The sequence below is a fragment of the Xenopus tropicalis genome, chromosome 4 (genome assembly GCF_000004195.4).
Source record: "Xenopus tropicalis strain Nigerian chromosome 4, UCB_Xtro_10.0, whole genome shotgun sequence".
NCBI lineage: Eukaryota > Metazoa > Chordata > Amphibia > Anura > Pipidae > Xenopus > Xenopus tropicalis.
The window spans coordinates 13,854,669-13,976,564 of NC_030680.2; the positions used below are offsets into that span (position 1 = coordinate 13,854,669).

The window sequence follows — 121,896 nt, forward strand, 5'->3', positions numbered from 1 at the left end:
AACAGATTCGCTCATCACTAATGAGGACTCATTTACTGGAGAAAGTGCTCCAGGGGTGCTGTTTGCCCCAGGGTTCCCTGTAGCTGCTCAGGATTCGGAACTGGAGGTGGAATGGACAAAACAGTGTGAGCGCCGCTATGCTGATGGCTTTGGGTACTGAATGCAGGGTCGGACTGGGCCGTCGGGACACCGGGAAAAATCCCGGTGGGCCCCAGCCCTAGTGGGCCCCGGTGGCCCAGTCCGACCCTTTCCAGCGCTCCCCCTGCCCAACTGTTCCTCCCCTGACGCGTTAATTTTATACACGCTCGGGGAGGACGTCTGGTAGGGGCCCTGCGGGGGGGGTTAGGGGGGCCCCTGGGGGGGGTTAGGGGACACGGCTGGCGGGGGCCCCTGGGGCAGGAGCCCCGGTGGGCCCTGCACCCCCCCAGTCCGCCCCTGACTGAATGGTATAAATTCACACAACGACCACAGCCATTTTTGCATGACTGCAACCGTAAATGGGCCCTATAGCATGCTGGAAAAAACATGGCGGAACTTCTCTGAAAATCTGCTTTAGTACTGAGGAATGACCCCCATTCTATCTCCCCCCTGGGTTATATCACCCACATATATATATATTCCATTGCTTCATTCCTAAAGGTTATGTTTTCTGGGGGAAGCAAATCTTCTTTTCAAGTCGGGGGAAAGGCCACGTTGTGCCATTTGGAAACCCACAGGAAGAAAGGAGCGCAATCCGAATTGGTTCCCTCTCCCCCCCCCCCCCCCACCGTGCTATTAAGGCACCTACGTACGACAGCAATCAATTCCCTGTAAGTGTGAGTGCCACGCTGTGAATAACAAAATCCCATGCCATCTTGCTTGTATGACATCATCGCTTTGTTTGCCCAGACTCTGATGTCATCGGCTTATCTGCAGCGAGTAGATTTCCGAATCCCCCAGCCAAACACCCCCACGGTCCTGGGAGAGGAGCGCTAATTGCACACCAATCAGTAAATGGAAATGAAAGATTAGTCTAACTCCAGATGCTCCATATCTGCGTGTCACTCTCCTTTCTCTCTGCCCGTCTTATTTCTAATTAACGTGATTCACCCGACGTTAATTACATTAGTAATTCAATTAATGGGGATGCAAATTGCGCTAAGCTGTGCTGGAGGAGGTCTGGAGTCGGTGCGGCACAACGAGGCGCCAAATGTTGGCTTTTTCATCTGCTGAAAATATGTGATTAGGAAAAGCAACCGGCAATTAAAGCAAAGGGGGCTCATTAACTAAGCCAACACCACGCCGCGGATGGGAGTTTCTCTAATCCCTATAACGAGTGGTGTGTGTTTGTTGTCCGCTTGGCCATCATAGAAACATTGCGCTCCACTTGTGGTGGTCCAAGGGGGTCGTTTAACAATGCCCAAAGTGCAAGGGGCTCATTCAGCCTATGTGCAGTGCTGTACTCATCCGTATGATGAAAGCTAAATGCTGATTGGTGGAATTACTTTGGATCTGATTCATTTATAGGCCCCCAGAGAACCTGCTATCTGGGTCACACCATCATTGATTGGTATCATCCCACAGTGGGACATGTTGGGACTGGGTTGGGATCATAGGGGTGGGGCTATAATGCGGCAATTAACTGATCGCCATGTCAGTCTAGGGAAGTCCTGCCTCATTTCCCAAATTAAGCAAACCAGGCGTGCAGTTTTGGTCCGAAAAACAGGCTGGCCGAGTCAGAACCAGACGGGGGTGGGGTGGGGGAATGTGGGGGGGGTGGGGGGGGGTGGTTGGGGGGGGCAACCCTAATATATATATGTTAGTAAGGACATTAATACAATCCAGTTGTATGCACCCCCTTGAAAGGTATAGTATATGTATGGTTTAAAAGGGCACATAAACCTTCTGAAACTTTTCCAAACTCATTCAAGCTTTTAATCTAATTAGAGATGCAATAACAGGGAGCATGTTGTTTACACAGGAACCCCATTTACTACTTTGGAGGGCAGTGATGGGTGTAACTTAAACTGCCCTGATTTTTTCATGTTTTTTTTTTATATATGTTGGGAGGTACAGGATCCTCTTGCATCAAAGGGGTATGTTAGCCCTCTGGCATCTTCAGTGTAATATCTTGAAGCTTCAATGACTTAGTATTCTCCCTATGTTAGACAGCAGCTGGAATACCAACTGGCAAGCAGGGTTCATCTGCAGTTAAACTAGGGATACCTACTTTGGGAAGCTGGAGAGTTTGATGAAAGGATTTGGTCTCCTTGCCTTGACCGGAGGAGTGGCCCTACTGGGTCAGACCATCTATCAAGGCAAGCCAGACCTGATTTGGTAGAGAATCCTTCTCCCAGGTTCAAGAAAGCCATTATAATAAAAATTTTAAACCCCAACGAGGGTAAGGTGCAGTGGCTGTGCATATGCTGAGTAGGAGTAGGCTACGCTATAGCCAAATGTGTGTGGACAGCCTTTCTGCAGATCAGATTTGTCTGTTTAAGCCACACCACTCATTGCCAAACTCAGTCACTACATCATACAATGACATTTTTGACAATTCCGTGTTTCCTACTTCGTGAAACTCGAGGCTCTTTCCTATTTCAGCACAATGTTGCTCCCATAAGTTCCACACTGAATTGAGATGGGATTAAAAGAACTTGACTGTTCACAAAGCTCTAACCTCGACCCAACTGAAAGCCTGTGAAGTGGAACCCACCAGCATAACCAGGCCTGATCCCCAATATCCGTGCCCAACCTCACTAATGCGTGTGGCTGAATGGAAGCAACTCCCAACAGAGTAGGGGCAGTTATATCTTTAAAGGAAGAAGCAAATTCATATTAAACCCCTTTGAGATGTTGGGCAGGCAGGAGTCCACACATGTTTGGCCATACAGTGTAGCTGTGTGTCAGCTCCCATATACAAACCAATAGTTAGTTGAGGCTTTGCATGCAGAATAACACATGCCCATATATGTTATGGATATATAAAGAGATATAACAGTAATTTAAACCCTATTTTGATTCTATTACCTTGTCTCACACTATGCTGAAGATTATGACTCCTTTTCCTTCCCACCAACATGTCTGTTGTCTCATTATCCCTACAAATCCCCCCCTCTTGTCTCTGATACCGTCTGCCCCTCTCACACTGCGCCCATGCAAAACCCCCCCTAATTGCACCTGAATCCTATTCTGTCACATTGTCTCCAATCCCTCCAACTGTCAGTACCCCTTTCCCTCATACGAGCGCAGTCTTTGTCGCTTCTTGACATCGGAGAAATGTAATTAAGTCTCTGATCTCAATCAATCTCCTCTTAAGCTTCCACGAGTGCCAGGGCAAAGCGCTGAGGGGTGGAGAGGAGAAGAACCACCTCGGTGGTGCCAGTTAGGTGACATTTTTGTAATTAGAGAGACAGAAAGGAGTGGAGGACCTGTCAGGAAGACAAGAGTGGCAATTTTATCCTCAATCGGCAGTAGATGGGAGTAAATTATCCCAGAGATCAGCCCTGTCATGTCACATGGCAAGAGGGAGAGGGGCTTAGAGATATACTCGACATCTCTTATTATTTTTAAGAGTTTAAGAGCCAATTATAGAAGAACAAGTAGGATGTGGAAGGCACGCAAGAGATCTTTGTCGGATTCATGACACCATATCAGAAAGTTTGCGCTAAGACTCTTTGATTTTTGTGTTTCAAACATCTGAAAGGATAGAGAAGAAAAGTGGCACATTGTCAAATAACTGTCATCAGAGCGTCTCGCTGACTGTCAGTCTGCAGATTAGGAAGTAGGTCACCTTGCCTTCGCCTGGGTGATGGCCCAAGAGATGGACCGGGCAAGTGGGGACGTTGCACATACATCTCCATTCCCGTGTATGTTGCCTCATTAGCAGCGAGGATGAAGTTAGGGCTTCATAAATAAGAGATGTCAATAGTAGCCCAACAATGAGTCCCTGGAGCCGCCCCATCTTTCTTGCCCAAGGAATTAGAGATGGTTATTGGCTCTGTGTTGCTGTTTGTTATAATGGAAAATCCATCTCTGAGCTTCAAACAAAGGCACATCTGTCAAATAGTTGTAATCCAAATAGGTCAATTATACAACACAATGTTTTTAATGTTTACAGGTCTACAGGTTGGATCAAACAGAAGAAACCTCTGCATGTTCTCTTGTCCTGATACTTGTATCAACTCGTATGTTTGCTGGCTAATTAGCTCAGATATATTGGCTCGCCCTGGGCAGACAGTGTCCACATATAAATCAACACTAATCAGACCAGTTTCAAGTGTATTTAATAGGTAATTGAATTCATTAGATGCCCCGTGCTGTAACGTAAAATCTGATCTGACAAAACAGTATTGTTTCTTGTTTTAATGCATCAACATCTGACTGTCTATGTGTATTGGAGAAACTAGGGTTGCAGCCTGGCAAAATGTTGCAACTAGTGTGGGTGTGACATCATAGCCATGCCCCTGATATCACCAGGCATGCCACCAATGTCACATTTCCACCCTCTGACATCACCAACCCCCTAACATCATTGACCCACCCCTCCGTCCAGATGTTCAATTGTATCTCATTGGATGAAAATACAGTAAGCAGCCAAACATCTGGACAAAGGGGCAGGTCAATGATGTCATAGGGGTGTTGGTGATGTCAGAAGGTGGAGATATGATGGCAACAGCAAAAGTTCTTCCCTTACACCCCATAAAATGCACCTTGCAGGGCAACTATGATTTGAATAGCGCACATTCCAGAAGCAATTTAAATGGGTGAAACATTCATCCACTTAAGGAACGCTTGGGGAGAGTCATGGGTAAATACTCATGGGTACAAGGCAGAATAAATCAGCCTTAAAACCTGGACACCCTCAGAATAATCTGAACAGAGCACAGGGGTAAAGGTATCTGTCTAACAACTCATTCCCAACCCAAAGGGATTAATATGTGGTTGCTCCACCCCTTGCTCCTATAACACTCCTTTACTCTTCTGGGAAGGTTCCACTAGATGTTGGCCAATTGTTGGTGGGAGTTGCTTCCATTCAGCCACAAGAGCATTAGTGAGGTTGGGCACTGATATTGGGGATCAGGCCTGGCTTACAGCTGGGGTTCTAATTAATTCCATGGGGGTTCCGTTGAGTTGAGGTCAGGGCTCTATGCAGTTAAGTTCTACAACTCCCATCTCAGCAACCCATTCTGTAGAGACCCAGCTTTGTTTATGGGGGGGATTATTGTGCTGGAACAGCAATGGGCCTTTATCAAACTGTTGGAAACATGGAACTGTCATTGTATGATGTACTGGTACCTGTTTTGGCAATGATGGGCGTCAATATATTACTCCAATAATCAGAAGGGTGTCCACATACTATTGACCACATAGTTACATGTTCTGTAGCACTTTTACAGTTATTCATATAATATGGCTGACTAATTAGATTATCATGGTCAGTATCCATAGTACCCTAGTCTGGAATTACCCCAAGGCTCCAGTGCAGCAGTATTAACCAATGTGCCACCATGCCCTTCATCCTGGTCTTCCGATCATACTCTGTTACACAATTGGCCTGACTTAAGGTCATTAAGGGCTCTTATTTTAAGCAAAATTGTGTTTACTACAGCAGGAATGCCTGTGCTGGCATTGATTAATGTCTATATGTCATCATTATAGGTTATGAGAAACCTACAAGTTGTCCCTTTTTAAGGAGTGAGCTTTTTATAGGCAAATTCAGCTGGTTGCACCTCTATGAAATTGCATCACATGCCCCGGACTGTGAGATCACTTCCTGTTCTGGCTTCTTGTAAGTCAATTATAAAACAATAGGAGGCCTATGACCTATATAAGGTATATAGATCATAGGTAGGTAGATAGCTTGTGGGCAGCTTCAAAGAGTTTAGAGTCAATAAGAGTCAATAGCAAATGGATAATATATATTCAGTAACATTCCAGTGACTATAGGAAAAAAATATTAATTTGCTGACTTTTTCACTTCAAGCACCTCTTGGGGGTCCGACCTTTGGTCAGTGCCCTTTAGATTATAACGGGGTTACAGATATTGGAAGCTATTGGGGTATCAGTTTTTCAGCCAGGAATATCTAGGACAGGACACAGGTTTTCACTCCACATCTAGCCCCAAGCTTGGCCTTCAGGTGCATTTAGGAAAGCAAATAGGTAACATTCTCCCTAAATTGTACCTAAGCCACCCCTAGTGACTACTTCAGGCCCCCAAGGGTCTAACCCAGGGATCCCCAACCTTTTATACCCGTGAGTCACATTTAAATGGAAAAAGTGTTGGGGAGCAACAGAAGCATGGCAATGTTCCTAGGGGTGCAAATAAGGGCTATAATTGGCTGTTTGGTAGCCAACATGTTGCTCATAACACACTGGTTCGGAAACCTCTTTTTTGGCAGAACCCAATATTGCTGAACATTAAAATGCCATGTATTCCAGACGTAGGACTATATTTGTTTGGTGTGTAGCATCCCTCCCAATGGTTCTAGTAGGTGGGACAGTCCCAAGTCATAGGACCCTAAATCTGTGGGTGAATCAGGGGCATAACTGCAAGTGACCAGGGCAGACCTAACCAAGGTCAGACTGGAAGGTGCAGGGCCCACCAGGGCTGCCACCACAAGGGCTCCACACCCAGGCCCAGATTTATGGCGAGGCCACAAAGGCCCAGGCCTAGGGCAACAAAAATTTAGGGCCAGCATGCTGCACCGAAATTTTGCTCCCATACGGAGCAATGGGGACCTCTCCCCGCTGCTCTGTATGAGTTTAAATGCGCGCCTGTGCAAACTTGCATTTGGGGGAGGGGGGCGGCGAATGGGGGGAACCCGGATAAGAAATACGCTGCTGCCCACACCCCTCCAAAGGACCCCTGCCATGGTCCCCACACCCCCTCTTCAGGGCCGGATTTAACTTTGCGGCACCGCGAGGCCGCCCCCGCCCCCCACGAGTGCGCATGCGCAATCACGCGGCGCCCTCTCCCCCTGAGTGCGCATGCGCGATCAAATTCAAACTCCCATACGGAGCAGTGGGGAGAGGTCCCGACTGCTCCGTATGGGAGCAAAATTTTAAAATTCTGTTGCGGCGGGGCGGCATGCCGCCCCTAAACTTGTGCAGCCCTAGGCCCGGGCCTTTGTGGCCTTTCCACAAATCCGGGCCTGCCCCTCTTCCCCGAGCACGCATTCTTGGGTGCCCCAGGAGAGGGGGCCTGTGGGCCCTGGAGCACCCAGCAGGGATCTGTTCTGGGGCAGCAGCCCACTGGGTTTTTTCATGGTGCCCCGCCGGCCCAGTTGGACCATGAACCTAACCCTGGAACTGAGTCTCAGCCGTTGGCAGTTATGTTCTTGCCAGCTCATACCCACATACAGTAAAAGAGATGTGGCAGTGCCTCCGTGCCAACCAGTGAATGTTCTTGTCCCCTGGCGTGGGCATGAGAAGAAGAAAGACATGTGGGAAGCGAGAGAATGCTGCTGCTTAGCGCCAATCATTGAGGCACTCTGGATCAAACCCTTCGAATGAGCCAGTAACCTCTCCGGTGGAGATATGTCCTTCACCGATTTATGACTTTAATAAGCAGAGGGTCCCTGCAGCGCCAACCTGCAATTTTCCCTCTGTAACGAGGCTCTGGGTCCGTTCAAATGAAAACATAAATCTGGATTATTAGTGTTTGTGCTGAGTGGCCGAGTTCTGGGCTAAGCTTACGGCGGAGCTGCCAGTGCTGTGCGCCAGGGGGAGACCTGAAGGTATTTGTGTTGCTTGCGCCCCCTAGTCCCCTCAGAGCTGCCATTATTTACTCGACTGTGTAACCCTTTCACTGCCGGGCCCCTTCTCATGGAGAAAAAGGCTGAATACATTCTATGGAGGATGAATAATCAGATCTCATTCTTTGCTACATTATCTACTATCTTTTCCCAATTGTAGCCCACTTTATACGGTGCTGCTACTTCTAACATGCAATTGCTTGCTTTTGGCGCTACAGGAGCCCTGTGTCCCCTGTGGGGGGCAGGTATGATATTGCTGTTACTTGGCGTGCCTCCACCCAGGGTAGGGACAGGTAGAACTATAACTCCCCTCCCTGGGAAACTCTGTACTGTCCTCCTTGGACAGGGACTCCCTGCAACTCCCGGTACCTTGCCCCTCCCTTGGGGTAGCCGCTTACCAGGCAGTTGAGGATCCTCTGGGTATGAATAGCCAAGACACCGGTTATGATGATGAACCAGATGAACTTACTTTATTGTGAGCAGGCAGGACTTCCAGGGTACATTACATGAACAAGTCAGGTTACCTTCTCTTTTACTTCTCTCTTAGAGAACCTCTCTCAAAGGGCTACTCACGGTACTCCCACCCGGTGATTCTATCTAAGAGCTCCCCCCGGTACTCTCGCCAGGAGACCCTCTCTTAGGGCTCTCCCCAGTACCGCCCCACCCCAGGCTTACCCTCCACAAGGACTCACCCCGGTACTCACACCTAAGTACCCTTGATTAGGAATCTCCCCTTATGGTCACCTAACTAGCCACTACATGCCCTAGGCTCCAGCCATGAGTGCTGGGGGGTCTTAACCCCTCTTGCTCCTGGTGGGGCGATCTCTGCCCATCTAAATATCCTACTTGTCACTCCTAGAGCGACCTATTACCATACTCTCCTAACTAGAACACAAGCCTGTTGGTCAACTCTTAATAAGAGGGAGGTCCCAGGACTAAAACCTAACAGCACATGGCTGCATTCCCTTTTATATCACAGCACCCCATCTAGTGGTTGCTGGTTAGAAATGCAGGGAAACTCCCTTTTAGCACATAAACATCTAGGACCCCCTTTAGGTGTCCAAATCCCATGAGGCCCCCCTCTAGTGCCTGTCTAAACGGGAACCCACCTAAGGGGCCCAAATCTGGGGATCCCTACACAACAAAGAAAGGCTGCTTCCTTGATATTGGTGGTGGTGGGGGGGTACTTATGAGATTTATATATGTATATATATATATATATACAGTTTGGTCTATGGGCCCAAATTTTAAACTATATCTTTGTAAATGGTGCTTAGTGATGTCATCAGTTATAATTGGAGCTTAATGATGTAATTTCTGTCACATGACTCACTAATATTTATTTATATTATAATAAAACTTATTTATATTATAATAAATAAAGTACCCCCTGTTGTAAAATATGAGGATATTGGAAGTGACCTTGATGTTCCATGACCTGTATAAAGGCAGCCCTGTGATTATATATGGTCATGGAATTCCTCGATAACTTATAACATCCCTATATTTTGCAATAGGGGGCACTTTATTTACTATATATCACAAATATCCAACATTAGATCCTCCAGCTGTTATTACACTATAACTCCCATTGCCCCCGACAAGCTCAAGTACAGGGTTTCCTGTGCCAAAATGGCATCTGGGCACATGGGGCAAGTACAGACAAGACTGCTCTATTAAAGGGGTTGTCCACCTTTGAGTTAACATGGTGTAGACAGTGATATTCTGAGACAATTTGCAATTGGTCTTTATAATTTGTAGTTTTTTAGTTATTTCCCTTGTTGGTCCACAGCTTTGCAATTTGGAGTTTTATCAGCTATCTGGGTTGCTGGGGGCCAAATTACCTTAGCGACCAGGGAGCAGTTTGAATGAGAGGATGGTAAATGAATAGGAGAGGATCTGAATAGTAAATCAAGTTATAAAAAGTAACAATAAAACTAAAAGTGTAGCCTCTGCCGGGGTCAGTGACCCCCATTTGAAATCCGCAAAGACTTAGAAGAAAAAGGCAAATCAATCAAAAGCTTTAAGAAATAAATAATGAAGACCAATTGAAAAGTTGCTTAGAATAGGAGGTTCTATAACGTACTAAATGTTATTTTTTAGTATGTTATAGAACTGCCTATTCTAAGCAACTTTTCCGTTGGTCTTGCTTATTCATTATCGCATTTGATCTAATTGTACAATGATATTTGCAGTTACTGTATAAATTAACCCTTTTTTACATTTTATCTCCCCCCCCCCCCCATTGGGTTGCTGTGATACTAAGGGACCTCGGAGCAAATGCCCTTTCCGTGCCACCCTAAAGACAAGCTGGCTTCCAGCATCATCCCCGCTGCAGAGACAGTTCCCCTCGGCTGCACACGGATCGGGTTTTGTGTTCCGTTCAGCCAGGAGATTGATATGTTGTTTGTATTAACCCGTGTCTCTTTAATTACTTGTTGTGTTCTTCAGCGAGGCCTCCAAACTGTGTTTGTCTGTTACACAACAAGCCCACAAGGACTACAAGTCTCGTTATAATAAAGATGGATCTGCAGTCCTGAAATCCGCTAGAAGAAGTTGTAAGGTAGAAAATCGTCCTTCGTTAGGTCTGAGGGCAACAGAGGTCTTCTTAAAGCGACACTGTCACGGGAAAACATGTTTTTCTCAAAACCCATCAGTTAATAGAGCTTCTCCAGCATTGTAATCTGTTTTTCCCATGGGGATAGCCATATTCTTCATTTCCCAGGGTGCCACAGCCATGTGACCTGTGCTCTGATAAACTTCAATCACACTTTACTGCTGCGCTGCAAGTTGGAGTGATATCCCCCCCCCCCCTCCCAGCAGCCGATCAGCAGAACAATGGGAAGGGAGCAAGATAGCAGCTCCCAGTAGGTATCAGAATTGCACTCAATAGTAAGAAATCCAAGTCCGGCTTGGGACTCCTCCAGTTACATGGGAGTAGGAGAAACAATAGGTTAGCTGAAAGCAGTTCTAATGTGTAGCTCTGGCTCCTTCTGAAAGCTCAGACTCAGGCACACTTTACTGCTCTGCTGCAAGTTGGAGTGATATCCCCCCCCTCCCCCCCAGCAGCCAATCAGCAGAACAATGGGAAGGGAGCAAGATAGCAACTCCCAGTAGGTATCAGAATAGCACTCAATAGTAAGAAATCCAAGTCCGGCTTGGGACTCCTCCAGTTACATGGGAGTAGGAGAAACAATAGGTTAGCTGAAAGCAGTTCTAATGTGTAGCGCTGGCTGAAAGCTCAGACTCAGGCACAAGGCACTGAGATGGCGCCTACACACCAATATTACAGCTACAAATACATTTGTTGGTTCAAGAATAAAAGTTTAAATGGCAGAAGGAATTATTTGCTATGTAAACAGTGTCATGAAAAATCATGACAGTATCCCTTTAAGGTGGATCACAAGTTGTGACACTGCTCTGCCTGGGACATACACAGGGCTAGAGAGGTTTAGGGGAAAACAGACTATTTGTGGTTAATGGGGTTAGCTTTTAGTATGATGTAGAGAGTGATATTCTGAGACGATTTGCAATTGGTCTTCATTTTTTATTATTTGTAGTTTTTTCGTTATTTCACTTTTTGTTCAGCAGCTCTGCGGTTTGAAGTTTCAGCAGCTATTTGGTTGCTAGGGATCAAATTACCTAAGTGACCAGGGAGTGGTTTAAATGAGACACTGATATATAAACAGGCGGGGACCTAAGTTGAAAAATAAGGCAGAAAAAGTAACAATAACAATAAAATTGAAGCCTCACAGAGCAAGTTTTTGGCTGGGATTGATGGGGGTTGGGGTGCAAATAGTCGCTGGGGGGGGGGGGGGGATTGGAACAGACCAAAGGTGAAAGAGTGGTGGTGAAGTATGAAGTACAAGCACTATGCAAGTTCATAAATGGTCCCCCAACTTTTAAAGAGCCTCATTCTGAGCAGATTGCAAAAAATAGTCTAACACAGTAACAAGATGGCTGCCCCCTGTGGACAACTTTGAAAGCATAAATCATTACTTTAATTAAGCTTTTCAACCAATGGGCTTGTGCAGTAAGTTCAGAATGTTTATGTTTATGTTCAGTATACAAAATTCAGCATTTCTAATGATATTCAATTTTAGGCTTTAGTTCCCCTTTAAGATTTCTACCAACACAAAGAAGGAGAGCTAAAATGGTGCAGGATCTCACATAGGAAAGTTTTGATGTTAGATTGGTGGGCATGCCTTTCAGAAGATGCATTCCTTGCATTCACTACCAGAGGACACATAGGGGGCAGGGTACGGGGCAACTCGGATCCATTTCAGCGAGTGAACAAAGGGCCACACCAGTTGTCCCATCAGACTGGTATCTGCCCGTGGCAGTCGGCGTTCCTCGGCACACTGAAGGGGTTAACCTTGGGGATGATGCAGGTGTTCCTGAAACTTCATCCTCAGACCATTTCCCTGTGGAATCCCGCTGCACGGAGCTCCGGGGAGATTAAAGTGAAATATAATGTCTAAAGAAAAGGGAAGAAAGAACCCAAAAGGCAGAGAGGATAACAAGCGAGCATTGTCTGAGCGGGATACAAACAAGCCATGGTCATAGCGACCGAGGGAGGTGATTATGTACCAAGCCGCTCAGCCAAGCGCTCAGACCACTCCATTCATGTTCAGCAGCTCAGCCACTCGGGTAATTATTCCCAGACTATTTGCCTGATGGAGGGGCAAACATAGAAGCTTGTGCCTCTTACTTACACTTTGCACCCTGCCCTGCCATCACTAAATGCCCCATTAAGTGCCCAAGTGCTCTAATCTAGCTACACGGGTTAAACTAGAACCCTAACTGTCAGCTGGAGCCTAGTGAAGAGCTACATCTTTGTTTATTTATACACATGTAGTGGTTCTTAAATACACAACAGGTCTTATTTACTATGGGGACTGGGCAAAGTGCAAAAACCAAGCACCATGGTCTTGCCCCCTCCACCTCAGGAGCTTCTCCTACCACTAGAACCCTAACTGTCAGCTGGAGCCTAGTGAAGAGCTACATCTTTGTTTATTTATAAATACACGACAGGTCTTATTTACTATGGGGACTGGGCAAAGTGCAGAAACCAAGCACTATGGTCTTGCCCCCTCCACCTCAGGAGCTTCTCCTACCAGTATAACCCTAACTGTCAGCTGGAGCCTAGTGAAGAGCTACATCTTTGTTTATTTATACACATGTAGTGGTTCTTAAATACACAGCAGGTCTTAATTACTATGGGGACTGGGCAAAGTGCAAAAACCAAGCACCATGGTCTTGCCCCCTCCACCTCAGGAGCTTCTCCTACCACTAGAACCCTAACTGTCAGCTGGAGCCTAGTGAAGAGCTACATCTTTGTTTATTTATACACATGTAATGGTTCTTAAATACACAACAAGTCTTATTTACTATGGGAACTGGGCAAAGTGCAAAAACCAAGCACCATGGTCTTGCCCCCTCCACCTCAGGAGCTTCTCCTACCACTAGAACCCTAACTGTCAGCTGGAGCCTAGTGAAGAGCTACATCTTTGTTTATTTATAAATACACGACAGGTCTTATTTACTATGGGGACTGGGCAAAGTGCAAAAACCAAGCACCATGGTCTTGCCCCCTCCACCTCAGGAGCTTCTCCTACCACTAGAACCCTAACTGTCAGCTGGAGCCTAGTGAAGAGCTACATCTTTGTTTATTTATACACATGTAATGGTTCTTAAATACACAACAAGTCTTATTTACTATGGGGACTGGGCAAAGTGCAAAAACCAAGCACTATGGTCTTGCCCCCTCCACCTCAGGAGCTTCTCCTACCACTATAACCCTAACTGTCAGCTGGAGCCTAGTGAACAGCTACATCTTTGTTTATTTATAAATACACGACAGGTCTTATTTACTATGGGGACTGGGCAAAGTGCAGAAACCAAGCACTATGGTCTTGCCCCCTCCACCTCAGGAGCTTGTCCTACCACTAGAACCCTAACTGTCAGCTGGAGCCTAGTGAAGAGCTACATCTTTGTTTATTTATAAATACACGACAGGTCTTATTTACTATGGGAACTGGGCAAACTGCAAAAACCAAGCACCATGGTCTTGCCCCCTCCACCTCAGGAGCTTATCCTATCCACTAGAACCCTAACTGTCAGCTGGAGCCTAGTGAACAGCTACAGCTTTGTTTATTTATACACATGTAATGGTTCTTAAATACACAACAAGTCTTATTTACTATGGGGACTGGGCAAAGTGCAAAAACCAAGCACCATGGTCTTGCCCCCTCCACCTCAGGAGCTTATCCTATCCACTAGAACCCTAACTGTCAGCTGGAGCCTAGTGAACAACTACAGCTTTGTTTATTTATACACATGTAATGGTTCTTAAATACACAACAAGTCTTATTTACTATGGGGACTGGGCAAAGTGCAAAAACCAAGCACTATGGTCTTGCCCCCTCCACCTCAGGAGCTTCTCCTACCACTATAACCCTAACTGTCAGCTGGAGCCTAGTGAACAGCTACATTTTTGTTTATTTATAAATACACGACAGGTCTTATTTACTATGGGGACTGGGCAAAGTGCAGAAACCAAGCACTATGGTCTTGCCCCCTCCACCTCAGGAGCTTGTCCTACCACTAGAACCCTAACTGTCAGCTGGAGCCTAGTGAAGAGCTACATCTTTGTTTATTTATAAATACACGACAGGTCTTATTTACTATGGGAACTGGGCAAAGTGCAAAAACCAAGCACCATGGTCTTGCCCCCTCCACCTCAGGAGCTTCTCCTACCACTAGAACCCTAACTGTCAGCTGGAGCCTAGTGAACAGCTACAGCTTTGTTTATTTATAAATACACGACAGGTCTTATTTACAATGGGGACTGGGCAAAGTGCAAAAACCAAGCACTATGGTCTTGCCCCCTCCACCTCAGGAGCTTCTCCTACCACTAGAACCCTAACTGTCAGCTGGAGCCTAGTGAAGAGCTACATCTTTGTTTATTTATACACATGTAATGGTTCTTAAATACACAACAAGTCTTATTTACTATGGGGACTGGGCAAAGTGCAAAAACCAAGCACTATGGTCTTGCCCCCTCCACCTCAGGAGCTTCTCCTACCACTATAACCCTAACTGTCAGCTGGAGCCTAGTGAACAGCTACATCTTTGTTTATTTATAAATACACGACAGGTCTTATTTACTATGGGGACTGGGCAAAGTGCAAAAACCAAGCACTATGGTCTTGCCCCCTCCACCTCAGGAGCTTCTCCTACCACTATAACCCTAACTGTCAGCTGGAGCCTAGTGAACAGCTACATCTTTGTTTATTTATAAATACACGACAGGTCTTATTTACTATGGGGACTGGGCAAAGTGCAGAAACCAAGCACTATGGTCTTGCCCCCTCCACCTCAGGAGCTTGTCCTACCACTAGAACCCTAACTGTCAGCTGGAGCCTAGTGAAGAGCTACATCTTTGTTTATTTATAAATACACGACAGGTCTTATTTACTATGGGAACTGGGCAAACTGCAAAAACCAAGCACCATGGTCTTGCCCCCTCCACCTCAGGAGCTTATCCTATCCACTAGAACCCTAACTGTCAGCTGGAGCCTAGTGAACAGCTACAGCTTTGTTTATTTATACACATGTAATGGTTCTTAAATACACAACAAGTCTTATTTACTATGGGGACTGGGCAAAGTGCAAAAACCAAGCACCATGGTCTTGCCCCCTCCACCTCAGGAGCTTATCCTATCCACTAGAACCCTAACTGTCAGCTGGAGCCTAGTGAACAGCTACAGCTTTGTTTATTTATACACATGTAATGGTTCTTAAATACACAACAAGTCTTATTTACTATGGGGACTGGGCAAAGTGCAAAAACCAAGCACTATGGTCTTGCCCCCTCCACCTCAGGAGCTTCTCCTACCACTATAACCCTAACTGTCAGCTGGAGCCTAGTGAACAGCTACATTTTTGTTTATTTATAAATACACGACAGGTCTTATTTACTATGGGGACTGGGCAAAGTGCAGAAACCAAGCACTATGGTCTTGCCCCCTCCACCTCAGGAGCTTGTCCTACCACTAGAACCCTAACTGTCAGCTGGAGCCTAGTGAAGAGCTACATCTTTGTTTATTTATAAATACACGACAGGTCTTATTTACTATGGGAACTGGGCAAACTGCAAAAACCAAGCACTATGGTCTTGCCCCCTCCACCTCAGGAGCTTGTCCTACCACTAGAACCCTAACTGTCAGCTGGAGCCTAGTGAACAGCTACAGCTTTGTTTATTTATAAATACACGACAGGTCTTATTTACAATGGGGACTGGGCAAAGTGCAAAAACCAAGCACTATGGTCTTGCCCCCTCCACCTCAGGAGCTTCTCCTACCACTAGAACCCTAACTGTCAGCTGGAGCCTAGTGAAGAGCTACATCTTTGTTTATTTATACACATGTAATGGTTCTTAAATACACAACAAGTCTTATTTACTATGGGGACTGGGCAAAGTGCAAAAACCAAGCACTATGGTCTTGCCCCCTCCACCTCAGGAGCTTCTCCTACCACTATAACCCTAACTGTCAGCTGGAGCCTAGTGAACAGCTACATCTTTGTTTATTTATAAATACACGACAGGTCTTATTTACTATGGGGACTGGGCAAAGTGCAGAAACCAAGCACTATGGTCTTGCCCCCTCCACCTCAGGAGCTTCTCCTACCACTAGAACCCTAAAGCTGGCCATACACGTGGCGATCTCACGATGTTTCGTACGACCGTCGGTCGCACGAAACATCGTCAGATCCGCCACACACCATTCAGGGCTGAATCGGCAGGTAAGGAGGTAGAAACAATAGGATTTCTACCTCCTTCTGCCGATTCAGCTCTGAAGGGAGAATTTTGGTCAGGCGCCTTCTATGGCGCCCGATCAAAATTTTCTAACTTGGCCGATCGGCGAGCCGACCGATTTCAGCAGCTTCCTGCGATATCGGTCGGCTCGCTGACATGCCATACACGCACCGATTATCGTACGAAACGAGGTTTCGTACGATAATATCGGTGCGTGTATGGCCACCTTAACTGTCAGCTGGAGCCTAGTGAAGAGCTACATCTTTGTTTATTTATACACATGTAATGGTTCTTAAATACACAACAAGTCTTATTTACTATGGGGACTGGGCAAAGTGCAAAAACCAAGCACTATGGTCTTGCCCCCTCCACCTCAGGAGCTTCTCCTACCACTATAACCCTAACTGTCAGCTGGAGCCTAGTGAAGAGCTACATCTTTGTTTATTTATAAATACACGACAGGTCTTATTTACTATGGGGACTGGGCAAAGTGCAAAAACCAAGCACTATGGTCCTGCCCCCTCAACCTCAGGAGCTTCTCCTACCACTAGAACCCTAACTGTCAGCTGGAGCCTAGTGAAGAGCTACATCTTTGTTTATTTATAAATACACGACAGGTCTTATTTACTATGGGGACTGGGCAAAGTGCAAAAACCAAGCACTATGGTCCTGCCCCCTCAACCTCAGGAGCTTCTCCTACCACTAGAACCCTAACTGTCAGCTGGAGCCTAGTGAACAGCTACAGCTTTGTTTATTTATAAATACACGACAGGTCTTATTTACTATGGGGACTGGGCAAAGTGCAAAAACCAAGCACTATGGTCTTGCCCCCTCCACCTCAGGAGCTTCTCCTACCACTAGAACCCTAACTGTCAGCTGGAGCCTAGTGAAGAGCTACATCTTTGTTTATTTATACACAAGTAGTGGTTCTTAAATTCACGACAGGTCTTATTTACTATGGGGACTGGGCAAAGTGCAAAAACCAAGCACTATGGTCTTGCCCCCTCCACCTCAGGAGCTTCTCCTACCACTAGAACCCTAACTGTCAGCTGGAGCCTAGTGAAGAGCTACATCTTTGTTTATTTATACACAAGTAGTGGTTCTTAAATTCACGACAGGTCTTATTTACTATGGGGACTGGGCAAAGTGCAAAAACCAAGCACTATGGTCTTGCCCCCTCCACCTCAGGAGCTTCTCCTACCACCCCCTGAGTGCAACTCATGTATGTATATCTTTATTTATAAAGTGCTACTTATGTACGCAGCGCTGTACAGTAGAATTCATTAATACAAACAGGGGGTTATTAAGATAATAATAGATAAATACAAAGTATAACAATAAATACAGTTGCAATAAGTTAAGAGTCAAAGACACAAGAGGATGGAGGTCCCTGCCCTGTAGAGCTTACAATCTATAACTCATAGTCCCTAGCATATTTGCTCCATGTGAATGTTGCCAGAGATTGGGGGGGGCTACTTTTAAGAACTAGGGGTGCACATGGAACCTTTTGGGGAGTACTGAGTATTGGGAATACTGAACCATAAAGCACTTATTAACAATACAGATCCTCCTGAGCTGAGAAGAAATGCCTGGTGTGTCAGGGCACTCCTGGAACTTTTCATGGGGATAATTACTTCCTGTACACTTATCTGATGGAAGTCACAACTCATTGAAGCTTTGGGCTGCCCAGCTGTCCTACTGTAACTATACTGTCCTACTAAAGCACCTCAACCACAGGGACCCCTCCCTGACCTGAATGCTTCTAAGACCTACAACAACCTCAAGCTTTCAATCTACATCTGCCCTCCTCCCTGAGATCTTTGAGAATGACTATGGCACCATCTCTGCTTTTAGAGGAACTTGACACTCCCTGTAATATGTTTAAAATAATCATCTAAGATGATGGTGATTGTCTCATCTACCAATCAGTATCGGTATTCGGTCATGCCTTCCATGAACTGGCCTGAACTTTTCTGAAAAGGAAGTAGGAACAAACGATTCTAGATGATTGGATCCCATTGGTCTAGACATGGTTGAGACCCACCGCCTTCACAAACCTTTGCACTTTCCTTGTTTCTGATGTCTCCAAGTGGAGAAGAAGAGAAGAGTACTTTACTTGTTCTGGTGGGCTTGATGGCAACTGCCCTCTCCCTAGAATTAAATCAGACCTTCCTACTAAAGGAACAACCTGGGAATTGATGTTTTGGCTGGAGAATAACTCTTGCTAAATTGTTTCCATGGTGCATGTAGTCAGGACCAGCAGTGGAGAACAAAATAAAGGACAGACTGACATTTCAACAGCAATTACATTTACGAACAACATCTAATGTACTTAAAAATAGTAATTAATGTGTTTGTTTCCCCTTTAATTAGTCTTTTTGACTTCATGCCCTGCAAACACTAGGGCCTTTTTAGATGTACGGAGTGAGCGGCAACAGAAATGCGGCCAAATGCTCCATAGTAACTTAGGATCATTGCCTTCTGTGTGAATATGGCCTTGTGGGGGACCCGAGGCTGGCCGCAGGCTGAAATGAAATGAGTGATAAGCTGAGGCATGAAACCCAGGGACATAGTCGTACACAGACCTCTGCTGTTTACTCAGCATCAGGAATGCAACGCAGGTTGCTCCAGGCTGGTACAGTTCTGCACAAAGGTAACATATAGCCTAAAGCCCAATGCTGGAGTGCATAACCCCTGCATGTAGCGCGTAATATAGGCAGATATATGGTACATAGGCTATTATCCCCCCACTGCTACTATAGGCACCATCTCTCCCTACTATACCTGCTATCCCACAGCCCCAGTCCCTTCCCAGAGGCTATTATCCCCCACTGCTACTATAGGTACCATCTCTCCCTACTATACCTGCTATCCCACAGCCCCAGTCCCTTCCCAGAGGCTATTATCCCCCCACTGCTACTATAGGCACCATCTCTCCCTACTATACCTGCTATCCCACAGCCCCAGTCCCTTCCCAGAGGCTATTATCCCCCCACTGCTACTATAGGCACCATCTCTCCCTACTATACCTGCTATCCCACAGCCCCAGTCCCTTCCCAGAAGCTATTATCCCCCACTGCTACTATAGGCACCATCTCTCCCTACTATACCTGCTATCCCACAGCCCCAGTCCCTTCCCAGAAGCTATTATCCCCCACTGCTACTATAGGCACCATCTCTCCCTACTATACCTGCTATCCCACAGCCCCAGTCCCTTCCCAGAGGCTATTATCCCCCCACTGCTACTATAGGCACCATCTCTCCCTACTATACCTGCTATCCCACAGCCCCAGTACCTTCCCAGAGGCTATTATCCCACTGCTACTATAGGCACCATCTCTCCCTACTATACCTGCTATCCCACAGCCCCAGTCCCTTCCCAAAGGCTATTATCCCACAATAGGGTTAATTAAATAACAAGGGTGCTAAACCATGCAAGTGCAGTTGCCCATAGCAACCAACCATCAATTTATTTTGCTCCCTCTGCTTCTCGCAAGTAAATGAAAGCAAAATTCTGCACTGGTGCAATTTAGCCCTATATTTTCCTAAACTTTCATCTCCTCTGCCTTAAGAACGTTGGGCGCCCAGCTGATATCCACAAGTGCCACCAGTAACAAGGCTTGGAGAGCATTCGGCACAACTTGAATTAGGGACTCATCTTCTACTTTCCAACTTGCAGAGCATGTGATTAGCATTAGGAGTGGGCGCCACGCAGGAAAGGCAGCCAGTAGCTCGGCTCCCTGCTGGGGAACTGTCCGAGGCCGAATTCTCAGCTCCCTGTCTGCAATGGCAGAAACAGCAGTTTGATGAGTCAATTTGCAAGCTGGCCTTGCTGGCTGGGAGACAGGGGAGGAGGGTGGGGAGCGGGTGGGAGGGGGGCTCGGGTTGAACGAGTCTCTGTGATAGGAATACAGATCACACTGGGGGGGCACTTACAGGCTGAATAAGAGCTGAGTAGGAAATAATGGGCTCCTATATAAAAGAGAAATGGCAGCGCGTCCAGCAATATAGGTAAATACTCTTTTCCATAAGCGGAATGTTATTCTCATCACAGGCTGATTAAACGGAACAAGAGCATACCTAGTGTGCCTAGAGCACTCCTTCTCTACAGTCACACTTACCAAAAAGGAACTGCCATACTAATTGCCTCTACTTTTTTTTGGCTGAGAAAGCACATCATCATTTAAAGGGGATATAAACCCTGCTGCACAGCGCTGCTCAACCAAACTTTACTCAGTTGTTGCTGGACTACAAATCCCAGAATAATATAACATATAATGAATATAGCGACATGCTGGGAGCTGTAGTCCAGCAACATCAGGGCTGTATTCTTAAAGCAATATTGCACAATAAAACTTTCCCCCAAATCCCCACAGCCAGCGACTGCTTTAAAATGGGAAAAATCCTCCAATGAGAATCCCAGCTGATCTGTATAAATCCGGCTCCATGTTCTCTGTTCCTGCAATTGGAGTTGGGAGCATTAAACCCAGTTTCCCAGCACTGAACAAGTCTGTCCCTTATCCCCATGTCTGATTCCTGTGCCATATAATGAGGGGAAAATGCCATCATTATCTCTATATGTAAGGTACCAGCAAGGGGCCTGACACAGTGCTGGGAATCAGCATTCTCATTGGTCACTTCTTCTGCATTTATAATGAGGTTTTTTATCAGTAGAATTCTCATTGGTGAATTTTCTTGCATCTATAATTATGTATTTTGGCAACTTCTATAGCAAAACTAGGGGGCGCTGTGGGACAGCATCATGGCTGGGTTTATATCCCCTTTAATGAGCACTAGGGGCACTGTTGCTATAAATCTCTGCAGTGAATACAAAGCAATAGGACCTTGTCAGCAGGCAAGAAAGGTTCTGTAGGTGCAATAGGCTTGGACATCAATCAATGGGGCATCCATTCCATACCTAGGGGGGCTTCTATTTTAAAGGGGTCTAAGACTATGGCCATGGGGGTATCAGCAGCTAAAAGGGCATTAAACTAAGCGATTATTTTCTGGGTCAGTACAATATACCAGGGAAGCAGGGGGCTCCCCGCTGTACCCCACTTATTGCCAAGCAGGGCAATTTATTTCTAAAATAGGGGCAACGAAGGAAATAAACTGTGTTCATTTAGTACATTAGGCAAACTTGAATATTTACCATGTGAATGCAAAGATACGTAAATATATATACATTCCAGGAGCAATACAGCTCATCGTTAATCCTTACAGTGAATTGAACATCATTTAAAAAACGGCCAAGCGTGTAAAATATTCCCAATTTAACTGTATTGTGTCCCTGTAGAGGCCGACGTGTGTTTAGGGGTCACTATTAATAATTCTCCCCCCCCCGAATCCCCCCAGGAAACAATTAAAAGAATACCCAGAAATCAGCTCTTCCCCCGCCAGCTTATAGCTGCCAAAACCAAGGAAGCACGGAATAAGAAATAAAGGGCAACTACAAATTAGAAATATTCTTGTCTGCATTATAATGGAAATCAAGCTTGGGGGGATACATTACAATGGTTGGTAGATGCAGTTAGCCAATTTTCTGGCTACCATGGCTAAACGGAAGAGATGGTTATGCTCCATGTTGGAAATGAGCCTCAAAGTCCGATTGGATAGAGGAAGAACCAATGACACTTTGATACTCATTTTCGAACATTAGGGAAAATGGCTCCTGCACACAGGGTCTGACTGGGCCACCGGCACACTGGGAAAAATTCCGGTGGGCCCCGGTGGCCCAGACCCGACCCTTACCGACGCTCCCTCTACCTGACCCTTGCCGGCGGGCCCTGCTCCCCCCAGTCTGACCCTGCCAGCACAGAATCCCCCAGCAACCAATCAGAGCTTTTATTTTAGTATTCTACCTGCAGCAGACTTGTAGTTGCAGTTTGGGTTGGATCTGTAGCCCTTAGCAACTGGATCCTGTTGGGTATCACATGGTTCCAATTAGCACTTAGCTTCTATTGGCCTAAGAGGCAGTCAGACTCTAGAGATGTAGCGAACCTCACAAAAAAAGTTAGCGAACCCGTTCGCGAACTTCTGCCAAAAAGTGCACATTTTTGCGAACTTTGCAAACCCCATAGACTTCAATGGGAAGGCGAATTTTAAAACCTAGAAAAGCCGTTTCTGGCCAGAAAACTGATTTTAAAGGGTGCCACGACCTGGACAGTGGCATGCCGGAGGGGGATCAAGGGCAAAAATTTATCTGAAAAATATGTTGTTGACACAGCGTTGCGTTTTGTGCTGTAAGGCTGATGCCACACGTGGCGTTTTTCCGCTACGTTTTTTCTAATTCTCTCGGCGGCTGAAAAACGCCCGATATCATCATCCATAGAAATAGCTTGAATAGACTCGAAGCAAACCACACAATGCGGAAATACGCTAGAAAACGCCTTAGCACGGATTTTTCAAGCGTAGGCCGAAATACGCCAGTATTTGCACAGCAAGCTATTCCTATGTATACGCAAAGGCAGCCACCAGACCTAGCGGAAATACGCTGCGTTTTTTACTATTCCACACTATTAGCACCATGGAAACGGGATTTGCTTACTTCACCAGTACTAGGCTGAAAAACGCCAGGGGCTGTGTGGTTTGTGCGGCGTTTTTAGGCCGAGAAAAAACGCAGCGGAAAAACACCACGTGTGGCATCAGCCTAAGGCGAACCCAAAATTGCGAACATCGCTAAAAGTTCACGAACTTGCGAACACCCAATGTTCGCGCGAATTAGTTCGCCGGCGAACAGTTCGCTACATCTCTATCAGACTCCCATCTTATTGGTTACTATAGGAACCTAGAACAAGTTGTACTACATTCCCCCCCAGAGTCAGCCCCGCTAGAATTTTGGGAGTCGCCTAAATTTACTAGGGATGCACCAAATCAGTTTGGGATTTGGCCTTTTTCATCAGAATTCAGACACACGCCTGGTTAAACCAAATCCGAATTTTTTCCAAACTTTTCGTCACATAAAAATGGAAGCTTGATTTGAATTCGCAAATTTGGATTTGGTTCGGGATTTGGCTGAATCTTTCAGGCAGGATTTGGGGTTCAGTGGAGTCCCAAAATAGTGGATTGGGTGCAGTGGATTGGGTGCATCCCTACAGTACAATTCACATCCCTACAATTTACACCAGAGGTATCAGAGACACCAACGCCATATTAGGCTGATGCACAACACAATGCGGAAATACGCTAGAAAAAGCCTTAGCACGGATTTTTCAAGCGTAGGCCGAAATACGCCAGTATTTGCACAGCAAGCTATTCCTATGTATACAGCTGCCAGACCTAGCGGAAATACGCAGCGTTTTTTGCTATTTCGCACTATTAGCACCATGGAAATGGGATTTGCTACGTCACCAGTACTAGGCTGAAAAACGCCATAGTCAGGGGCTGTGTGGCTTGTGCGGCGTTTTTAGGCCGAGAAAAAATGCAGCGGAAAAACGCCACGTGTGGCATCAGTCTTAATATTGGTATTGGTGTCTCTAATACCTCTGCTTATAGGGTGAAGACACGTGGGGCAATTAGTTGGCTTGACTTTTTAAAAAGTCAGTTGCGGTGATTAATTGTGGTGACTTTCCCCGCCATAGGTAAGTTGCTGTGGATGTATCGTTACCCTTACAATACCCCTGACTTGCCCTTGATGTGCAGTTCGTTCTCTCCCTAAGATTGATGGAGAATTTACCTTCTTTAGATTTGAAGATCTTTCTAATAAAGATAAGGACCTAATTGATAAAGTAGCTAAACCTGTGAATTTTGCAAGGCTTGCTTTGACCTTCCAGGACCTTTCCATAGGGTTTCTTTCTATTTTCTTTATCAGTTAATAACAAAAGTAGAGTATAAGCTGTTCCCGGTTACTCCGTGTGCCTTTGCTGCCTCATTTACTGTGGGCTAAAGGTTTTTTGTTTTGTTTTTTTTATAAAATATACCCAATTTTCTCTGGCTGTTGGTCAATAGAACACAGTGAGCAGCTTGTTCCTTCTCTCAATATGAGCGGCAGAAAGAAAAAACAAAAATCGGCCATAGCTGGTTATTGCCTTAAATACGCTGAGATAATATTTATTTAGAGATGGAGGAAAAACCAAGGGAGTCGCTGTTATTGGACATTTAGCGTTGGGAAGGAACAGGAGTACGGCGGGAATAAAAATGAATAGGAGCGAGGCGATCGGCTGTGCATAGATCATTGCTGAGCTCAGCTGCACATTTTTATATTTTCCTATAAAGAATAAGGCTCGGGAAAAGCATTTTATTATTTTAGTTTGAAAGAAAAAAAATATATCTATAGTTTTTCTTATTAGAGGCACTAAACAGAAGAATGGTTAGATTTTATACTGGGCCCTACTGGCTGTGTTCTTCCCAGCACCCATATAATGACTTTAAAGGGGACATAAACCCAGCCATGATGCTGTCCCACTGCGCCCCCTAGTTTTGCTATAGAAGCTGCCAAAATACATTATTATAGATGCAAGAAAATTCACCAATGACAATTATTCTCACCTGTCCCCACCTGTCCCTGTTCCTGTCCCACCTCCGTTCCACCTTTCCCTCTTCCTGTCCCACCTCCGTTCCACCTTTCCCTCTTCCTGTCCCACCTCCGTTCCACCTGTTCCTTCCCACCTCCATTCCACCTGTTCCTGTTGCTGTCCCACCTCCATTCCACCTTTCCCTCTTCCTGTCCCACCTCCGTTCCACCTGTTCCTTCCCACCTCCATTCCACCTGTTCCTTCCCACCTCCATTCCACCTGTTCCTTCCCACCTCCATTCCACCTGTTCCTGTTGCTGTCCCACCTCCATTCCACCTGTTCCTGTCCCACCTCCGTTCCACCTGTTCCTGTCCCACCTCCGTTCCACCTGTTGCTGTCCCACCTCCATTCCACCTGTTCCTGTCCCACCTCCATTCCACCTGTCCCTGTTCCTGTCCCACCTCCATTCCACCTGTCCCTGTTCCTGTCCCACCTCCATTCCATCTGTCCCTGTTCCTGTCCCACCTCCATTCCACCTGTCCCTGTTCCTGTCCCACCTCCATTCCACCTGTCCCTGTCCCACCTCCTTTCCACCTGTCCCTGTTCCTGTCCCACCTCCGTTCCACCTGTACCTCTTCCTGTCCCACCTCCGTTCCACCTGTTCCTTCCCACCTCCATTCCACCTGTTCCTGTTGCTGTCCCACCTCCATTCCACCTGTTCCTGTCCCACCTCCGTTCCACCTGTTGCTGTCCCACCTCCATTCCACCTGTTCCTGTCCAACCTCCATTCCACCTGTTCCTGTCCCACCTCCGTTCCACCTGTTCCTGTCCCACCTCCATTCCACCTGTTCCTGTCCCACCTCCATTCCACCTGTTCCTGTCCCACCTCCGTCCCACCTGTTCCTGTTCCACCTCCGTTCCACCTGTTGCTGTCCCACCTCCATTCCACCTGTTCCTGTCCCACCTCCGTTCCACCTGTTCCTGTCCCACCTCCGTTCCACCTGTTCCTGCCCCACCTCCATTCCACCTGTTCCTGTCCCACCTCCGTCCCACCTGTTCCTGTCCCACCTCCATTCCACCTGTTCCTGTCCCACCTCCGTTCCACCTGTTCCTGTCCCACCTCCGTTCCACCTGTTCCTGTCCCACCTCCGTTCCACCTGTTCCTGTCCCACCTCCGTTCCACCTGTTCCTGTCCCACCTCCGTTCCACCTGTACCTCTTCCTGTCCCACCTCCGTTCCACCTGTCCCTGTTCCTGTCCCACCTCCATTCCACCTGTCCCTGTTCCTGTCCCACCTCCGTTCCACCTGTACCTCTTCCTGTCCCACCTCCATTCCACCTGTCCCTGTTCCTGTCCCACCTCCATTCCACCTGTCCCTGTTCCACCTCCATTCCACCTGTCCCTGTTCCTGTCCCACCTCCGTTCCACCTCTACCTCTTCCTGTCCCACCTCCATTCCACCTGTCCCTGTTCCTGTGCCACCTCCATTCCACCTGTACTTGTTCCTGTCCCACCTCCATTCCACCTGTTCCTGTTCCTGTCCCACCTCCATTCCACCTGTCCCTGTTCCTGTGCCACCTCCATTCCACCTGTACTTGTTCCTGTCCCACCTCCATTCCACCTGTTCCTGTTCCTGTCCCACCTCCATTCCAACTGTCCCTGTTCCTGTCCCACCTCCGTTCCACCTGTCCCTGTTCCTGTCCCACCTCCGTTCCACCTGTACCTCTTCCTGTCCCACCTCCATTCCACCTGTCCCTGTTCTTGTCCCACCTCCATTCCACCTGTCCCTGTTCTTGTCCCACCTCCATTCCACCTGTATTTGTTCCTGTCCCACTTCTATTCCACCTGTACCTGTTCCTGTCCCACCTCCATTCCACCTGTCCCTGTTCCTGTCCCACCTCCATTCCACCTGTCCCTGTTCCTGTCCCACCTCCATTCCATCTGTCCCTGTTCCTGTCCCACCTCCATTCCACCTGTCCCTGTTCCTGTCCCACCTCCATTCCACCTGTCCCTGTCCCACCTCCTTTCCACCTGTCCCTGTTCCTGTCCCACCTCCGTTCCACCTGTACCTCTTCCTGTCCCACCTCCGTTCCACCTGTTCCTTCCCACCTCCATTCCACCTGTTCCTGTTGCTGTCCCACCTCCATTCCACCTGTTCCTGTCCCACCTCCGTTCCACCTGTTGCTGTCCCACCTCCATTCCACCTGTTCCTGTCCAACCTCCATTCCACCTGTTCCTGTCCCACCTCCGTTCCACCTGTTCCTGTCCCACCTCCATTCCACCTGTTCCTGTCCCACCTCCATTCCACCTGTTCCTGTCCCACCTCCGTCCCACCTGTTCCTGTTCCACCTCCGTTCCACCTGTTGCTGTCCCACCTCCATTCCACCTGTTCCTGTCCCACCTCCGTTCCACCTGTTCCTGTCCCACCTCCGTTCCACCTGTTCCTGCCCCACCTCCATTCCACCTGTTCCTGTCCCACCTCCGTCCCACCTGTTCCTGTCCCACCTCCATTCCACCTGTTCCTGTCCCACCTCCGTTCCACCTGTTCCTGTCCCACCTCCGTTCCACCTGTTCCTGTCCCACCTCCGTTCCACCTGTTCCTGTCCCACCTCCGTTCCACCTGTACCTCTTCCTGTCCCACCTCCGTTCCACCTGTCCCTGTTCCTGTCCCACCTCCATTCCACCTGTCCCTGTTCCTGTCCCACCTCCGTTCCACCTGTACCTCTTCCTGTCCCACCTCCATTCCACCTGTCCCTGTTCCTGTCCCACCTCCATTCCACCTGTCCCTGTTCCTGTCCCACCTCCATTCCACCTGTCCCTGTTCCTGTCCCACCTCCGTTCCACCTCTACCTCTTCCTGTCCCACCTCCATTCCACCTGTCCCTGTTCCTGTGCCACCTCCATTCCACCTGTACTTGTTCCTGTCCCACCTCCATTCCACCTGTTCCTGTTCCTGTCCCACCTCCATTCCACCTGTCCCTGTTCCTGTGCCACCTCCATTCCACCTGTACTTGTTCCTGTCCCACCTCCATTCCACCTGTTCCTGTTCCTGTCCCACCTCCATTCCAACTGTCCCTGTTCCTGTCCCACCTCCGTTCCACCTGTCCCTGTTCCTGTCCCACCTCCGTTCCACCTGTACCTCTTCCTGTCCCACCTCCATTCCACCTGTCCCTGTTCTTGTCCCACCTCCATTCCACCTGTCCCTGTTCTTGTCCCACCTCCATTCCACCTGTATTTGTTCCTGTCCCACTTCTATTCCACCTGTACCTGTTCCTGTCCCACCTCCATTCCACCTGTCCCTGTTCTTGTCCCACCTCCATTCCACCTGTACCTGTTCCTGTCCCACCTCCATTCCACCTGTCCCTGTTCCTGTCCCACCTCCATTCCACCTGTCCCTGTTCCTGTCCCACCTCCATTCCACCTGTCCCTGTTCCTGTCCCACCTCCATTCCACCTGTCCCTGTTCCTGTCCCACCTCCATTCCACCTGTACCTCTTCCTGTCCCACCTCCATTCCATCTGTCCCTGTTCCTGTCCCACCTCCGTTCCATCTGTCCCTGTTCCTGTCCCACCTCCATTCCACCTGTCCCTGTCCCACCTCCATCCCACCTGTACCTCTTCCTGTCCCACCTCCATTCCACCTGTCCCTGTCCCACCTCCATTCCACCTGTACCTCTTCCTGTCCCACCTCCATTCCATCTGTCCCTGTTCCTGTCCCACCTCCATTCCACCTGTCCCTGTCCCACCTCCATCCCACCTGTACCTCTTCCTGTCCCACCTCCATTCCACCTGTCCCTGTTCCTGACCCACTGCCATTGGCCCCTGTTACAGACGGATATATAAGAACATTGGGTGACAGACCTGTTGCTGCAAGTGACTGGGTGAGGGAGGTTTAAATCAGGGTGACCAGATACAAAAAGAAACCCCTCACACACCTTCAGAATTGACACAACAGGTGATATTACCTGTGTGCGTTATTGTAAAGGTATGCAGGGTTTGTATAACTTGCTATTGCTTTCATTTCCTTATTGGGGAGGTGATGCACTCTAGCACCCCGCTAATTATTGTTTATTACCATTAGTGTTGTAATAATAATCACATTATGTGTGCTCTTTATTCATATTTATATTAGATCAAGGTCTGCAGGTATGACTCCCTTCCACCTTCACCAAAATAAAGGTAACCACCCTTCTTACTATTACTGGGTGCACGTCTGGACTAAGAATCAACAAAGGCCCTGGCAGATGAGGTGCACAAACAGGCCCAATATTACGCACTGCTCTGTGGGACCCTACAGCAGTTGTATCTATAGGCCTCATTCTGGAAGCTCTATTGAGAAATGTAGGTGGAAATTCATGTTTTAGATACCCCAGATAGGGCAACTAAACCTTCTGAAAACAGAAGGGGGTGGAATATGTATCGGAGAACTGGGAATCTTCCCCTCAGCACAGGAAGAGTTTCTTGATTGGCAGGGCAACTTAGAATACCCTATTGATAGAGGTGGGCAATGAGCTCAACTGTGTCAACATTACAAATATATAAATGCAACTTCAATGTAAAATATTGTCTTTCTTCTTTCCAAGAGACAGTTGGGTGAGAAGAGGACATTCCTTAAGGAATACCCTGCCGAGAGTGATTCAGCCCCATAGCTGGGGGTTCCCAAGGGGTAAATATACTGCCAGTAGTCATTGATCCAGGGGCAATACTGAAGTCAGGAAGAATTTTCTTTCCAGGTTGAACTTATGTCTTTGTTTCCCATCTAAATTCCATCCCCCGAGAGTCAGATAATATTTATATATATATATATTTGTATAAGACATTTCCCCGTGGGGCAGAAACAAGAGCAGATCACAACCTTGTTAAGAAGTTTTGTGTTTTCCCCATTACAGAGCAAACAGCAGATGCAGGCGGAATGCAAATGTTCCTGAGTCCTGTTCTATAGAGGGATTACCGTTTTAGCCTACAAATCCCTGGTGCGGTGTTATTCCGATCGCGGGGAAGGGAAAGTGATGGCAATGCTATCAACAAACTGAGTTTGACAAACGGTCTGCTGAATTTTAAGTAGCCTGCCCTAATTTTACCCACCAGCATCTCCCTTCCCTGCCTCCAATTAGTCTCTTGCTCTCTTTCCCAATATATATAAGGATAAATAAAGAACATTCATAGAACGGGGGCGGTTTGCATGGGTAATGGGGGGGGTTGGCGCCAGGGGTCTCATTTGACTTTTCGGTGAACCCCTGGTTTGTTAGGAATGACTTTATTTCTTGTTGTTCCAGACAAAGCTCAGCTGATCAGCATGCAGTTCAATACAAACGATAAACTGGGCCGGGGGGTTTTGGCCACTGTGGTCATGGGCATACATTATTTCTGGCCCCATGACTCTTTGTTTTAGCCCCATCTTTGTAAACCCCGACCCAAAGGCAACAAGGCTCAATATTATAACCATTAATCCCCTCTCCTAACTCAGGCCCACCCTTGGGGTCTGCTCCACTGACTTTGGTGTAACCTTAAGAGACCGCAGACCCAACGGCTGCTGTAGGGGTCCAGACTGGTGCATTATTTGGATTTGGATTAGCACCAAAAAATTATGTAGTACTGGCTGGGGGTTGGACTGGGCCGGTGGGACACCAGGAAAAAAATGGGTTGGCCTTGCTGTCCTAGACCCAATCCCTACCTGTATGTACTGTCGCTCCCCCACTGCCTTCCCTCCCTCGATCGCAGTAAAGTGAAGTAAGTCTAGGTTTGTGTGTTCCACCTGTCCCTGTTCCCGTTCCTGTCCCACCTCCGTTCCACCTTTCCCTGTTCCTGTCCCACCTCCGTTCCACCTGTCCCTGTTCCTGTCCCACCTCCGTTCCACCTGTCCCTGTTCCTGTCCCACCTCCGTTCCACCTTTACCTGTTCCCGTTCCTGTCCCACCTCCGTTCCACCTATCCCTGTTCCGTGTGGGGGGAAAGGGGTTGGAGGGGGGATTGAGTGGGCAGGTATTGGGGGCTCCTGAGTGGGTATGGGGGCCCCTGCATCATCAGCCTGGTGGGCATTGGATTCCCGGATGGTGAGCCCGGGGATTGGATGTGAGATTTGAATGTTGTTCTTCTGTCTAAAGGTCCCCATACATGGGCCGATCCGCTAGCTTGGCGATGTCACCAAGCAAGCAGATCTTCTCCCGATATCCCCCACTTACGGGTGGGCGATATCGGAAGAATCCAGGCTAATTCGATTGTTTTGCCCCGGGGCCAAACGATCCAATTATAACGACGGGTATAGGAAAAGTCGGTCCGGGGACCGCATCAACGAGCCGATGCGGTCCCCGATCCAACTAGATTTTTTAACCTGCCCGATTGGGATCTGGATGATTTCAGGCCAGATATCGGTCGGGCAGGCCTGTCGGTAGTGCCCATACACAGGCCGATTAGCTGCCGAATCGCTCTAAGGGACCGATATCGGTAGCTAGAATTGGCCCGTGTATGGGGACCTTTACTTGCCCAATCAGAGATATGGTGGTCCAGGGGGTGGGATGCAACTCTGAACACAAGCAGAGGTGTCCTTAGGGGGTAAGAAATAGGTGCAGCTGCCCGGACCCTGTGTTAGAGCAGGACAATAGGGGCCATGCTGAATGCAGAATTACTTGCTTATTGACTCCTCCATCAATATGGAGGGCCCCCTCACTGGATAGTTTGCCCCAGGCCTCTCAGCCGCTTAGAATTGCCCCGCACACAAGCTCCCCAGGTGCCCAGACAAGGTACTGGAAGTAAAAGTGAAGAGGAGACAAGACTAAGAGCTCCATTCCCCCCTTGGCATTTATACATTCCGAATCAGCAGCCACTGTATCAAAAGATCAACTGATGCAGATTCCCCCTTTATAAATGTTAAGCTGATTTCTCTTTAAAAGGAAAATAGACTTTAAAAAAAAAAATGAAAGGTCCAGTCATCCTTTCCCTTTGTTCCCCCCGCGCCTTTGTTCATGGGAGAAAAGAGACGGAACTTGAGAACCACTTCCTGCACGAAACATCTTGAAGTCCATTCTCCCCTTCATCTCCAGCAGGGCCCAGGGCTGGAGCTAAGCGGGTGCCTTCAGCCTCATACACGGAATTATTGCACTTTTATAGAAAGAAAAAAATGTAAAAACTCACGTCGGGTTTTACTTGAAAGGAAAGTGGAAAAAAAAACAGAAATCTGGGTCTTCCATCTAAAAGAATATTTTACGAAGGAAAAAGGGGGGGGCTGTAGTGCCAAGGTGGTGCGTCCACAGCCATTGGTTACAGTTCCACATAGTTGCCCCTGCCCCACTGTATTTACCCTTCCTCCCCTTTCAAATTGTGCTTAAATGTGCCTCTGACACTACTGAACCCTGGAGCTACTGCCACCCCTTCCCAGCTGTCACATGGGGGTGACAGACCCTGGTTGCCAAAGACCTATTGCCCTTTGTGGCTGTTATTATCACTTTTTTCCCTTTCTATTCAGTCCCCCTCCTATTCATCTTCCAGTCTATCTTTCACAACGCTGTCTGGTTGCTAGGGTAAATTGGAAATTACTGAATGACAGAGAAAGATAATTAATGACAGTTAGTGAAGGACACTTAGGAGCCTGCAAGTTTGAGCATTCGACTACTAAAACCACACGAGCTCCTAAACTCTTGCATGGTTTCTTAATTCAAATACCTGATCGGCAGGAAGCTGAGGTATAAGTAACCCTTGCTTGTGTAACCCCTTTTTAGCTAAAAAGCACTAAATGCCAGGCTATGGTTAGAGCATGGGGCACATTGGGACTCTCTTTCAAAGGAGTGGGCCTTCGCTAAGTGGAAGGATAGAACCCAAGATGTAGTTGTACTACAACTCCTACTGGTATTGTGTAATGTGCTAAGTAATAGGACGCCAGGAGCTCTTGCAGATGAACTAGTTAACTCTTTATTGTCCAAGACAGATGTTAATGGCACAGGGATCAGTAAATACTCACAGCAGTTGAGGTAGATTGGTACAGTTGTTAATAGCAGTTGTGAAGTAGAGAACAGCGCAGCACCACCGTGGAGATAGATGTGAGCTACTAGCCAGAAGTCCCAAGGTTGAATACCCTTTACTGGACTGGATCCCTACAGCCAACGGTGGTTCAGGGGTAAGTACTATCCTGATACCTGTGTCTGAACTGTGGTCCCTACAGCAAGGCAGACAGAGCCTGGGGTATGCTAAACCCACTAAATTCTCCTCTGTTGGAGCGACAGCTGCTCTTTCTAAATAGCCCTGACTAAGTCACACTCCTAGAGTGTGCTCAGTCTAGTCCTGAGACTAACTTTACCTTGTTCACGGGGCCTTGTCCCCGACTTTACTTCAAAGGATATGGCTTACTGGGGCCTGTGTCTGCACCCAGGCTCAATGGAGCTGTTGTTGGGAAGCAGACAGGCAGCCAAAGAGGAAGCCACACCTCCTCGCTAGACACTATATGGGGCTGCAAGGGGTGTGGACAACCATAATGGGCCAATAAAGGATAGGCATAACTATAAACTGTTACAAAGGCTTCCGCCCAGTAACAAGGGATCTACGTGAAGAGGTAGGGATATCACTCCATAGGGCATTTAACCCTATGGGTCCCTACACTTGGTTTTAGTAGCCAAATACTCCAGCCTCTTAGTGAATGATAGTGAATGGCAGTTAGTGAATGATAGGGAATGACAGTTAATGAAAGATATTGAATGGTAGTTAGTGAATGATAGGGAATGACAGTTAATAAATGATAGCGAATGACAGTTAGTGAATGATAGCAAATGACTGTTAGTGAAGTTATTGTATGACAATTAGAGAATGATAATGAATGACAGTTAGTGAATGATAGTGAATGACAGTTAGTTAAAGATATTGAATGGCAGTTAGTGGATGATAGGGAATGACGGTTAATAAATGATAGCCAATGACTGTTAGTGAAGTTATTGTATGACAATTAGAGAATGATAATGAATGACAGTTAGTGAATGATAGTGAATGACAGTTAGTTAAAGATATTGAATGGCAGTTAGTGAATGATAGCTAAAGTTAGCATAGTTATTGAATGACGGTTAGAGAATGATAAGTAATGACAGTTAGTGAATGATAGTTCAAGACAGCAAATGACAAAAAAATGACAGTAAGTGAAGTTATTAAATGAAAGTAAGAGAATGACAGTGAATGCTAGTGAATGACAGCTAGTGGATGATAGTGAATGACAGTAAATGACAGTAAAATTATTGAATGACAGTTAAAGAATGATAGTGACAGTTAGTGGATGACAGTTAGTGAAAAAAACTTCTGTAGTACATAAACGTATCAATTCTAAGCCTTTACTGTGCCACAAGATAAAACAGCATCGTTTCAAGGAACTTAATTTCAATAAAACAGCAAAATAAATGTGTTTATAGATAATTATTCTGCCCCCCCCAGATCATACTTGATAAGACTTTGGGTATATTTAGGGGACGGAATTTATCTTCGCTGCTTCCGCATTCAGTAAGACCCGTGCTCTCCCGTGTATTCCATTTCCCCCGGGCGCTGACACTGTACAATAATCTTTATTTATCAGAGGTTTTTCATTTTCTAATTGCTTTTTAATTTTGGAAGCACGTTATTCATAGCGAGTCCCGCGGGGACGCAGGAGAATGGCTGCAGTAAGCAGATGTAGGGATCCGGCGCTGGGAAAGGCGCGAGAACTACGCAGGCACATTCTGCATCCAATCTCAAAGCAAAAACTGTAGTACAGGTATGGGACCCATTATCCAGAATGCTCGGGACCAAGGGTATTCTGGATAAGGGATCTTTCCATAATTTGGGTCTTCATACCTTAAGTCTACTAAAAAATCAATAAAACGTTAATTAAACCCAATAGGATTGTTTTGTATCCAATAAGTATTATTTGTATCTTAGTTGGGATCAAGTACAGGTACTGTTTTATTGTTACAGAGAAAAGGGAATCATTTAACCATTAAATAAACCCAATAGGGCTGTTCTGCCCCAATAAGGGGTAATTATATCTTAGTTGGGATCAAGTACAGGTACTGTTTTATTATTACAGAGAAAAGGGAATCATTTAACCATTAAATAAACCCAATAGGGCTGTTCTGCCCCCAATAAGGGGTAATTATATCTTAGTTGGGATCAAGTACAGGTACTGTTTTATTATTACAGAGAAAAGGGAATCATTTAACCATTAAATAAACCCAATAGGGCTGTTCTGCCCCCAATAAGGGGTAATTATATCTTAGTTGGGATCAAGTACAGGTACTGTTTTATTATTACAGAGAAAAGGGAATCATTTAACCGTTAAATAAACCCAATAGGGCTGTTCTGCCCCCAATAAGGGGTAATTATATCTTAGTTGGGATCAAGTACAGGTACTGTTTTATTATTACAGAGAAAAGGGAATCATTTAACCATTAAATAAACCCAATAGGGCTGTTCTGCCCCCAATAAGGGGTAATTATATCTTAGTTGGGATCAAGTACAGGTACTGTTTTATTATTACAGAGAAAAGGGAATCATTTAACCATTAAATAAACCCAATAGGACTGTTCTGCACCCAATAAGGGGTAAACTTTAAAATTCTGAATTATTTGATTCAAATGGAATCTATGGGAGATGGGCTTTCCGTAATTCAGAGCTTTCTGGATAATGGGTTTCCGGATAAGGGATCCCATACCTGTATCGTGTTAGCCAGTGTCAAAAATAATAAAAAAAAAACACAAATACAAGATACATTTCTACAATACTCTTGTATTTGTGTTTTTTTTTATTATTTGCATCCAATCTCTGCTTCTTCGCTTGGGTTCAATACAGACTGTAAAGTCCCTAATCTCCAACTATAACTCGTCTGGGGGCTCGTATGGCAGGAGGATTAAAGGGAAACATGCCCGCGCATCAAAAATGAGTATTTCTGTGCAACTCCACATAGAAACGACTTCAGCGGAGCCAAGGATACCAACCCTCATCTCAATCCGAGCCCATTTGCCGTAATTACATTAGAAAACTCCCATCTGCTCAATGGATACAAGTTGGCAGCCATAGCTACTGATATCCGGGCCTTCTAGCCTCCACAGCAACCAAATATCTGAGAAAAAAGTTGAATACGTCCAACTTGCTTTGTGGGAAAGTAGCCACCCTTGCTTGTTATTTTAGTTATTATGATATTAGCAGTTGTGCACAGCTTTCTCACACCGTATCGGCTATAGAGCATGGCTATTTAACCCTTTCCAGGTGGTGTAGACAGTGTTGCCATCAGAACCCAAGGGACCGGATACAGTATGTATGTATGTATGTATAACTTTATTTATAAAGCGCCACAAGGGTACGCAGCGCTGTACAGTCTTACAATATACAGAATTACACACAGGGAGGACAAGTGTTATATTAAATACAATAAATAAGTATAAATACACAGGGAATAAGTGCCATGTGGTATGAGACGCAGTAGGAAGGAGGTCCCTGCCCTGTACAGCTTACCTACTAACTACTGCTTAGTTAGTGGGGCCCAAGGGGAACTGCGTTATTAGCCCACTTCCCAGGTCACCTGGCCCGTGTGCCCTGCCAACTAAGTAGAATAGATTATCATCCTATAGCAACCACTTGACCACCCCCTGATCCACCTTAGTAACACCCTGATACCAAACCCTGCCTATTCCCAGCAAGCCCTGTGATTTGTGGTCCATGAATTTAGCTATCATGGCTCTATGCCCTCAATGGTGACCAATCACTTCACAGTGCTCCCACCAGGCCCTAACTTGGATTTAAAATAGGCCCTGGCTTTTCAACTACACAGAGCCCAAACAGCCCCCCCAGCAGCCCAATAAATAGTGACTGTCTATGGCACCTTACAGCCCCCCTGGCATTCCCAGTACCCAGAGGCACAAACAGCCCCCCCAGCCCAATAAATAGTGACTGTCTGTGGCACCTTACAGCCCCCCTGTCATTCCCAGTACCCAGAGGCACAAACAGCCCCCCCAGCCCAATAAATAGTGAGTGACTATGGCACCTTACAGCCCCCCTGGCATTCCCAGTACCCAGAGGCACAAACAGCCCCCCCAGCCCAATAAATAGTGAGTGTCTATGGCATCTTACAGCCCCCCTGGCATTCCCAGTACCCAGAGGCACAAACAGCCCCCCCCAGCCCAATAAATAGTGAGTGTCTATGGCACCTTACAGCAGCCCCTCTGGCATTTGCCTGAACCCACAGATTGCCAGTCCGGGCCTGGTCCCCTGTAATTCCCTGAGTGGGACAATTATATTAAAAATGAAATCAGGGCTCCATTCTACTCTGTTGTCCGTCCAAACAGTCAGTTGCTAAAAAACCTACTGACAAGCAGACCCCATAGTTGCAGGGGGGGGGGGGGAGCCGCAGGGTCTGCTTCCTTTATACTCATTAGAAACCCCCCTCCCCAGCCGCTCTTACGGCCAGGTAAGGGATTTTGTCCACAACGGGCCCCTTGAAAGATTTTTGCAGGGGGGCTAAGTTGTTATGCTACTGGCAGCTGGCACTGAAAACCCTTTCTCCTTGTAGAGTGTAAGCTCTTTCGGGCAGGGCTCCCTTCCCCTCCTGTATCGGTTATTGATTGCTTTATATGTTACTCTGTATGCCCAATGTATGAACCCACTTATTGTACAGCGCTGCGGGATATGTTGGCGCTTTATAAATAAATGTTAATAATAATAAAAGGTTAAACTCGTATATAATAGTTGGAGAGGGAAGCTTTAGATTCTGTGCCGGCATCTATGGGGTTAAATCCAATGACAATGTGACCGGCCAGTAAAACAGCACACGGCCTTAGGGACACAGAGACAGAGGATGCTCCTTGGAGGAGAGATCGGATTCCCCCCATTCAGCCCTTTGTTGGGGCTCCTTTATGTGTCTCTCACAGTGCGAGTCCATCCCAGGCTCCGCTTTGGCCTCTCCCGCTGTACAGAACAAGGGCCCGTTCTGAGGCTGGCCCTATGGCTAACAATCCATCCGGAGGGGAGGACGGAGAACTGAGACATTCCTGAGTAACTTTAGTTGGGGGTGAGAGGCCTCTGGAACATTCTACTGAGTCACACTGACAATGGAGATAAACACATGACAATGGCCTTGTCACTATCCCGTCTCTTCCACTGCACCAACCTCATGTTACCACTAACCCATTGCCAGTGGGTGCCAAGTATAGGGGCAAAGGGGCCTCAGCAGGATCTATTACACTGTAAGCCAATCAAATAAAGGGACTTACATAAAATATCACAACACAATATTATTATTATTAACATTTATTTATAAAGCGCCAACATATTCAGCAGCGCTGTACAATAGCAAAATAGCTTTATATATATAATGGAACTTTTCACACTGTTTGTGCTTCAGCTCCCCCCAAAGAACCTGCCCTTTGGGCTAACCCAGTACCCCAACCCAGTACCCCAATTCCCCTGTGTACACCCCCCTACCAAAATGACTAATCCCGAAAGACAAGCCCCCCCCCCCAGTGCAGCAATTAGACTACTCCTTCCTAGTTCCTGGACAAGAACCAATCAGGGTGAGTGTGGGAAAGAACTGTCTTCATACAAAATGGCTGCTCTCCCAATCCTCTGAGCATGGAACTAAACCCCTAACCAGCAGCAACCCAGCTTTAATCCAAGGGGACTAGTCCCCAGGGGACTAATTCCACACCTTGTTATGGCTCCCCGCTCCACCCATAGGGCCCTTCCTGCTCCACCCAAGGGCCTCACTAGAAGGGAACCCCACTGAAACATAAGCAACCAGATGTTCATTTGTAAGAAGCGTCATAACTCAGCCTGTAGCCTTGTGCCTATATATGGGCACAGAACCCCTCAGTGACTGCTAATATCCTTATCATTTACAGTAGGGGGTACATTATCCCTTATAATACATGAGTGATACTCAGAGTTCCCTGTATAACTCAGCCTTGTGCCTATATATGGGCACAGAACCCCTCAGTGACTGCTAATATCCTTATCATTTACAGTAGGGGTACATTATCCCTTATAATACATGAGTGATACTCAGAGTTCCCTGTATAACTCAGCCTTGTGCCTTTATATGGGCACAGAACCCCTCAGTGACTGCTAATATCCTTATCATTTACAGTAGGGGGTACATTATCCCTTATAATACATGAGTGATACTCAGAGTTCCCTGTATAACTCAGCCTGCAGCCTTGTGCCTTTATATGGGCACAGAACTCCTCAGTGACTGCTAATATCCTTATCATTTACAGTAGGGGGTACATTATCCCTTATAATACATGAGTGATACTCAGAGTTCCCTGTATAACTCAGCCTGCAGCCTTGTGCCTTTATATGGGCACAGAACCCCTCAGTGACTTCTAATATCCTTATCATTTACAGTAGGGGGTACATTATCCCTTATAATACATGAGTGATACTCAGAGTTCCCTGTATAACTCAGCCTGCAGCCTTGTGCCTTTATATGGGCACAGAACCCCTCAGTGACTGCTAATATCCTTATTATTTACAGTAGGGGGTACATTATCCCTTATAATACATGAGTGATACTCAGAGTTCCCTGTATAACTCAGCCTGCAGCCTTGTGCCTTTATATGGGCACAGAACCCCTCAGTGACTTCTAATATCCTTATCATTTACAGTAGGGGGTACATTATCCCTTATAATACATGAGTGATACTCAGAGTTCCCTGTATAACTCAGCCTGCAGCCTTGTGCCTTTATATGGGCACAGAACCCCTCAGTGACTGCTAATATCCTTATCATTTACAGTAGGGGGTACATTATCCCTTATAATACATGAGTGATACTCAGAGTTCCCTGTATAACTCAGCCTGCAGCCTTGTGCCTTTATATGGGCACAGAACCCCTCAGTGACTGCTAATATCCTTATCATTTACAGTAGGGGGTACATTATCCCTTATAATACATGAGTGATACTCAGAGTTCCCTGTATAACTCAGCCTGCAGCCTTGTGCCTTTATATGGGCACAGAACCCCTCAGTGACTGCTAATATCCTTATCATTTACAGTAGGGGGTACATTATCCCTTATAATACATGAGTGATACTCAGAGTTCCCTGTATAACTCAGCCTGCAGCCTTGTGCCTTTATATGGGCACAGAACCCCTCAGTGACTGCTAATATCCTTATCATTTACAGTAGGGGGTACATTACCCCTTATAATACATGAGTGATACTCAGAGTTCCCTGTATAACTCAGCCTGCAGCAGATACAAACCCTTAACCCTACAATGTATCACTGCATCACTGACCTGTAGTAGGTAACAGCTCCCCCCAGCCCTGAGCCTCTGGAAATATGAAATATTATCCTTACTCCCTCACTAGGCACCATTGTGCGCCACCCTGTAGCCCTGGATTTTATTGGCAAGGCTGAGCTGATACCCCGTCCCTCCTGAAGGCATTAAGGGAACCTGCTGTCACTCGTCAGGCAGCCAATTAGTTCTCTGATCCTCTAAAATGAACCTCTCGTTTGGTGGCCGTCATTCATCAGCCGTTACCAAGTCTGATCAGGGCGCTGTGTGCAAGGAGTGTGCAGGCTGATATAGAGCTGCCAGGTCTGAGCAGGCAGTAACCCTTCCAACACTGTTGCCCTGTGTATGGCCCCTTGGCCACCTGTGTGCGGAATGGGGAGAATTGCATTTCTGGCCACAAGAACACAAGATACACTTGGGAAGAAGAAATGAACCATTGGAAAGAAATGGGAGCTGAGCTGTTTATCACTCACTCTGGCACTGGAACTATAGTTCAATCTATTTTCCTTGGTAAAGATACATGGATTTAATTAAACATCAACAAATCATAGACGTTATTACCCCACCATAAGTGGAGAAATTGCTTCTTTATTGGTTCTGTGAAACACTGCTTCCCTCTGGTGGCCATAAGATGCATGGCACTAGTGTTTTAAAGGGGATGTAAACCCTGCTGCACTGCTCAACTAAACGTTACTCAGTTGTTACTGGACTACAAATCCCAAAATAATGTAACATATAATGAAGGGTGAGGCATGCTGGGAGCTGTAGTCCAGCAACATCAGGGCTGTATTCTTAAAGCAATATTGCACAATTAAACACAGTTTCCCAAGTCTGAACAAGTCTGTCCTTATCCCCATGTCTGATTCCTGTGCCATATAATGAGGGGAAAATGCCATCATTATCTCTATATGTAAGGTACCAGCAAGGGGCCTGACATAGTCCAATGCAACAGAAGGGGCCAAAAGAAGGAGTAGTGTTTTATACTATATCATAGGGTTAATTAACATTATAAAGTGTTCTTGCATAGGAATCTTAAAGCTCTTTATCTTTGGTAAATGGGTCTGTGTGCCCTTTAATACAGACCTTTGTGATAAATATACCCCTTTACCACCTAGGCAGGGGGCACTTTTATGGGATGATGGAAGGACAGTTACACACAGTGTAAAGTGGATATGTCTGCTGCAAAATATGACTATAGGTTTAACCCTTTACATGGCACCCTATAATTTACAGTGCACATTTACATACCAAGGTGTGTTGTGGGTTTCTATTTGCTTATATAGTGGCAACATGGGGCACAGATAGTCTAGAAGCCCCCAGCTCAGGAAGGGTAAAATGAGGCTTTCATCTTCCGCTGTATTCCTGCAGAATGTTCTCTAATAGGTGGTGAATTGTAATGTAAGTCTGCCACCTGCTGGTCTCATTGGGAAGTTCACAGCGACTTCACACAAAATGCTTTTATTTTATTATTTTATTTTATCAATGACATGATTTCAGAAGTTGCAGCAATATAGGAAAACATGCTTTATCAAGGTATTGATCATCATAGGATGGGCATAAAGTGAGGGTGGACCAGATGTACATCTGGGAGGAGCCTGGAGTTACAGATCCCTGAGGAATTCAAGCTGCAAACAGCAAATGTAGTATTAACTAGAGGTTCCATATTCAAATGCACATTCTTACATTGCTTATCTCACTTACTCTGTTATATCTCAGCCATAAAGCAGGGCAGGACTGCTGCTTACAATGGGGGGATCAGATAGGATCTGTGCCACTGTGACAGAATGCTCTGTTATACAGATAGCTAGAATCTCAGCCATAAAGCAGGGCAGGACTGCTGCTTACAATGGGGGGGATCAGATAGGATCTGTGCCACTGTGACAGAATGCTCTGTTATACAGATAGCTAGAATCTCAGCCATAAAGCAGGGCAGGACTGCTGCTTACAATGGGGGGGATCAGATAGGATCTGTGCCACTGTGACAGAATGCTCTGTTATACAGATAGCTAGAATCTCAGCCATAAAGCAGGGCAGGACTGCTGCTTACAATGGGGATCAGATAGGATCTGTGCCACTGTGACAGAATGCTCTGTTATACAGATAGCTAGAATCTCAGCCATAAAGCAGGGCAGGACTGCTGCTTACAATGGGGATCGGGTTATTACCCTAGTTTAAGTGGCAGACACAGAAGACCATGTGGCACAAGAAGGAGAATACTGACCAAAGTGAAATGATGCAAAGAATCCCTGTGCCTCTGTGTTGGGATCGCTGTGGAATTGAAGCAGAAGTGAATTTCCACTGGAAATGATTTCCCCCGGTGCCAGGGAACCGCAGAACTTGTGCATGAGTGGAGAATAAGTGGTGTTGCCATTATATACCGCCAGGTAGTCACTCTTACAGCCCGTGCTGGCCTCCATGTTCAGGGTATGGATTCTCAGTTGGACCTGAGACACAGCAAAGAGATTTAATGGCCATGGGGAGAGTCCATTGCGTTGGCCACATACCCAGGCCAGTAAGTTGCCAGCCTTGCCGAGAGTGTATAGCATACAAGCCAGGGGCCTAGGGACACCCCACTATAACGTCTGGTTATTTATCTAAATATAAATGGGGGATGTGGAAAAGGCTGGTGGTTCAGGTCCTTGTGGGTCCCTACAAAGGGTAATTCCCCTTCTCCATCTAATTGCTGTGATAGTGACAATGGTGTCAGATTCTTTGGGGCCCTAATTGGCCCTGTCTGGGACCGGCTAAATGCACCTGTGCTTGTGGCCCATTTCCTTGGGTTCCTATGGGGGCCTTAGTCTCAGACTGCCACCAAACCATCCTTACTATAATCCACCACTGAAAAGTCTTAGCTACCCCCCTTTTTTTTTGTCTTGAAGGAGGTGGGGCTTAACAGAAAATGAGTGGAATGTTGGGTGCAGAACACTAGCTCTATCTGCAGGCAGTGGGGCAACAGACTGCACTAGGACTCACCTTCTGATGATATGGAGCTGAAATGAGATACATGCAGTCCATGTTGGCGGAGTACTTTTGGGGGTATCCTGGAGAGGAGATGTTCCCCGGGGATTTGTAGAAAACACCCCCACATTGAACTGAAATACATACAGACAACATGAGATTCCGCTCAAATGCTGATATTTAATCTTTCAGGTTAATCTCTTTCCCTGGTGTCAGTGGCACTGCACATGCTCAGTGGGCTCTAGGCTGCTGTAGATACCTACTGGGCAAGGTACTGGGCAAGTACTGGGCGCCAGTTTCTGTGAGTGCACAGTGATGCCACTGGTGGGAATGAGAAAAAGCTACTGTGTTCCTGGGGCAGCAGTCAGACCCACCCCAGCCCCCTGTGGCACCTAAAAGGTCCCATCAATACCTGTAGTGAAGGTGGCTTTGAACCCAAACGCTGTGTGCTTGGCGTCGCTAACGAATTCCACCAGCATCCGCCTGGCGGAGGAAATAAGGACCGGGAGCTGTGCCCTTCCGCAGGCTCTTTTCAGCAGCACCGGGGAGCTTTTACTTGCCCCGTCAAATACCCTAACGTAGTCGGAGGTGCAGTTTGCGGAAGGCTGAACATCAAAGGCGACAAACTGCAGGGTCACCTATCAATGGAAACAATAAGAATAATCACTATTAGTAGGAGTGACTGGGCCCCATAGCAACATCATTTTAGGGCCCTCCTAAATGTATATTATTGGTCAGTGCCAGGCCCGGACTGGCAATCTGTGGGTTCTGGCAAATGCCAGAGGGGCTGGAAGGTGCCACAGACAGTCACTATTTATTGGGCTGGGGGGGGCTGTTTGTGCCTCTGGGTACTGGGAATGCCAGGGGGGCTGTAAGGTGCCACAGACAGTCACTATTTATTGGGCTGGGGGGGGCTGTTTGTGCCTCTGGGTACTGGGAATGCCAGGGGGGCTGTAAGGTGCCACAGACAGTCACTATTTATTGGGCTGGGGGGGCTGTTTGTGCCTCTGGGTACTGGGAATGCCAGGGGGGCTGTAAGGTGCCACAGACAGTCACTATTTATTGGGCTGGGGGGCTGTTTGTGCCTCTGGGTACTGGGAATGCCAGGGGGGCTGTAAGGTGCCACAGACAGTCACTATTTATTGGGCTGGGGGGCTGTTTGTGCCTCTGGGTACTGGGAATGCCAGGGGGGCTGTAAGGTGCCACAGACACTCACTATTTATTGGGCTGGGGGGGGCTGTTTGTGCCTCTGGGTACTGGGAATGCCAGGGGGGCTGTAAGGTGCCACAGACACTCACTATTTATTGGGCTGGGGGGGCTGTTTGTGCCTCTGGGTTCTGGGAATGCCAGGGGGGCTGTAAGGTGCCACAGACAGTCACTATTTATTGGGCTGGGGGGGGGCTGTTTGTGCCTCTGGGTACTGGGAATGCCAGGGGGGCTGTAAGGTGCCACAGACACTCACTATTTATTGGGCTGGGGGGGGCTGTTTGTGCCTCTGGGTACTGGGAATGCCAGGGGGGCTGTAAGGTGCCACAGACACTCACTATTTATTGGGCTGGGGGGGGGGCTGTTTGTGCCTCTGGGTACTGGGAATGCCAGGGGGGCTGTAAGGTGCCACAGACACTCACTATTTATTGGGCTGGGGGGGGGGCTGTTTGTGCCTCTGGGTACTGGGAATGCCAGGGGGGCTGTAAGGTGCCACAGACACTCACTATTTATTGGGCTGGGGGGGCTGTTTGTGCCTCTGGGTACTGGGAATGCCAGGGGGGCTGTAAGGTGCCACAGACAGTCACTATTTATTGGGCTGGGGGGGCTGTTTGTGCCTCTGGGTACTGGGAATGCCAGGGGGGCTGTAAGGTGCCATAGACAGTCACTATTTATTGGGCTGGGGGGGGCTGTTTGTGCCTCTGGGTACTGGGAATGCCAGGGGGGCTGTAAGGTGCCATAGACAGTCACTATTTATTGGGCTGGGGGGCTGTTTGTGCCTCTGGGTACTGGGAATGCCAGGGGGGGCTGTAAGGTGCCACAGACACTCACTATTTATTGGGCTGGGGGGGCTGTTTGTGCCTCTGGGTACTGGGAATGCCAGAGGGGCTGTAAGGTGCCACAGACAGTCACTATTTATTGGGCTGGGGGGGCTGTTTGTGCCTCTGGGTACTGGGAATGCCAGGGGGGCTGTAAGGTGCCACAGACACTCACTATTTATTGGGCCGGGGGGGCTGTTTGTGCCTCTGGGTACTGGGAATGCCAGGGGGGCTGTAAGGTGCCACAGACAGTCACTATTTATTGGGCTGGGGGGGCTGTTTGTGCCTCTGGGTACTGGGAATGCCAGGGGGGCTGTAGGTTCCATAGACAGTCACTATTTATTGGGCTGGGGGGGCTGTTTGTGCCTCTGGGTACTGGGAATGCCAGGGGGGCTGTAAGGTGCCATAGACAGTCACTATTTATTGGGCTGGGGGGCTGTTTGTGCCTCTGGGTACTGGGAATGCCAGGGGGGGCTGTAAGGTGCCACAGACAGTCACTATTTATTGGGCTGGGGGGCTGTTTGTGCCTCTGGGTACTGGGAATGCCAGGGGGGCTGTAAGGTGCCACAGACACTCACTATTTATTGGGCTGGGGGGCTGTTTGTGCCTCTGGGTACTGGGAATGCCAGGGGGGCTGTAAGGTGCCACAGACAGTCACTATTTATTGGGCTGGGGGGGCTGTTTGTGCCTCTGGGTACTGGGAATGCCAGGGGGGGCTGTAAGGTGCCACAGACAGTCACTATTTATTGGGCTGGGGGGGGCTGTTTGTGCCTCTGGGTACTGGGAATGCCAGGGGGGCTGTAAGGTGCCACAGACACTCACTATTTATTGGGCTGGGGGGGGGCTGTTTGTGCCTCTGGGTACTGGGAATGCCAGGGGGGCTGTAAGGTGCCACAGACAGTCACTATTTATTGGGCTGGGGGGGGGCTGTTTGTGCCTCTGGTACTGGGAATGCCAGGGGGGCTGTAAGGTGCCACAGACAGTCACTATTTATTGGGCTGGGGGGGCTGTTTGTGCCTCTGGGTACTGGGAATGCCAGGGGGGCTGTAAGATGCCATAGACACTGACTATTTATTGGGCTGGGGGGGGCTGTTTGTGCCTCTGGGTACTGGGAATGCCAGGGGGGTTGTAAGGTGCCACAGACAGTCACTATTTATTGGGCTGGGGGGGCTGTTTGTGCCTCTGGGTACTGGGAATGCCAGGGGGGCTGTAAGGTGCCACAGACAGTCACTATTTATTGGGCTGGGGGGGGCTGTTTGTGCCTCTGGGTACTGGGAATGCCAGGGGGGCTGTAAGGTGCCACAGACAGTCACTATTTATTGGGCTGGGGGGCTGTTTGTGCCTCTGGGTACTGGGAATGCCAGGGGGGCTGTAAGGTGCCACAGACACTCACTATTTATTGGGCTGGGGGGGGGCTGTTTGTGCCTCTGGGTACTGGGAATGCCAGGGGGGCTGTAAGGTGCCACAGACACTCACTATTTATTAGGCTGGGGGATGTTTGTGCCTCTGGGTACTGGGAATGCCAGGGGGGCTGTAAGGTGCCACAGACAGTCACTATTTATTGGGCTGGGGGGGGCTGTTTGTGCCTCTGTGCCAGGACCTATTTTGGATCCCAGTCCAGGCCAAGTCAGGGTCCCACTAAGCCCATTATAACTCCTGGGCCCCAGTGTAGTTTTAGCCCAGTCTCATGTATTATACACAGTCTCCTGGGGGACATATTCATTGCGTCCTGTGCCCTTAAGAGCCCATTTTACACATCCTTTGTTTAAGAAGTGAAGATCTGTAAATCCCTGAATGTGGCTCTACTTACCTGCCCTTGTGGGATCCTGATGAGCCACACACAACTGGCATTGTTTGGGTACGGAGAGGGGTAGTTGGCAGAGTACAGAGTGCCCGACGGAGCAGAGAGCAGGGTACTGCAGGCATCTATAATGGCAACACCAATTGGATTATATCAGCTGCTCGGTGCTGTTGGTGGGCTTGCTACTTACTGTATCCCTATATAGTGGGTTTCAGTTTATTAAAGGGAAACTCTACCTACAAACTGTGTTTGCTTACTGAAAGAATAGCCTTGCCAAAATGTACCATACCATATAAATACGGAGCCATAATCAATGCCATTCCCAAGCCTCTCGCTGAGGCCGCCATGTTGCTTGTTCTTACCGCACTCATACAGACGATTGATCTTGGAGACGTCCAGGTTACTGAGCCCATATAGCTGCCCCAGCTGCGCGTTAGGGTTGCGTTTAGGAACCAAGGTGCTCATACCGCCCGTGTTACTAAAAGCGCCACTTAAAGAAGAAAGGCAAATTGCAAGGGCGTTACATTACGTTGGCAAAGCGAGAAAGACTCTAAAGGGGATGTAAACCCTGTTACAGCTCCCAGCATGCCTCACCCTTATTATATGTTACACTATGCTGGGATTTGTAATCCAGCAACAACTGAGTAACGTTTGGTTGAGCAGTGCAGCAGGGTTTATATCCCCTTTAATGTGTAATATCACACAGGGGGGAGCAGGGGAGCTAAGTTGTTCGAATACAGTTACTATGCAGTTTATTCAATGAGCCCCAGGCACTTACCTCCCATAATGCATAACAGAATTATAGTCATATTCCATGCCCACAATGTCACTTTCAGGCTTCTCAAAGTCCCTGTGAAATTCTGGAAAAAGATTCTCATTATTTGAGCCCATGAGATCTGGAAAGGGCCGGTATATGATAAGAAACGGGGGCAGTCCTGCTGGCACAAATGGCTTTTCCTTAGCCTTATGACACGTTTAAATAGATATATAGATAGACAGATAGATAGATAGATAGATAGATAGATAGACAATGATAGATATATAGATAGATGGATAGATAGATAGATAGATAGATAGATAGATAGATAGATAGATAGACAGACAGATAGATAGATAATAGATAGATAGATAGATAGATAGACAGATAGATAGATGATAGATAGATAGATAAATAGATAGATAGATAGACAATGATAGATATATAGATAGATAGACGATGATAGATATATAGATAGACATATAGATAGATGATAGATAGATAGATAGATAGACAGATAGATAGATGATAGATAGATCGATAGATAGATAGATAGATAGATAGATAGATGATAGATAGATAGATGATAGATAGATAAATAGATAGATAGACGATGATGGATATATAGATAGATGATAGATAGATAGATGATAGATAGATAGATAGATAGATGATAGATAGATGATAGATAGATGATAGATAGATAGATAGATAGATAGATAGATAGATAGATGATCGATAGATAGATAGATAGATAGATAGATAGATAGATAGATAGATGATAGATAGATAGATAATAGATAGATAGATGATAGATAGATAAATAGATAGATAGATGATAGATAGATAGATAGATAGATAGATAGATAGATAGATGATAGATGATAGATAGATAGATAGATAGATAGATGATAGATAGATAGATAGATAGATAGATAGATAGATAGATAGATAGATAGATAGATAGATAGATGATAGATAGATAGATGATAGATGATAGATAGATAGATAGATGATAGATAGATAGATAGATGATAGATAGATAGATAGATAGATAGATAGATAGATAGATGATAGATAGATAGATAGATAGATAGATAGATAGATAGATAGATGATAGATAGATAGATCGATAGATAGATGCTAGATAGATAGATAGATAGATAGATGATAGATAGATAGATAGATAGATAGATAGATAGATAGATAGATAGATGATAGATAGATAGATAGATAGATGATAGATAGATAGATAGATAGATAGATAGATAGATAGATAGATGATAGATAGATAGATAGATAGATAGATGATAGATAGATAGATAGATGATAGATAGATAGATAGATAGATGATAGATAGATAGATAGATAGATAGATAGATAGATAGATAGATAGATAGATAATAGATAGATAGATAGATAGATAGATAGATAGATGATAGATAGATAGATCGATAGATAGATGATAGATAGATAGATAGATAGATAGATAGATGATAGATAGATAGATAGATAGATAGATAGATGATAGATAGATAGATAGATAGATAGATAGATGATAGATAGATAGATAGATAGATAGATAGATGATAGATAGATAGATAGATAGATAGATGATAGATAGATAGATAGATAGATGATAGATAGATAGATAGATAGATAGATAGATGATAGATAGATAGATAGATAGATGATAGATAGATAGATAGATAGATAGATAGATAGATAGATAGATAGATAGATGATAGATAGATAGATAGATGATAGATAGATAGATAGATAGATAGATAGATAGATAGATAGATAGATAGGCCAAACCCTACCTGCAATAATTAGTGACAGGAAGGTTCCATTCATATTAATGGGGGGGGTTTCTTCTTTACCCCTAATACCTCAGCCTGGCCATTGCCCTAAGACTTTATAGGATTGCTGCCTACCTGCATCTGTGCGTTTGTCCTGCACCTACACCCAGCAACAGCACAATAGCAGAAGGCAGGGATTGGTGGATGGCTTATGGCCAGTGGCATGCTGGGAGATGTAGGCTGTGTCTGGTTTAACTGATTCTATTTATAGGGTGTATCTGTACCTGCTGGTATGTTGGTTTCTATTACAGTGATATATTCATCCCGGTCCATCCTGGAGTTCTCGTGAGCGAGACCCAAGACATGGTTGAGTTCATGTTGGATAATCCCAAACTCCACACAATCAGGTTTCAGCAGGGACACTGTCTGAGCCCCCCCAAGCCGCCCCTTTGAGGAAAAACACCTGGAATTAAGGAGAACATTGAAAAAAGTAAAAAACAGGGGTAACATTTTTTAGTTCAGTAGAAGTTGGATTTTTTCAGTTCAAGCCCCAAGTCCAACGTTTGGTTAGGGCCCCCCTACACACGTCAACTTGTTTTTTCAGGAGTCACTCCCAGTAACAGCCCAGTCACCCCATGTAACCCTGATCTCCCTGCAGCCTTGTGCCTTTATATGGGCACAGAACCCCTCAGTGACTGCTAATATCCTTATCATTTACAGTAGGGGGTATATTATCCCTTATAATACATGAGTGATACTCAGAGTTCCCTGTATAACTCAGCCTGCAGCCTTGTGCCTTTATATGGGCACAGAACCCCTCAGTGACTGCTAATATCCTTATCATTTACAGTAGGGGGTATATTATCCCTTATAATACATGAGTGATACTCAGAGTTCCCTGTATAACTCAGCCTGCAGCCTTGTGCCTTTATATGGGCACAGAACCCCTCAGTGACTGCTAATATCCTTATCATTTACAGTAGGGGGTACATTATCCCTTATAATACATGAGTGATACTCAGAGTTCCCTGTATAACTCAGCCTGCAGCCTTGTGCCTTTATATGGGCACAGAACCCCTCAGTGACTGCTAATATCCTTATCATTTACAGTAGGGGGTACATTATCCCTTATAATACATGAGTGATACTCAGAGTTCCCTGTATAACTCAGCCTACAGCCTACAGGAGAGAATACATCGACTAGAGCTGCAGCTCCCCCTTGTGGTACATAATGGGAACCACTGCTTTAGCGGAGGTGCCATTTAGCTCAACCCCACAGTTAGGGTTTTGGTACATTCTGAGTAAATATATATAGATATATAACTCTGTACCTACCCATTCTCAGATCTGATAATGACATGGTCCCTTTCCGCACTGCGAGGGACAAAGCGCACGCAGGTCAGGGTGGAGAATTCCAGCATAGCGTCAGTGATTGACTCAATATCACTTACACCTAGGATGAAAGAGAAACAGGTCAATAGTAAAGGGAATGGAGGAGGGTGAATAAATGAGCCAATAACTCACCATAATCTGCGGAAATCCTGTATGGCACCAGCACCGACCCATTCTGGGATTTTGGCCACAAACAGTCTTTGCAGGTCCCATCGCTGCGCTCGACTCTCACGTCAATGTCGCCCTGATAGTGCAGCCCACCGTGTCCTATCAACATCCCACACCGGTCACTAACACACCAACATGCACACTAACACACACTAACACACACTGGCGCCACCGCATTCGTATTACCTTGATTGGTTCTCAGGATCTGGCTGAAGATGTCATTGCCGTTCATATTAGTGGCTGCAGAGAAAGTATATGATATTATTACTTTTCTACAGATATAAGAAGGGGGTATAAATGAGGGGACATTTGCTGCTGGTTGCTAAGGTTACAGATCCTAGCAATGAGTTTATGGATATATTGAATGACGAATAGAAGAGAAGGATGTCAAAAAAACAAAAAAAAATTCAACCTCTGTTTATAGTCTATTTTATGGCTGCTCAGAGTTCCCTGTATAACTCAGCCTGCAGCCTTGTGCCTTTATATGGGCACAGAACCCCTCAGTGACTGCTAATATCCTTATCATTTACAGTAGGGGGTACATTATCCCTTATAATACATGAGTGATACTCAGAGTTCCCTGTATAACTCAGCCTGCAGCCTTGTGCCTTTATATGGGCACAGAACCCCTCAGTGACTGCTAATATCCTTATCATTTACAGTAGGGGGTACATTATCCCTTATAATACATGAGTGATACTCAGAGTTCCCTGTATAACTCAGCCTGCAGCCTTGTGCCTTTATATGGGCACAGAACCCCTCAGTGACTGCTAATATCCTTATCATTTACAGTAGGGGGTACATTATCCCTTATAATACATGAGTGATACTCAGAGTTCCCTGTATAACTCAGCCTGCAGCCTTGTGCCTTTATATGGGCACAGAACCCCTCAGTGACTGCTAATATCCTTATCATTTACAGTAGGGGGTACATTATCCCTTATAATACATGAGTGATACTCAGAGTTCCCTGTATAACTCAGCCTGCAGCCTTGTGCCTTTATATGGGCACAGAACCCCTCAGTGACTGCTAATATCCTTATCATTTACAGTAGGGGGTACATTATCCCTTATAATACATGAGTGATACTCAGAGTTCCCTGTATAACTCAGCCTACAGCCTTGTGCCTTTATATGGGCACTGAACCCCTCAGTGACTGCTAATATCCTTATCATTTACAGTAGGGGGTACATTATTTCCTATATTATAACAGCATGAAAGTAACACAAAATGAATATGTTTTGCCAATAGGTAGGTACTTACCATTAATAGTAGAGTTTGACAAGATCTAAAAGGAAAACACATAAGATCAGATTCCAGGATATAATAAATGATTTGGACCCTTCCTGTTACACAGAGCCCATTGGCATCCTGATGTCTCACCTGTGTAGGGGAGGGCAGAGCCAGGCCCAGCAGTTGGGACAGAATCACCACCCTGATATGGGTTCCCATAATGAAGTTCCCCCGGTGCCGGCTCTAATCTCCGTATGATTATTACAGTTTTTATACAGTCCCTGTCTTTGCAAAACTGGTGTGTCCCAATCAGCCAATGAGGAGGAGGAACCCATCCACCAATGGCTGCATCTCATTGGCTGCTGATTGCAAATGGACCTGCTCTTTTCTCAGTAATAATAATTAGTAATAATAGTTACTAAACAGCCCCCCCTAAAGTTTTATTGAATTATAAGGAGGGTTATACAACTGGGCAGGGATTATATCTGCCCTGAGCCCCCCAGCAAAAAAAAAATATTATTAACTGTCTAAAGTTGCACAAATGCATTTGACAGTAGCAACCAATCTTTTCATTCCGTTTTTAACCCTTTAAAGGGGTTTTTCACCTTTTAATGTACTTTTAGTAAGATGAAGAGAGCGCAAATCTGAGAAAGTTTGCAGTTGGTCTTTATTTTTTTTTTGTTCACAGTTTTTGAAATATTTACCTTTTAGTTCAGCAGTTCTCCAGTTCTCTTCAGGTTGCTAGGGTCCAATTTAGTAACCTAGCAACCAGGCAGTGGTTTGAATGAGAGACTGGAATATGAAAAGAAGAAGGACTGAATAGAAAGATAAGTAATAAAAAGTAACAATAACAATAAAATTGCATACCTCCCAACATTTGAAAACCGAAAAGAGGGACAAAAATTTTTTTACCACGCCCACTTTTGTGGCCACGCCCCAATTAACACACCCCATTGTTTTCTAAAAATACTCCTTTTATAGAGTAGAAATGGCGGGATCAGACGCAACTGTGCTATACCCTCATACTGTACTACCTAAGGAAAACAATACAGCAACTCCTACATATAAATACAAATATAGAGAGAAGGCAGTCAGTTATAAGTGAGTTCTAACTATATACCAGTTTTGCCCCCCCACACAGGGGAGACTCATACACAGAGCCCCCCATACACAGTGCCCCCATACACAGTACCCTTTATACACAGAGCCCCCCATACACAGTACCCTTTATATACAGTGCCCCCCATACAGTGTGCCCCCCATACAGTGTGCCCCCCATACACAGTACCCTTTATACACAGTGCCCCCCATACAGTGTGCCCCCCCATACAGTGTTCCCCCCATACACAGTACCCTTTATATACAGTGCCCCCCATACAGTGTGCCCCCCATACAGTGTTCCCCCCATACACAGTACCCTTTATACACAGTACCCCCCATACAGTGTGCCCCCCATACAGTGTGCCCCCCATACACAGTACCCTTTATACACAGTGCCCCCATACACAGTACCCTTCATACACAGTGCCCCCATACACAGTACCTTTCATACACAGTGCCCCCCATACACAGTACCCTTTATACACAGTGCCCCCATACACAGTACCCTTCATACACAGTGCCCCCCATACACAGTACCCTTCATACACAGTGCCCCCCATACACAGTACCCTTTATACACAGTGCCCCCCATACACAGTACCCTTTATACACAGTGCCCCTCATACACAGTACCCTTCATACACAGTACCCTTTATACACAGTGCCCTTCATACACAGTACCCTTTATACACAGTGCCCCCATACACAGTACCCTTCATACACAGTGCCCCCCATACACAGTACCCTTCATACACAGTGCCCCCCATACACAGTACCCTTTATACACAGTGCCCCCCATACACAGTACCCTTTATACACAGTGCCCCTCATACACAGTACCCTTCATACACAGTACCCTTTATACACAGTGCCCCCCATACACAGTACCCTTCATACACAGTGCCCCTCATACACAGTACCCTTCATACACAGTACCCTTTATACACAGTGCCCTTCATACACAGTACCCTTTATACACAGTGCCCCCCATACAGTGTGCCCCCATACACAGTACCCTTTATACACAGTGCGCCCCCCCATACACAGTACCCTTTATACACAGTGCCTCCATACACAGTGCCCTTCATACACAGAATCCCCCCATACACAGAGCCCCCCCCCATACACAGAACACCCCCCCATACACAGAGCACCCCCCATACACAGAGCCCCCCATACACAGAGCCCCCCATACACAGAGCCCCCCCCATACACAGAGCCCCCCCATACACAGAGCACCCCCCATACACAGAGCCCCCCATACACAGAGCCCCCCATACACAGAGCACCCCCCATACACAGAGCCCCCCATACACGCTCCGACTCCTTGCGCTGCTTCTCTCCTGTGGCTCCTTCTCCGGCGGTCCCAGGCCCTTTTATAAGGTTGCGCCCCGTGTGTACGTGTGACGTCATTACGCACGGGCGCAACCTTATAAAAGGGCCAGGGACCGCCGGAGAAGGAGCCGCATAAGAAGAGAAACAGCGCAAGGAGTCGGAGCGCTCATCCTGCTGTCGCGGATCGTTCTATGAATGTCCCGCATTTCCGTAATCTATTACGGAAATGCGGGACATTCAGGGAACTATCCAGGACAGTGGGATGCGCTATAGAAAGCGTGACTGTCCCGCTCAAAGCGGGACAGTTGGGGGGTATGAAATTGTAGCCTCACAGAGAAATAGTTTGTATGGCTGCCGGGGTCAGTGACCCTTATTTGAAATCTGGAAAGAGGTAGAAGAGAAAGGCAAATCATTAAAAAATTATTAAAATCTTGTGAAAGGGGATACAAACCCAGCCATGATGCTGTCCCACTGCGCCCCCTAGTTTTGCTATAGAAGCTGCCAAAATACATTATTATAGATGCAAGAACATTCACCAATGAGAATTCTACTAATAAAAAACTTCATTATAAATGCAGAAGAAGTGACCAATGAGTGTCAGGCCCCTTGCTGGTACCTTACATATAGAGATAATGATGGCATTTTCCCCTCATTATATGGCACAGGAATCAGACATGGGGATAAGGGCAGACTATTAAGAATAGATCATTCTTTAGAAGTTACCCTGAAGGTGACCCACCCCTTTAAAGAAAGTAAATTGCAGCCATAACATGACACAGACAATGCCCTGGTGCTTATTTATGCCAACACCAGGTACCAGTTTGCCAGTTTGTGCCACAAGGTACCTGCCAGTTGGTGAGTACAGGGCTCCCACTGTATGTTGTACCTATAAGTGCCGGCTGATTCCCATGCAATCAGGGCTGCCATCAGTAACCATGGGGCCCCCATACTACTAAGTTAACAGGGTCATTATTAGCCAACCAGTGGCCAGGTTACACCGGGTGGTAGTCCCTGCCAAAAAAAGAATGGGACCCCAAAGAAATCAAATGCCCTGGACACATATGACTCTGCCCCTTATCCAAGCCCCATTATGCCCAAAACCCCAACACACAGGCCAGCCAAACCCCCCCTCCCCCTGCAAGCCACACCCCTTCTTCAACATGCAAATGTCACCTTCACATTTCTTGGGACCCCCTCTACCCCAGGGCTCCTGGCTGGGGGACCCCCTGTACCACCCTGCATGCAGTTTAAGGGCAGGAAAGTGCCCAAGTCCTGCCTGGGTGCCACCCATTTGCATGCAGCTTACTCACTGGAGCAAATCTCTAGTACCAGCCAGAAATTCTAGTGAGTAAAGATTTATTATGTCTAAAAAATGGCAGCTTGAGCCAATGTTGTGCAGTTTGCAATCAATTAACAAATAGGCCCTTATTGTGATGGAATGGGGTCTGGGGTTGGGGCAGAACCAAACCCGCTGCTGGCATCTCCCTGGTGTTTATCTCATTCTCGAGTCACAAACACACAGTACAGTACAACGTGTCTGTCCAGAACATCTTATCTTGTAAAATTACAATTTTATTGTTTCTGAAAAGAAATAGTGTAATGCCCATTGTTCCAAATATTAACTGTCTGTGGTCTGTGCCTGTCCAACAGCCTCCAACTTGCTCACTGCTTATAGTCACATGTCCTATACAGGTATACTCAGGATCTGGGGTTTTCCGGATAAGGGGTCCTTCAGTAATTCCGACCCCCTACCTAAAGTCTGCTAAAAACATTATTTAAACAATAATTAAACCCAATAGGGCTGTTCTGCCCCCAATAAGGGGTAATCATATCTTAGTTGGGATCAAGTACAGGTACTGTTTTATTATTACAGAGAAAAGGGAATCATTTAACCATTAAATAAACCCAATAGGGCTGTTCTGCCCCCAATAAGGGGTAATTATATCTTAGTTGGGATCAAGTACAGGTACTGTTTTATTATTACAGAGAAAAGGGAATCATTTAACCATGAAATAAACCCAATAGGGCTGTTCTGCCCCAATAAGGGGTAATTATATCTTAGTTGGGATCAAGTACAGGTACTGTTTTATTATTACAGAGAAAAGGGAATCATTTAACCATTAAATAAACCCAATAGGGCTGTTCTGCCCCCAATAAGGGGTAATTATATCTTAGTTGGGATCAAGTACAGGTACTGTTTTATTATTACAGAGAAAAGGAAATCACTTTTAAAAATGTGAATTATTTGATTAAAATGGAGTCTATGGGAGATGGCCTTTCCATAATTCGGAACTTTCTGAGATAATGGGTTTCCGGATAAGGGGTCTGATACATGTACTTCTATTGTGTCTTCTCTTTAACAATAGGATAAATTGTCACACTGCTGGGGATTCTGCTACTCAGTAGCTTTAAGAGTCAGAACCAGCAGTGCGTTCAGTCCCAAATGACTTTGCAAGGGTGGGGGGGGTTACCCCTTTAACGTTTGGGTGCCTGGGGGGAGTAGGTGGGTACACAAATGAGACAATGTAGGAAAGGACTGGAACATTCTGTGTAGTGATACAACGGGAGATAAAGTTGTAACAATGGTGTCTCTCTGTACTGGACTTGCCCCAATCTAACTGCAGGGAACGGGGCACTGACAGATTAAGAACAAACACAAGGAAAGCTAATATTTGGGTTATTAAAGTTTAAAAAGGTTGTTTGTCTAAATGATTGTAGTATACTGTAGACATTGATATTCTGAGACAAATTGCAATTGGTCTTCATTTTTTTATTCTTTGTGTTTTTTTTCCGTTATTTAGCTTTCTATTTAGCAGCTCTCCATATTGGCATTCCAGCAGCTGTCTGGTTGCTAGGGTCCAGTTTACGGGAATATGAATAGATACAGAGCTATAGTTTTTTGGCTGCCGGGGTCAGTGACCCCCATGTGAAAGCTGGAAAGGGTCAGAAGAAGAAGGCAAATAATTAGTGATGGGTCCCAAAGTCCCCAAAAGTTTCATGAAATCCGGGAGTGTGCGACTTATTTTGACGTGACTGCAACTTTTTTTGAAGCGGCTGCAACTTTTTCCTCACTTTTTCCTCACTTTTTGCTGCAGTTTCACAAAAAAAATTGCCAATGGCTATATTTGGAATTTTGCTGCAAATCCATACCTTGTGAGAAATTTTGCTCATCACCAAAAATAATACAAAAACTGAAAAAGAAAAAATAGTGATCAATGGCTAGCAATAGGGCATTCTATATACTAAATGTTACCTTTAATGGGGATGTAAACCCTACTGCACTGCTCAGCCAAACTGTTGCTGGACTACAAATCCCAGAATAATGTAACATATAATGAAGGGTGAGGCATGCTGGGAGCTGTAGTCCAGCAACATCAGGGCTGTATTCTTAAAGCAATATTGCACAATAAAACTTTCCCCCAAATCCCCACAGCCAGCGACTGCTTTAAAATGCACAAAATCCCCCAATGAGAATCCCAGCTGATCTGTATAAATCCGGCTCCATGTTCTCTGTTCCTGCAATTGGAGTTGGGAGCATTAAACCCAGTTTCCCAGCACTGAACAAGTCTGCCCTTATCCCCATGTCTGATTCCTGTGCCATATAATGAGGGGAAAATGCCATCATTATCTCTATATATAAGGTACCAGCAAGGGGCCTGACACAGTGCTGGGAATCAGCATTCTCATTGGTCACTTCTTCTGCATTTATAATGAAGTTTTTTATCAGTAGAATTCTCATTGGTGAACTTTCTTGCATCTATAATTATGTATTTTGGCAGCTTCTATAGCAAAACTAGGGGGCGCAGTGGGACAGCATCATGGCTGGGTTTGTATCCCCTTTCACAACTTTTTTTTTTTTTATAATTTTTTAATTATTTGCCTTCCTCTTCTGACTCCTTTTAGCTTTCAAATGGGGGTCACTGACCCCGGCAGCCAAAACACTATTGCTCTGTGAGGCTACAATTTTATTGCTGGGAATCAACATTCTCATTGGTCAATTCACTTGCCCTTATAATGAGATCTTTGGTCAGTAGAATTCTTATTGGTGAGTTTTCTTGCATCTATAATTATATTTTTTGACAACTTCTATAGCAGGGATACCCAACCAGTGGCTCGGGGCAACATGTCCCTCCCCAACCCCTTGGGTGTTGCTCCCAGTGCCCCCAAAGCAGCTGCTTATTTTTGAATTCCTGGCTTGGGGCAAGTTTTCGCTGCATAAAAACCAGATGTACTGCCAATCAGAGCCCCCTGTAGGCTGCCAGTCCATATAGGGGCTACCAAATAGCCAAACACAGCCCTTATTTGGCCCCCAGGAACTGCTTGTGTTGCTCCCCCAGGGGCTCCCCCAGGGGCATATCGCCGCCTCAGGCGGCTCCTGGATGCCCCCCCCTGCTCCCCAGCGCTTACCTTCTGAGCGCAGGAGCGGGTCCGGGGGCGGTGAGATCACTAGTGCAGAGAGCGCAATTGCGCTCTCTGCACTAGAAGAGCCGAATTTCCGGTTTAGTAACCCTGGTAACTGGGGCACTTCTGCCGCAGAAGCGCACCTGTGCTCCCCAACTCTTTTTACATTTGAATGTGGCTCATGGGTAAAAAAGTTTGGGGACCTCTGGTCTATAGCAAAACTAGGGGGTGCAGTGGGACAGCATCATGGCTGTTTGTAACCCCTTTAAAGGTAAACCGCCCCTTTAACCCTTAACTCACACACCCCTAGGCAAGTACAAAGCTGAGTGCACACTGACACGCTGAAGCCCTACTAAAAACTTGTGGCATCCCCTATGCACTTACCCAGCATGCTCTGGGGGTTACGGGCAAGTGCTTGCACTGATGCAAGGGCACCAGCGTGGCCATGGCAGAATCCTGTCACTGTTATTACGTCCCTGTGGCTCAGATCTATATAAAGAGCCTGGACTCCCCCTCTACACTCAGAAGCTACAGCCCCATGGATTCCTCTGCTCCCATCCTCCTCCTCCTCCCCTGGCTGCTCAGCGTGGCGCTCACTCTGCCCATAGAGGTAAGGCTGGCACTGCCCTTGGTCCTGCTCTTGTTCCTTATATCCAGAACTATATATCACAACAAGACTCAGACTTTTGCTACATTTTATTTCAGGTTATCTTCCCCCGAGCCACCGCTAATGGTGAGTGCCAGCCTGGCTCCCTGTTTATTTGGGCACAGAGCTATGAGACACAATGAAGTAGTGTGGGGGGGGTGGGGGGTTTGGTGATTTCAAAAGTTATTTGTAACTGTAATGGCTACTGCTGGTTCATACTCATGAAACAATGTAGGAGAAACCAGCTTAGACTCCACTTCCCACGTTGGAGCCACTGCAGACTCATTTGTGTCAGACTTCGGGTTCTACTTTTATTTGTAGGTTTCCATAAATGCCCCATACATGTTATTATGTATTGATAAATAAAGCAGGTATTTTAGAAAGTATTGGGCATGGATAACAGGGCATTAAAGGTGATGCTGTCCCACTGCGCCCCCTAGTTTTGCTATAGAAGCTGCCAAAAAACAAAATTATAGATGCAAGAACATTCACCAATGAGAATTCTACTGATACAAAACTTCATTATAAATGCAGAAGAAGTGACCAATGAGAATGCTGATTCCCAGCACTGTGTCAGGCCCCTTGCTGGTACCTTACATATAGAGATAATGATGGCATTTTCCCCTCATTATATGGCACAGGAATCAGACATGGGGATAAGGGCAGACTTGTTCAGTGCTGGGAAACTGGGTTTAAAGGAGACATATTGGATAAATGGGAAAAAAAGGTAATTTTGTAGGCAATTATGAATAATATCAGGTGCTGGTTTCCCTTTGGGCTAAACATTAACCCTATCTGTAACAATGGCCCCTTTATTGGAGCTCCCTATAGATCCTCTCACTTCTCTGTCCGAGTTTGAAATGAAGAGTGGGCGTGTCCTAACGGTCCCTGCCAGAAGAACAGTAGGAGGGGGAGAGCCAATCACAGCCCTGCACTCACACAAGCAAAGACAGGCTTCAGTTCCCTATCAGGTCAGCCTAGCTGCTGATTGGTTGCTATCCTACAGTGCAGGGTACGGAGGGCCGCCGGCTCCCCAGCTCATCCAGAGAATTCAGCCAGCAGGAAGTGGGACAGATGGGCGGGGCTAGTGGGGTTTTTGTGGAATTTCTCAATAAATCAGTCAGAAACACAACTTTTTTAAGCACAATCCTTCTATATCTAGAGGAGTATAATTCCCTGGTACATTCATAGTTTTTATAGGATATGTCTCCTTTAATGCTCCCAACTCCAATTGCAGGAACAGAGAACATGGAGCCGGATTTATACAGATCAGCTGGGATTCTCATTGGGGGATTTTTTACATTTTAAAGCAGTCGCTGGCTGTGGGGATTTGGGGGAAAGTTTTATTGGGCAATATTGCTTTAAGAATACAACCCTGATGTTGCTGGACTACAGCTCCCAGCATGCCTCACCCTTCATTATATGTTACATTATTCTGGGATTTGTAGTCCAGCAACAACTGAGTAAAGTTTGGTTGAGCAGTGCAGCAGGGTTTATATCCCCTTGCCAACCAGGAATGCTGGGAACTGTATTCCAATGACTTCTGAACCCCCTACTATCATGAATGAACGGTAATGTGTGTTTATTATATTCTGCAGAAACGAATCCCGTGTTTGGGGACGATGTCTTCGGGGACATCCTGAGAGCCAATGAAGGTGAGTCGGTAAGATTTCTAAAGGAAAACTTAAGCCTCCAAATGAATGTGGCTATTACTGAACTTACTGTACAAGCCCACAGATACAGCAGCCCTATAGCACTAGATTCCCTAATAAATTGCAGCAGTCGGAGCAAATCAGATTGTGCAGCCGTTTTCTGTTCCCCAATGACTTGTCCATCCCGACGTTCCCTTAGGAACCAACGTTCTGCTCCGTGAAACAGACATCGCTGTTCCTCTGGGACGTAACTCCATTTCCTGCAAGACCTGCCTGTGGCCCAAATCGACCAATGGGAGAGTGAACGTGCCCTACGTCTTCGATGAAAAGTACTGTGAGTACCGAATGGGTTGGGCCTTTGCCGCTGGTTTCCAAGAACCTTCTCTGTGTGGGTTTAATGTGCCTTGTACTTACAATCGCAGCTGAAGGGGAAAAGAGCACCATTAGGGAAGCCATGAAGGATTTTGCAACCATGACCTGTGTGGAGTTTGTCCCTAAAACGGCGGAGCCCAACTATCTTTCTATCCACCCCGGGGACGGGTAAGTGTCCAACTCCTCCTGTGACCTGCCAGCCATAATGGTATCCTTTTAAAGGGGATATAAACCCAGCCATGATGCTGTCCCACGGCGCCCCCTAGTTTTGCTATAGAAGCTGCCAAAATACATTATTATCAGATTACCAATCAGAACTCTACTGATAAAAAAGTTCATTATAAATGCACAAGAACTGACCAATGAGAATGCTGATTGCCAGGAATCTTGCTGTTAAAGTTTGGTTGAGCAGTGCTTTGAAGCAGGGTTTACTACCTCTTTAAGTTCAATTTAACTTTCCATTTAAATTGTGGATACGTTATAATTATAACCATTGTCAAGGCCGCCATCAGAAATCACGGGGCCCCTCACAACAACATTTTCTGACCTCCCGCTCCTATGCCCCACCCCCAGTGACCCCACCCAACAGTACAAAGGACACAAAGACATTGGTAGTCAGGGTCCCCCTAAAACAACTGGTAGCCAGGGGTTGCATTTTGCATTGGTGCCAGGGCAGGACCCCCTAAAACATTGCTAGCTTGTCCAGGGCCTCCTTAAACATTGGTAGCCAGGGCCCCCTAAAACATTGGTAGCCAGGGCCCCCTAAAACATTGGTAGCCAGGGCCCCCTAAAACATTGGTAGCCAGGCCCCCCCTAAAACATTGGTAGCCAGGGCCCCCTAAAACATTGGTAGCCAGGCCCCCCCTAAAACATTGGTAGCCAGGGCCCCCTAAAACATTGGTAGCCAGGCCCCCCCTAAAACATTGGTAGCCAGGGGTTACGTTTTGCATTGATGCCAGGGCAGGGACCCAATAAAACATTGCTAGCCCAGGGCCCCCTAAAGAATGGCTGGTCCTCCCCCAGTGTCCCCATACCATGGCCCGCTCCCCCCCAGCATCCTCCAGCTCCCCCCTAGCATCCTCCCCAGCATCCTCCAGCTCCCCCCTAGCATCCTCCCCAACATACTCCAGCTTCCCCCCAGCATCCTCCCCAACATCCTCCGGCTCCCTCCCAGAATCCTCAGCATCCTCCAGCTCTCCCCTAACTCTTTAAAGGGGGCCTGTGCTTAAAAACTGTATCACGGCCAGGCCCCCTTTAAAGCGACGGTTGTCCGGGCCCAGGACGACTGTCCCCCCTGTGCCCCCTGATGGCGGCCCTGACCATTGTCTCTTGGCTGCATGGTATTTACAGTGGTTTGTATTCTTCCCCAGCTGCTGGTCATTTATGGGAGTGTTGGGTGGAGCCCAAGGGGTGTCGCTTGGCGGCGGCTGCCTGGGGTATCGCACCATACAACATGAACTGACCCATGCCTTGGGATTCTGGCACGAGCAGAACCGGAGCGACCGGAATAAATATATTGATGTATTTTGGCAGTACATCTCTCCAGGTACAAAGGGAGCCCAAAGCAGGGAAGCTAGACCAGTGTGCATTTTGGCCACAGTTGGCTGAAAAATCAGTTGGTGAGCAGAGGAAAGTCTTTCCACAAACACACCACCTACCTACGTATATATATATATATAAATGGGCCCAGTACAGTAGTTACAGTAAGAGGAGTGGCTCTCTGGGGGCTACAGTATCTACATTTTTTTTTTTATCTTCGGGCAGATGCTTCTATCAACTACCAAGAAATGGACACCAACAACCTTGGCATGGAGTATGACTACGTGTCGGCAATGCATTATGAAAAGTAAGGTTCTAGGTCAGTTCCGTATACATTCTGTATCATCTGCTGCTCTGGAACCAAAACATGCCATGTTTATCCCCCCCCCCCCCAGCTGGATGTTCAGTAACACGTCTGGGAAGATCACCATGGCGGCTAAGGATGATCCTAGCAGACGTTTAGGTGGAGCTAAAGAGCTGACCAACCTGGATTACAGTAAGATAAACCGGCTGTATGAATGCGGTAAGGACTGTTCCTGGGGCATATGGTTACTGTAGGAGGTGTACCCGCTGGAGAAGGTTCTAGTGGTACCATGTACCAGTATAGAGTGGGGGCATTGCCATCACTGGTGGGAACTCATCCTGAAGGCCAGAAGGCCAAAGAAATATTGCTCTGTGAGGCTACAGGTTTATTGTTATTGTTACTTTTTATAAGTCATCTTTCTATTCAGTCCCTCTCCTATTCATATTCCAGGCTCTCCTTGGTTGCTAGGTTAACTTGTACCCTAGCAACCAGATAGCTGCTGAAACTCCAAACTGGAGAGCTGCATAAAAATGTAAAATAACTAAAAAAGTACAAATAATAAAAAATGAAGACCAGTTGCAGATTGTCTAAGAATACACCTGTCTACATCATACTTATATCATGCTTACATCATACTTACATCATACTTATATCATGCTTACATCATACTTACATCATGCTTACATCATACTTACATCATGCTTACATCATATGCTCACCTCTGAATCCATCTGGAGTATGTATAGTTGGGCCTATTCTACCAATTTTCACCTGGTCTTTTTTCCATGGTTTTACAGATTCTGGGAATTCTATCTGGTTGTCGGGGTCGTGATTGTTATTCTTTATGTTCCTCTGTACAATAAATATACATTTGATAATTCTATTCATTCATTTCCAGATGTCGTTAGCACATTACTTAATGAAGAGCGTGGGACCCTGAAGTCGGCCAATTACCCTTCGCCGTACCCCAATAACGCCAAGTCCTATTTCCTGATTAGGACGGGTTCTCAGCAGGTCAGCTGTACAACGTATAGAGCAGTGCCAGGCCAATGAGTGTTGGTGCCCAACTTGGCCATGTCCGGCCTAAACCTGATTATTTTAGGGTTCAGGGTGGGTGGAGCCTAATTAAATAATCTTTTCGCTTGCAGGTGTCCCTAAAATTTGAGGCTTTTGATATTCAATCTTCCCCTCAGTGTAGCGCTGACTACATTAAAATATATGATGGTTCCACTAAATCCTCCCCGGTCCTACTGGAGAAATCATGTGGGACAGGGAAACACCCCCCGCTGATAGCCTCGGGCCGAGCCCTCCTGCTAGAGTTCCTCAGTGACGGGGCTCAAACCGCTACTGGATTCAAGGCTTTATATGAAACAGGTAATATCTATCTATCATCTATCTATCTATCTATCTATCTATCTATCATCTATCTATCTATCTATCTATCTATCTATCTATCTATCTATCATCTATCATCTATCTATCTATCATCTATCTATATATCTATCATCTATTTATCTATCTGTCTGTCTATCTATCTATCTGTCTATCATCTATCTATCTATCTATCATCTATCTATCTGTCTGTCTGTCTGTCTGTCTGTCTGTCTATCTATCTATCTATCTATCTATCTATCATCTATCTGTCTGTCTGTCTGTCTGTCTGTCTGTCTGTCTATCTATCTATCTATCTATCTATCTATCTATCTATCTATCATCTATCTGTCTGTCTGTCTGTCTGTCTGTCTAGCTATCTATCTATCTATCTATCATCTATCATCTATCTGTCTGTCTGTCTGTCTGTCTGTCTGTCTATCTATCTATCTATCTATCTATCTATCTATCTATCATCTATCTATCTATCTATCTGTCTGTCTGTCTGTCTGTCTATCTATCTATCTATCATCTATCTATCTGTCTGTCTGTCTGTCTGTCTGTCTATCTATCTATCTATCTATCATCTATCTATCTATCTGTCTGTCTATCTATTATCTATCTATCTATCTATCTATCTATGTGTCTGTCTGTCTATCTATCTATCATCTATCTATCTGTCTGTCTATCTGTCTGTCTGTCTATCTATCTATCTGTCTGTCTATCTATCTATCTATCTATCTATCTATCTATCTATCTATCTATCTGTCTATCTATCATCTATCTGTCTGTCTATCTATCTTTCTATTATCTATGTCTGTCTGTCTGTCTATCTGTCTATTGTCTATCTATCTATCTATCTATCTATCTATCTCTTCATTAACTATCTATCTATCTCTTCATAAACTATCTGTCTAGTATCTAGCTATGTCTCCATTAAATATCTATATATCTAGCTATCTCTTCATTAACTATCAATCTATTTTCTATCTATCTATCATCTATCTATCTATCTATTATTTATTTATCTATTTCTTTATTAACTATCTATTTGTCTATTTTCTATCTATCTTTGTATACCATTGACTAAGACAGAATAGTAGAATTGGTGAAATAGTTTAAATGCGTGGGATACAATTATGCCAGAGTGTGACAGCATTATTATTATTATTATTATTAATAACATACATGGTACAGAATGGTGTGAATAAATAGTGATAGTGATCTTAGAATATGAGGCATGGAATGATGTGAATGTGTGGGAGAGAATGAAGGAAACAAGTGGGATAGACTGAGTAGATGTATGGGAAAGAAGGATAACAATGAATGAGATGAGTTAGAGTCCCAGCACTGAACAAGTCTGCCCTTATCCCCATGTCTGATTCCTGTGCCATATAATGAGGGGAAAATGCCATCATTATCTCTATATGTAAGGTACCAGCAAGGGGCCTGACACAGTGCTGGGAATCAGCATTCTAATTGGGCAGTTCTTCTGCATTTACAATGTGTATCAGTAGAATTCTCATTGGTGAATTTTCTTGCATCTATAATTATGTTTTTTGGCAACTTCTATAGCAAAACTAGGGGGCGCAGTGGGACAGTGGGTTTACATCCCCTTTAATCAGTGGATGAAAGCTTCAGGGTAGATGCTCTATATCATTAACTGACCTCCTGTGTTTGGCAGTGGAATGTGGAGGCACCTACACCACCCCATTAAGGAACATCACATCTCCAAATTACCCAAAAGACTATCCACCTTCCAAAGTCTGCCTGTACCTCATATCTGCTCCCCCATCCTACACGGTGAGTCCATATACAGTACTGGAGCATTTATAATGGGCTTGGGTTTAGGAATTCTGCTGGGCATGGTGGGGCTATTGGGCTCTAGGGCTGAAATCCTGGTTACCTAGGCAAGAAGAAGAAGTAGATAGATCCATATATTGTTAGGTACGTAATGTTGTGTTAGTGAACTGCGCCATTCAATTAGTCTTCTTCTATCAACCCAGTTAGTCCCAGACCAATAACACATTAGGTTGCACCAGGAGAACCTTGTTAGGTTGAGTGAGCATCTAGCAGAAGACAAGCCCCCTGCCCACCATAGAAACATCTTTTTGCTTCCAGATCTCTCTGAGAGTAGTCACCATGGACATCGAGAAAAGCCGCCAGTGCCGCCGGGATTACCTGGAGATCTACAACGGAGACTCTACCTCTGCTCCACTCTTGGGGAGATTCTGCGGCTCCCTAATGATGTGCTCGCCGAGGAGCAATGGGAACAGCATGCTTCTGAGATTCGTCACGAATGGGGACACGCAAGGCAAAGGCTTCCTGCTGAGATACAGCTGGGGTAAGAATTCTGGCACAAACACACAGGGGTCAGCGACCCTAGGGTCAGCGTCAGAAATCATGGAGTAAATAGTAGGCCTAGTGACCACGCCCAGTGATGGCTGGAATAACACACCCTAATCAAGAATGGTACCACCCAATGGGCCCCTGTGAACCCTTAGACAGGGGTTGGGGCAAAAATATTGCTCAGTCCCTAAAAATCACCACCCCCTGGTAACATGTATAATATATAAATTATAACTCTGTGTTTTTCTGATTTGCAGTTGCACCGAGAAGTGTCCTACCCTGAGTGCTGCCATCTGGGACAGAGAGAAACATAATGCTTAATATATACCTGTGTGCCTAATGAACATAAGGGCCACTAGGTGTCACTACAGCTCTGCTTGCTCTTGGGTCTCCTGTTGTTCTACCCTTTCCTTGCACTGATAAGCTCCTTCTCTTTTGAGCTAACACTGAAGGCTTTTTCTTAATTCCTTTTTGGGATTTATGTTTTAGAAATGGGGGTGCCTTTGCCTGAGTGGGTGCTGCCATATTGTTTCCTCTGCTGTAAGCAAATTAATTATCCTTCATTAACGCCAGTGGAACAAATATGTTTGATCCAGATAAAACTAAATATGGCAGAATTTTGCCTTTATATAACAAAGTAATTCCTCAACAGTATCTTTTATGGTTGGAATAACCCTTTTTACCGAGCAACAATAATAAATACAATTAAATATATTTAATAGTTGTTTAGTGTGACTACTGAAATAGGGTGCTTTGGGTGCTTAGATACTGGGAGGGGTGGGAATAAGTGGGGCTCAGGAAAAGGCACTCTGGGTGTACACGTGTGACACATGTTGACTTGCATTTATAGGTTTGTTACTATGTTTGAAGGTTCTGGGTCTTCTGTATGAACTGGGGGAATACATCTCATGTTACTCCCATGTCTGTCTGATTCCCTCCAAGAATGAGGTTTCAACACTTTGCTGCAAAGGTGAATGTGAGCTGTAGCAGGGTTTAGATACTGGGATTAGATGAGAATAGCACCCCACTGTGGACAACTGGCCCCATTGCAAGTCTGGCCCCCATGCAGTTATCATAGATGTTGCGCCACCAAGATCTGCACTTGTTGCAGTTCCAACAGTCAGGGATTGTAGATCCAAGAGACAGAAAAACATGATTTGAGGTTGTGAAAGGGCAAATGGGTGGGAATTGGGTGGATTATGGGTGGGGTCATGACTTGGGTGGATCAAGGGAACAGTCATGCACTTTTAGGGTTGCTGTATAATACCGGCCTTTGGGTAGGGGGCAAGTGATGATGTCACCTTGGGGAGCGGAGTGATGATGTCACCTTGGGGAGCGAGGTGATGATGTCACCTTGGGGAGCGGGGTGATGATGTCACCTTGGGGAGCGGGGTGATGATGTCACCTTGGGGAGCGAAGTGATGATGTCACCTTGGGGAGCGAGGTGATGATGTCACCTTGGGAAGCGGGATGATGATGTCACCTTGGGGAGCGGGGTGATGATGTCACCTTGGGGAGCGGGGTGATGATGTCACCTTGGGGAGCGAAGTGATGATGTCACCTTGGGGAGCGAGGTGATGATGTCACCTTGGGGAGCAGGGTGATGATGTCACCTTGGGGAGCGAGGTGATGATGTCACCTTGGGAAGCGGGGTGATGATGTCACCTTGGGGAGCGGGGTGATGATGTCACCTTGGGGAGCGGGGTGATGATGTCACCTTGGGGAGCGGGGTGATGATGTCCCCTTGGGGAGCGAAGTGATGATGTCACCTTGGGGAGCGGGGTGATGATGTCAAGGGATGGGAAAAGAGCAAGTGAGGCCAAAAAATGGGCAGGTGGTTTGTAATTGGCAGTTGGGGCAGAAATGGGGATTCTGGAAGGAAAATTGTTGGGCAGGGGCAAGCCTGTGCTTATAAGAAGTAATCAAGCTGCGGAGGTGAGAGGGAGTCACAGGGGGTTATATAATAAAGGCACTAAGTTTGCCATGGAGCAGTAACCCATAGCAACCAATCAGCAGGCAGAATGTACTGGTTACCTGTTTAAAAGCAAACATGGTTGCTATGGGTTAACACCTTTTACTACATATGGGGGTCTGGGTATTACAATTTTTTTATCAAAGTGATAAATACCCACATCAATGCCCCTGTGTAGTAAAGTCGGGCAGTTGCCCTGCAGACCAATCGCTCTTCATTTGAGATTTGTCACAACATCAAACCAAAATACACCAAGGGAATGTGTATTAGACATTTATTCACTGTATAGTTCAACCTGACCAATGGCAGTGTGACAACTCAACACCACTAACAAACAACCCCCCCCCCCAGGTATCACAATGGACTCTGTACATTATTTACAAGTATATACAGGGCCGGATTTCATAACCGGCCGCTCCGAGGCCACCCCCGGTCGCGCGCCCCCCCTCCGAGTGCGCATGCGTGTGTGCGCCCGTCACAAGCGGGAGTGCGCATGCGCGAACGGGGGGTTGCGCATGCGCGAACAGCAGGGGGGCGGGGGGATGCAAGCAGGCATGCGCCGTAAGCCAAACACATTTTTTACCATTTTGGAGCGGCGGGGCGGCATGCTGCCCCCAGGTTTCTGCCACCCTAGGCCCGGGCCTTTGTGGCCTCTCCACAAATCCGGGCCTGAGTATATATATATATATTTATATAGAACGGAAATGTTTTCTGTATCCATTTCAGTTGGACTCCATGTTGAAGATCATCAAACTGGAATTAAATGAAGAGAGAATGTATTAGTCTTACTACAATAATATAGTATTATCTAAGGTTTAAAGGGGAACTTCAACAAAAAAAATACATTTTTAATTATAAAAGAAAATTGAATTCTCAGGAACTTCCCAATATGCATTTGTTTCTCATTTACTTGTCATGTAATTGCAATTGGAAGCTGTATTTATTTGGTTGCTTGGGTTCTTTGCACTGGTGGTTCTGACTCATGGAACAAAGTAGGAGAAGGCGGCTGCCTTGGAGGACAAACGACTGTTACATTGTCTCGGGGGAACGGAAAGGGATAAACACAGGGTTGGACTGGGGTGTGCAGGGCCCTTCCTTGAAACTATCTATTGTATCTATTGCTTCAGAGAGACAATTCCACCCCACCACACCCTTCCCCCAGGGCCATGCCCAATAGGGCTTATTATCATGTAAGTAACGGATACTCACGGAATGTGTATGAAGCTTGAAAACCCTGGAACTGGTTGGAATAGTCACTGCTGAAATGTAGAAGCATGGAATTCCCCCTTGTGATGACTTTAGAGAAGGACATTGTGCCACAGTAGGTGCCCATGAGTGGGGAGTTGGTAGAAACGCCATCATACACCTGAAGGTAATCGTATCGGCAGTACGGGGCGCTCTCCAGGGTAAAGGAATACATGATCAGCGAGACCTAAGGGCAAAGCAAAGACACGTTATGGTAGGGGATAATGTGGTTATAGCCCCCATAAAGTATATACTGTTATCAGGCCACCCCTACAGGTAAGGGCCATGGGGTAAATACTTACCCTTTTGTAAGGAGGAGGTGCCGTAATGACATATGAGCAGTCCATGTTTGGAGGATAAGAGTTGGGGTATCCCGGAGAGGTAATGTTTCTGGATGGGGTGAAATAGGTGCCTCCGCATTGTACTGGGTCAGATTAAAGAAAAGCTGTCATTAGCAGATACTGGATAGGAATGACTGGTTACATTACTGGGTTGTTCCTCCAATAGCCCCAATAGCACTTCTATTGTTTTATACCTCCCATAGCCATCCCATTGTGTTATAATACCCACCAGTCTAAATAGGGGGGTGGTTTTGTGACCCAGGGAAACAGTGTGATGTACCTGGAGGAATGGACAAGATAAATGAGCAGACCCTATACAATAGTAAGCAGGGCCCTTCCCCCAGGGGGCTTTAGTTTTTAGTTAATTGCTCAAATGCCCCCTGTTAACTAGATTAAATAGGGCCCCAATAAAAAACAACCCAGTCCATCCTAGCCACACCCCAATACACCCAGAACATGTCCACGATCCTCCCAAACCTCATTTCCCTGCAACCGCTTAGAACTTTCCCGTCTCTGGTCTCTTTGACGGTGACCTTGATCATAAATAGCCTAATAAGAACAAAAATGGAATTGTTCCACAACAAGCTCAGTTCCCTTAGTTTTCCTCCTACAGAAAGTTATCACAAAGCTATGCCACCATTTATATTCCCCTGTACTAAACGCAGTCCAGCAGGAACAGTCCCCTAAGTTTTCTAAAAGCCTTTACAGGGAGATACCAATAAACTATGCCTACATACGTATGCCCCAGGCATATATTAGAGTTTGATGGCTTTTAAAGAACATGGTTACCAATATCACAACAAAACTACATTTTAAACCCAGTTACAATGATCTACCTGATGTGTAGGAGGCCTTAAATCCAGTCCCAGCAATGGCCCCATCAGTAACAAACTCTACCAGCATCAGGTTGGTGGAAGAGATTAAGGGTGGGATCTGCCCTGTTCCACATATTTTCCCAAGCATGACCGGAGAAGATCTGCTAGACCCATCATAGATCGTAATGTAATCAGAGATGCAGTTGTTAGAAGACTGGACATCAAATGCATTAAATGTCATGGACACCTGGAAAGGAAGAAGAAGTTCAGTCAGTTACAAATGTATGATATATTTAGAATCTTGGAAAGGAATAAAAAAGGATTTACTTGGCCTGATGGAACCCTGATCAGGAACACACAGTCGGCATTACTTGGGTATGAACCTGGGTAATTGGCTGAAGTCACGGTTCCAGATGCATTAGTAAATAACTTGCTGCAAACATCTGGAAATGAAAGAGAGACAATGAGAATGGGTAATGATTACAGAATGACTTGTTATTAAATGGTTATTAAATGATTTCCAGGGGAGACACCAATCTTATCACAGAGGTGCATCACAAAGGAAATTCTAGGAAAGAACTTATTATGGACTTCCTTCTTGACTTCGATTCTTCAAATTCAGAGTTTCCTAAGCCTTTCTCTTGGGCAAAGGAATTTCAGAGTAATAAAAAGGGCCATGGGGACCCATTCCTACCTTAATTCCTATGGTCTTAAGTATAAAGGAGACTAGGAGACTGGTTAGACGCTAGAACAAGTAGCAGCGACCTGATGCCCATAGGCAGAGCATGTGACCTTCCAAATGATGGCCAAGATCATCACATTGAATATTGGACATATCATACACCATGTGGTCCAATTACATTAACATGATGGTATCTTGGTGGAAGCTAGGAGCCAGTTCTAACTGGACAGCCTTGGTCAAGAGCATAGCAAAACCTATCTATCTACTGGTTGTCGAGGGTGGGGGGGGGGGGGCTGCATAGTCCAAGACCATCTTTAAGTTCATCCGACCCTGTTATAAATGATAATAAGATCCTTACCACACTGATACAGCCTGTTTATCTTCGAAACATCCAGGGTGCTCAGTCCATATCTCTGTCCAATGGGAACATTAGCATTAGGTATGGGCACAATGGTGTTCTTTCCAGTAGTGTTACTGTAGCTATAGCTGATATAAAACAGAGTGAACATGTGGGGGTTAGACCATGGCAACTGCAAGGAACACTCTATAGTCAATACATGAAATAAAAGTACCCTGGGTAATGCATTACAGAGCTGTAGTCATACTCCAGGCCCAGGTTGTCCGTGTCCTTCTTGTCAAAGAAGGCAATATTATCTGCGGAGAAATAGAAGTGATGGTTTGAAACAGGCCTAGAATTGGTGCCACGTATATATATATATATATTTCCTATTTTACCTAGCTATACTACTACTGTACCCACATGTATAAATAGGGTGCCTGTCAGTAATCATGAGGCCCATGTACCAAGTTAGGAGGTCCGTATTATTGGCCTACTGCTCACAATGAACCCCAAGGCAACATGGAGCAGTGTCGGACTGGCCCACCAGGATACCAGGAAAACTCCCGGTGGGCCCAGGTGTCAGTGGGCCCTCCTGCCCCTGATCATTCAGCTGGCTTCATGGTCATTCCCTACTTCTGAATGGAAAGAAAGAGGAGAAATAGATGGAAGGATAGATGCTAGCGTGTAAATAAAATAGACGAGGTTGGGTGAGGAAAGGAGGAAAAACTGGAGTGTGGGCCTAGGGTCTAAGGTTTTCTGGTGGGCCCCTGGGGTCCCAGTCTGACACTGACATGGAGAATGGGGCATGTCCCATGCTTGGATGATCACGCCACAGATGCACCTTTACCATAATTCTAAAAGCCCAACCTACTCCACTGCAACAACCACCCACTTCATGGCCTGGATCTCTTGATTGGAGTACGCCCTATACTCTCCTTATGGTGGCCCCAAAATTATGTAACACTCTGTGTAGATAATTAGCCACCCATTTATTATACCAAGGAGTTTATACTATCACTAATATGGTTAATTGTCGGGAGTATTTAATGGTTAGCGTTCTAGAAGGGATTATCAGGTTGAGGCCATACCTGGTGAGATGTACTGGTAATTTATATGCACATAGTTATCCCGGTCGCTCCTGCTGTGCTCATGTACAAAGCCCAGGACATGGTTGAGTTCGTGCTGGATCACTCCATAGTAAATACAGCCGCCTTTGCCGAGGGAAACCTGCTGAGCTCCACCATTTACCCCAATGTACGACCAACAACTGCAAGTCACAAACCACAGTGCCATGAAGATCCTTCTCTAGCATTTCCTATTACATGCAGAATTAATAACATTATTAGGCAAAAGCCGACCTACCCATCCAGAGGCTGAATGGCAATGTAGTCATCTTCATCTGTCTGAGGGATAAACTGAACGCAAGTTAAAGTGGCAAATTCCTGCATGGCAGCCATAATCAAGGAGGCCTCATTCTGACCTAGGAGAGAAGGCATTGGCACATAAATATGGATTATTGGGCGCTATGGGCTGATATGAATCATTGGCACCGGCACTGGCACAGCAGGGCACTCACTGTAATCAGAAGAGATGGTGTAGGGCACATTCACAATCCCATTGCTGTCTTTGGGCCACAGACACTCCTTGCAGTTAATGGCACTGCGACTGAATTTGTGGGCAATGTCCCCCTGAACGTGGAAATTTCTTTTGCCTGGAAGGAGTACAGTAATTGATATCTTTCTGAATAACCTGCCATAAAAACTGCATTTTATTTTTACAAAAACAAGGGAACTCAAGGGAGCTCATCAGCAAATGTAGGGTGGTCTTTACCTTTATTGGCTCTTAGAATTCTGCCGAAAACGTCATCATCATTATCTGGCACCTCAGTGTCTGTAAGGAAATAAAATTATAAGGCTGGGTTGCTCATAATAAGGTTGAAGAATATAAAGCTTCTAGAAAATATGTAGCTGGAATGGTCAATATTGAAAGGAAAATAAAGTTGGTGGAATAATAAACAATAACGGACATTTGAACTTTTAAAAATAAGGCCCTTCATGTTGATGTTCTACAGCCCTGATTCTTAGCCTTCAGGCTGGGCCCCCTTAGCCCATAACAAGGTTACAGATATATAGAAACATTGGGGTAACAGTCACCCTGCTATAGTTCCAGGGGTACCCAGGGCACAAATAGGCACTCACCCCAAATCCCCCCCTAACTGGCCTTCAGGCTGGGCCCCCTTAGCCCATAACAAGGTTACAGATATATAGAAACATTGGGGTAACAGTCACCCTGCTATAGTTCCAGGGGTACCCAGGGCACAAATAAGCACTCACCCCAAATCTCCCCCTAACTGGCCTTCAGGCTGGGCCCCCTTAGCCCATAACAAGGTTACAGATATATAGAAACATTGGGGTAACAGTCACCCTGCTATAGTTCCAGGGGTACCCAGGGCACAAATAAGCACTCACCCCAAATCCCCCCCTAACTGGCCTTCAGGCTGGGCCCCCTTAGCTCATAACAAGGTTACAGATATATAGAAACATTGGGGTAACAGTCACCCTGCTATAGTTCCAGGGGTACCCAGGGCACAAATAAGCACTCACCCCAAATCCCCCCCTAACTGGCCTTCAGGCTGGGCCCCCTTAGCCCATAACAAGGTTACAGATATATAGAAACATTGGGGTAACAGTCACCCTGCTATAGTTCCAGGGGTACCCAGGGCACAAATAAGCACTCACCCCAAATCCCCCCTAACTGGCCTTCAGGCCGGGCCCCCTTAGCCCATAACAAGGTTACAGATATATAGAAACATTGGGGTAACAGTCACCCTGCTGTACAATACAGAGGTATAAGGAGGTGACAAGCAGACCAGGGTGTTAGTTAAAACGTCCCATATGCCACTTGCCTTAAGACTGAGACACCTGATTGGTTACTGTGCATTACTATATAATAAGAAATTGCAGGAGGCACTTACCATTCTGTTCAACGTGTGGGAAGACAATCTGGGGTAATATAGAGGGAGAAAAAAAATCTATTAATTCTTGCATCAGGTTTCCATATTAGAGAGAATTTAAAAACACATTCTAATGTTCTATGAAGAAGCAATATGGCAGCACAACATTAATATTGAGGATTTTACCTGAATGGGAAAAGAGGTGGCGCAGACAAACAGCCCGAACAGAAGGATAAAGGATATTGTGGAACTCATCATAAAGCTCTTTGGTACGTCTGGACATTGAATGTTCTAAAGCTTCTTGAAAAGAATCTGTATGTAGTTTTGGATGTGCAGCCCCCTTATATTTCATACAACTGCTAAAGGAAATCCCAACCAGCCAATCAGATGTCCAGTATGACCAGCCAATGAACAAGCTGAGGTCACACCTTGGGTTCTGATGCGCGTAGACTAATCCCTTCCCTGCAGCCAATGATTTAATTATCCGCATTAACACAGTAATAGCTATTAGCCCAGGGCCCGGGCAGATTGCTAGAGGCATATTCATTCAACTGCCCCTTCTTTCCTCAGAAATATCTGTTTATATAAGGTATTTAGAACTATTAAGAATAATTATTATATTATGTATGAGGTGGAATATTTTTTATATTTTTCTTCAGCCCTTATACAAAAAGTCATCTGGCGACATGTAGTTGGCTCTCAGTCTGCCCAAGGTCCCCATTGACTTCTATGATCATCATCTTCATTTTATTGAATTGAATTTATTGAATTCCTGACTTGGGGGCAAGTTTTGGTTGAATAAAAACAAGATTCCCTACCAAATAAAGCCCCCTGTAAGCTGATAGGGTGCATAGAGGCCCCTAATAGCCAATCTTAGCCCTTATTTGGCTCCTCCATGAACTTTTATGGTGCTTGTGTTGCTCCCCAAGTCTTTTTACATTTGACTGTGGCTCACGAGTAAAGGTCCCCATACACGGCCGATTGTAGCTGCCGATATGGGTCCCTTAGACCGATTCGGCAGCTTATCGGGCCGTGTAGGGGCAGGAACGAGGGGCACGCTCGACCGATATCTGGCCTGATATTGGCCAGATATCGATCGGGCAGGTTAAAAGATTTAGTTGGATCAGGGACCGCATCGGCTCGTTGATGTGGTCCCAGAACCGACTGCCCCATTATAAGGGCCAAACAATTGAAATAGCCTACATGTTCCCCGATATCGCCCACCCGTAGGTGGGGATACTGGGAGAAAATCCGCTCGCTTGGCAATTACATTACATTACATTAACATTTATTTATAAAGCGCTAACATATTCCGCAGCGCTGTACAATAAGTTGGCAATCTTGCCAAGCGAGCGGATCTTCACGTGTATGGGCACCTTGAGGAAGGTTGGGGATCCCTGCTTTAAGGTGTATGGGTATTTAGGAGTATGGGAATTTAGGGGTCTGGGTATTAAAGGTGTATGAGTATTTAAGGTGTATGGATATTTTGGCAACTTTAAGCCTCATTTGCTAAGGGCAGGGCAAGGTGATAAGTTAAAAAATTGGCCCAAATCTCCATGCTTTGCACCCTGCCCTGTGTTTATCCCTCATTGGTGCAGCTGTTTGTACCCAAGCCCATACATCTCCCATGAATATAGAGCTGTCAGCATTTGGGGCAAGGGGCACACACAGAGGGGCACTTACCTGTACTACATACATGACAGCGCGGGGCTTTATGCCTGATTCAAGGGCTCTGTGCATGGGTCCCAAAAGGCAGGATTTTGTGCCCAACACTAGCACTCATGGCATTTATTTCTCTGTGCATCTATGGGTCAGTTTTCACAAGACCCTCACTTAAGGTTCACAGAAGCAATGGCTGTGGGTTTGGGGATTTTTGATGTCCCATTTTGAGTTTATTATAGTTTATTATAACTGTTCAATGTATTTGGGTGTCTTGGGTGCCTTCAAAGTCAGCGCTGGGGGAAGATTCTATTGAATATTATCAGTTGGACTCTAATTGTTGTACAACGAGACTTAACGGGCAATTTTGTCTAATTGAGCCCTGAGAGAATATACACCCATGCTGGGACTTCCAGTTCCCCACTTAGATGTGCTCCAGTCATTGAGAGGGATAAAGATGCAATCAGGGGCCGGGGCATTTGCATGGGAAAGGTAAATCCCCTGTTGCCACTTAGTTTACTCTCACTACATGCAGTTTCACCTGCTCTAAGCCATAATAACTCCCTTTGTGAGTCCTAGAATGGAAGGTGTGTGTGTGGCGGTCTGCCTCCGGGGCCCTACAGGGGGGCCTATTCACTTTCCTAGCAGGACATCATAGTTTAGCACAGTCACTTCAATGTCACTTAGAATTACTTTATGGGAACTTTCATTTTTGGTTTTTAGGATCATTTCTGATGTTGGGGTTCATTTGTTGGGGTTCAACTCCATGGACTTTGGTCTTTTTTTTGAACCAAGCTTAGTTATATAACTATATCTCTGTGCAGAGAAAATGCCAATGCTGCCCAATGCCGGCCCATAATTCTTACCATTGATTGTAATGGCACTGCACAAATCGAGGGGTTTGGCACCCTATACTGCTTATTTACTTATTCCATTGCTACAAGTGCAAAATTGTACCCAGGACCCCCTCAACAAACTCATGGGGTTCTCAACCCAACAAGATTTTGAAACCCGTCTAATTGATATCTGGCTGATACTCGTAGGGCCGGTCGAAGGGCCCCATATAAGGAGGGCCCCCTTAAGTCTCCCCAAACCAACATCAATTAATTTCCCTAAAAGAGTAATTATTATATATGAAGTTGGCACTGCATGTGTCTTTCCATGTGTTCTGGGCAATTATACATTTAATTAGATCTGTATTTATCCTGCCATGTGTTCTGGGGTATTATACATAGAACTTTATATGGTCACAGAACCCCTCAGTGACTCCTAATATCCTTATCATTTACAGTAGGGGGTACATTATCCCTTATTATACATGAGTGATACTCAGAGTTCCCTGTATAACTCAGCCTTGTGCCTATATATGGGCACAGAACCCTTCAGTGACTTCTAATATCCTTATCATTTACAGTAGGGGGTACATTATCCCTTATAATACATGAGTGATACTCAGAGTTCCCTGTATAACTCAGCCTGCAGCCTTGTGCCTTTATATGGGCACAGAACCCCTCAGTGACTGCTAATATCCTTATCATTTACAGTAGGGGGTACATTACCCTTTATAATACATGAGTGATACTCAGAGTTCCCTGTATAACTCAGCCTACAGCCTTGTGCCTTTATATGGGCACAGAACCCCTCAGTGACTGCTAATATCCTTATCATTTACAGTAGGGGGTACATTATCCCTTATAATACATGAGTGATACTCAGAGTTCCGTGTATAACTGAACCCCTCAGTGACCCCCTGTTATCCCTTGTAATACATGAGAGACCTGCCTGTATGTAGACAGGAGACTCGGGATTCCCAGTGACTGCTATTGACAAGAAGCAGGTACATAATATTGCCCTATCAATGTTAGCAGCTGCAGGGCTACAATCAATAACAATTATTATGGCAAAAGCGTTATTAGCTAAATGAGTAGGGTAAACACAGATAAATAACTGTCTCCTTTGTGCCATTTATGTGTCCATTAGACTCCCGTCCCCGTCCCCCTGGGAGGACAATAGAGCGTGAATGATGGGTGTAAGTTTACATTCAGGTTCATTGAGATGCAATGAGACAGCCCGTACATGATACTCTGCTAAATGTGCTTCTAATTAACCCATTAGATATGTATTTAGGCAGCGGCTCACTGTTAGGGCAAATGGCACTCAGGCAATTGTAGGCAGAGGCAAGTGACCAAGGCAGTGCTACTTAGCCCTGGGCCCTTACACTCCTCCACCACCGCCTCTGGTGCCTACCCCTAGTTCTGGTGCAGGTAGGAGTAGGGGGTGGTAGCTAAAGTAATGCAAAGATGGTTACAGTAGAACATGAGGGCAACAACAGCTGAATTATGTATTGGAGCACTAAATGGAGCTCTATTGCTGCCTGTGCCCCAGGAGACTCCTTTTGTGGTGCCTTCCCCCTCTGAGCTGGGGCAGTGATGCCAATCCAAAAAGCCAAAAGGACCCTTAGACCGACTCGTCAGCTTATTAGTGTATGGGCACTAACGACAGGCCTGTCCGACCCATATCTGGCCTGAAATCGGCCAGATATCGATCGGGTAGGTATAAAAATGTAGTTGGATCGGGGACGATGCGGTCCCCGAACGGACTGCACCTATATCCGTCGTTCTAATTCGATCGTTTGGCCTCAGGGCCAAGCGACCGAATAAGCCTGAATTGGCCCGATATCGTCCACCCATAGGTGTATGGCCACCTTTACCTGAGACTGATTGTACACAGGACATATGAAGATAGAACTGGATGGGGTTAGAGGTAGGGACCAAGGCAATTACAGGATTAGCCAATTAGCATTATAAAGCCACCACAGATATGTTTGATCACTACAGTCAGTTCCAGCAGAGCCTGTTTGTCATTGTAGCTAATGCTAATTCAAGGAAAACTATACCCCCAAACAATGTAGGTCTCTATAAAAATATATTGCATAAACAAGCTCATATGCCCCGTTTGGCTGTACCTGTTAAGTTGGGCAGCAGGGTTGATATATACTATCTCTACTAGCCAGGGACAATTGCAATTGAAGCAGATCTGGTCCCAACTTTAACTGCCCAGAGATAATGGTCCCCAGCCTTGCTGTGCTGCTCACAATCTATAGGCTTGGAGCATTGGCAGGCCTCAGGCTTCATATAGGGTTCATATAGGGTAAGATTCAGGCAGAATGACAATTAGCTCTCATAGATTCAACCGAAAGCCCCGGTCAGTTAGGTTGAGATTTGGGGTGAAACTTATTTGCTGTCCTAGATATTTTTGAAACTGTGGCTGAATGACTGATACATCGGTCACCTGGTTTTCAGCTAAGATGGGCCCAGACCAAAGGTTGGATCTCCAGTAGAGGCTTGAACTGAACCACTGGCCGGACAACTCGACTAATAAGGGTGGTGAATGAACTGAAGGTAGAGATCACAATGATACTTTATAAGGTGATCCACAAACAAGTCTTTGTGTAGGACACACTGGCATCTCTTGCACTAAGGAGAAAGAGGTTCCATCTTCAGCTTTGCAGATGGAGAAGAGGGAAATGATGAAATTCTTGGAGAGGTGGTAATGGGAGATACTTATTCTCATGTGCTGCGTCTGTGGGCCATGTTGAAGTCATGGAGATTTTACTATGACTACTCAACCTAGAATGATGGAAGACCTCAATCAATGGAAGGAGACAATCAATCCTGAAGCTCTTCCAGGGTTCCACAAATGCCTTTATATCATTACATAAAGTGGCGATAAGGTAATTTATTAAATGTGTAAGAAACTTGTAGGCACATTCTGATGAACCCAGTCTGAAGTCTTATTTGGGCTGTAACCACTCTATCAGTCATTTGGATCTGGTCAGTCACATTCTTTGATTCACATGTAAAAGGGCTGTGGAGATTAGGGAAAATCCCCATTCACAGCGTGCCCTACCTTCTTCCTTTTAATTAGATGACCACAATTGAGACAGCTATAAGAGGGAAATGTACCTGCCGTGGGATTAGTGATCAAAGCCATCTTCTCCTTTGAAATTCACATTCTGATGTCATGAGCGCTTTCACCAACACACCATTCCCTTGCACGGGAACAACACTACTTGCTTGTCCAGATTTTTCTCATTTTTTAGAACCCCCCCCCCCCTCCATACTCTGTGCCACAATGTTGGAGAATTATTTTGTTCCATGGCACTAGAGCGTCCTGAGCTGGGAAGGGGTGGCGGCCAGCCAGAAATTCATTTAGCTTGAGCTTTGGGTAGAATGCCGATTTGCTTGTGTAGATAACCCCCGAACATTGGGTCATACAGAGTGGAATTTGGAGGGGTAGGCATTCATTTGCTGTTCCATATACTGTACAAACTATGGCTGAATGGATGATATCCTAATGTTTTCTATATGATTAACCTTTTGCTAAGGGGGGCCATTAAGAAAATATCAGATTTCAAAATGGCCTTGAACCGAGTCAACCACTGCTATAAAGAGAGAGAGGTGGATCCAAGGGTGGACTGGGCCGGCAGGATAGCGGAAAAAAACCAGGTGGACCCTGTCAACCCAGACTCGATTCCTACCTGCCCTCCACCATTGCTTCCCGCTGCCCCAGAGGGGGTGTGGCGGCTCCTGGGTAGCAGCTCCAGTGAGCCTCGCACACACCAGTCCAACCCTGGGCAGATCACCAGTGGCAATGACAAGTAGACCATTGTCCAAACCACAGAAGAGAGCTTTGGCCCATCTGTCAACACCATCTGCAGTGCATTTTGCATTTCTTGCTATGGGGGATGGTGACAGGCGGATAGGGTTGTTTTGACTACTGCTGTGGGCACAGCAGCCCTTAAAATGTCCCATTTGCCATGGGGTTTGAGTTGCATTGACAAAAAAGACAACTCTGTGCCCAGAATTTTCACAAATGACCAATAACTAGTACGGAAAGACTGAATCATTAACATTGATTGAACTAAGGAATGTGTTGGGTTTGGACTGGACCATATCACAGGCTGTGGCACATTTGCCGCATCCACCTTGGGTAGTGATGCTTCTGCCCCCTTCATCCCCTAATTCTGAGAATAAATATTTTATTGGCTTTTAGGCTAAGTGGAGATGAACAACAGGTCAATGTTCCAAATGTGTTAGATCTGGGCTGGATATCAAGAACCTCATATGTCCAGCTGTTGTTGGTGCAGTTTTCCTCTTCCATGCTCAGCTTTGTAATCAATATCAAATGGGTTCTGCAGTGGAAAAACCCTAATTACTTTTGCCTGGTTATACACCTGTGTAAGTCACAATGCAAACTTATAACTATTCACTAATTTTCCTATATCCACCAGTCTTAGGCATGGGCCACAGAGGCCACTAAGAAGCCTGCTATGACCCTGTGTGGTGTGGGAGCTACTAAGATCATTGCCAAGTTCATGGTGGAGCTGAAAGGACAAGTATATCATGGTTGCCATTATTGGAATGGCCCTCCTCCATGCCTGGCTTTGCAAGAAACAGTTGCCTGCCAGTTCTAGAACAGCAGTAAAATGATCTACCCCTGTATAAGGGGGTCTTTTCCCAATGCCTATGTCACACAGAAAGCTAATGACACAATTAAGGGATTAGGCTATTTACATGACAACACTGTTAGCGAGTTTGCTTTACCAGCTCTTAGTTTCACTTGAGACTTTATTTATTTAGTTGCTAATGCCCCAGTATTGACCTGCAGGCATCAGGCTGTGTGTTTGGGGTACAGGGATGGGCTTGTAATCCTTAGGTATATTTAATTGTAAAAGGTCATGAGAACGTGTTTACGTTGCCTGGGACAGGGCCACCCAAATGCAAGGCCACTGGCCCACTTGCCTTGTTTTTCTGCTTTATAGACAATGTTTGTAGGACATCATCACAAGATACTGTAGCTTAATAGTCCTTACAGCCTAATCGTTTCAGCCCTGTTCCACAAAATCTTGCAGAAGACCTATTTCTTTGTACAACCGTATGCTTTCTTGGCCAGCTGTTGGCCATAGACTTGCTCATTGCACAGGGCTGGTTTGTACAATTGTTGACAGATTCACTCATCGCTACTTGTATAACGATCAGCCAAAAATCCAAGGCTATTATAGAGAACCTTCATTATCTTTATATATGCACAGTTGCCAATACTGGGAAAAACATTATGGATAATACATGCTAGTCCGTAGGTGCAGGTGCAAATAATTATGGGGCTTCATATTCTTAAGAAAAGTACAATTTTCAAGAAGGCAACACCAAGAATGTCCGATTTCAGGCTCTACATGTAATGGGTACTACATCTATTGGAAAACTCATCACTCTACTTCATTTGCAATGTCCTCAATCAGTAGTGTATCTAATAACCCATTGGCCTTAGTGCGAAATTCTGTCCAACACAAACCATGCTTCTTCTTATTCTTTTAGAACACCATCAGTTACCTGGGATCTACTGTAGGTTTGGTTGCCAGAGCTCACTTTACATACATACTCCAAGAAGACAACACCAAGAATCATACCGCTTGAGGTTCTACATGTAGAACTACATCTACTGGAAAAATCCATTATATCAAGTTAAACCAAGAATTTGGTTTTCAATAATTTTGCTGCAATTATTCAGGCTTTGCTGGATAATGGCCGTTATCTGGCCAAAAATCGGGCAGATCTTGATTAAAAGGCTTGGTTTTTCTGTTGGATCAAGAACCGCATTGGTTGATTGATGTGGTCCTCGATCCAACAGAAAAACCAAGTCTGCCAATCAAAATCTGGCAAATGTTTGGCCAGATATTGGTCAGAAGGGCTTTAGGAGGGCCCCATACACGGGCAGATAAGCTGCTAAATCAGTCTGAAGGACCCAAATCGTCATCTTAAATCTGCCTGTGAATGGCCACCTTTAGCTTTAGGCTTCCAAATTATCGGGAAACCCCCAGGTTCAAGTTTAAACCTAAGCCAAAGCAACTTTTACAGTGTTTTCAAGCCCAAGCTAAAGCACATATCTACATTATTGTCTGAAGAATAATTCTCTTCAACCCTACTGTGTGTTCTAAGCTGAATGATATAGCCAGTGCTGGCCTATCAGAGTACCAGAGAATCTCTCGGTGGGGCCAGGCTCTCATAGTCCTCATTCTGTGTCCCAGAACCCCCTTGGTCCAAGCCCAACCCAAAGCTTGGATTTTTAGTGAGGTTTTAGGCTGGTGTGAACACTCTTTAGAACACCAGTCAGACCATCACAGAGATTTAAATCAAGGAGGCACCCTACGTTCTCAATGTGTAATGACTTTCCTACATAAAATTACATTTGTGACTCTACATTGTCCATTCAACGTCAACAATGATTTATTGATATCCTTTAGGCTGACATCTTTTACTGTATTATAGCAAAATTAACCCTTTGTAGAACCCACCAATGTCACACCACACGGGTCTTGCAGATAAACTCAGGAACAGAATTTTTCACCTATGCAGTTAGTCAGCAATCCTTCACACCCCCTTCCTCTCTGCTTCCAGAACCTAGAAGGAATTCTCTATCTAATGCTGCCCTCTAGTGACAACCACCTGTAACAATACCTAATCATCATCAAATACACTTTTTAAATTATATCTGCCCCTTACATTTCCCAACCCCTTAACATAGTAATGTCCTGCTTACTTTGTCTGCTTTTTTAATTACAGTCCAATCTATGTTCTTTAGGGTGGTATGGGTTAATTGTTGACCCCTGCTTTGTCAGAATGTGGATTTTCTTCAGGGAAGAGTTTGGAAAGATTACCATAATACATGAATCAAAAATCCAGTTCAAAAGTTGTTTAATCTAACGAAGGGCAAGGAGTGTCCCACTAAAGTGGAGGGAGCGGTTCAGCAAAAGGGGCTGCTACTAATTAACATGTGTATGACTGTAGACAATAGGGCAGTTTTTCAAGGTGTAATTTAATTGTCAAATCTGCCTCCCACCCCAGACCACTGGTTGACTCTAAATATAAGGGTTGGGGATTAGAGTATGCAACGCTCAGTAGAATTCAGTTGCTCACAAGGTACAACATGGATTGCTCCATTTTTATTATCGTGGTCTGTGTTCTTGGCCGGGCACTGAGCGCCCCTGTTAAGGTAAGTGAAATACACTCTTTGCCCCCACTGTTGGTTTATTACTTTTTAATCATACCCATGCTTTGCTTCTTACCATTCCCTTTGCCCCATACCCATGCTTTGCTTCTTACCATTCCCTTTGCCCCATACCCATGCTTTGCTTCTTATTATTCCCTTAGCCCCATACCCATGCTTTGCTTCTTACCATTCCCTTTGCCCCATACCCATGCTTTGCTTCTTATTATTCCCTTTGCCCCATACCCATGCTTTGCTTCTTACCATTCCCTTTGCCCATACCCATGCTTTGCTTCTTACCATTCCCTTTGCCCCATACCCATGCTTTGCTTCTTACCATTCCCTTTGCCCCATACCCATGCTTTGCTTCTTACCATTCCCTTTGCCCCATACCCATGCTTTGCTTCTTACCATTCCCTTTGCCCCATACCCATGCTTTGCTTCTTACCATTCCCTTTGCCCCATACCCATGCTTTGCTTCTTATTATTCCCTTTGCCCCATACCCATGCTTTGCTTCTTATATTCCCTTTGCCCCATACCCATGCTTTGCTTCTTACCATTCCCTTTGCCCCATACCCATGCTTTGCTTCTTATTATTCCCTTTGCCCCATACCCATGCTTTGCTTCTTACCATTCCCTTTGCCCCATACCCATGGCCCGGTCCGGCCCAGGGGTAAGTAAATGTGGCCCGTGAGCCAAAAAGTTTGCCCACCCCTGCTTTGCCCCATACCCATGCTTTGCTTCTTATTATTCCCTTTGCCCCATACCCATGCTTTGCTTCTTATTATTCCCTTTGCCCCATACCCATGCTTTGCTTCTTATTATTCCCTTTGCCCCATACCCATGCTTTGCTTCTTATTATTCCCTTTGCCCCATACCCATGCTTTGCTTCTTATTATTCCCTTTGCCCCATACCCATGCTTTGCTTCTTATTATTCCCTTTGCCCCATACCCATGCTTTGCTTCTTTATTATTCCCTTGCCCCATACCCATGCTTTGCTTCTCTATTATTCCCTTTGCCCCATACCCATGCTTTGCTTCTTATTATTCCCTTTGCCCCATACCCATGCTTTGCTTCTTACCATTCCCTTTGCCCCATACCCATGCTTTGCTTCTTACCATTCCCTTTGCCCCATACCCATGCTTTGCTTCTTACCATTCCCTTTGCCCCATACCCATGCTTTGCTTCTTATTATTCCCTTTGCCCCATACCCATGCTTTGCTTCTTATTATTCCCTTTGCCCCATACCCATGCTTTGCTTCTTATTATTCCCTTTGCCCCATACCCATGCTTTGCTTCTTATTATTCCCTTTGCCCATACCCATGCTTTGCTTCTTATTATTCCCTTTGCCCCATACCCATGCTTTGCTTCTTATTATTCCCTTTGCCCCATACCCATGCTTTGCTTCTTATTATTCCCTTTGCCCCATACCCATGCTTTGCTTCTTATTATTCCCTTTGCCCCATACCCATGCTTTGCTTCTTATTATTCCCTTTGCCCCATACCCATGCTTTGCTTCTTCCCATTCCCTTGCCCCATACCCATGCTTTGCTTCTTATTATTCCCTTTGCCCCATACCCATGCCTTGCTTCTTATTATTCCCTTTGCCCCATACCCATGCTTTGCTTCTTACCATTCCCTTTGCCCCATACCCACGCTTTGCTTCTTATTATTCCCTTTGCCCCATACCCATGCTTTGCTTCTTATTATTCCCTTTGCCCCATACCCATGCTTTGCTTCTTACCATTCCCTTTGCCCCATACCCATGCTTTGCTTCTTATTATTCCCTTTGCCCCATACCCATGCTTTGCTGCTTTTTGCTTCTTACCATTCCCTTTGCCCCATACCCATGCTTTGCTTCTTATTATTCCCTTTGCCCCATACCCATGCTTTGCTTCTTACCATTCCCTTTGCCCCCATACCATGCTTTGCTTCTTACCATTCCCTTTGCCCCATACCCATGCTTTGCTTCTTATTATTCCCTTTGCCCCATACCCATGCTTTGCTTCTTACCATTCCCTTTGCCCCATACCCATGCTTTGCTTCTTACCATTCCCTTTGCCCCATACCCATGCTTTGCTTCTTATTATTCCCTTTGCCCCATACCCATGCTTTGCTTCTTACCATTCCCTTTGCCCCATACCCATGCTTTGCTTCTTACCATTCCCTTTGCCTGGTACATATGCTTTGTTGAGAATTTTAAAGCTGTTTATTTGATTTCAGACCTCGCTATGCAAAAAGAATAAAGGTAAGTCCTTTGTATTTACACACACACACACATACTGTATATATATATATAGGTACTATATATATATGTAGTACCTGGCCTCTTAACATCTCACTTGATGGTTAACTGAGTTATTTAAAATACAATAATACTTGTCTGAATCCTTTTTGATTTCCCTTCTTAAATGAAAACTAGAATGAATACTCAATCAGTTTATATCATATTAAGTGACCTATTAAAGAATCTTACCAAACTGGAATATATATATCAGTAAATATTGCCCTTACATCCTTTCCCTTGAGCCGCCATTTTGTGATGGGCTGTGTGTTCCCTCAGAGATCAGCTGACAGGAAATAATGCAGCTCTAACTGTAACAAGTGTAGGAAGCTATATACAGTATATATATAATTGTTCTACATGTAAGATGGAGTTTTTGCTTTGTTCCCCCAGTACAAACGGTTAAACCTCACCACAATGATGTCTTCAGTATGATCATGAATGCCGATAAAGGTAAATTGGTGCTGTCTAGGACTGTTTTAATAAAAAGGCAAAAGGGGCATTAGCCCAGGACCTACCAGGTCAGGGAGGCTACCGTCAGGCCTTTCACTGGCTATAACATATGACGAAAACATACCCCAGAAATGTCAGACCCCTCATTTTAATCCACTGGGCGGGGAGCGGGGGATGCTCTACAACACACCATTTTCCTGGATTGACACTTTTAACTTTGTTTACCATTTGGTAATCATGATTTATCCACCCCCCGGCTGTTATTCCAGTTCACCCACTTGAGGGTAGGACTATTACATATTTTTGTGTGTGGTCACAGTGTATCCATCAATGAGATGTTTGCCCTGGGCCCACTGGCACCATAAATCGTCTCTGCTGCTATCAGCAAAGCTTTTTGTAGCTAGTATAGGAAAAGCTGGTATTAAACTGGTAAAGAGAAATTATACCCTCCCTGTCAGACAGTAAAACAGGTCCCACACATTCCCTACCTATTCCCTAACATTCACACAAGGTGGGCATGCCCTACGGCAAGAGGTAAGGTCCAGCACCCTGGGCACATTCTTCTGCCTTCCCCTAGTTTTGGCCCTGCCCCTTAGAGCTATTGCACATCTACTCTGGGTTTTTGTAAAGGAAATAATGCAGCTCTAACTGTAATAAGTTTAGCAAGCTATATACAGTAAATACGGTATATATATATTTGTTCTACATGTAAGATGCTCCCCCCTCCCTCAAGAATGCCAAGAACTCCCTCCCCCCCCCTTAGGAATGTGGATCTGAGCCAATCAGCAGGAAGCTCCCTCATAGTCTAACTAACTGAGCATGTACATTGGTCTGGGTCTCGGTGCAGGAGTGAAGCATTATGGGAACTTTCTTTACAGAGCTCAGCGGTTTTTTTTCCAATGAGGCTTCTGATCATCTGAACAGGAGAAATATGGGGAGACTTAAGGGCGCTATTGAGAGAACTGAAGGTAAGCCTGCAGCTTGAGATTAACTCTTTATTAGCCTTTCCTTCTCCTTTACAAGAAAACTTTAGTATGAATACTCAACCAGTTTATATCATATTAAGAGGCCTATTAAAGAATCTTACCAAACTGGAATATATATATCAGTAAATATTGCCCTTACATATTTTCCCTTGAGCCGCCATTTTGTGATGGGCTGTAATTGTAACAAGTGTAGCAGGCTATATACAGTATAAATATAATTGTTCTACATGTAAGATGGAGTTTTTGCTTTGTTCCCCCAGTACAAACGGTTACACCTGACAGCGGTGATGACTTCAGTATGATCATGAATGCCGATAAAGGTAAATTAGGGCAGTAGTTTTTTTTTGGGGGGGGGGGGTTGTGGGAACCCAGTAGGTTGGTGCTGTCTAGGACTGTTTTAATAAAAAGGCAAAAGGGGCATTTGCCCAGGACCTACCAGGTCAGGGAGGCTACCGTCAGGCATTTCACTGGCTATAACATATGACGAAAACATACCCCAGAAATGTCAGAACCCTCATTTTAATCCACTGGGCGGGGAGCGGGGGATGCTCTACAACACACCATTTTCCTGGATTGACACTTTTAACTTTGTTTCCCATTTGGTAATCACGATTTATCCACCCCCCTGGCTGATATTCCAGTTCACCCACTTGAGGGTAGGACTATCACATATTTTTGTGTCTGGTCACAGTGTATCCATCAATGAGATGTTTGCCCTGGGCCCACTGGCACCATAAATCATCTCTGCTGCTATCAGAAAAGCTGTTAAACTGGTAAAGAGAAATAATACCCTCCCTGTCAGACAATAAAACACAGGCCCGGATTTGTGTCGAGGCCACAACGGCCCGTGCCTAGGGCGGCAACAATTTTGGGGCGGCATGCCGCCCGCCGCACTGAAATTCTAATATTTGCTGCCATACGGAGCAATGGGGACCTCTCCCCACTGCTCCGTATGCTAGTATAAACGGAAGCGCATGCGCCCTGCAAGGGGGAGGGGGGGGTGTTCGAGAATGTGTATAGACCGTAATGCGCATGCGCAAGGGAGCAACCTATGGGGCGGCCTTGGGGCAGCCGGATTACGAATCCAGCGCTGGTAATACAGGTCCCACACAATCCCTACCTATTCTTTAACATTCACACAAGGTGGGTATGCCCTACGGCAAGAGGTAAGGTCCAGCACCCTAGGATATATGGGTATCGGATAGGATCTGTGCCACTGTGCCAGAATGCTCTGTTATACAGATAGCTAGAATCTCAGCCATAAAGCAGGGCAGGACTGCTGCTTACAATGGGGGGGGGGGGATCAGATAGGATCTGTGCCACTGTGACAGAATGCTCTGTTATACAGATAGCTAGAATCTCAGCCATAAAGCAGGGCAGGACTGCTGCTTACAATGGGGGGATCAGATAGGATCTGTGCCACTGTGACAGAATGTTCTGTTATACAGATAGCTAGAATCTCAGCCATAAAGCAGGGCAGGACTGCTGCTTACAATGGGGGGATCAGATAGGATCTGTGCCACTGTGACAGAATGCTCTGTTATACAGATAGCTAGAATCTCAGCCATAAAGCAGGGCAGGACTGCTGCTTACAATGGGGGGGATCAGATAGGATCTGTGCCACTGTGACAGAATGCTCTGTTATACAGATAGCTAGAATCTCAGCCATAAAGCAGGGCAGGACTGCTGCTTACAATGGGGGGATCAGATAGGATCTGTGCCACTGTGACAGAATGCTCTGTTATACAGATAGCTAGAATCTCTCTTACTCTTAGAAGTTCTTTAGAAAAGAGATTTTTCCATAACTATGTACTGCTCCTTCGACAAAAAAATACAAAAATACTTGTCTGAATCCTTATCACAGTATTTTTGATTTTCCTTCTTAAAGGAAAACTTGAGAATGAATACTCAACCAGTTTATATCATATTAAGTGGCCTATTAAAGAATCTCCCCAAACTGGAATATATATATCAGTAAATATTGCCCTTACATCTTTTCCCTTGAGCCGCCATTTTATGATGGGCTGTGTGTTTCCTCAGAGATCAGCTGACAGGAAATAATGCAGCTGTAACTGTAACAAGTATAGCAGGCTATATACAGTATATATATAATTGTTCTACATGTAAGATGGAGTTTTTGCTTTGTTCCCCCAGTACAACCGGTTACACCTGACAGCGGTGATGACTTCAGTATGATCATGAATGCTGATAAAGGTAAATTAGGGTGGTAGTTTTTTTTGGGGGGGGGTTTGCGGGAACCCTGATTTACATTCTAGCTGGTGGGATGGCATTATGGGAAGATTAGTCGCCCACGACAATGAAGATTTTTAGCGCAGCGACTAATCTCCCCATGTGTCACTGCCCTAAAGCAAGGCAGGACTGGGGGGGGTCAGGTAGGGTCTATGCCACTGTGACTGATCTACATGTAAATAGAGTTTTTGCTTTGTTCCCCCAGTACAAACGGTTACACCTGACAGCAGTGATGACTTCAGTACGATCATGAATGCCGATAAAGGTAAATTAGAGCAGTAGTTTTTTTGGGGGGTGGGTTGCGGGAACCCAGTAGGTTGTAATAAAAAGGCAAAAGGGGCATATGCCCAGGACCCACCAAGACAGGGAGGCTACCGTCAGGCCTTTCACTGGCTATAACATATGACGAAAACATACCCCAGAAATGTCAGACACCTCATTTTAATCCACTGGGCAGGGAGCGGGGGATGCTCTACAACACACCATTTTCCTGGATTGACACTTTTAACTTTGTTTCCCACTTGGTAATCATGATTTATCCACCCCCCCGGCTGTTATTCCAGTTCACCCACTTGAGGGTAGGACTATTACATATTTTTGTGTGTGGTCACAGTGTATCCATCAATGAGATGTTTGCCCTGGGCCCACTGGCACCATAAATAATTGTCTCTGCTGCTATCAGCAAAGCTATTTGTACCTAGTATGGGAAAAACTAATATTAGCAGAGATCTATCACCGGTGACTGAACTGCTCAATGGGTTCTTACTCTTAGAAGTTCTTTAGAAAACAGATTTTTCCAGCACTAGTGTACTGCTAACTTGCTGTAACTTGGAACCCAGATTACTATCATCTCACTTGATGGGTAACTGAGTTATTTAAAATACAAAAATACTTGTCTGAATCCTTATCACAGTATTTTTGATTTCCCTTCTTAAAGGAAAACTTTAGAATGAATACCAGTTTATATCATATTAAGTGACCTATTAAATAATCTTACCAAACTGGAATATATATATCAGTAAATATTGCCCTTACATCTTTTCCCTTGAGCCACCATTTTGTGATGGGCTGTGTGCTCCCTCAGAGATCAGCTGACAGGAAATAATGCAGCTCTAACTGTAACAATTATAGCAAGCTATATACAGTATATATATAATTGTTCTATATATAAAATTGAGTTTTTGCTTTGTTCCCCCAGTACAAACGGTTACACCTGACCACAATGATGTCTTCAGTATGATCATGAATGCCGATAAAGGTAAACTAGGGTAGTAGTTTTTTTTTGGGGGGGGGGGTTGTGGGAACCCAGTAGGTTGGTGCTGTCTAGGACTGTTTTAATAAAAAGACAAAAGGGGCATTAGCCCAGGACCCACCAAGTCAGGGAGGCTACCGTCAGGCCTTTCACTGGCTATAACATATGATGAAAACATACCCCAGAAATGTCAGATCCCTCATTTTAATCCACTGGACGGGGTGCGGGGGATGCTCTACAACACACCATTTTCCTGGATTTTGACACTTTGTCGATTAACTTTGTTTCGCATTTGGTAATCATGATTTATCTACCTCGCTGGCTGTTATTCCAGTTCACCCACTTGAGGGTAGGACTATTACATATTTTTGGGTGTGGCCACAGTATATCCATCAATTAGATGTTTGCCCTGGGCCCATTGGCACCATAAATCGTCTCTATAGTGATATAGTTATGGTTGTCACTTGGCTGGTATTTTGTTATCCAGGTTGGTAAAAATTATATTTGAAGACATGGAAGATAATGGGTATTGGATAGGATCTGTGCCACCGTGACAGAATGCTCTGTTATACAGATAGCTAGAATCTCAGCCATAAAGCAGGGCAGGACTGCTGCTTACAATGGGGGGATCAGATAGGATCTGTGCCACTGTGACAGAATGCTCTGTTATACAGATAGCTAGAATCTCAGCCATAAAGCAGGGCAGGACTGCTGCTTACAATGGGGATCAGATAGGATCTGTGCCACTGTGACAGAATGCTCTGTTATACAGATAGCTAGAATCTCAGCCATAAAGCAGGGCAGGACTGCTGCTTACAATGGGGGATCAGATAGGATCTGTGCCACTGTGACAGAATGCTCTGTTATACAGATAGCTAGAATCTCAGCCATAAAGCAGGGCAGGACTGCTGCTTACAATGGGGATCAGATAGGATCACCATTTCAAAGCGGTTAATCGCCTGCGATAGCAGAGATCTATCGACAGCAACTGAACCGCTCCATGGGTTCCTACTCTTAGGAGTTCTTTAGAAAACAGATTTTTCCATCACTATTGTTCTGCTCCTTCAAATGTATTCCAAGTAACTTGTGTTTTTTTGAATCAGCAAGCAGAGTCCGGCGGGTTCATGGGGACATCGCCATTGGGGTCTCACGCAGCGCCCTGAACTGCACGGATTGCTTATGGCAGAAAATAAATGGGACCGTGTATGTGCCGTACACACTGGATGAACAGTACAGTAAGTTTTTATCTCCCAGTGGTATTGCATGTTTCCCAAGTGGATGTTCAGCCTAAAATGAGCTTTAAGCATGACGTATGTTCTGTTTAGCAGTCAGGAATCAGGATGGAGGAACAGGACTTTATTGACAGATTAATTTGGCCATTACAAACTCCTGGCAGGAACTTCCTAACAATATAAAACGTAGTTTACATAGTGACATCAATGGTTTCCACCTGGCCTAACCAGTAAAACACCTGCCAAGGCCAGGGCCGGTATTACAAATTTACCTGCAATGTAGTTGCCATTAAATCTTTAATACCCTTAGTTGAACCTGATTTTTAAAAATCGCAGCGACTAAATCATCCCCGTGGGACATTAGCCTTAAGAAAAGCCACTGGCCTGCCCTTGATCCACCCCCAGTCCAACCCAAATGACCTCTTTTCCTTCCCAGATTACTCTATATCCTGCCTTCTTGCCGCTGTCTCATAGCCTGCCCCTTTTATGTTACAGGCCCCACCCTTTTTTTGTCACTGTCCGTCCCCTTTTTTCCTGCCCCTACTGGGCAGTAAAAGTTTTACAGAAAGGTGGCAACCCTAGTGACATCTAGTGGCCAGGTGTATGAACATCACAGTGTAGATCACCCATAATCAACCACAGTACTGATGATGAGCAGGTCAACCCAAAGCCTGTGGAACCAGCAAGTTAGGGCTTAAATTTGGCTTGGGTACAGGTCAGATTAGGGAAGCACACTCCCCCTCTGCTCCTGAAGATTTACTGTCTTGAAGTAACGCAGAAGTAGGCTCCTAAGTAGCATACAGAGAGGGAAGATGCAGGTATAGGTTGGGCACAGGGGCCAGGTTCTACCAAGGTTTTGCTGGTTAGGACCCGAAAGCTAGGTGGTGCAAACAAGTCTGTTTTAGAGAAGCTGAAGATCTACTTTACATTTTTTTAAGGTTTCTTCACATTTAATGCCCCTCCCCCTTTGTACCCTCATTGTGTAGGATACAGTAAATCAATTCTTTTGCTGCCCCCAGGTAACAATGAAGTCAACACCATCATGACGGCCATGCAAGTGTACGCCACCCTGACCTGCGTGCAGTTTGTCCCTTACACTGATGAAGATGATTATATCGCTATAACATCAGGCGATGGGTAAATTTGGCAATATCTATTGTAACTATTGTCTGTATTGTTCTCTTTAGAAGAAAGAGGGGGGCTTTGACCACCATTGTTTACCCCCAGATGCTAGTGTTGGCTAAAACTCCCCATGTGCCATAGGCCTAATGGTGTCTCCCCATGGTAACAGCTTTTTTCCATAGTGACTTTTTCTGTTGTTGGGAGAGGAGCATTTTCTTATTATGGTGTCATTTTCACATTTAATATTACTTTAATACTGTTATATTACTTAATTAATATTGATTCAATATTGTGACTGTTTATAAAAACAAACTGGAACCATACAGTGGATTAAAATGTGCACAGTGCTAGACCAACCTGTGGCCAATAAGAGCACTCAGATGCTCATATCAGCAGACCAACCTGTAGCCAATCAGAACACAAGAATGCTTATAGTGGTAGGCCAACCTATATCCAATTAAAGAATTAGAATGCTCATAGATGTAGACCAACCAAGTCAATTAGGACATTAGAATGACCACAGCAGTAAACCAACCTGTAGCCAATCAAAACATTAGAATGACCACAGCAGTAAACCAACTTGGAGTCAATCAGAGCATTAGAATGACCACATTAGTAGACCAACGTGTAGCCAAATTAGGACATTAGAATGACCACATTAGTATACCAATCAATAGTCAATCAAAGTATTACAATGCTCACAGTGGTAAATCAACCTACAGTCAGGGTATTAGAATGACCACAGCAGTAGAGCAATCTGTAGCCAATGAAATCATTAGAATGCTTACATTAGTAGACCAACCTACATCTAAGCAGAACACAAAAATGCTTAAAGTGCAACAACCATAGACAATCAGAGAATAAGAATTTGTCTAATTGTGGACCAACCTGTAGCCAATCAGGGTATTAGAATGCTCACAGCAGTAGACCAATCTGTAGCCAGTCAGAGCATTAGAATGTTTAAAGCAGCAGACCAACTTGTATCCAATCAAAGCACTAAAATGTTCACAGTGGTAGACCAACCTGCAGTCAATCAGAACATACAATGAGCACAGCAGTAGACCAATCTGTAGTCAATCAAAGCATGATAATGCTCATAGTCGTAGAACAGCCTGTAGCCAATCAGATCACTAGAATGTTCGCAGTGTCAGATCTGAACAACAGCAACTGTTTTACTGTATATTGGGGTGAAAAGTGCTTTACCCAGTTTAGCAATAACTTTCCTATGTTTTATTCCAGCTGTTGGTCCTACATGGGACGGCAAGGAGGCGCCCAAGTGGTGTCCGTACAGAAAACTTACTGTACTTCCGAGGGGACAACCATGCACGAACTCAACCATGCCCTGGGCTTTGTACATGAGCACTCCAGGAGCGACCGGGATAACTATGTTGACATAATGTATCAGTACATCTCACCAGGTATGTGGGGTTAGTAACATCTCCACCAGAAACTAAAGGGCCCCCATGCTCTCACCCCCATAGCTGTTATGTCACACCCCTCCTAACTAATGACACAGCACAGGAGGGCTCTGGAAGGAAACAAATTGGGTTGGGGCCAGTGGAATTCTAAGCAAACATAACTTACATAAACCTTCCCCCCTGGGAAGTGGGTGGGGCATGAGATGAATTGAGGGCATGTCTGGGTGTAACTGGGCGTGATTGGGGGATCTGGGGTGATTTTTGTTTTCCAGTGTTGAGAGTTATGATATTAGACCTTAGGTCTAGGAAAAAACACATGGCAGTTGGAAATGTTACTCAGTAGGTGGGGTGGCAATTACATGGACTACTTTATTTGGTTTGATTTATGGAGGCTGCTGAAATCATGTTGTAAAAATGCTCCATTTCTTACTATCTGCTCTTTATGACAGGTGATGTTGCCAACTTTGAGAAAATGAATACCAACAACCTTAACACAGCGTATGACTACCACTCTATTATGCATTACGCAGCGTGAGTATATCAATCTTGTTCAATATGTTATGTGTCCCTCTGGAGCCTCCATACCTCCAAGGCAGGGTCTGCTGCCTCCAAAGTTATAGCCATGCCCTTATAAGAGATCCTAAAATGTCTCAAGAGCTCTCAGATGGGCCAGGTCTGAGTGTGAACATTAACGATTAGGGTGGGGTCTAAATTGTCCCACTTTTTGATGATGAACTCTTGGGAGGGATAGGGTCTTTTGGAGGGTACAGGATCCAAAATAGGAATATGAACCAGATACCTGGAGGTACATACAGACAGCAGAATTTCCCACTGTAGAGGAAATATGTATAATATATTATATGTAAGAATAGCTGGAATGCTGACTCTGCAATGGAGGGTTCTATTTACTAAGCACCCCAACACTGACACAAGGATCTACCACCTGTATTACTAGATTTCTTACTACCAGGGATTATGAGAACGAGAGATTATAGAATGGCTGAGTTTACCTCTTGCTTTTCTTATTCTGATTGTAGGTATTCTTTCAGCAACACAACTGGACAAAACACTATAGTGGCCAAGCCTGACCCCAATACACCACTGGGACCGGGAAGCACAATGACCAGCTTGGATATAACAAAGATTAACCGGCTCTACCAGTGTGGTAAGCACCGAACCAATGGGCCAGGACAAGTTGGTTCTTAAACACTAGCCAACTTTGCTCTCAGGGTTCTGGGCCCTCTAGACCAGTGCTGTCCAACTTCTGTGGCACCGAGGGCGGGAATTTTTCTTGCCTACATGGTGGAGGGCCGATAATGGAAGCCAGTTTTGACCACTCCCCTTTTTTAAACCACACCCACTTCAAACTACACCCATGCTATCACAAGAGCTTTTAAGACCATCCCCACATTAATGGTGGCAACACAGCAAAAACCCAATGGTTGGTGCTCACTGAAGGGATATCACCCTTCATTTATATATGAAAGAATTATATTATGTCATACACTTAAATCGATATGCCTCCTCCCTTTCTGTGGATAGCACAGCAACCCCCCAGCATATAATTACACCCCTTGGGGACCATATAATGGCTATTTCCAAATGCCAAACTCCAGGAACAAACCGCTGCCAGGTTCACCTTCCACAGGCAGCATAGGGCAGGGAGAGTATGGCACACACAGGCAGCATAGGGAAGGCAGAGTATGGCACACACAGGCAGCATAGGGGAGGCATAGAGCAGGCAGAGTACTGCTTGCCCTACCCCTCCTGTGTGTGCCATACTCTGCCTGCCCTCCCCTGCCTATGTGTGCCATACTATGCTTGCCCTCCCCTGCCTATGTGTGCCATACTATGCTTGCCCTCCCCTGCCTATGTGTGCCATACTATGCTTGCCCTCCCCTGCCTATGTGTGCCATACTATGCTTGCCCTCCCCTTCCTATGTGTGCCATATTATGCTTGCCCTCCCCTGCCTATGTGTGCCATACTATGCCTGCCCCCCCTGCCTATGTGTGCCATACTATTCCTGCCCACCCCTGCCTATGTGTGCCATACTATTCCTGCCCTCCCCTGCCTATGTGTGCCATACTATTCCTGCCCACCCCTGCCTATGTGTGCCATACTATTCCTGCCCTCCCCTGCCTATGTGTGCCATACTATGCCTGCCCCCCCTGCCTATGTGTGCCATACTATTCCTGCCCACCCCTGCCTATGTGTGCCATACTATTCCTGCCCTCCCCTGCCTATGTGCGCCATACTATGCTTGCCCACCCCTGCCTATATGTGCCATACTATGCTTGCCCTCCCCTGCCTATGTGTGCCATACTATGCTTGCCCACCCCTGCCTATATGTGCCATACTATGCTTGCCCTCCCCTGCCTATGTGTGCCATACTATGCCTGCCCCCCCTGCCTATGTGTGCCATACTATGCCTGCCCCCCCCTGCCTATATGTGCCATACTATGCTTGCCCTCCCCTGCCTATGTGTGCCATACTATTCCTGCCCACCCCTGCCTATGTGTGCCATACTATTCCTGCCCACCCCTGCCTATGTGTGCCATACTATGCCTGCCCTATTGCACACACAGGCAGCATACAGTGACACAATGCTGGATGTGTCAGAGGGAATGTCTGAGGTGTGAACAGGGGAACAATGTGGGTGATTACAGCCAGAGCCTGAGGTGTGAACACTGCAGGGGGAAAACAATGAAGGCATTAAAAGGTGTGAACAGTACAGGGGATTACATGATTAAACAATACTGGGGGATTACAGCCTGAATCTGAGGTGTGAGCAATGCAGGGGGGCAGTTAATCTCAGTACTGATACCATTTAAAGGTAATACACAAAGGTAAGCCATCAAAGCAGTCAGACAGGTGGGGGGCCACACAGAGGGGGCCTGCGGGCCGCCAGTTGGACAGCCCTGCTCTAGACCAATGCAGGGTGGGCGTGCCCAAATACAGCATAGTTCCAAATTACTGTATTTACTGCCTTACAACAGGGGCAGTTGTAAATGACCCCTATCCCCTTCTATTCTCTGCCCTACATGTCTTGGGGTATCGGGATCAGAAAGACTTTGCTGAGTTTTAGGGACTTACAGTGGAGGAAATAATTATTTGACCCCTCACTGATTTTGTAAGTTTGTCCAATGACAAAGAAATGAAAAGTCTCAGAACAGTATCATTTCAATGGTAGGTTTATTTTAACAGTGGCAGATAGCACATCAAAAGGAAAATCGAAAAAATAACTTTAAATAAAAGATAGCAACTGATTTGCATTTCATTGAGTGAAATAAGTTTTTGAACCCTCTAACAAAAAAAGACTTAATACTTAGTGGAAAAACCCTTGTTTGCAAGCACAGAGGTCAAACGTTTCTTGTAATTGATGAGCAAGTTTGCGCACATTTTAGGAGGAATGTTGGTCCACTCCTCTTTGCAGATCATCTCTAAATCCCTAAGGTTTCGAGGCTGTCTCTGTGCAACTCTGAGCTTGAGCTCCCTCCATAGGTTTTCTATTGGATTAAGGTCCGGAGACTGACTAGGCCACTCCATGACCTTAATGTGCTTCTTCTTGAGCCACTCCTTTGTTGCCTTTGCTGTATGTTTTGGGTCATTGTCGTGCTGGAACACCCATCCACGACCCATTTTCAGTTTCCTGGCAGAGGGAAGGCGGTTGTCGTTCAGGATTTCACGATACATGGCTCCGTCCATTTTCCCGTTAATGCGCATAAGTTGTCCTGTGCCCTTAGCAGAAAAACACCCCCAAAGCAAAATGTTTCCACCCCCATGCTTGACGGTGGGGACGGTGTTTTGGGGGTCATAGGCAGCATTTTTCTTCCTCCAAACACAGCGAGTTGAGTTAATGCCAAAGAGCTCTATTTTGGTCTCATCAGACCACAGCACCTTCTCCCAGTCACTCACAGAATCATTCAGATGTTCATTGGCAAACTTCAGACGGGCCTGCACATGTGCCTTCTTGAGCAGGGGGACCTTGCGAGCCCTGCAGGATTTTAATCCATTGCGGTGTAATGTGTTTCCAATGGTTTTCTTGGTGACTGTGGTCCCTGCTAATTTGAGGTCATTAACTAACTCCTCCCGTGTAGTTCTAGGATGCTTTTTCACCTTTCTCAGAATCATTGACACCCCACGAGGTGAGATCTTGCGTGGAGCCCCAGAGCGAGGTCGATTGATGGTCATTTTGTGCTCCTTCCATTTTCGAACAATCGCACCAACAGTTGTCACCTTCTCTCCCAGCTTCTTGCTAATGGTTTTGTAGCCCATTCCAGCCTTGTGCAGGTCTACAATTTTGTCTCTGACATCCTTGGACAGCTCTTTGGTCTTTCCCATGTTGGAGTCTGCTTGATTGATTGATTCTGTGGACAGGTGTCTTTTATACAGGTGACTAGTTAAGACAGGTGTCCTTAATGAGGTTGACTAATTGAGTAGAAGTGTCTAACCACTCTGTGGGAGCCAGAACTCTTAATGGTTGGTAGGGGTTCAAAAACTTATTTCACTCAATGAAATGCAAATCAGTTGCTATCTTTTATTTAAAGTTATTTTTTCGATTTTCCTTTTGATGTGCTATCTGCCACTGTTAAAATAAACCTACCATTGAAATGATACTGTTCTGAGACTTTTCATTTCTTTGTCATTGGACAAACTTACAAAATCAGTGAGGGGTCAAATAATTATTTCCTCCACTGTATGTAATAAGGGGAAAGTGTGTCCAAGAAGGTTGAAAACTAGGGGTAGGCCTATCTCTAGTTTGGGCTCTGGAGGGAAAAGCAATTATTGGTCATTGGGGGAGTTTTGCCAATGTTTCCACCAAATCTGCTGCCTGCTTTCATTATTCCAACTGTTAGGCTAACTGCTGGTTTGTTGAAATAGGTTACTAGACCTCATATTGAGCCATATCTTGCCTTTACCAAAAGCTGTTTTTTGTGAGTGCAATCTGTTTTATGGGTATTTCCTAATATTCCTAATATATATTTTCCTTTTCAGATGTCTGTAGTTATTTCCTCACTGATGCCACCGGAACTATCACCTCAGCCAATTATCCATCTCCTTACCCAAATAAAGACAAGTGTGTGTGGGTCATCCAGGCACCGTCCAATCTGGTGAATAATTTATTATTTCAAGTATTCTATTCCTGCTTTGGTTCAGGGTTGCTTAGCCATTATCGAGAAAATATGAAAGTATGCATTTTATTATTAATTATCATTGCTATTCTAATCACTTTTGTAATTTACTTTAATTATTTATTTATTTAATTATTTATTTTATTTCAAGATATTAAAGTATAAAGTACTGTCAATATGAATGAATTTTGCCATGATAGCGCCACCTGCTGGTCACTTTCAGGAGAAAGAAAGAGGGCTGATCTGGTTAGGAAAGACGTGAGAAATGTTATCTGAGGTTTCTAATGTTTTCCTCACCAGAAAGTCAGCCTCTTTCTTGCAATGAAAATCACTAAATAGCACTCTCATCAGTTTTAAATTCAGTTATTTTAAAGGGTTACTTATCCTTGACTTTAACGTTGCCCCTGCAGGTAACCCTGACGTTTTCTGCCTTTAATCTCCAATCTGCCCCAAACTGTGCCTCTGACTACATTAGAGTTTATGATGGGCGCACCAGAACTTCCCCGCTGCTACTGGACAGAACCTGTGGGTCTAAACGCGTTCCTGCACTGATCGCCTCGTCAAGTATGATGTTAGTGGAGTTTGTCGGTAGTAAAAACCTTAAAGCGACTGGTTTCAGTGCCTCGTACACTACAGGTGAGTATGGGTTGGCTACAGTGCCGCCATTGTATTAGATTATATATCATACTCTGATGGATTCTTAAAGGGCCACTATACCCTAAAAATGTCCTGATTAACTTGTACTTAATATAGTGCTAGGCGGGTTAATGTACACCCAATGAATGAACCTCTCACTGCTTAAGCTCAATTTCTGTCCACAAACTCAATTATGACTATGCCCCTTGGGTAACTACTGTACATATGAGTCAGACCCATAGTGCAGGGGGGCCCAGGAGTGTAGAGGGCCTAGAGAAACCCTAATTTATGAGCAATTTCAGTATATTGCAGTTGAAAAAGTCAACCTACCAATAACTTGGGGCCCTAAATTGAAGGTGCTGTGGGGTCCTGTAACATCTAGCTATGCCATTGCCCTTGGGCCACAGACACTCAAGTCCTTAGGGCTTCCTGTTACAGTATTTAAACTCTATAGTAGGGTATGTTTAGTGATACGGAAGGTTGTTGCTCACTACCCCAAGACTAATGGATTGAAACTGTAGACTAAGCTGCGGTCAGTAACTCCTCCTACTAAAGAGAAAACATTCAACAATAAACAGGGTATAGATTCACTTTATAGAGCCTCTTTATAGAGCATAAGGGTTTAAATCAGGCCCCTGAGAACTCTTTGGGGGGTGGTGCCTTGGCTCTGTTACCTTAAGCCACTGCTTATATATGAGATGGGAAGTTGATAATCAAGGTATCCCACTAATGTGCTTCCTTTCTGATTCTACCAGCAATATGTGGAGGCACTTATTTCACCCCATCAAGGAACATCATTTCCCCTGGATACCCAAAGAACTACCCCCCTAATAGCAACTGTTCCTACATCATTACTGCTCCGGCTTCCCAAAAGGTAAGAAGATAAATTCACCCAATCTATCCGTGAATTCTCTGTGCATTGACCTCACATGCAATGATCCAATCATACATGCTGGCAGGGTTGCCAACCGAAGGAGGGGAAGATCCCAGTAAGGAGTGGGCTGAAGGTCTAGTACCTAACGTACCTACAATTTCCAGATCATTAAAAAGCAAAGGGCCAAGGACAGACCCCCAGCAGTTACAATTAGAAAATGCTCCATTTACCCCAACTCATTGTTGTTAAATGGATGAACTATCCTTTAGCTATTCAAGTACAAATATTATGTTCCAGGACAATATTCCTTAATTTAACCAGTAACCTTCTGTATGGTACTGTATCTAGCAAATACTAGCAAAGTCTAAGTAGATCACATCCACTGCCATCCCAAAGTCCAAGTTCCTGCTCACCTTTTCATAGAAGGCAATTAGTCAAGATCTATTAGGCAAGATCTATTACGCACAAAACAATGTTGGTACAAACTTATAATATTTTGATCAGCAATGTATTTAAGTATCGTACCCCTTCAAAAGCTGCCATTGATGTCATACTAACAGGCCTATAGTTTTCAGACTGAGAACAGGATCCCTTTTTTGAATAGTGGCACCACCAATCTCTTAACATGATGCCAGACCACAAGGAATCCTGAAAGATTAAGTAAAGAGGTTTGCCAATCACGAACCTAAGCTCATTTAGTACCCTGGGAAAAATTCCAACCAGTCCTGGACCTTTGTTTAAATTCACATGTTGTAGTCTCTTTTGAATTTACTCCTGAGTCACCCATCAATAGTTATATTAATGGAATTGGGTCTATTAAAAAGCCTTCATTAGCAGGTTCCTCAGTTGTGTAGACAAAAAAAAAAAAAAAATGTCCTGCTCTCATCAACTCTATTATATCATAATTCTATTATTTTGATCCCTTACAATTTTGGATTTGGATTTTTATTTTAGCATGTCTGAAAGCTTTCTCTGCATGCTTCATTGGACTCTTTGTACTGAATAAAAGTTCCAACTGTGAATGTAGCTTTAGCTGTTCTTCCTGGCCTTCTCCTGAACAGGTCAGCAGGGGGCACTCATGATATACATTCTGTAACCCCTATTTGGCTGTAAAACAGTCAAACCACGGCTAGTATAAGTTTAGAGCATGGGGTACATGCGACTCAATCCTTCAGGATGGGCCTTCTCTAAATGGAAGTAACCAAGGGAGCCAAGGGCAGTAAATAGAGGATGCACACCGGTTTATCCCACCTCCTTTAGAGACTGGGCAGGGTAAATGCACTTGGTCAGCTTGGCACCCCTTTTGGAAACAGTCAGGATAGATACCTCAGTCCTCAGGTTGAATACCTATAGCTTTAAGAGTCCTACAGCCGACTGTGGATCAGGGTTTAGATACTGCCTGTCTCCTGTGTCTTAACCGTGGTACTATGCTGAGGCAACAGTGCCTGTATGAAAGGGTACTTCCAGCTACTTTCCTCGGTGGAGCCTAAACTGCTCTTACTTCCTTCCCTCTCTATCTCACTTTCCTAGAAAGTGCTCTACAAGAGTAACTATCTCACTGGTCCTCGTTCATAAGGTCTCTGTCCCCGACTTCACTAGAGTAGGTGATGACTCTAGGGTAAAATATGGCTTTACTGGGGCCCTGTTGATGCCAGGCTCAGTGGACCTTCACCAGAGACACAGAGGCAGCCAAAGAGGAAGACCCACCCCTTTGCTAAACACTATATTGGTGCAAAGGATAAACTAGATACATGGGTCTTTGCCCAGTCACAGCATAAACTAAGGAAGTGGTAGGGTTTAAAGCCATAGGGGCATGTTAACCCTATGGGTCCCTACATTTCATATTGTCAGCAGTGTAAAAACTGCTGAAATCATGAAATGCAAGAAAAAAAAACAATGTAAACTTATAACTGTTTCTTCTTTCTTCTAGGTCTCAATGAGCACAAACAATTTCTATACAGAACCAAGCCCCACATGTAGCAATGATTACCTGTCTGTGTATGATGGGACTTCCACTAACGCACCCCTCCTGAAGACATTCTGCGGACACCTGTTCTCCTTTTCAGTCACCTCCACTGGTCAGAACATGTTCCTCAGGTTCATCAGTGATAGCTCAAAGCAAGCGTCCGGCTTTCTGCTGACATACAGTTTTGGTGGATATTGAGTAGCAACGTTATGATAAGTCTCTGGCCAACTCCATGTAACATTCTGCCACTTTACTGATCATCATCCATTATATTGAATCCTAAACATTTCACACATAGGTGAATTTTCAATAAGGCCAGAGGAGGCCAAGCCTCCCCAAACCTTCTTGGCGCATTAGAAAAAAAAAACTCACTCTGTACTTGACTTTCTATGTGCAGATATTTAACATCTGAGTAGGTTGGTGCATTCCTGCAAGCTCCGGTTCTATTGTAATCAGCTGCACTCTGATTGGATCTTTCTACTTGTGGCTTCTCCAATCAGAGTGCAGTACTGTTGACAAACAGTGAAATTAACCAATCAAGCCACAGATGTAGGCAGGACTGGGGAGAGGAAGACACTGAAGAAATAAATACTGATATGGAGGTTCTACAGGCTGTAAACACATCCCACAGATACTATATTATATATGCTCTAAAAGCCGACTCACCAGCTGAAATTAAATATTTTTTTTTGTAAGCTGGCATCTGTAATATCCTTTTGACCCTTTCTCTAGTCCTAAATTAACTCTTCCCCCCCTCAAAATGCTAACTGTTCTTTTATATTTCTTTTTTGTTTGTTTTTGCACTTGTAGTGAATATCTGCCCCCAGTACCCACTGCATTTCACTGTATATAATGTGCCGGTTTTGTAAATACAGACTGCATCTCACTGTATATAATGTGTCTGGGATGTCAGTACCCACTGCCTTTCTCTCTATAAAACGAAAACACATTTAAGCTAACTGATCCCAAACACAAGTGGATGGAGAACCCTCACAGAAGTGCATGTATAAATACTTTTATATCCTAAACATTTTAGGGTGAAAAAAATACCCCCATCTGCACTTTTGCACAGAATCCCTGGAAGTCAGGGGGAACCGCAAGAGGTAGTAGGGGGGTAAATTTTTTACCCCAGTAGCGAATCCACTAAGTCTCACATTAGCTTTAGCTCAGTCTATGTATGGCCCAGCTTTAGCCTCCCCAAACTAGAATATCCACTAGAATATCAATTTTGAGATTCAGTTTGTACATAGAACTTGAAATACATGTTGAATACATGTACATACGTCAAAATGTAGTCCCTTCACGTGAAAATTTCCTTTATTTTATTTTTCTAATTTACATTTCATTAATTTACATTCAGTTTAAGAACATTAGATATAAGGCAGTGGTGCAAGCAGTGGATTTCAGATCTTGGTTCATTGGTCTAAATGCTCTGTTATACAGATAGCTAGAATCTCAGCCATAAAGCAGGGCAGGACTGCTGCTTACAATGGGGGGATCAGATAGGATCTGTGCCACTGTGACAGAATGCTCTGTTATACAGATAGCTAGAATCTCAGCCATTGAGCAGGGCAGGACTGCTGCTTACAATGGGGGGGGGATCAGATAGGATCTGTGCCACTGTGACAGAATGCTCTGTTATACAGATAGCTAGAATCTCAGCCATAAAGCAGGGCAGGACTGCTGCTTACAATGGGGGGGATCAGATAGGATCTGTGCCACCGTGACAGAATGCTCTGTTATACAGATAGCTAGAATCTCAGCCATAAAGCAGGGCAGGACTGCTGCTTACAATGGGGGGGGGGGGGGTCAGATAGGATCTGTGCCACTGTGACAGAATGCTCTGTTATACAGATAGCTAGAATCTCAGCCATAAAGCAGGGCAGGACTGCTGCTTACAATGGGGGGGATCAGATAGGATCTGTGCCACTGTGACGGAATGCTCTGTTATACAGATAGCTAGAATCTCAGCCATAAAGCAGGGCAGGACTGCTGCTTACAATGGGGGGATCAGATAGGATCTGTGCCACTGTGACAGAAAGCTCTGTTATACAGATAGCTAGAATCTCAGCCATAAAGCAGGGCAGGACTGCTGCTTACAATGGGGGGATCAGATAGGATCTGTGCCACTGTGACGGAATGCTCTGTTATACAGATAGCTAGAATCTCAGCCATAAAGCAGGGCAGGACTGCTGCTTACAATGGGGGGATCAGATAGGATCTGTGCCACTGTGACGGAATGCTCTGTTATACAGATAGCTAGAATCTCAGCCATAAAGCAGGGCTTCAGATGGGCTCAGATGGGGATGAGATGGGCTCTGTGCCACTTTGTTATAAAGATAGCTATAATCTCAGCTATAAAGGTAACCATACACGTTAATAAAATATGTTTAGAAGTTTAGGTTAATCTGTACTTCCCCAAAACAACTCACCTTTATGGAGCATTACTTGTTGTTTTCATGTAATATACATTGTTTTTTAATTCTAAAAAATGTGTGAATAAAAAGTTTTGTTTTTTTAATAAAATAGTGTCATTCTTATATTCAGTTATAAGGAACATGGGCTTCACTATAACAGACAAAGGCAAGTACAAATATATTTACATAGTACGGGGCTGCTAACTCCCGTTATAAACACAACTGAATGTGTTCAGTACAAATTTGAGACTTGAAAGCCTATTTTTGTTTTATAAAGGAACTAAAGTTACTTATTTCTTATGAAACCTGCATTAAATGAAAACTAAACCCCCAGAATGAATATTTTACCAACAGACAGTTTATATCATATTAAGTGGCCTATTAAAGAATCTCCCCAAACTGGGATATATATATCAGTAACTATTGCCCTTTTACATCTTTTCCCTTGAGCCGCCATTTTGTGATGGGCTGTGTGTTCCCTCAGAGATCACATGACCAGAAATAAAGCAGCTCTAACTGTAACAGGAAGTAGTGTGGAAGCAAAAGACAGAATTCTGTCCATTCATTGGCTGATATGATCTAACATGTATGTGTGCCCTTGGCTTGTTTGTGTGCACTGTGAATCCTATGATCCATAGTGTTTAAAGTTGCAATTTTCTATTCAGGAGTACCCAATGGCACATACAACCAATTTAGATGAAGGAGGGTGTTACATATGAGCTTGTTTATGCAATATATTTTTATAGAGACAAAAATCTGTGTAAAAGTTGTTAGAAACGAAAATACATATACTCTTGTTTACCCCCCAGGTCATTAGCACATTGCCTTTGAGTCTCAGCATGAGAAGGTGACTCAGTGTCTCCCTCTGCTGATGGGTCATCATATTGTAAATGTCCTTAAGACATTCTATCAGTGGGGATTAGCGGAGTGCAGGACTGGATGAAAGACCTATATCGGCAGCTACTATCGGCCGTGTATGGGCACCTATAGGGTTGCAAATCTCCCATCTTCCCATTTTCATAGGACAGGTGCAATTTTTGCTACAAATGTCTTGTTCTTCTACCACAATGCACAAAAATACTGGCACAACAGGACTTCTTTAAGCGGGATGAACCATGCTATATTAGTAGAAGCAAACTAAAAAAATAGCAGGGTTCATCCCACTTAAGAAGTCGTTGTGCCAGTATTTTTGTGCATTTTGGATAGGGATGCACTGAACCCAGGATTCGGCCTTTTTCGGCAGGGTTCAGAATCGGCTGAATCCACGGTCCTGGCCGAACTGAAAGCGCAATAGCACTCTCTGCACTAGCGATGCGCCCCCCTCTGACGCACGGGGAGTGGCATCAACTTGGCCACCTCATTATGGGGGAGCATTATTGAGAACATGGCTAGTCCCATGTGAAATTTCAAAATGAAATATAAAAAAATCTGTTTGCGCTTTTTAAAAATGGATTTCCAGCATGTAAAAGTGCTAATAACTGATGCATTTTGTAAAAAAAAAAACATGTTTTCCTGTGACAGTATCCCTTTAAAGGAGAAGGAAAGGCTAATAACGAGTTAATCTCAAGCTGCAGACATACCTTCAGTTGTCTCAATAGCGCCCTTAAGTCTCCCCATATTTCTCCTGTTCAGATGATTAGAAGCCAAACAGGAAGAAAAAACTCTGAGCTGTGTATGGGAAAGAAAGTTCCCATAATGCCTCACTCCTGCACCAAGAGCAAGACCTGTGTACATGCTCAGTTAGTTAGACCAGCGTTTTTCAACCACTGTTCTGCGGCACACTAGTGTGCCGTGAGATGTTGCCTGGTGTGCCGTAGGCAGGGCACCAATGTACTAGGGGGGCACTGCTCTTGGCACCAATGTACTAGGGGGGCACTGCTGCTGGGCACCAATGTACTAGGGGGGCACTGCTGCTGGGCACCAATGTACTAGGGGGGCACTGCTGCTGGGCACCAATGTATTAGGGGGGCACTGCTGCTGGGCACCAATGTACTAGGGGGGCACTGCTGCTGGGCACCAATGTACTAGGGGGGCACTGCTGCTGGGCACCAATGTACTAGGGGGGCACTGCTGCTGGGCACCAATGTATTAGGGGGGCACTGCTGCTGGGCACAGAGTTAAATTTTTTAACATTTTCTAATGGTGGTGTGCCTCGTGATTTTTTTCATGAAACAAGTGTGCCTTTGCCCAAAAAAGGTTGAAAAACACTGAGTTAGACTATGAGTCAGCTTCCTGCTGATTGGCTCAGATCCACATTCATAAGGGGGGAGGGAGTTCTTAGCATTCTTGAGGGAGGGGGGAGCAGGAGAGAGCAGAGAGCTGCGTGTCTGTGGCACAGGAATTACAGACACAACAAATCTTTTGACAGAGAAGTCAGTGCAGCATTTCTGTGAGTGCTTATGGCTGTATTTACATAGACCTTTCTGATAAAGCTTACTTTTTACCTAGTTTTTACCTTTCTTTCTCCGCCTATGCACATGCAGGACTTTGGAAATGTAACATACTAAATTCAGTAATTTCATCTGCAAAACCTGATATTCTCAAAATCTTCCAATTTCTGAACATCACTAAAGTCAGTAGTTTTCTGTTAATGGGTGAAATTTGGGGAGAAGGTCCTTTGTATAGGACACTGGCACCCCTAGCATTTAGAAGGAAGAGGTTTCATCTTCATCTTGAGAGAAGGGGGTTTGTAGATAGAGAACTGGGAAGTTATGGAATTTTCTTCCTGAAGTGAAGGCAATGGAAGATGTAAAAGATCATACCATCTGAGAACATTTTTATTATTATTAATAACACGTATTTATAAAACTCCAACATATTCCGTAGCATTGTACAATATATAGGTGTATAAATTAAACACAAGAAACAACTAGTAATCAATACAAGAGCTAAAGAGGGCCCTGCCCAAAAGAGCTCACAGTCTTAAGCCAAATAATACCCTTCTGGTATGAATATTTACCCTAGGGCGATGGTTGTTGAACTTTTCCAGCTCAATCCCCACTTCATGGTCCAGTTTTTGACCAGGGACACCCATTAATTCAGATATAGGTCTGGTGTATTTAGGAGAGCAAATAGCCATTCTCCATAATTCGAACCCTAACTGCCCACTGCCCTAGAATGTTGCTTCTGTCATGGAGTTTCCTTCTCAATTGCCATTAATTAACTTAATAATTTTGTTGAAACAGAATGATGGAAGACTTCTGGCTAGTACAGGTCTCTACACACGGAGGCCCAGGGGCAAAGTGTGTCCCTCTAAATTACTTTATGGTCACCAGCGTAATTTCATTGCTTAGATCTCAGCAAGATGTTGTGATGGCTGTAACCAGTCTAGACTGCAATTTTGACCTGCTCAGTCCCATTCTTTAATTCAAAATGGCCCTGGGGGTCCTGGAAAATCCCCATTCACATGGTGCCCTTCTATCTTCCCTCTAATTAGACACACGTGCTGTAAGAGGGAAATGTACCTGCCGTGGGATTAGTGATCAAAAGCCTCTTTTTCTTTGAAACCTACATTCTGATGAGCACTTTCACCAACACATCCCCTTGCATGGGAACAACATTGCTTGCTGGTCCAGTTTTTTAAAGCCCTTCCTAAATACTCTGTGCTACAGTGCTGGAAAATTATTTATTCCATTGTAATATATTGTCCCCATATTGTTCCATATTGCAAAATTGAATTCTTTATGCAAACAAAATCCCCATTACAATTTTTTTGGCACAAAATTAAGTGGTTCCTAAACCAGGGTGGCTCAAAGCAGAGTTTTGGGGTGCTTAGCCTCCAGTTAGGGTGAGCCTAGAATGCCCATTTGCTTATGTAGATAGTCCTGGAGGGTTTCAGTGAAGGTTTGATATCTGTAGGAAGCAGATACAGGCAGGTAGGGTTGTTTTGACTACTCCTGTTTTCCATATGGGCATAGCAGAGCTTAATCCCCCCATGTGCAATAGACCTTTAGCCCATTAACATTGAGTTTGGATACCAGTGACCAAAACACTTTCTTGCCTTCCCTCAAGCTGTATGTAGTGCCCAGCACTTCCATGAGTGACCAATGGCTACTTAAAATGCTAAATCCGTGACATGGATTTCATACTGGATGATGGTGATCAGAATGAGGCCATGTTATGGGCTATAGCACATTTGTACAAAGGTAGGGTAAGGTTGAGTAATAATTCTCCAGCCCAATAAATAGTGAGTGTCTATGGCACCTTACAGCCCCCCTGGCATTCCCAGTACCCAAAGGCACAAACAGCCCCCCCAGCCCAATAAATAGTGACTGTCTGTGGCACCTTACAGCCCCCCTGGCATTCCCAGTACCCAGAGGCACAAACAGCCCCCCAGCCCAATAAATAGTGACTGTCTGTGGCACCTTACAGCCCCCCTGGCATTCCCAGTACCCAGAGGCACAAACAGCCCCCCCCAGCCCAATAAATAGTGACTGTCTATGGCACCTTACAGCCCCTCTGGCATTCCCAGTACCCAGAGGCACAAACAGCCCCCCCAGCCCAATAAATAGTGACTGTCTATGGCACCTTACAGCCCCTCTGGCATTCCCAGTACCCAGAGGCACAAACAGCCCCCCAGCCCAATAAATAGTGACTGTCTGTGGCACCTTACAGCCCCCCTGGCATTCCCAGTACCCAGAGGCACAAACAGCCCCCCAGCCCAATAAATAGTGACTGTCTGTGGCACCTTACAGCCCCCCTGGCATTCCCAGTACCCAGAGGCACAAACAGCCCCCCCCAGCCCAATAAATAGTGACTGTCTATGGCATCTTACAGCAGCCCCTCTGGCATTTGCCAGAACCCACAGATTGCCAGTCCATGTATGGCGCCCAATTCTATCCCTGTATAGCACAAGGGGCATCACTGGAAGGCTCGCCATGCCTGGCAGTTCATGTTACTAAGTGACAGTCACCTGACTAATCTTCGTTGTGTACGTTTTTTTCCAAATGCCTATGTGACACTCAGAAAGCTAATAACACAATTAAGAGATTAGGCTATTTACATGACAATGCTGTTAGTGAGTTTGCTTTACCAGCTCTTGGTTTCACTTGAGACTTTATATATTTAATTGCTAATGCCCCAGTATTAACTGACCTGCAGGCATCAGGCTGTGTGTTTGGGGTACAGGGATGGGCTTGTAATCCTTTGTTACTGTTTTTTTTTTGTAAAAGATCATGAGAACATGTTTGTGTTACCAGAAACAGGTTAATTCATTCATAGACAATGTTTGTAGGACATCATCACAACAAGCCCATGTTACTTGGCCTTACAGGCTAACTCTCCCCAAACCAATATTATTGAATTTGGTGGAATTCCTGCACATTTCACTGAGTTTGGATCTAAATTGATCCTTGGAGCATAGGCGCACTCAGAAATATTAAACAAAGACAGATTGGTGACAAAAATGTTTAATCACGATATTCATAAACAGTGGAATGACATTGTGATGCGTTACATTATTCCTCCTATATAAATTAGAGACTTAGATCAGTAACTGTATATTATGGGACTGGCAAGTAATGGTAACAATGAAAAATCTCTATGAAGCACTGTGTATATGTGTTGTACACCCTATAAATTAAGGATAATAATTTATGACAATCGTTAATGCTTATCTTAGGTGCTTGACACTGGATTACATGTACAGGTTATTTACAGTGAGTGGATCATGTTTGATTCAGTGGCACTTGGGAAGTTTGCCTGCAAAGAATGGACTCCCGTTTCCTCCTGGCTCTTTAAACTATGACGAGAAAGCAGAAAAAGAAAGTTACTTATACATTCATAACCCATTCATTTTATTTTTAAAGAAGGACTAACCCCTAAAAATAGATACGACTAGAAATTCCATATTTTATTTACTGAACCTATAGCAACAGCCTAAAGGTTCAGCACCTCCAGGGCCAGAACAAGGAGTAGGAAGAAGAGACACATACTTAGGGTGCACTTTTTACAGATTCTAGATGTTCCTGGAACAAAACCCCAGTGACCAAAATGGCAGCAGCCTAACAAAATGTTGGACCACAAAAGATCCAAAGATCCCAAAAGATACCAAAGAGCCTGAAACCCTGAACTTAAAAATATAAGACTGTAAAAGAATGATGGAACTTGTGGTTACTCACCAAAGTTGTATGAAGCTGTGAACCCGTACATCTGCACTGAAGCATCACTGTGGAATCTGAGGAGCATGGAGCGGCCAGAGGAAACCATGACATTAAATACCTGATAGCTACAGTATCTACTGCCTATTTTGGGGGCACTCATGGAATTTCCATCGTATATTTCTAGGTAATCGTATTGGCAGTTGGCACTCTTCTCCACGAAGAAGTTATTAATGTTTAATGCCACCTGGAAGAAAGAGGCAGCAAAACAATAAGCAGATACAAATATGTATGGGGCTTCATATACTTAAGAAAAATATATACTGTACTCAAAGAAGGCAACACCAAGAATGGGAACTACATCAACTGGAAAATTCCATCAACACTCTACTTGATCATTTGCAATGTCCTAAATCAGTAGTGTATCTAGTAACCCATTGGCCTTGGTGCGAAATTCTCTCCAACACAACCATCATGCTTCTTCTCATTCTTTTAGGACACCATCAGTTACCAGGGATCAACAGTAGGTCTCATACTAAAATTGATTGTTTCTTCTGAACATTCACACCCGAAGTAGGAAGTAAAATATGTATTAAACTGTATAAATTAAACATTATTTGGGGGAGCTTATTCAAAGAATATACCCTCATTGACACACATTGTATCCCACAACATGTTATGAGCAGGGTTGGACTGGGGGGGTGCAGGGTCCACCGGGGCTTCCGCCCCAGGGACCCTGCAGGTGCCCCCACCGGCCACGTCCCCTAACTTCCCCCCCCACTGGGGCCCCCCTAACTCCCCCCCCCGCCGGGGCCCCCCTAACCCCCCGCAGGGTCCCCCACCCAACGTCCTCCCTGAGCGTGCATAAGTTGAACGTGTCAGGGGAGGAACGGTCGGGCAGCGGGAGTGCCAGCAAGGGTCGGGTTTGGGGCCGGGGCCCACCGGAATTTGTCCCAGGCCCAGTCCGACCCTGGTTATGAGGCAACTGGAGCACATAAGTCAGAAATAGATATTGAAGAACATTTGGATTCTGTATCTGTTCTCACCTTGTAGGAAGTGGGGGCAGTAATGATGAACTGGCAGTCCAAGTTTGGGGGGTAGCTTTTGGGGTAATTCGGGGTGGTAACGTTTCTTGATGGGGTGTAAAAGGTGCCTCCACATTGAACTGAAGAAAATTTAAGCATAAATATTATATTGAACATCATATTTAACAGTGATATTGTGTAGTAAAAAAGACATTTTATCATAGTGATCATGGAATGAGCTGAAGGCCCTGACCCTCAAAGAGATTTTGAGGGTTCCACTCACTTCTGTCTAACTCCAGAATGACCAACCTGTGCTGTATGTAGCTTTGAAGCCAGGGGCTGTGATGGCACTATCCGTGACAAATTCCACCAGCATTCGATTAGTGGAAGCGATCATTACTGGGAGAGGTCCTGTTCCACATGTTTTATCCAAAATCATTGGTGCAGATGTGGTGGCCCCATCATACACTCGAATGTAATCGGTGCAACTTTGGGATTTTTGGACATTAAAGGCGTTAAAGCTCAAGGTTACCTGCAATTGTACATTGAAAGATAAGTTAGTTAGGTCAGAGCTCCTATCTCTGATACATACATTTTGTAAGATCACCAAATCAAGACTTAGCAGGCCATTGGTCATCAACATGTTGCTCACTAGCCATTGCTTGACTACAAATAGATACAATACTTTGAGACTGTGATGCAGTGGGTGTTTGTTCTAGACAAGCAGGTTGTACAGATACCTTACCTGGTCAGAAGGAGTTCTGATGAGCCATACACAATTAGCGTTATTTTGGTAGTTAGAGGGGTAATTAGTTGATGTCAAAGTCCCATTGGGCGCAGATAACAAAGTGCTGCATTCATCTGAAAGAAGAAACATAGGATAAGACCCCTCACAAGGTTGTTATGCTACTGTTCCTCAAAGGTTTACTCACCCCCACCCTTGCATTACTGAGTTTAGTAAAGATTTACAGGCAAACATCCTTACCACAGCCATACAGTCGGTTTATCTTAAGGACATCCAAGTTGCTGAGTCCATAGCTTTGGCCAATGGGGACATTGGGATTAGGATGGGGCACGATGGTGTTCTGTCCAGATGTGTTACTGAAGGCATTACTGGGAGAACACAGGGAGGATTAAACTGGGATTCAAGTTAGAGAATGTCCATAAACATACATTTTCCACATTGCGAGAACTTACCCTGCATAATGCAATATAGATGAGTAGTCATAATCAACGCCCAGGTTGTTTGTTGAAATTTTGTCAAAGTTGCCTATGTTTTCTGGAAGAAAGAGCAAAACTCCACATAATGTGAGGTTCTTAAAAGAAAAACATTACAATAGCTGGGCATGCACGGCAAGGACATCAAATGCGTGGATATTGGCCTGATTTGGCCACTCATATGTTGGGCAAATGATCTGACCATATATGCAGGCAAGCTGGAAGAGGACCACATCAACAAAGGGAAAATACAGAGAAATACAAATGATAATCTCAGCTTTAACTCAAGTCTCACCAAGTACTGTACTGATTGGTTAATACATAACCTGGGGGCCATTCCCTAACCCATTTCTTATTTTTCCCCCGATTTGGATTATTACCAATAAAAATTGCGGGGGAAAAAAAGTCACAACTTTTTTTGAGATTTACTATGCATCAAAATGGCTAAAAATCCGAGTCCGACAATTCACCAGCTAAACCTTGCCGAGATCATGTATAAAGGTGGCCGTACACGTAAAGATCCGCTCGCCTGGCAAGGTCGCCGAGCGAGTGGATCTTCTCTCGATTTCGGGGGAATTTAGGCTAATTTGGTCATTTGGCCCTGGGGCCAATGCGGTCCCCGATCTGACTGAATTTTTCAATCGGATTTTTGCCATTATCTGGCTGATTTCAGGCCAGATGTCGGTCGGGCAGGCCAGTCGTTGTTGCCCCTACACGGGCCGATAAGCTGCCGAATCGGTCTAAGGGACCGATAGCAGCTACAATCAGCCCGTGTATGGCCACCTTAAGTCAATGACAGATGTCCCTTTCCTGAAAGATCCTTCTTTTGCTTCAAAACTTTAGAGGTTTTGGATTTTTGACGCTGGTTTTTTGTGTGACAATTTGAAACTTTTTCGGTTCAGACTTTTTAGTAAATGTAAAAAAGAAAAAAAAATGTAAAATGAAAGAAAAAAAAGAGAAATGTTTGCGTTTTAGCAAATCTGCCCCTTGGACTTGGAAACTAAAAGAACTTTCCGCAAGTAGCGCCCATTGTCAAAAATACCTGGGGATATGTACTGATACATTATGGTGACGTAGTCATCTCGGTCGCTGCGATTGTGCTCGTGGTAAAATCCCAAGGCGTGGTTCAGTTCATGTTGGACCCCTCCATTATACGCACAGAACCCTTTCAACAAGGACACTGCCTGAGATCCCCCATAATAGCCAATATAGGACCAACAACTGGAGGACAAAGAAAACAAAATAAATGAGTACTTATTAACAGTCTTTAGGATTACAGCTCTGTTTGGTGGAGATTCCAAATGGTGCCCAAGCAGACGTGACTGGCCTTGGTCCTGCATTTGGTAAAAATTTTATATTCTATTAAATCGTAGGTGCTGGTCTGACCAAAAAGTCATTCCACATCTCCAGGTGCAGTAACCTATAGCAACCATTGAGATGTTTCCTTTTGCACAGGTGACCAGCAAATCCTACCTGCTGATTGGTTGCTATGGGTGATTAGAAACGTAGCAAAGTTTGCTTCTTAAATTACCTCCCTATGTCTAAAAGTGATATGCATGCTGTTCATTCATTGATAAATGCAACAAGAGAGCTTTAGAAATATGCCCTGTGACTGGGTCCTGTAGGCTATTAATTGTAGGCAAGATATATGAAAACTTTATCTATTGTTTGGTAACCAGGAACTGGAGCACATTCAAGCAGATGCTCTCATTCATTATGCCCAGCTCCATGACAAGCTTATACAATACCAGGGGTGATTGCTTATAGGCTTTATGAGATTCATAAATCAGAATATTCACTAAAATAATATTGGTTCAATGTGAATGAAACCGACAGAAGGTGAATATACCTACCCGTCCAGAGACTGAATGGCAAGGTAATCATCTTCGCCGGTCCAAGGGGTGAATTGAACACAGGTCAGGCCTTCATATTCTTTCATTGCTGTAGTTATCGCATTGACTTCATCTTGACCTAAGTCAAAAGAAAATGTTAAACTGGACAAAGGTTCCTTCAGTTCTGTTTGTAATGTTTTTGTAATGAAAATTCTATCATAATTCAGCACAAAACATATGGGCCTTTCTGAGTCCCACCATCTTCTCAAGGAGAGGTTCTGCAAGCAAATCAGCCTTCCCAGCACCAGATGCTTCCCATTGGGCACCCTATGGCACATGGAACTTTCATTAGCTAAGTAGTAGCTAGGGGTGGTTTATTAACATTGGCCGCCCCAAGCCACTCCTGCACTGCTTACAGTACAGTAAGTAAGGAGCAGAGCAGGAGCGGTCACCTGGGGGGGCACCAGGTTTTGCCCAGTAGCCCAGTGGGCCAGTCACCACCTCCCTTGATGTAGCTCCCAGTGCCCATTTTTAAATTTCTGGCTTGGAGGCAAGTTTTGGGAGGAGAGAGACACAGTTTTACTTTAAGCAGAGCCTCCTGAAGGCTAAAAGTCCACATGGGGCTACCAAATAGCCAATCACAGTCCTTTGTTTTGCACTCTTTTCATGCTTGTGTGGCTTACAAGTTTGGAGGGTAATGCAGTTTTGATATGTAGAATGGGAAGGGACTGCTGGATGGGAGGGACAATGGCACCCATTTGATGGATTTACTACAGAGTGAAAACATCCCCTTAGTAGATCACTCACTGCTTTAGGGTAATAATAAACAGGGTCAGACTGGGGGTTGCAGGTGCCCCTGCCGGCTGCGTCCCCTAACCTCCCCTCCCCCCAGGGACCCCCCTATCCCCCCACAGGGTCTCCCACCCAACGTCCTCCCCGAGCGCACATAAATTTAACGCGTCAGGGGAGGAACAGTCAGGCGGGGGGAGCCAGCAAGGGTCGAGTGTGGGCCACCGGGGCCCACCGGGATTTTTCCCGGTGTCCCGGCAGCCCAGTCCGACCCTGATAATAAAAGTGGTGCAGTAATTGCCTAGAAGTGATTTAATAATCTGATTAGGTCCCTCTGAGATCATCCGTAGCATGGGGGAACTGTACTCTAAGCAGCCTAATCAGATTAACAGCAATTGTACAGACTAATCCATCTTTCAATATAAAGTTGGCCATACAAGTGCCAATAAAAGCAGTAGACTCTGCCCCTCAGGTAGTTGGCAGCTTATTGCAGACCTGTCAACCCCCCACCCCTATATTTTCAGTATTGGCACCTCTCCCACTGTCTCCAGGCCCCCATGGAACTCTCACAATTTGCAGAGTACAAATACAAGCACCCAGAGGTGCCTCCTCCCCACTAAATATGATCTAAAACTGCATTGTTTTGTTTTGTATTAGAACCAGGAAGTAGTTGAAGTCACATGTCAGGAAGTCCATTCACTCAGGAAGCAAGTTTTACAGGATAAAATGACGGGAACATTTTCAGAATGTAATAATATTATAACAAACTGCACTATGTTGTGTCACACAGTGCTGTCAAACATGATGTGTTTGATTTAAATATCCCAGAGGAAGATACTCACTGTAATCAGAAGACACGGTGTAAGGCACATACACAAACCCATCGCTGGATTTTGGCCACAAACATTCTGTGCAGTTAATAGCATTGCGGTCGGTTTTGAGGGCGATGTCTCCATGTATGCGCAATTTCTTGCTCTCTTGGAAGATCAAAAAAACATGTCGGGGTTAAGGCCAAATAAACATTTTTGGGCACTTTCAGTTTAGTTTATCAGTAGAGTTTCCTTCCTCAGTATTTTGGCACATGTAAAAGTATATTCAACTTACAATTAAACTTATAGCATGATGTAAAAAATGATGTTTGAAGACAAATTGAGGCTGAGTTCTATTTTTGCAATTTATATACTTTTGTCTTGCAGCACTTCACAATTGTTGCTTAGTGTACTGCGCCTTAGCAACAAAGGATTGGTTTGAGTGAAAGACCAGGAATTGGGATGCCCCAATAAAGCAAAAAATAATGATGATAAAAAACAAACTTCATGGTTAATCTGGGAAAAGAGGGGGCTCTGACAGGCAGAAATAAATACTACAATAATAGAGTACAGTTATAAGGACAATTCTTACTTTGATTGGCTTTCATAATGTCAGTATAGAGATTATTGTCAGCAGGGTCTTTACCATCTGCAAAAGGAAGGACATTTTAAGAACAGCACAATTTCATATGCATGAGGATATTGGCAGGGAGAAAACAATGTATTTCCTAGCCAAATTATGATGAACGAAGTAGCTAATTTTTAATTAGCTACGTACCTTCTCTGACCAGTTAATGAATCATCAGCAACTTGTGAGTCAGGTTGATGTTAGACATGGCAAAGCCAAGGACATAACATTCAGCTTGAGCATTACATATATCACATCTGTTCCAAATAAACATGCTATCCTACACCTACAGTGCTATACTTGCCACCCTACAGTAACTTCCCAGAGGCTATTATTCCATTGCTACTATAGGCACCATCTCTCCCTACTATACCTGCTATCCCACAGCCACAGTCCCTTCCCAGAGGCTATTATCCCCCCACTGCTACTATAGGCACCATCTCTCCCTACTATACCTGCTATCCCACAGCCACAGTCCCTTCCCAGAGGCTATTATCCCCCCACTGCTACTATAGGCACCATCTCTCCCTACTATACCTGCTATCCCATAGCCCCAGTCCCTTCCCAGAGGCTATTATCCCCCCCTCTGCTACTATAGGCACCATTTCTCCCTACTATACCTGCTATACCACAGCCCCAGTCCCTTCCCAGAGGCTATTATCCCCCCACTGCTACTATAGGCACCATCTCTCCCTACTATACCTGCTATCCCACAGCCCCAGTCCCTTCCCAGAGGCTATTATCCCCCCACTGCTACTATAGGCACCATCTCTCCCTACTATACCTGCTATCCCACAGCCCCAGTCCCTTCCCAGAGGCTATTATCCCCCCACTGATACTATAGGCACCATCTCTCCCTACTATACCTGCTATCCCACAGCCACAGTCCCTTCCCAGAGACTATTATCCCCCCACTGCTACTATAGGCACCATTTCTCCCTACTATACCTGCTATACCACAGCCCCAGTCCCTTCCCAGAGGCTATTATCCCCCCACTGCTACTATAGGTACCATCTCTCCCTACTATACCTGCTATCCCACAGCCCCAGTCCCTTCCCAGAGGCTATTATCCCCCCTACTGCTACTATAGGCACCATCTCTCCCTACTATACCTGCTATCCCACAGCCCCAGTCCCTTCCCAGAGGCTATTATCCCACTGCTACTATAGGCACCATCTCTCCCTGCTACACTTGCTGTATTCAGTCTCTTTCCAGCGACTATTGCCTCGTCCATGCAGGTGTTTTGGGCTATTTTGTTTTTGGTTGAAAAAGAGCTACAGCAGTTACAAGAGTCAAGAATGATCTGAGACTTACCTTGGCTTTTAGGTGTTGGTAAGGTGCCCTAAAATTAACAAATAAATATTAATCTACATAAATATATATAAATAGATATTTAGCTTTAAAAAGGTTTTCATAATGTGCATACAATGTGCATTCAGATAGCAAACAGCAATATAATATAGTACTGTGTTGTAGTGCTGCTGGGTATACTCACCGACAGAGGTAACGTTAGGGACAGACCCATCAGGCAGAAAAGAAGAATTAAGTGCACTGCAGTCTCCATAGCAGAGCCTCACAGTGTATCTGTGCAATTGGTCTAGCAGTTTCCTTCAACTGAACATAAGTTTAAGGGGCCACAGCAAGCCCTTTATATTCATTTTGAGGTAAAAGGGAAATTAGTTCAGCTAATCATATGGGAATATAATTGCACCAATCAGATAGCGTCACAAATCAGCCGGTCACTAAGTAAAAGATTTCCCATCCAGCAGAAGCCACACCTTACTGACTTGCATTTTTAGGTTATTTCTGAATTTTTGTGTATATTTTGTGTCCTGTCATTTAATTTTTATCACTTGTTCTCTGTACTCTGATTTTGTTAATTATTTAAGATGTTTAAAAATGCTGAAAATCATCATGCAGTATTAGTGTGATGATACCTATAGTAGGAGTGGGATAATAGCCTCTGGGAAG

General features: G+C 45.1%; 5 protein-coding genes across 6 annotated transcripts; 2 read left to right on the forward strand and 3 right to left on the reverse strand.

Moving 5' to 3' along the window:
* Positions 1-41,682: 41,682 nt before the first annotated feature.
* Positions 41,683-52,646, reverse strand: astl2a (astacin-like metallo-endopeptidase 2 gene a). Its single transcript, XM_002934072.3, has 13 exons — positions 52,527-52,646; positions 52,407-52,431; positions 51,329-51,382; positions 51,107-51,241; positions 50,918-51,035; positions 49,867-50,045; positions 47,802-47,883; positions 47,386-47,513; positions 47,033-47,148; positions 43,611-43,836; positions 43,214-43,332; positions 42,462-42,684; positions 41,683-41,865 (listed from the first exon to the last, which is right to left on the reverse strand). The coding sequence occupies exons 1-13, from the start codon at positions 52,593-52,595 to the stop codon at positions 41,861-41,863; spliced, it is 1,479 nt and encodes a 492-aa protein (XP_002934118.2). The 5' UTR covers positions 52,596-52,646; the 3' UTR covers positions 41,683-41,860.
* A 6,914-nt stretch (positions 52,647-59,560) lies between these two features.
* Positions 59,561-68,165, forward strand: astl2b (astacin-like metallo-endopeptidase 2 gene b). Its single transcript, XM_012961817.2, has 13 exons — positions 59,561-59,823; positions 59,919-59,946; positions 61,458-61,514; positions 61,711-61,845; positions 61,934-62,051; positions 63,254-63,429; positions 63,648-63,729; positions 63,818-63,945; positions 64,625-64,740; positions 64,875-65,100; positions 66,782-66,900; positions 67,219-67,441; positions 67,704-68,165. Exons 1-13 carry the CDS (start codon positions 59,659-59,661, stop codon positions 67,727-67,729), a joined length of 1,599 nt encoding a protein of 532 aa, XP_012817271.2. The 5' UTR covers positions 59,561-59,658; the 3' UTR covers positions 67,730-68,165.
* Positions 68,166-69,678: 1,513 nt separating this feature from the next.
* On the reverse strand, positions 69,679-76,082 carry astl2c (astacin-like metallo-endopeptidase 2 gene c). Its single transcript, NM_001044399.1, has 13 exons — positions 75,981-76,082; positions 75,816-75,843; positions 74,672-74,731; positions 74,418-74,552; positions 74,204-74,321; positions 73,930-74,108; positions 73,074-73,155; positions 72,860-72,987; positions 72,147-72,262; positions 71,841-72,066; positions 70,966-71,087; positions 70,628-70,850; positions 69,679-70,171 (listed from the first exon to the last, which is right to left on the reverse strand). The coding sequence occupies exons 1-13, from the start codon at positions 76,047-76,049 to the stop codon at positions 70,167-70,169; spliced, it is 1,491 nt and encodes a 496-aa protein (NP_001037864.1). The 5' UTR covers positions 76,050-76,082; the 3' UTR covers positions 69,679-70,166.
* A 9,339-nt stretch (positions 76,083-85,421) lies between these two features.
* Positions 85,422-105,995, forward strand: astl2d.1 (astacin-like metallo-endopeptidase 2 gene d1). Its single transcript, XM_004913367.4, has 17 exons — positions 85,422-85,505; positions 87,726-87,750; positions 88,180-88,239; positions 89,118-89,207; positions 89,486-89,545; positions 91,380-91,439; positions 91,681-91,740; positions 92,674-92,733; positions 93,831-93,962; positions 94,979-95,096; positions 96,321-96,499; positions 96,949-97,030; positions 97,537-97,664; positions 101,496-101,611; positions 102,043-102,268; positions 103,024-103,142; positions 105,073-105,995. Exons 1-17 carry the CDS (start codon positions 85,440-85,442, stop codon positions 105,304-105,306), a joined length of 1,815 nt encoding a protein of 604 aa, XP_004913424.2. The 5' UTR covers positions 85,422-85,439; the 3' UTR covers positions 105,307-105,995.
* A 6,922-nt stretch (positions 105,996-112,917) lies between these two features.
* On the reverse strand, positions 112,918-121,558 carry tll1 (tolloid like 1). Of its 2 annotated transcripts, NM_001008038.1 has the most exon segments (13): positions 112,918-113,265; positions 113,645-113,870; positions 114,670-114,788; positions 114,958-115,180; positions 115,394-115,509; positions 115,634-115,761; positions 115,846-115,927; positions 116,909-117,087; positions 117,720-117,837; positions 119,330-119,464; positions 119,889-119,945; positions 121,240-121,267; positions 121,421-121,522. In NM_001008038.1, coding segments are annotated over 13 exon segments (1,485 nt in total). In that variant the 5' UTR covers positions 121,490-121,522; the 3' UTR covers positions 112,918-113,260.
* Between the last annotated feature and the right edge of the window lie 338 nt (positions 121,559-121,896).

What these genes read in the sequence shown, in the direction of transcription:
- tll1 (XM_031900024.1), bottom strand. Translation starts at nt 121,489, where the DNA reads ATGGAGACTGCAGTGCACTTAATTCTTCTTTTCTGCCTGATGGGTCTG. An exon ending in ACCAACACCTAAAAGCCAAG is followed by an intron (nt 119,465 to 121,239) that starts GTAAGTCTCAGA and finishes TGATCTTCCAAG; the next exon opens with AGAGCAAGAAATTGCGCATA. An exon ending in CTGCCCCCACTTCCTACAAG is followed by an intron (nt 113,871 to 114,669) that starts GTGAGAACAGAT and finishes TCTTTCTTCCAG; the next exon opens with GTGGCATTAAACATTAATAA.
- astl2a (XM_002934072.3), bottom strand. Translation starts at nt 52,595, where the DNA reads ATGGGAACCCATATCAGGGTGGTGATTCTGTCCCAACTGCTGGGCCTG. An exon ending in TCTGTTATGCATTATGGGAG is followed by an intron (nt 47,514 to 47,801) that starts GTAAGTGCCTGG and finishes TTCTTCTTTAAG; the next exon opens with TGGCGCTTTTAGTAACACGG. An exon ending in CAAAGCCACCTTCACTACAG is followed by an intron (nt 43,333 to 43,610) that starts GTATTGATGGGA and finishes TATGTATTTCAG; the next exon opens with TTCAATGTGGGGGTGTTTTC.
- astl2b (XM_012961817.2), top strand. Translation starts at nt 59,659, where the DNA reads ATGGCAGAATCCTGTCACTGTTATTACGTCCCTGTGGCTCAGATCTAT. An exon ending in CGTCTTCGATGAAAAGTACT is followed by an intron (nt 61,846 to 61,933) that starts GTGAGTACCGAA and finishes TTACAATCGCAG; the next exon opens with CTGAAGGGGAAAAGAGCACC. An exon ending in AAACCGGCTGTATGAATGCG is followed by an intron (nt 63,946 to 64,624) that starts GTAAGGACTGTT and finishes ATTCATTTCCAG; the next exon opens with ATGTCGTTAGCACATTACTT.
- astl2d.1 (XM_004913367.4), top strand. Translation starts at nt 85,440, where the DNA reads ATGGATTGCTCCATTTTTATTATCGTGGTCTGTGTTCTTGGCCGGGCA. An exon ending in GCTATGCAAAAAGAATAAAG is followed by an intron (nt 87,751 to 88,179) that starts GTAAGTCCTTTG and finishes TTGTTCCCCCAG; the next exon opens with TACAAACGGTTAAACCTCAC. An exon ending in GATCATGAATGCCGATAAAG is followed by an intron (nt 92,734 to 93,830) that starts GTAAACTAGGGT and finishes TTTTTGAATCAG; the next exon opens with CAAGCAGAGTCCGGCGGGTT.
- astl2c (NM_001044399.1), bottom strand. Translation starts at nt 76,049, where the DNA reads ATGAGTTCCACAATATCCTTTATCCTTCTGTTCGGGCTGTTTGTCTGC. An exon ending in CACCATCTCTTCTGATTACA is followed by an intron (nt 74,322 to 74,417) that starts GTGAGTGCCCTG and finishes CTTCTCTCCTAG; the next exon opens with GTCAGAATGAGGCCTCCTTG. An exon ending in CACCTCCTCCTTACAAAAGG is followed by an intron (nt 70,851 to 70,965) that starts GTAAGTATTTAC and finishes CTTTGCCCTTAG; the next exon opens with GTCTCGCTGATCATGTATTC.